The 143573-nt window shown below is 39.1% G+C and overlaps 9 protein-coding genes across 11 annotated transcripts; 6 read left to right on the top strand and 3 right to left on the bottom strand.

Moving 5' to 3' along the window:
• The first annotated feature begins 9743 nt into the window (after window positions 1-9743).
• On the top strand, window positions 9744-19816 carry il11b (interleukin 11b). The gene is made up of 5 exons (XM_038724080.1): window positions 9744-9809; window positions 16432-16598; window positions 17157-17252; window positions 17353-17520; window positions 18297-19816. Exons 1-5 carry the CDS (start codon window positions 9803-9805, stop codon window positions 18465-18467), a joined length of 609 nt encoding a protein of 202 aa, XP_038580008.1. The 5' UTR covers window positions 9744-9802; the 3' UTR covers window positions 18468-19816.
• A 3423-nt stretch (window positions 19817-23239) lies between these two features.
• Window positions 23240-29563, top strand: LOC119908005 (serine/threonine-protein kinase SBK2-like). Its single transcript, XM_038725737.1, has 5 exons — window positions 23240-23570; window positions 25997-26141; window positions 26231-26433; window positions 26797-26958; window positions 27731-29563. Exons 1-5 carry the CDS (start codon window positions 23565-23567, stop codon window positions 28367-28369), a joined length of 1155 nt encoding a protein of 384 aa, XP_038581665.1. The 5' UTR covers window positions 23240-23564; the 3' UTR covers window positions 28370-29563.
• Window positions 29564-34837: 5274 nt separating this feature from the next.
• On the bottom strand, window positions 34838-42474 carry necap1 (NECAP endocytosis associated 1). Its single transcript, XM_038725017.1, has 8 exons — window positions 42343-42474; window positions 40432-40532; window positions 39796-39900; window positions 39555-39636; window positions 39265-39373; window positions 38615-38762; window positions 38230-38323; window positions 34838-37542 (listed from the first exon to the last, which is right to left on the bottom strand). The coding sequence occupies exons 1-8, from the start codon at window positions 42435-42437 to the stop codon at window positions 37494-37496; spliced, it is 783 nt and encodes a 260-aa protein (XP_038580945.1). The 5' UTR covers window positions 42438-42474; the 3' UTR covers window positions 34838-37493.
• Window positions 42475-43043: 569 nt separating this feature from the next.
• LOC119907291 (epsin-1-like) lies at window positions 43044-53021 on the top strand. The gene is made up of 11 exons (XM_038725055.1): window positions 43044-43113; window positions 43683-43832; window positions 43964-44072; window positions 44483-44638; window positions 45587-45715; window positions 46103-46223; window positions 46349-46524; window positions 47313-48807; window positions 49587-49733; window positions 50219-50380; window positions 50937-53021. The coding sequence occupies exons 3-11, from the start codon at window positions 44004-44006 to the stop codon at window positions 51455-51457; spliced, it is 2976 nt and encodes a 991-aa protein (XP_038580983.1). The 5' UTR covers window positions 43044-43113; window positions 43683-43832; window positions 43964-44003; the 3' UTR covers window positions 51458-53021.
• A 5440-nt stretch (window positions 53022-58461) lies between these two features.
• LOC119906722 (germ cell-specific gene 1-like protein) lies at window positions 58462-66485 on the top strand. Its single transcript, XM_038724056.1, has 6 exons — window positions 58462-58657; window positions 60559-60753; window positions 62959-63018; window positions 63206-63364; window positions 64234-64345; window positions 65637-66485. The coding sequence occupies exons 1-6, from the start codon at window positions 58462-58464 to the stop codon at window positions 66301-66303; spliced, it is 1389 nt and encodes a 462-aa protein (XP_038579984.1). The 3' UTR covers window positions 66304-66485.
• A 6203-nt stretch (window positions 66486-72688) lies between these two features.
• On the bottom strand, window positions 72689-77681 carry LOC119907491 (recoverin-like). The gene is made up of 3 exons (XM_038725255.1): window positions 77132-77681; window positions 74197-74308; window positions 72689-73575 (listed from the first exon to the last, which is right to left on the bottom strand). The coding sequence occupies exons 1-3, from the start codon at window positions 77510-77512 to the stop codon at window positions 73490-73492; spliced, it is 579 nt and encodes a 192-aa protein (XP_038581183.1). The 5' UTR covers window positions 77513-77681; the 3' UTR covers window positions 72689-73489.
• Window positions 77682-87288: 9607 nt separating this feature from the next.
• On the bottom strand, window positions 87289-89734 carry LOC119907609 (transmembrane protein 238-like). Its single transcript, XM_038725342.1, has 4 exons — window positions 89579-89734; window positions 89401-89459; window positions 88409-88566; window positions 87289-87745 (listed from the first exon to the last, which is right to left on the bottom strand). Exons 1-4 carry the CDS (start codon window positions 89705-89707, stop codon window positions 87582-87584), a joined length of 510 nt encoding a protein of 169 aa, XP_038581270.1. The 5' UTR covers window positions 89708-89734; the 3' UTR covers window positions 87289-87581.
• A 209-nt stretch (window positions 89735-89943) lies between these two features.
• On the top strand, window positions 89944-95914 carry LOC119907608 (coiled-coil domain-containing protein 106-like). Its single transcript, XM_038725341.1, has 7 exons — window positions 89944-90106; window positions 91010-91159; window positions 91881-92072; window positions 92717-92863; window positions 93005-93211; window positions 93649-93809; window positions 94756-95914. The coding sequence occupies exons 1-7, from the start codon at window positions 90067-90069 to the stop codon at window positions 94909-94911; spliced, it is 1053 nt and encodes a 350-aa protein (XP_038581269.1). The 5' UTR covers window positions 89944-90066; the 3' UTR covers window positions 94912-95914.
• A 4203-nt stretch (window positions 95915-100117) lies between these two features.
• On the top strand, window positions 100118-141914 carry cnot3b (CCR4-NOT transcription complex, subunit 3b). 3 transcript variants are annotated; one of them, XM_038724548.1, is made up of 19 exons: window positions 100118-100281; window positions 104583-104645; window positions 109759-109826; window positions 111092-111166; window positions 111783-111872; window positions 114429-114557; window positions 116927-117022; window positions 121900-122028; window positions 122373-122463; window positions 122745-122878; window positions 124571-124627; window positions 125255-126257; window positions 126960-127065; window positions 127600-127747; window positions 130283-130379; window positions 130720-130921; window positions 135332-135464; window positions 135958-136083; window positions 137368-141914. In XM_038724548.1, the coding sequence occupies exons 2-19, from the start codon at window positions 104621-104623 to the stop codon at window positions 137464-137466; spliced, it is 2808 nt and encodes a 935-aa protein (XP_038580476.1). In that variant the 5' UTR covers window positions 100118-100281; window positions 104583-104620; the 3' UTR covers window positions 137467-141914. The 3 variants fall into 3 exon arrangements, with proteins under 3 accessions (XP_038580476.1, XP_038580477.1, XP_038580475.1); XM_038724549.1 differs by having other exon boundaries at window positions 104580-104645; window positions 121906-122028; XM_038724547.1 differs by having other exon boundaries at window positions 104580-104645.
• The last annotated feature ends 1659 nt before the right edge of the window (window positions 141915-143573 follow it).

Raw genomic sequence — 143573 nt, 5'->3', positions numbered from 1 at the left:
TTACATGAGCGCAATGTGGGGGCGTGGAGAAAGATTTTTCGCAGTTACTTTAATATATAGTGTTGTACTTCAATTTCATTATGATGAAGACCTTCAAGAAACATTTTATGACACCTGCCTCTTAAGTTTGTATAAGCAAGGCACCACTGCACTTAACAAGACCAGATCAGGCCTGAGTCAGTCCCATTAAATAGACCAGTGTGTATGTGTGTGCATAACAATCAAATCCCTCAGCTTCAGCTCTGAGTAGGCCTATCCCTGGCTCAGCATCCCCTGCGCTGGAACCTGACTCTGCTTGTACTGATTGTACAGCTACATATGAATGTTAAGAAAATCGGTACTGCCCCTCTACCTGTCACTGTTTCTGGTTCCATTGTCCTTCTCCTCCTGCTGCTTCTCTTCCTCGTCCTTCTTCCTTCAACTGTTGTTGATAATATATATAATTATATAATATAGCCTATATGCCTATACATAAATGTATATATAAATAATTTCAGTATATGATAAATGCATGGGTCTGCCACAGCACGTTCACACCAAGGAAGAAGTTGGTTAATTTGGCGCAATTCTGCCTCATGTGCCAACATTTTTTTTCAGTACCACACTTTTTTCCCCCCTCTTTCTTTCTTTTCAACATAATTACCTGCTTTGTTGTCGTTGTCACACCACCCTGGTCTGAGTTTAGCCCCGACAAAACGTATTGAGAGTAAACTCCTTTGTTCAATGCCGTTGAGCCAATCAGAATTTAGCAAAAACGAGTATCGGTCCAAGTTGGGAGGGGCCACTTGTGTCCCCCCTCACTATTGAAAGTATTGGTTTGGTCCAGTCTGATGGACACACAGACAACGTTCGCTGCAGCTGACGTCGTGGATCATTTAAAGTTGAACATGAGAAACAGAAATATAAAAACCTGAAATGGGCCGGCCATTCAGGAATGTTCCTATCTGCCCCTGTCCAGCCTCCCGAAAAATAGGGCTCCCCTGGAATCCACACAGTGTAATTCAAACACTGCCTGAAGGAATGGGTTGATGTTTTCATTAACTTAAAATCCATATTCTTTATCTATTTGTTTCAAGCACTCTTTGAAGCCATGTCAATATTTAGTAAAATCTCATCTTTTTTTGGTGACTGCACCATTACATGCAATACACATTTCCTGTTATTCATCATTATCATTTAAAAATAAATATTATCTGAAAACTGGAATTTATAATAAAGATCTGTAAATGTGAGTAAGTCTTGGCTGCCTTACATCCCTTTGTATCGAGTCCCTGTGAGTGAGTTCCAGATGGCTAATCTAAGGGGGCTTTCGCACCTGAAAGTCCGCTGCAAGGTCCGAACCAAAGTTCATGTTTTGATACATTTTGATATATTCGGTTAGTTTTGGTTTGGTTTCACAGTGCAATTCTGCGACCGCACTGAAGGACTTTACATGACAGACCTGCGTCCTGTCGTCATCCTCTATGTGGGCTGCGTCTCCCTATACTTGACATTGATTAGTTTACTAAACAGCAGGTATCTTTAAAAAATTAACATATGCATATTTGCCACTATATTGTTATTATTATGGCATTACTACCTGTAGCACCAACTATACTGAAGGCTAGTCCCAATTAAACGTCCTCGTTGTGCAAACATTATAACTTCACCGACAGGACAGGAGGAGGAGACCCCAAGCAATCCTTCTGCATCTCCGTTTGAGGAGAGACCAAAGAGATGGGTGGCAGTGTGCTTCTATAATGGCCCTCTGTTTGAAAAGATGAACTTTCTGGTTTATAATTGTGTCCTTATTTCAATGCATTTCTCCGTGCATTTGTTTGTTTCCGGTTTATACAGCAAACGACAAACTTCCTGTAAATGGTCTGAAAGTCCGATCCATCCTAAAAATGCTTTCACACCAGAAACAAACGGAACCATGGTTCAGTTTGATCCGAACCAAGACTACCTCTTTTCGTAGGTCCACACCTGTATTTTTGGTTCGCACCAAACTGAAAAGTCCGAAAGCCCGGACCAAACAAGGTAGGTGTGAAAGCCCCCTAAGAATCCGAAACAGGCTGATTGCCAAGTAGGTTTTGACTTCGAAAAAATGTGCATTAACATCAAATTGGGTGTGGACACTTTATGCAACGTGTAGTGTCGATGGTAAATAAAGGTCTGTGTCAGTGTGGGGCCCAGGCCTTGATTGGGAGGCACGCTGCAGTAAGGGACAAACAAAGACTTTCAGAGGTTAAAGAAAGGATTCAAATCATGGGGGCGATCTAAACCATGCATCTTGCACGATAACGTTGCATTTAGCTAACATGATACATCGGCGTTAGCTCGTCTGCCACTTTTCAGTATGTTTGCACAGAGGCTCAGCAATGTCAGCACAGCTAAATGTATTCGATGATAACGAGATGATAAAAGAGATTGTTGCAACCCATTATAACAGTTAGACCGCAGTTACTGTAGTGAATGAGTCTTCGACTGTAGTTTTGTCCTTGTGTTACATTCTTGTATATTGTAAGTTACAGTGACAGACACAAGTGAAGAAGTTGTGTACCTGAGTAATGGTAAAATGCCAATAAATCCAAGTTGAAGCAAAAAGCGGTAGATCTGTGTTTATGTTATGTTAGCTGGCTGCCCCCGTCTTTCATAACTTGTAGGCTAGTATAAACAAAACCCTATGTTTGCTTTGTACAGTTACATCATTTCTTGCAGGCAAAAATCAACACATTGAAATAAGGAGTTTGTGTTGTGCTGGGAGCCGGTTGTTTTTTTTGTTTGTTTTTTTCAAACTCCATCTCGTTAGTTGCAGTGTTGATGTGTGTATGGTGCAGATGCAGCAGGAAGAAGCACGGGAGCGTGCATGCACTTCCCAGCCCTTCCCATGTGAGGTTGTGAGGATATATCCTACATTTTCTTTCCCATATTCATGGCTGGAAGAATCTTGTACGATACAACACCTCTAAAGTAGACCATAACCTTGATGTTAGTTAGAAGTCTTGCGTCTGCCTGCTTGTATCAGGGTTAGCTGAGTGCTGAGGCAGGAATACTGAGTGTGGACCCACATGCCAGAGAAAAGCAGGTTCAGTTAAGGATATTTCATAAAGTCCAACAGAAATACTCAGGCTTACACTTGGTGAAGCAGAAGTCCAAAATCAACAGAACATAAATCCAAAGGCAGAAATAATCCAAATCACAGAGAACAAGGCATGGGCTAAACACTCAACATACAATGACGAGACAACAAGCACTGCATGCAATTGAGGGCAATATATGCAAGGGCTCACCACACAAACACAAGGAATCAAGGCAGACAGGAAAACACAAAAACACCAAAATTACAAAATAAAACAGGAAGTAACGCTACCAACAATACACAAGGAATCAGGGCAGACAGGATACAAAGCTAGACAAAAACACCAAACACCAAAATTACAAAATAAAACAGGACATTGGAAAATGGACATTAACAAAATAACAGAAAAACACCACAATAAAACCCAAGATCATGACATCTTCACTACCATCGTAGTGGTGTATGATTTGTGCATCGTAGGTTAATGTAAGTGGCTAACTTTTTAGCTAGTTTAATACCCTTTGCTTTCTTACCTTCAGAGTTTCTTAATTAGATTATATGAAGTGTCTATGGATGAATGCTAATGTTCTAACTTTTGCCTTATTATCATCTACAGACTGCAGACATAACGCCAAAAAAGAGAAAAAGTTGCCCCCCCCCCCGATTCTCATTCACACCCTGGTTAAAGATACATTAGAAAGATCTTCATTTTTTAAACTCCCCTAGATTTCTCCAGTCTTACCACAATATCATTTCAGCTCATTGGTGATGTTCTGAAGCTAGAGGTTTTAGGACATAGTTTGGGAGACTTTTTGACCAAATTAAGAGGTGCAGTCTTTAGTAAACATTAATAACACTATAGGTTAAGATGTTAAAAACAGAAGGATGGCGAGTTGTGCTCACATTGACTCTGCTGCCTTTGATTTTCTGCTGGCTTTCATACATCACTTCCATCAGACTGCTTCAAAGGATCTTCTATATGACACACAAAACAGCGACGTCACTTCTGGCTCAGTGGTCTCCTCCGAAACAAAAAGCTGAGACCTACAAGTGGTTTGATCTGTGAAGTGACACACAATCTTGTGTAATTTTACTAGTGCACATAAACTTGCTGACTTATGATCAGGTTGATGTATTACTGAGATGTTTGCCAGATAGCTGTAAATCAAATTTTTTACTTTTCCCAACTTAAATATAATAATTATGATTATAATAATATATAAAAATATATATATTGTTAATGTAATTTGCTGTATTATTCCAAGTATTCCAATACACTGTGTATTGTTTTACATTCATTTACATGTGTTCAATGTTTTGGCAGCAGTTTATTTGCTCCTTTAAAGCCAAGACTTGTCTGTTTCTGTGTTGACCGCTGACTGTCAAGTGTGACAAAACATCCATCACCTGCCACATGTTGCTCCTGGCATCTTAGACTGCGACTTTTTGGATACTTTTGACATCCTTCACCAGATGTGTGTCCAGGACCATAAAAACCAGACGACAGACGAGCCAAATCTGCAGCTTTTTGAGCTAAACTGGTAACAGGCAGACACAGACGGGTGAAAACATAACATCCTTCTGTCTTGGTTGGAAAAAGTAACATCTGCATAACATAACTTAATGATGATACATACATAACAAATGGGTGAAAACATTACATACTTCCATCTTGGTTTTGAAAAAATAACATCTGTATAACATAACTATATGATGATATAAACCCACTGGAACAGAAAAAAAGAATGAGATCAGGGACATCAAACTCCCACATCCTAAAGAAATTCCCCAGAAGCAATGAGACGCTGGTTACTTCAATCTTTCCCTTGATTTCACGCTTCAGTTATTGTCTGATGTGATGGTTTAAATTAGTGATAGTTTAGTCTGTGTTTTAGAAACCATGCGGTGTTTGACGCCTAATAGTCAAATGGTCTCAAAGAGCAAAAAATGCCAAAATGTGTCTTTTCATGCTGAAGCTTTACAGCAGGTTTTGGGTTACATCATTTCATGTTTGGACTGTTTTTTTTATATTGCCAGTAATAAATTTAATATAACATTGTCAGCAACTTCAAACTTTCTGTGTGCACCTATTAGATTCAGTGATCCACCCCCCCCCGTCCCCCCAAACCCCAAACCTCCCCCCCCTACCCCCCTGCATTCGTCAGTTATTTGCATGCTGCCTCCCTCACTCGCCCATTCACTGCTGCATTCCTCACATTCTTCCATTCAATAGAGGTCAGAAAAGAGACACAGAGAGAGAATAACAGAGAACACAAGATAAAAGTAGAATATATCCGGAACGTGGGTGTTTGGGGAAATGATTAAAACCACTATGAGGACAAGCCCCCCTCAACCCCCCCCTAACACACACTGCCTCTCCATTACCCCATATGGGTATCTTTGATAACAAAAGGAGACAGAACGAGTCAGCACTGCAACCGTTATGACGTGCTACCCTCTGTTTCCATGCATCACTTTCACTGGCACAAAGTTCAGCATTCGATGCCAAACATCATGTGTGATCCAAACAGGTCTGATGACAATAACATATATTAAAAAAAGGTTGTTGGGTTTGAGGATGTACTATATGTATGGTTTTTAGGATGCAGCTGTCACAGATATCATGTATCCTGGTGGGTGGAAATTCAACTATTACAAACATTTCATAAGAAGCAGGAAATTACCAGCTTCTTGGAAACTCTGCAACGTCATTCCTCAATGTAGTTTTAACCCTCTGACAACACAGCTTTGACGCAAGATGAACTGCTCTCCAAAGAATGAAGTGAGTAAGATAATGGTGCTGCATCTACCTTTTAGCTGACACACTCACCCAAACTTCTTTTCAATAATTAGTGACTTATTGAAAAGAAGTTTAACTTGTTTAAACTCTGCCCTGTCCCTGAAAATTTCCATTCATACAATCACTTTTCAGTAGCAAAAGTAATAGCTGGACTATGGTTTTTATAAACAGCAACAAATTTGGTGTACTGTTGACTGCCACTGCAAAATTTCCAGTCCTGGAAACAAGGGGCGTAAGACTGGGGGGTTAAAGGGGACTGAGTAAAAAAGGTTTTTACGCTGAACTGAGGTTGGAAAATTGGTGTTTGGATAAAAGCAAAATGCAACAAAGTGGTAAAAAACTTCAATAAATCATAACATACATGAAGCCTGTAACCTAAATGTGACTCAAGCGTCCAAAAATGATTGACAGACGTAAACATCAGATCCCTGTGGGGCAATGAGGAGACTGTTACTTTTAAGCTTGAATTAATGTCCTGCAATTAATCTATTTGATCTATTGATTATTTCTAATCTAATCTTAATAACCTTCACAGACTATAATGTTCAGTATTTGTTTAAACTGTTATACAGAGGTGTTGATTTAACTTTAAGGTGACTTTGGAGGGAGCAGTTTGTGGTACTGGGCTGTAATGAAAGGTATTTCTGTTATTTAGTCTACCGTGATTTATACAGAATGGGTGGACAAAATATTAGATATATTCTACTTTTCCCCCCAAGGTGTTTATCCCATTGATGCCGTACGTTCCAGTAGCTCTTACTAGTATTTATTGCTGCTCTTACTAGTAAATAGTCACTTGTAGATCTCTTATGTTAATGATGCTTGTATATTGCTCCTCAAATGTGAGTCGCTTTGGATAAAAGCTTCTGCCAAATGAGTAAATGTAAATATAAACATGTGGCATCGAAAGGTAACTGACATCAAAAGGTACTGTATTCCCAGTAGCTCATGTCTGTCCAATTCTTCTGTCAGGATTCAGAGGGAACCCAGAAGCAGATCGGACAATTGGTTGTTCTTTTAACGGTTTATTTGACAAAGAGTGAGTTGTGCAAAGGGGGTGCTGGCAGGCTAGAGTGGGGTTCCAGAGGTGGGGGAAGATCCAGAGGGTGGCTGGCTGACAGGCTTGGAGAGCGGAGGTCCACACACTGTCTTACAGGAGGCGTGAGCACAGTGAGTTGAGTTCTGGGACTGAGTTTCCAGGGCTGATCTCCAGAGATGATTCCTGAGAGAGAGAGACATGGTTAGTTGTGGGCAACAACAGACGAGAAGCAAATAGCTCAGGCAGGCAGAAACAGGTAACTAAGTTCAAAAACTGGCTGTAAAGCAGTAGCATACACAATACTTCACAACAATCCAGCAGTGACTGGATGTGAGGCTGCTCCTTAAATACTGCTGGATTGATGAGGTGCAGGTGCGGTGACGACCTCAGCCAGGTGTGGGAGTAGCCAGGGATAGGCGTGCCCCCCAAACACCAGGAAAGTGACACACAACACCACGGGACAAGATGAAAACACAACAAGCACCCAGCATGCAAATCCCAGACCAAAATCATCGTGGCCGGGGGTTCGTGACATCTTCAAAACAACGATTTTCAGGTGTTTGTAATGTGTATGAAGATGGATTTCCCTTTAAATGTTTTCTTTGTCCTCTTTTAGAAAGATGTCCAAAATCTGTAGTTCAGCAGATCATCTTATCGACAGTTGTGTCTGTCTGAGCCTAGTGGGGCTATGTGTATGTGTGTAAAAGCAAACTGTTCTACCCTATGTAGGCTTAAAAGGTGACTTAGGGAAGTTCCAAATGATCATTGCTTTCTTGATAAATTCTGAGAAATAAAAGGTGACAGTGACATTAATGTATTTAGTTGTGGAAAACTTATGAGTGTTTGGAACATATTGGTTATCAGCAGATAAGTTGATTATATCTTCAGAGTGGTTTTAGAAATTTCAGTCGATGTTTCAATGCTTTTTTAATGTTAAATGTTAACATTAAAAACTCACAATGGGAGAAAGCTGTGAGGAAGCTACATCTGCTGAACCAATGTCTACCAACAGTCGCTTCCACAAACCAAAACACAATGCCACAATGAGACATGTAAGCTTCAAATGTACAAATGCTAATGCTTTTAAACTTCATGCAGTGCATATGCCAAAGTCAAACAGTGCATGCAGGTGATGCACCAAATAGCAGGCTGTACTTGTGTTGTGCAGAGATGACATGTCGACTGTACACACAAATGTCATAGCAAGACAAAGTTGTTGCAACTAAATATTCCTAACATTACTCCAACACAACAAACTCATCTCCCCAACTCTAACTCACATTTCCACCACTGACTTCCTGCAACAACTAGAATATTGCGAGATTGCAGTGCGAGGATTGTCCTTAAACAAGATTTCAGTTTCTTGATAAAATCAAATGGAGTGACTCCTAGGATTTCTTTCCATTTTGTTATTAGATACCTTGTATAACAGTCTGAGCCTGTTGGTTGTTAAAAGAAGCTCTTTTTGTGGACAAAATTTTGATGGGCGTAATTGCCGCGAAGGAATACATTGTCACTTCAGCAGGTTTGTGTCTGCCAGCTGAAGCCCTCTACTGCACATATTCTAAAACTTTTTGTACCTGCAAATCATTTCAGGGCCCATGTTTAAAAATACCGATACGATCCTTTTATTTGCTGTTTTCATAAACCTAACTGAGTAATTTTGTAGTTTTAGTAGTATTGTGTGCTTGTGTGTCTTAAAATAAAATAAAAAATATTCAAAATAAATTGTGTGTGTGTGTGTGTTGTGAATTCCATTCATATGGTTCCTCAAACAAATAAAATAAATAATAATAATAAATAAATAAATAAATAAATAAAACAGTGAACGTGTAAAAGTTGTGTAATTTGTACACAGATTGATGAGGCCGGGTTAAACAGACATATGACTCAAACAAAGACTTTCTCTCATCTTGCAACAGAGATGAATTTCACTGAGGGGAACTGATGATCCTGAAAATTCTGCATCATTTAAAAAAAGTATTAAGTAAAAGGATTAAGCCTGTTTATGAAATTTCTCTCTTTGGTGAGGATGTTGTCTAGCCAGGATGTTTAAAACACTGTTCTTTCTAATACTAAGTAAGAGTGTGAAAAACGAAAGTGAGTGACGTGCTATTAAACCAGCAAATATCCTTCTCTTTGAGTTGGTTTTATTAACTTTATTACTGGCAGGAAGCCACACCACAGGCTTGTAACTGGGAGCAGCTGCTAGCCAAGAACATATTTATGGTGGCTTAAAATATTTCGCCTCATTCTGAAAGAAGGGAAGGGGGCTTTGTTTACTTTAGTTTATTATCTTTTATGCATTTATTATTAATGGACTGTGCTGTTGGGATGTCGTCACTCTTTTTGCACGCTTGACTTTTCTCCAGTCAGTTTAACAATTTCTGTTGGGTTTTTATCTCTTTGTGCAAATTAGCAAAAAATACATACATAAGAAAAAAATTGAGTCTTAACTTTATTTACTTTCTGGCATTAAGATTGCATGTGAACTAGAGACAGGATACTAACTTAAACTAAACTAAACTAAATTTGGTTAAACAAAAGACAAAAGTGAGGTGATGACACAAGGCTACAGCAAGAGGAAAGGAGGAAGGAGAGAGGAGAATTGCTCAATTTGGTATTTTCTGAATCTTCTATTACATTTTTTTATGATTTACTTCATTCAGAATCACCTCAATAAACAAAGACGCTTTTTCAGATGAGTGGGATTAGGGGGGGGGGGGTAGTCCTGCGTGGGCATGATGCTTCAATGGCGACGATGGCTGATGACTCAGGTGATGTGTCATACTCTATGCTATAAAAGGGAACTTTTACATTTAGTCCACACACAAACACATACACTTACAGTACACACACTGGACTCAGAGAGAAGTTTGTTTACTACAGCAGGAGCAGAAAGATGAAATGTAAGTTTGTTTATGCTACTTTCAGAGAGTGAGTGAAGTGTGTGCATAAATGAGTGACTGTGTGTGTTTGTGGGGAGTAAGGGGGCTTAACTGCACGTGGTCTTTACTTTTACTTTTAGCCTGAGTGAGTTTGAGAGAGAGAGAGTCTGTGGGTGAGACAACCAATGAGTAAATGAGTGAGTGAATTACTGAGTAACTGTAAAACATTTGTGGCTGAAACACAATATTAGCTGCAATTGAAGGAGCTGAAAAGTGATTGACTTTCACAAACAATGCACTGTTGTTGTCAGGTTGGGGTGTGATTGCCTGGTATGTGTGTGTGTCTGTGTGTGTTAAAGGTTTCCCTGAGGAGTTGGAACTAGTCGGCAATGCGATTGTGTCAAAGAGCATTAGACTTATTGTAGTTAAACGGTAAAACATATTTGTTGAATATTAACAGATATACTATTTAATCTTCATTGATGCAATATTCTCATATTAAAAGTTAATACTCATGCAAGTATGAAAACATGCATGTAGTGTCATGCCTGGATAAGACAACACAAAATGTTTGTCTTTTGTGATCAGATTAGGAGGTCCTAGTCATAAAATCTTGCTGTGACTTGGAGAAGACATGGTATAATTTGTGACATGGACATGGTGACTGGGAGGGGCCAAATGAATATTTGTGTGTGTGAACACAGTTTTATATATGAAAGTGAAGCTGGAACCTTGTGTGTCACTGCAGTGAGGGTGGGCTGTGTTTTCCCTGAAGGGCGAAAGTGTGGATGTTGATGTCACACCCCCAGTCGTTATGACGCTGATGTTGTTTTGCTTGACTTTGCACGCTTTTCAAGACAGCTAGTCGAACACTAGCTTATTACTTAGACAACCAAGACTGGTAAACACCAAGTGTGTGTCTTTGTCAGAGAGAGATGAAACACGTGAGTCAGTTAGGCAGACAGTGATGACATCATTGCACATCATCAGTGCATTTACTGTAACGTAATTTGCACACTCACTGCATGGGCATTGATCATGGATGTATCAAGAGATGTAGCCAGTGTTGACGCAAGCTTGTCCCGTGTGGCCAACTGTGGTACTGCAACAAAAAAAAAACAGACCACCATTCTCAAAGTTACAACCTGTTAATGTCACACTGTCTATGTCAAGCTTGACACATAAGGAAATAAGATACTGCGTCATGTGAAACTGCACATGGCAGTTTACATTCCCACAGCATGACAGAAAAGTCACACCTTATTAAATAGATGTTGCAAATCTGATGTTATCATAATGACCCACAGGCCAGATGAGTTTAGGTTAATTTCCTTAATTCTAGGGAGCTGTTTGTTTCAATTAAGTTTGCTACAGAAATGAAAATCACAAACAGTTTTGTGATTTATCACTTTAGCAAAGTTGCAGTGTTGAAGAATTAGCTGACACAAAACTTAGAAATCACATGTCTGAAGATAAACCTCAGAAACTAAACAATTAGCCACGGTGGAGGTTGTGAAATCCATCTAGTCATTTACTGGATTAAGAAGTTTAATTTCCCTCTGAACAGTTTGGATTTAAAGCATTTCTGAGCACATCAACAGTTTTCATGAGAGTGCATGCAACCATAGTGCATTTCTATGTGATGGTAATGTAATTTAAAACTGGAGTTATTTAAAAGTATATGCAGTTACATACTTGCTAATATCCTTGCCAACATGTCAAAACGTGACCCTGATGATCTAATACAGGGCCTCCCCTCAGACAAAGCTTGGGAAACAGCACTGACATATTATCACATTGTAGTGCTGCTGTTGCAAACATGTTAGCAAGTAGTTGCGTATTTACACCTCAACAGAGCAACATTAGTATTCATTTGGAGTCATGTATCTGGCCATTTGGTGACGGTCCAAAATTCACTCTTCTTTTAGCTCTGTTTTTGGTCTCTACCAACTCCTGAGAGAAATATCTGCTTGTTTAGCTGCTAAATGATCCACTATGTTCACCGGGTGGTTGCTAACTACATCTGTCTGCTGCTTGGTGCAATAGGCAAGGTGGCATTCAGTGGGTTTTAGAGCTTTTTCTTGCTGCTTTTTCCTGCCACTGCAACACTTTGTATAGCAGTAAGAGTGCGCAAAAACAGCTGTAAAACCTAAATGACACAAAAAAGCTTATAAGGGACCTACAGAGTCATGTGATAATTTCTGTCAAGTGTCACCTTTCACACTCTGTTGGATTAAAATATATAGTAGTGCAGTTTTAAGTTTATCTCAATGGTCTTGAATTGATTAATGTATATAAAGATGTTGTGGTGAGTCCTCATCACAATGATCTTGAAATACTATGTTTAAAATCCAACATTACACTAGTGGTTTGCCAGCTCATTGAGAGTAAACAGTTTCTTGGTCAGCTTGTCTGTTTGTTTTGGAAGATGTTTATAGGGCATGTGCAGGGCACTTCCTGCCAGACGCCATTCACTTCTGTTCAGAAGTTCATTAGAAGTTCTTGAGAGTAAAAGGTCCAGCTGAGGAAATGAGGCATTCATGGCGTCAGAGAGAAAACACAGAAAGCTCCAGTGTTTCTGGGTAGCATTTGACAAGCGAGACATGAAACTGTGAAAGTGTGTAAGTATGTGAGATGCTGCATGCGTGTGTTGATGTTTCGTGCGTTGAGCGAGCGGGTGCTGACTAAATGACTGGCCAAATACATCAAAGACGGCCAATTCACTCTGCTTCTCAAGCAGTTCTGCTCTGAGCAGTAATGCTGTCACAGCTCTTTACTCTGCCAAATGCATGACTGTACACTACACTGCCGGGGGATGTTTTTTAGTATGACAGAGGGTTTTTGCTGATGTCTTATTCAGTAAATTTCCAATAGCCTTGTGAAGGTATTACAACTGTCCTGTTTGTATCCTTAGCTGACTCTTCTGAAGACTGTTAATGGGGTTATTGGCAGAAAGCTGTGAGTGCACTTGTTTTTCTTTGAGATGATTGTCTTTTCAGGCAACACAGTGACATATCCCAGGTCTTGGAATAAGATTCAGACAGGATTTTGAATTAGTGAAAAAAAAGATGATTTTGTAGCTGTTCACGTTTCCTGTTTTCCATCCCATTTAACGCTGGGATAGGCTGCAGCTGTCATATGACCCTGAACAGGGAAAACCTACAACTCAAACAAAAATAACCTTTCTTTTCACTTTCTATTAAACTGTCACACTGTATTAAGTTACTGTTAGTGCAAACACATTTTCTAATGCTATTTGTTGACATTAAATGCCCTCAGTTCGTAAAACACACCAAGTGTTGTGTGCAGCAATCACAAGAAACACAATTTATTTGTCTCTTGTTCATCAAAAAGGTTTGACAAAAGCACCAATGTTTACCATCCGTGTACAGACTTCCTGCCAAGACTGTGGTCTGATTTTAAGGTGTATGGTTCTGGAAACACTGACAGAGAACGAGCTTTTAATCCATCACTTCTAGGGTAGATTATGTCAGAGGCAGCTCTCATGCCATTTCTTTGCTGAAAATTCACAACAAACCAGGTCAAAGTTTGACCAAATAATGTAATTCTGAGTCAATACCTACGTCTTAACTTTCTACTGAGCTTTACGATCACGAGGTGCCGCCCTGATCAACATGTGGGTTTTGTGGCTCAAACTCCTGTTGAAGACCGTGAGATGCTGTTAAAAGCTCCAGAATAAAGTAGCTAGCAAGCCGACCACCCTCAATCCGCTCATGAAGACCGTGAGACAAAAGTTAAAAGTTCTTGAAAAAGCCAGTTGGCTTTTTTTGTTATTATTTTGTTGTTATGCTTCTAATATCCCCCAAAATGAACTTACATGGTTTAAGTCCAACATGCTGGTTAAACTTGGAAGACCGGCAACAAATCTGCTGAAAGGATGATGTAAAAGATGTAGTGAAGTAGTGTACTCTATGTTGATTTGTTTCAATACAAATCAACTCAACTGTAACACCTTTCTGAGACTTATGATAATAATACACAATATCAACTGTAAACTAGCAATTTTCAAGTCACAATTAAAACGCATTTACAAATAAAATAAAAAATATATATAACATCAACAATTGTGTCCAAAAAAAAGGAGGATGAAAAACAGAAACAATGTCAAACAGATTATTTCCTTTTTGGTACCAGAAACAGCTCGGTGGACTGGATTTTTTTCACAGTGACCTTTGACCTTAATAAAAAACAGAAAGTAGTTACTGCTGTTAGTGTTTGAATGACAGTAAAACTGTTTAAAGTGCACTGTGTCAGACACCCATAACAACACGGATGTTTTCCCTCCTAAGATTGCAGCCTGAGGCGTCTTCTTGGTGATGTCACCACAGAGAGATTAATCTGAGTCAGACCTCTCTGCCAGCTCCCTTCTCCTTTTCCAACAGGAGGCCCAAAGCAGGCGGGGGGGAAAAAATCCCCACAGCATACCTATCATTCCTTATCCCTGAACTAACACTGATGGACAATTCATTTCTTTGTTGCCCTGGGTTATGGGATTTTTGAAGCCCAGCGGAGATATTTATAGACATGAACTAAGTGTTATGTCCTTGAGTAAAGATCATAATTGATGAAGAAAGCCTATGAGACCAAGACAAAACAAACCACTGAAGATTTGAGGGAGTGCTGGGAAAAAATCAAAAGATGACAGCTTGATGATTCTCTTCCATGCATTTATTAAACACAGGGTGAAATATTCAAACATTCATTCAACACCATTCATTCAAGGCTCATTGATTTGGTTTCACGGCCTGCAACTTCTGCTTCATTAACCTCATTAAAGCAGTAGCAGTAGCCACAGGAAACTCCCTTAAACCCAGTGTACACTAACTGCTCAGCACTAAACAGACAGAGTTAGAACCTAGCCGGTGAACATAGTGGAACATTTAACAGCTAAAGAGGCAGATATTGTCTCAGGAGCTGGTGGAGACCAAACCAGAGCTGAAAGTTGCAGATTCAGATGGCATGAAACTCAACTGATTTAGCTAAAACTTTTTTCCAAAGTGACTTACAATTGCTGTATGTGTCGGAGGTTGCACGCCTCTTGAGCAACTAGGGTTAAGTTTTTCGCTCAGGGATACAATGGCGGATGGGTCACAGTGGGGGATTGAACCCTAGTCTCTCATACCAAGTGCATTGCCACCCTGACTCGAAGTGAAAAATAACGTTGCTCCCATTGCCACGTCTGCAAGAGTTTGCTAACTTATTCAACTTAACTTTATGAAGTGGTTCTGCAATATGTCAGTGTTGTGTTTGGCCAAGTGGCCATAAAATCAATTAATGTAGCTTTGGGGAAAGACTTCAACTTCAAGTGTTGAGTGTTAATAATAAGAATCCCAATCTGTCGAGTCGAAGTCATACATAATTCTTGTTTATGACAATTTGGGTCTTATTTTAATAGTTTTGTCACTGATTTCTATCAGTTATGACAACATTGTACTAACCAAAGTAAGTGCTGCAATCAGGAGGCATGAGAAATTGCAACACAACCAAAAACATGAACAATCAGACTATCTAGAGTTTAGCCAGATGATTTAAACCGATTTATTTGGAGGTAAAACTGATAGTGAACCCACCCATAATGTCAGTTGTTATGATAAAGTTGAACCAGAGTCGGAAGGTTACCTGTTATGGACTTTTACAACAGACAGTTTGGGAAATTAATTTACATCAACATAACATACTAACATAATAACCGCAATAAGTCCCTTACCAGGAAAATATAAATACAAACATGACTCATTGTAACTTTTGATCCAGGTCATCTTTAGAAGAAAAATTACTATAGATTAACTGACCTATTAAGGTATATGTTTCCCAGAAATACAAACGATCAGTCTGCAGAAATCTATATCCTACTCTCACACTCACACACGTAAACACTGAATACGCTAACAGTAAATCAGTCTGACCTATTTTGGTGTCTGAACCTTCACTGCTGCTCTTATCTGGTTTTTTGAATGACTGTTCATGTCTGCATGACAGGATGCAACTTTTATTCGATGCAAGAATAAACTGACAGCGATGTGAAATAAAAAACAGTTCATATAGGGAATGTGCGCCTTTGTATTATGGATGAATGGTAAATGGTAATCACTGCTCTGGCAGGTACTTAAAATTATGGCAAGTATGTCAGATAAATGATTTACACTATTTAAAGACAGAATCATGCACAAAAGCAGCTTCCTCTGGGTTAATCATGTGTGACTTGTGCATGATTTTTAGATTAAGGTTGGAGATAAAAATGACTTCACACGCAGCTTTGTGGTTTTCTTAGTGATTCAGGCACAGCAGGCTGGGTCAATGAGAGGGGAAAAATGTGAGTTGCTACACTCTCCGCTATAAAGCGAGTGCAGCCCAGTAGCCACCTGTTGTGGGACCATCTGTGTAGTTGTGGGTGCAGCTGTAAACACAGTGAGCAACTACTGCTGAATGTACTAGTGCTGTGTAATTCTCTTTAATAGGGTGCTATAAGTTGAAGGCAAACAGACTGCAGACTCATTACCAATTATATAAAAGACCTTAGAACTATGGTGACCATGGGAGCTCAAGACATTGCAGCCTCAGAAGACACATAGAAATACACAAAACACTAAAAGTCTTATTTTATCTTTTCTTGTCTTTTCAGTAATTCACGTCTCCACCTTGTGGCTTCTCCCCCTGCTGCTATTGGCTGAGCGGTTTGTCCATTCATCATCTCGTCCCGCCAAAAGTTTGCCCCGCTGTGGCACGTTTGGATCAATGATCCATCAGGTGGACAGGCTGATAAACTTATCCAATAAACTCCATGACTTGGTGAGATGTCACTGTCTACAACAATATGACTGACTTGCAAACCAAACAAATTTCTTCAATCATATATTGTGCAGTTTATAGATGTCACATTAATGTCTAAACCAATGGGCTTAAAATGTCCCATCAGGGTTTAAAAAAAAAAAAATTAGTTAATAAATAGTTTTAACTTTCACTTTCATTATGTTGGAGATCAAATCTTTTAATAGTTGATGTATCATGATGTCACCTACAATGAACAGTGGATACTGTGGAATACTGTCTAATATTAATAGACAATAATTAAATATATTAATCAATGTTTTGTTGCCTAATTTTATATTAACCAAATTATTTAACAATATGTACAGTATTTATAAATAGTTTATATATGTACTTAAAGGTCCAAATAAGAGGCCGTAGTTTAGACAGACAGACTGACAGATTTTTATTAATGCAAATCTGTATTCATCTCAATGACTGATTTAGGGTGGAAGCTTTCTCCCAAAGGTCTTTGAAATCCCACTTTTATCTTGGAAATGTTTGTAAAGTAACCTTTACTTCTCATCATTTTCCCAACAGACAGATGAAGAACTCATAAACTTAGACAATGTAGAACATAAACTTGACGGTCTTCCTCATATGCAACACTCTGCTGACTACTTCAGCTCACTGAAGGTAAAGTTTCTAAAATCAAGGAATTTATTCATTACACTTTCTAAATGTAGAGAGCTTGTGTATGTCAAGTACATTGATAAATTCTATCTTGTCCCTACAGTTGAACGAGTCACTCTCCCAGCTGTATGTGCACGCTCAGTCCTTCAGACTGCATGTTGACTGGCTGAACACAGGCAAACAAAACTTCAGTTTGTCCTCCCACTCGGCTGAGGGCGTCAGCACTCACCTCCTGCAGCTTTCCAACCTCGTTAACACAACTCTTCACCAGGTGAGAAGACCAGAATGGATTGATTTGTTTACATGGATGATTTGGAAGACAATTTCACACAAAAATAAAAAAATATGTTTTAAAATAAAAAGACAAATGGTAATACATTAGTTTTTACTTTTGTACAAAATATTAGTTGTTAAATGGGAAATTTTAAAAGGAAATATGATATTAAAATTATAGATATCATGAAACAATAAAAGCAATTTGAATTAGAAAATGAATAATGTGCTTGAAAATGGCATCATCAGACAGGTTCAAACCCTGGTTGCAGCTTCCTCCCACCACCCAAAGACATGCAGGCTAGGTTAATTGGTGTCTCTCAAATTGTACTTGGGTGTGAGTGGTTGTCTGTCTATGTGTGGCCCTGCAATGGACTGACGACCTGTCCAGCTGGGATTGGCTCCTGTATGCAGGATAAACGGTTCATGATGGATGGATATCTAGTTCAGCTCAGTATCATTTATTTCAGTTAAACTAGGTCTTTGTGGAAGACTCTCTCTGTCCTTCCCACAGAGAGAGTAAGGAGAATATAAAAAGACACACAAGAAAAGAAACAAGAACAAAGCCAAGACAAAAAAGTTTGTATATAAGCTAAGTAAGCTAATTGCTGTAACTGAACTGTGTCTGGAGTGCTAATTCCTGTCGTCCAGGGGTGAATTTCCCATTCTACTCAGGTGGTCCATTGTGCAGTAAAAGGGAAATTAATGAGATAGGATTTGACTTCCAAGCTGCTGCCTACACCTCTCAATCTTAACCATTCTTTCTGTCTTCAGATCAGTGAAGAGGTTCCTCAGTCACCGTCTCCATCCCTCCCGGTTATCGCCACAGCCTTTGATGTGCTCCAGTTCTCTGTTGAAATTTCTGAACGGTTAAAAGTCTTTTGTTACTGGTCAAAAAGAGTTTTAAGGATTCTCCAGAAAAAATCCTGCCACCCTAAATATTGACACTCCACCCTCAGCACATAGGCAACCACAAAACCACTTTTAACATATATGGTTTTTACCATATAGCAGCATAAATATATATATATATATATATATATTATATTATATTATATTAATATGGATGGATTGCCATTAAGTTCAGTACAGATATTCATAGTGCCCAGCGACTGCATTTTGATGGTGACAATAGTGATCCACCTAATTTTTTCAGAATTATGGCCCACAGGTAAAAGTTTTAATTACTCACTTATCCAGTGAAATATTTCAACATCTACTTAATGGATTAACACAAAATTTGGTACAGACATTCACGTACCCCTAAAGATCAATCATTTTGGTGATTGCTTGACTTTTCCTGGAGTGCCATCATGAGGTTGATTTGTGGTTTTGAGTGAAATATCTCTACAACTGTTTGGGGGATTGCCATGAAATTTAGTACCTATACCACCACCACCAGGCCAGTATATCAATTAGTCCAGCAACCCAGATTATGACCAAGACCTGCAAAACAAATGACATTCCTATTAGTGTCAGACTTTGTATTTGTGCTGCTTATCAAAAATTTGCCTTTTTTACATGCTAACCTGAAATATTGATGATGAACACAGTAAATATCATACCTGCTATTGTTGTGAGCATGTGAGCAAGCTGACGTTAGCATTTAGTTCAAAGCCCCACTGTACCCAAATACAGCCTCTCAGAGCTGTTAGTATGGCAGTAGTCTTGTTTACACAGGGTGATGTGGGAACACGGGTTTAACATCAAACAAAATTTTGTATGTCATATAATCACAGAGCTGAAGCTGGTGGACACAAAAGTAGCGAGCGGTTGAGTTCTTGATGTATTGTATGGGTGCTCTGGCGCTCTGTTTACACAAGTTTTCAACTCTGTGTATGCCATCACATTAATGTCTATTCAGCAGTAACACAGAATGTATGTTTATTGCATGGATGAAAATATGTACATGCCACATTTTACATGCAGCCTTTTAAGACTGATGCACTGTGCAGAGATGCTCCTGCCTGAGACCTTTACTCCCTTTGAGATTGTTTACATTCACAGTGCCTGCTAAGTGTTAATCTTCTTAATGAGCTAATTGACAAGAAAATGTTGTGGAATATTTCGTATTTTTGTACTGTTGTTTTTTAACCTATTTAGGATGCTATTTATGAGCTTTTTATATTATGTATGAGACTGTATTATAGTTTGAGATGCGGGCATCTCACTTTTTTCTATGGGTAATTAATTATGTAGTATTTAATAATAATAATAATAATAATAAAGTATTGACATACTGTAGTGACTTTTACAGAACTATTTATATATTTTGGATGTTTTGTTTTTGTACGCTTTATATGAAGTAATTAATAAAGTTTTACACTTGAAACAGAGATCTGACTGCTCCATTGTGATGTGTGAGTGTACTGGTTAACATTTACATTAACAGTTATTAAGTCGTTCTTCGACTTCGGTGTGTTGATGTGCTTTTCAGTCGGAATGTGTAAAAAAAACACGGACGCAACAAAGATGTGTTGGATGAGTGTTATAAGAGCATTTCAACAGCACATAGACATTCAGGTCAAGCAAACTAACTGTTATAACCTAATACCATATAACAAATGAGATGTTAGCAAAAATATATATGCATGATTTTGCTTAGTATGGTGTTCTCTTACAATCAACCATGTTGTCTGCCATGTATCTACAAGTACGACGTCAACAACTTGGCAACGTTTCTTCGACTTTCAGATGTTGTTTTTCCGACTTCAGGGGGCATTCACGTAAATTTTTCCAGGCAGGAAATAATTTTTCCAATTATTCCAACGACACATAAATGCACCAATAATTCACTCATTCAGTGATGGTGGATGTGGAAATAATCTTATTGGTTAAACTGAACCTCAGAGGGAAAGGCAAAAAAGTTATTATTAAATGTAGATGAGCTAAAAGGCACACTTGGGCAGTGAGAGGCTTTCCTCTAATTAAAATATGAATAATTTCTTAGTCCTCCAGTCTAAACAAAAAAAAGTTTTCTTGCTTCCAAAAATGTGATGTGGTGCCACAGTTGGCCTTTTTCACAGCAGATATTTTGACTTGCATCATTAACAATGTCTCTGTTCTATTCTAGTGTCCTAGTGAGCTGTGACAATGTGACAGTGAGCCCTGAAAGTGAGGCAACTAAATGTAATAGTTTACCTGGAAGTTTAACTAAACTAAATACTTAAAACAAATGTCATGTCAAATGGAAAGTAATGAAAATACAGACATACAGTGTTTTGTTGGGATTATTGTAAATTTCCACTGATGTTGAAGTAGCTGAACTAATGCCAGTAACTGTGCCTGCACAGCAGATCTGATTCTAACAAATTTTACAGTATTACTGAACTCCACATCTGCTGCTTGAAAAGCAAGCATCGTAAAGCACTGAGGATAAAAGCGTCCACACAAAGCTGGGTGACACACATGGGAATGTACAGACCACTGCTGTTCAGCTGTGAACTCCATAAGTGACCTGAATTGACAGTGACTTGCATAATGTCAATGTGATGACATGTGGCCACAGACAGATGATCTCATACACAGACAGACTTACCCTGTGCTGGCCTCCAGGAAAAGTGTGAGTGATCCAGCAGTTGTACGTGCGGTCAGTGGTAGCAGCTGAGAGCTGGATCTGAAACCCACAGGGGGTCTGGGTGTTAGAGGAAAATCCTTTGGCTGAAAATAGAGAGAGGGGGAGAAAGAAAGACATGGTTTGTACGAGAGTGACATGTGAAAATATGCAGAATGACAGATCAACAGCTAAATATTTTCTGGACAGAGACAGGGAAAACAAAATCACATCTGCAAAGGGGACGGGAGCACCAACTAATGTAACTACATACTTATTCAGCAAGTTCCCCAAAGCAACATAATATTTACATCAAAGCACATCAAGCACTTGAGTTGCTGGAGAAATCACAAGCAAAGGAGGAAATAGGTGATGTTGTAATAGAGTGGCAAAGTCCATGTGGGGAGGAGGTCGGAGACGGGTAAACAAAACTTCAAAGTTTAACATTGATTTCTTTAAACCATGACCACGATTGTTCCTGAACCTTAACAAAGCTCTTATTATTGTAACCAAACCTTAATGTAGCAGGCTGGTCTTTTAACCCAAACCATGATGTTTCCCTAAACCTAACCATAGTGTTGTCACATTATGAAACTGAAAAGTTTTGGAAAGCACAGACAAACAATGTCATCCTGCTGACAGGGATGTCAGATAAGAAACTATCATACAGTACATCTCTCAGCAAGGTTACAACAATATATACTTTGGCGAGAGATTGGTCCTGTACATGTCTTAATTTGTATCAAGCTAAAAATTTTCTGCTGTTTAAGGATTTTTATCATACCACAGCACCAAGATTATGTTGCAAAGTTCTGTAAATAATAACCATACAGTGAAATTTTACAGCACGTCTTCACCAGAAAAACAACCACATAGGTCGATTAAGTAGCTTATTACAAACCATATTTAAGTTTTTTGTTAGGCTACGACCTCTCGTGGCAAAATAATTCAGGTGACGTAGTATAAAGAGCAACAAAGTCTGTGTAAGGACGGTGGAGTGGATGGATGTGTCAAGTAAGGTAAGGCATTTCACACAGGTTTGAATACCGTGTGAAAGAACGTAAAACTTTACATGTTTTAAGTTGAATACTGTTTTGTAGATCATGTCACGTGACTTAAATCAATTATGTCACGTGACTTACATAATGTACTTATTTTAACCCAAATCACACTCTTTTCCTTAACTTGTCTAAACCTAACCAAACAATGAATGTTTACCACGTGTTAAACTTGTTCTTACATATTATTTAATTTTCTTATTTTGTCATATGAGGACGTGTTCGAGGACAAGGTCATATCATGCTCATTTTCAGAAAACACCATAATTTTTTCATACTGCACATTGCTGCAGTATATCTTTTTTGGGAGTTGCACATGCGCAATTCCAAGTTAAGGACTACTAGCCAATCAGAGGCAGAGTAGGGCAGGTCATGAGAAGCCGGTAAACACATCTTCGGTTTAGGTGTATATATTCCCCTTACCAGCTTGGCAACATGGACTGGAGCAAAAGTTTCAGAACAGTGAACAAATGTATCTTTCATCCATAAAGTTTTAACTCTCTACATCACAGTAACAACTTTATGTCCATTGACTGCCTGGAGGGTAGCTAGTGTTTGGAAGGGAGAGGAGAGGCAGCAGGCGGACATCTTGTCACTGTGTGCTGCAGCTCAGTGTGTTATTCCACTGGTGTTTTTGAGGGCGTGTCGGACTAGCCACTTGATGAGCATCATGACACTCATTTTGCTGGGACGTGACAGGGATCAAAGTGAAAAGGCCGGAGTACAAACAAGATGTGTTTTCTATGGGACATAGGCCCTGCCTTTGAGGTCGACTTTGAGCTTTTTCACTTTGCAAACATGCACAAAATAGATATATAACTCAATAAAGGATATGACCTCTTTAATATCATGCATGCATGATTCAACTGTTATCAAGCCATCGAGTATCACCCCATATGATTTACATTTACATTTACTCCTTTAGTTGATGCTTTTATCCATTGCTGTGTACTGTATGTCAGAAGTTGCATGCCTCTGGAGCAACTAGAGGTTAAGTGTCTTGCTCCAGAACACTTGGTCTAAAACTCCAACTGGTCAAAGATAAAAGTACTAGAGCGTGTACACACATATGCGGACATGCACATAATCCACCCTGCAGTGCAGCAGCAGCAGAGGGAGGACAGGGGGAGGAGTGGAAGTGTGGGCAGACATTGGGATAAAAGTTGCAGCAGCAGCAGACTTCATCTTTCAGTGAACTCGACGGACAGTTTGGAGAGTTTCTCAATTGACTGCAAACTAAAACCACACTCTCGCTGCAGCCGACTGACTCTCCCACAATTTGGAGCTGTAGGTGGAAAGAAGACTGCAGATGAAGACCTGTGAAGGATATCCTGTGAGGTGCACCTGCTAAATGAAGAGCAGGACGGAAATTTATGTTGGGCAAATTTTTCACTGAAGCTCAACCACGCTGAACTGAACTACAGCTGCAACATGACAGTAAGTCAAAACTGGTGTAGGGATTTCCTCACTGCTCCGAAATCAACTGAGGTTTTCATAAATTCATTCAATTTCTCACCTGAATACAATGGAAGTGAATTTAATTTAATTTGTGGTGCACACTGCATTGAGCATCTCTGCGAGTAGTTTTCATGGGAACTATTTCAAATTAAACAAATAGTTGCGATGAAAGCTGTTGTTATGAGAAAATAAATATTTTCGTAAGTTGGGTAAACTGACCATTTAAATAACAGATAATTGTTATTAGAAGTAAAATGTCATATATATCTTTGGAGTATTGTTGTGAAGCAGATTTTCAAACAATGTTAAAGGCATAAATGTATTTCTTGCAGTGTAAAATTCTGTTAAATGTCATGTCATCAGAAACTACAGATACCCACACTGAGTTCCCCATTAGATCTTTTGTTGTCTATTTCATTACAGAAATGATATCTTTCCCATTTATAACAGTTCATTAATGGGTGTTTGTGACCTATAATAAAGTCAAAATCTTATAGAAGTTAAATGTTTAAATTTGTAACACATTTAAAGAACATTTCAGACTAATTGCAAAATGACAGTACTTGTTGTGAGTTCCTCTAGCTCAGCTGAAATTCAGTAGAATGATTAAAATTGAATTGGAATATGTGGACTAAGTAATTCTTCAAAAGAATCTTTCTTAATATATCTTGATGTTCAGATTGAGGCTTTGATGTCTAATCTAGCATCAGCTCATCAACTTGAACTCTTAAACATTTGATTATAAATGTAAACATTTTGCAGGTGATGTTTTATTCACAAAGATATTGTTTAATATTCCTGAAACCTGTTGAAAATACATAGTAAAATATTTTATTAAATGCATGAAGAATGTACCTGAAAACCAGACTGATTTCCTGTCAAGCTCAAATATTGATTACTGCATGTATTTTATAGATTATATATTGTTTGCAAAAGTATGTCCCAGTACACACTGATACAAACACACACACACACACACACACACACACACACACACACACACACACACACACACACACGTATTGACAGAACATGTTGAACATGTTGTCATTCATCACACTTATGCAGTCCAGAGAGATACATTTCCATGTAGAGGACATCCTCAGGACATTTATCTCTGAAACACACACACACCAGTCATTAGAGGTCCAATCTTGTGTGTCAGAGTGGGCGTTCAGCCCGGCATCGCACAGAGAGGCTATTGGTGTCACCTCCTCTTACACTCGTCTAAACCCGACCAACTCTGAGCACGTCAGCTATGCTGCTCACTGAATACCCCGTTAACCCCCGATGTTGATCTTACAGTGGGTGTTTGTCTCAGACAGGCCTAAATAGCTCAGTAATTGGAGCACGGCACAAACCACTGAGACCTCTCACTCTATTTGTATTCACATCAATGCTGATCATATGGCATAACACTGCCATATTTGCTGGACTGATACTGCAACATATATGATTTATTATTATTATATATGAAATATAGGCTATTGAACATTTTGATTCTCTTTACCGGTAATCACAAAGTAGTACATAAATGATTTTTTCGTATTGCATCTTTCTAATGAAACATGGTAGATGCAGATAAAGGAAATCTCTGTCAGTGTGATGCTCTTGAAAATCCTTATTAATTGAATTTAAACTGTACTTGCATTTATCAATCATGCCTTTCATTGAAAACAGGCAGCCCCCTAGTTTTACTTCTTAAATTTTATGTTTTTAACTGGACAAATCATAAAATCTGCCCAAAATGTAGTGATTGTCGGTGTGAGTGAAGCCTCAGCTGGGAGTATCTGTGTACGGCACATTCACAGCTGAGGCTGAGTTTTTCTTTAATGAGCTGTAATGAGCTGCCCCATGTCTGGATGTAAGGGTGACACCAAAGCCCAGCCTGGGCCCAAGGGTGCCAGCTGTGGTGGAAACATCAACGTTTCATCAGACAAAACAAAGACCAGTGTGTGTGTGTGTGTGTGTGTGTGTGTGTGTGTGTGTGTGTGTCAAAGGATTTCATGAAGCTATTAACAGACATGTTTATAGCCTTGGATCAGGGTATGCCAGCCTCACCATGACAACAATCATCACGGCACTGGTCGTGTTACACACCAAAGAGCTACAAGGGACTCGACTCTGAAAAGAAGCACTAAAATGTTGTGTTTATTCATCTTGACTGGCTCCAGTGTGGTAGATAAATGCGGCGCTTCATTCACTCAAACGATGTTGCCTCTGATCCAGACCGCAATTATGTCTGTCACCACAGTGTAATTGGGAAAACAATTTAGTAATACGTAATATGTTGGCTTGGGAATCTGCACAAAGCACATTCACGTGTCAGGTTTGCCAATAATCTAACTTCTGCTCTAAAAAAATACATTTAACGTCACGGTTTTGTTGTGTATGTGTGTGTCCAGGCTGCCACAAAGCTCCTGGATGAAATGTGCCATCTGACGGCTCAGTCTCTGACACCAATGGACACATCAGAGCACTTCAAGGTCCTAAAGCTCCTGGGTGAAGGGTCATATGGCAAAGTCATGCTGGCTGTACACAGGAAGAGAGGTGAGGGTGGATACGAACGCCTGTTCATTATAGCTCCAACACATAAAAAAGAGAGACATAAATCATTAACTTTCCCTTTTATCTTCCAGGTACTCCAATGGCTCTGAAATTCTTCCCTCGTGAGTCCACCTCTCTTTTCTCTTTCCTGAGGGAGTATAACCTCTCTCTGTCGTTCTGTACCCACCCATCCCTGACCAGAGCGCTAGGAATCGCCTACTCCACGCCTTTGCACTACGTCTTTGCTCAGCAAGCAAGCCTCTTTGGTGATCTCTATGATGTCATCTTGCCTGAGGTTACAGCTATTTCAACAGAGCTATTAAGTCATTATTATGACTAGTACAGCACATGCTGTATTAATCAATGTTTTTGTGGTCATCTTACCACATTCTGCAAAAGTGGGCAATAAAGTGTAATGACCAGATTGTCATCAGATTAAGGAATAACAGATGCTTAGATTTCTTGGATCTAGAGTTTCTGCTACTAGAAAATTTTTAGTCATGACTATAAAGGTTTGCAGTCATCTAATCACTTTAACATAAAACGTAAGCAATAGAAATGATGTGTAACTTTTTGACATATATTTACTTTTCATTTAGGTAGACTTCTTTCAGATCTTTCAGTATAGCTCACACATCATTCTCCTTCTCCTCATCAGGTCGGTATGGAGGAGGACTGTTGTCAGCGGGTGGTGTCCCAGCTGTGTGGCGCTCTGTCCCACCTGCACTCTCTTGGTTTTGTCCACAGAGACGTCAAACCAGAGAACGTCTTCCTGTGTGACTCTGCCTGCCGCTGGGTCAAACTAGGAGACTTTGGCATGGTCAGTGTAAAATACATATGGTACTGTACCACTCAACTGTCAAATGGTGACATTTTTGAGAAGCCTAACAATGTATGAAGCCTCTCCTCCCAAGGAGAATGATAACATTAGTTATTTAAGCCACTGCCACAGAATGACAGATATTTACATCCAAGTGACAAAGCTCTCCAGTGGCCTTGTAATCATGACTGGAGCAAAGAGGAAGTCAGGTGATGTAATAGAGGGTCCATTAGTCCACAAAGGGAGGAAGTCTGGGTGGATGAACAGGTCAACAAAACATCAGACTTTAATTCTTTGAGCAACCACTTTCCGTTTCTTGTTCCCACCCACACATACTTTTCTTTACAATGACAATGTTCATTCCCTAACCCTAACAGTACGTATTACAACCCAAACCATCATCTTTTCCTAACCAAGTTGCCTTTGTGCCTAAGCCTAACCAAACGTGAGCGACAGCATTTTAGTATCATGATTCATTTTCAGCAGTGATTTGTTGCAGTTTTGGAAAGCACAGACAAATTATGTTGTCTGTCTGAAAGTATGTATCTAAAGGGTATGGATAAACAGTGTATTTTGTTATTTAATTTAGAGGACCTTTTGATGCGCGGTATTCCTAACAAAACAATACAGGGTCTATGCCATGAGCATGGAAGCAGGTAAAGATTGAGATGTGTCAATTTACAGGATTATTTTTTTCATTACATAATGTTTATTGTATTTTACAGGTTTCTGTGTTAGACAGAATTGACAAATAACTTAATTTCTACACCAGGTGAAGGCCAGGGGCATCAGGGTCCCGGAGGTCTGGTATAGCTCTCCCTACTGCACCCCTGAGGCCGAGATCGCTCGCGGAAATGAGGATAGCTGGAGAAGCATGAATGATGGGAATGATGGTGTTAAGGAGGATGGTGAGAAGAAAAAGAAGGCACGAGTTTGGGTGTCTGTGGAGCCTAGCACGGACAGCTGGGCGCTGGGGATCCTGACCTACGCCATGCTCACCGGCAGTCATCCCTGGGCTGAAACAACCAGAGACTGCCACTCATACCTGAAATATCAGGAATGGTGTGACACAGCAAAAAGCCCTGATGACAAACTGGACGTGTGGGCAGAGCCACAGGGTGAGAGCGCACAGGATGTCATTGAGTTAATTGGGGTAGAACTTGAACAGAAAGAACGTCCTCCCACAGCGCCCCAGTTTGCATGTTTGACCCCGCTGGCCTGTTCCTTCTTCCAGTCGCTCCTCGACCCGAGGCCTCGGCTTCGTGGACGACCTGAGGATATGCTGAGTTACCTCGGAGGGGACTGGGTGATGGAGAGGGAGAGGATGCGGCTGGAGGAGGAGAGGAAGAAGAGCAGAGGGAAAGGAGCAATCAGGAACATGAAAGAGATGGAGGGAAGAGGAGAACGATAGGGAGATTTGTAATCTGATTTATATACTGATGAATAATAAGGCAAATACTGGTCAACTTTTACATTTATTAAATCTGACTAATACTGTTTTTAGTTTATAGTTAAACAGTTATAGTAAAGCCATTATGGATACAAGCTATGGACACTGGAAAGCCTTGGTGATTTTTCTTTGTTTTATGTGACTGTTAATTGGAATTTGGACTAACAAAAAAAGACATTTGAAGACATAATTTAAAGCTCTTAGAACCAATAACAGGTATTTGATTGACATGTTACGCTGTGCGTCTTAATAAGATTATTATATTTCATTAATAAACAACACAAATTATTGTTGCAGTCTGAGAGACTAAGCCTCTACACTAAATGTTCGATGCGAGAGGACACTGTCAAATGAAAACATTTGATTTATGGGATATCTGTTTTTTTCTCATTTGTTTTTGGAAGTAAATTAATTTTACCAAATGTCTTTAATTAATAAATAAGATTTACTCAAGCATTTACTCTATATATCAGATTAAAAAATAACTTGATAAGTCAGTGGTGTAACAGCTGCAGTTCTTGGGATTATTTGTAATAAGTAGTGCTGTAATGGTAGCATGCACTTGTAAAAGATACCCTCTTTAGCGCACCGAATCTATATTTGGGTCTAGACTTTAGAGTGTTTACATCGTAATAGGTTATGAACTGCATAAACTACAGTAGCCATAAACACGTCTGCTAGCAGACTGAAAGGAGCACAACACAATTTTTACTCAACTCAACTCAATGCTTCAAATAATAAGAAATATTAACTAAATGTAAATGTATTCATAGACACTTACCAGAAGTAAATATTTCCATGCTACCTATAATTTAGTAGCACTTTTGTAGCACTGTAAACGAAGCTGGCAGCTAGCAACCTTTAGCTAACATGGCAGAGTTTTGTATTTTAGCATGTTAGCACCTAAGCTGTTTGCTTTTGCTGTAGCATATATCTTGTCTTCTCTTATTTTGTATGCTAAATGTACTCTGTATCAAATGTATTAAATGTAATGTTACAAAATACAGTGTGTACAATGTAAAAGAATTTATAAAATTATTGTTATAGGCTTTTTTTGTGACTTAAGCAGTTTAATAGCACAATGAATGGTTTTACTTTACATAATAAAAACTCATATCTGTCAATTCTCTGCAAATAAATGAATCTACGAACTGATTTTAAGTATGTTGACCTTAAAAAAACATGGCCTGGCATGCTCATATCTCAATAATGTCCTTGTAAGATTATACGCCAATTCAAATAGATCACAGGCCCACACACACACACAGACACACACATTGAGGACCATCTGGACAGCTTACCCAGATGTTTTTAAAAATAGATCCTCAGTTGTAAATTTGACACTATACAACCTTTCGACGCCATGTATGTGCCGTGACCCCCTCAGCCTCACTGTCTTGCCAAGTCACACACTGAACTCTAATGCCAGTACAATCAGCTGGATACCTACTTGTTTCACTTATAACATAAACAAGTGTTGCTTTTTACAGATTATCTGTCACATGTTCTACTGTCAGGATATAGTGCCAGTTTCTGCAAAAATGACAAACACTTATTTTTAAAATAATTCCTCACAACAAATGTAAGGACAGAGGGAGAAACGGATCATACAGATGTCATGTTTTACCAAATGCAACCTTGTAAATCCACTTTCTTATCTTAAATAAACATATGCTTGTGAAACATCAGATCACATCAGTTGGATAAACTCCAACATGCTTGGTAAAGCTAAAAGTATAAGGCTATTCATTTTAGTTCCTGAAAAGAGATTTAAAAGATAAAGGGTTTTTACACACAAGCAATAACACATGCACATATAAAACCAAACATGAGTTTCAATGCATTTGCAAATATGTTCATAAAGGAGCTATAATTCACAATGTTAGGTGAGAAAGGAAACAGACGTTTTAACTCAAAGTTAACAGTTTCACAGCCAAAGTGCTCACTTGCACTAACATGCACGTGCCACCAGACGGGCTACCAAATCAAAGCACAGTCAATGTCGCGTCATTACAGAAATATTTAGTCAAATAGAGGACATGCTGGTATAATAGGACATGAATGCAGGATTTCCAACTGTATGTACTCACTGACTCACTACCCATGACACACACCTCCACCTAAATCATCCTGTCAAGGTGCTGGTTCATGTTTCCTTGAAAACTTAAAAGGAAAAAGTGATCATTAGTGACTCTAACCTTTAAACTCCGCTCCACCGCCTGCTTACTCCAGCAGCACCTAAATCACTCAGTGTCAAATATTATATTGTTGCTGGTTAGAGTCGACAAAAAATTCTTGATGTTTTTGATTAAAACGATAAAGAGAGCATCTTTAAGGAGGAACAACTTTATCTCACAAACCATCCTGAGCCAAAGCTCATGAATTTGCAAGCTAATTAAAGGAAGACAGTTTCATTACCATCTCACACGGAGCGGGTCCGAGGGTCACAGGGGGGACACTTGCCGGTGGTCTGTGAACCACTCCGATATAGATTCCTCTCCTGACATTTCACCTGATATGTTGCATTAACGCTGTGCGTTTTAAGTATGCCAGTGAGTAACAGTGAGTGTGACTGTGTGTGGGTGTGTGTTTGTCTAGCAAATGTGTCACTGAGAAAGGGAGAAAAGTAAGGCTAGAAGTTGTGAAGAGGACAGATCATAAATACATAACATTTTATTACAGTAATAAATAGTAAGACAATATTTGACTGAAAATGAAGACATCACAAAACACTACAAAATATGACATATAGTAATACTGTGATATATTTGTAGAAGTGACAAGTGTCTGCTAATAAAGGTGTGCTACATAATCTTATCACATTAAAGCAGCTGCTATTGTAACTACATCTAGCAGAGGATTCAATAAAGTGAAGACGATGAGTGCGGCAGACTGCCGTTTTTGGAAAATCCCCAGTATTATTATTAATATTAGAGTGGCTCTTTACAGGTCTTATTGCCAGATATATTTTAATGTTTATGAGGTAAGCTGAAAGAGATGTAGCGAAGGTGACAAGTACTGAAAAAGTTCAAGAGTAAAAGTGTTGTCATGCTTCAATCCAAAGTGCTTATTGGATCATCAAACAGCATCTGAAACCCTGATTGCATCCAAGAAGTTCAGTACCTTTTCAAAACAGACAATCCAATATTCAAAACCACATCACACACTGATAGGTCATGTGTGCAGAGGTTAGAAAGTAAGGATGGTTTCAACTGAGTCAATGCCTTCCAGGTGGGACTGTGTGAAAATGTGTCGTTATTTTACCATTATCACATCTCACTTTGTTCAGCTTTCCACTACTGCCTTTGACAGCTATAAACAGTGATCTCTGTTGTATCATGACGCTGTATTTTCAGGAATGATGGACAAAACTTTGAAAGTAAGATCTAAGTTATTAACAGGACTTATCCTTTAAGTTTCTGCTGTTTGAATGTGAATAAATGCTGTCTCTTTCTGGACATTTTAAACCACAGAGGCCTTATTGAGGCCAGTTAGGATCAGCAGTTAAATTAATCTTGAAACTAGCACCTGTTTCCTATCAGGGATTCTTTGGGAGACACAGCATGTCTTGCAGTGCCTTTAGAGATTCATCCTCTGGGGACCAAGAAAGTCTATACTTAATTTAATGGCAACCAATGCAATATTTGCCAATATTATTATTTCAAACTGGACCAAAATTAACTGACTTGACACTGGTTTGGTTAAAAAACACATCGCTACAGCAGTGATGAGCACCTGACTTGAAAGAAACATGTAGTTCTGCCGGCACTGTGGCTTCAGAGCTGCAGTGCCGGCAGAACTGATATTCCATTTGGATCTGCAGAAGGCAAACAGGTCTTCTCTAATGGGTACATGTCGTTTTCTGACTGCGATATCATGACTAGGCAGCTGCTCTGAATTCTTCTTATCACAACCTAAAGCCAAATAATAAAACATACTTGTCTATTTATCTTATGAAGTGCTGATGTATGTGGCGTTGAAAGTGATGCTAAACTAAGATTAGAGTTAGTGACCTAAGTCCTCTTGGAGTGTGTTGGCCATCTAGTCTATGTGTCTGTCTCTCAAACTCCTACAAGATGGATCAGACAGAAAGATATTTGGACGAGAGGGTGTAGTAGAGGAGCTGCACTGACAGGTTGCCATGGTACCAACTTGTCAATCACAAGTGACCCATGCCCTAAAGCATACCTTGGTTTATGGTACTTGAAACTAGCTGAGACCATAAAACCATTAGGAAAGTATTTACTGAGGTAATAAAAAAGGCAGTAAATTAATTTAACCTGCCTCGTTTTAATCTAAGATTTCTGTACAGTCAGACTTCTTTAAGCATTTTCTTCTTTAAGGGAGATTCAATTAATGGTACACAAATTGGCAATTTTCGGATCCAGTTATTGGATGGAATTTCATGAAATGTGGTAGACTTTATCTAGCACCATCATCAGGTCTCATTTCTCTTAATAGTTCTCTACTGGTGAAAAGGTGTATAACTCAGGGAACTCAGATACAGTAAAACTAACTCCTAATTTCCCTCGCTATAGTCTCTGCCATGGTCACACAACTAGCTGCAGTGTGGCATGTTAAAAAAGATGAACCATCATAAACTCTGAATGCAGCAGTAAATAAACTGGGGGACACGACAAGCACTCTTCTGAAAACACCTTAAGAGATATGAAACCCATTAAATAAACAATCCCATGTTATACTTGAACTTTTTGTGATGGGGTTATTGTAGAGTTTGTATTTGAGTTACATGCTGAACCTTTACATCTGATAATGATAGATGGGAAAGTTCTCTAGAAAGGGGAACGTTATCTTCAGCAAGCATGCAGGGATATCAAGTGTATTAAAACTGAATGAATTTCCTGAATTTCTCTGTAATTTAAGTTTGGCTGTAACACAGATCCAAATTAATCCATCAATAAGACACATCTGATGGTGTTTTGGAGAGATGTGCTGCTGCTCGGTGTGGGTTACAGAGCAGGGGGTGATCCAGATTACAAGAGGAGTTATACACACTCTCACACACATCAACACTTGATCTAAAGTTCTCACACAGCACACTCAGAACAAGTTTGCACACAGATCTTACATGTTCAGCGCTCTCACACTTGATAAACACCAAAAGGCTACAGTGCGCCTCAGAGTTGAAGAGCGGTGACAAGAAAATCAGAGGAAGATGAATCGTGTTCCTGATGAAGCTCTGGAGAGGTCAGCGAGATCTGACACTGTCACCAGTTTCCTCTTCTCTCCCTCAATGCGTCCATCCAGCTGTCTCGTTCTCTTTTTCTGTCTGTCAGCAGAGCTAAAAGCTACTGCTCAGTGAGGTCATGTCCTAACCTTTCACAATATTTCTCACTTCTACTGAGACTGTCTCCCTTTCTTCCCTAACTAACTTCTTACAGAGTGTCTAATGGTGGGATCTCTCTGCCGTGCAATAGCAAGGGGCAGTGGTGGAGGCAGTATTTAAAACCTGTATTTATGTAAAAGTTGGAATAACACAGTGTAAAGAAATACATTTAAATGTTGTAAAAACCCTACAACCCTACAATCAAAATACATACAATCAATATGGAGCTATTTTAGCTACTACACAGACGTGTTGTATTCAAACATATAACACACTTTGGCTTAATAGGTGCCTAATATACGCCAATCAGCCACAACATTGACAGGGGAAGTGAATAACACTGATTATCTTGTTATGGCATCTGTCAGTGGGTGGGATATACAGTATTAGGCGACTGGGTAGGAGCATCTCCAAAACAGTCTGCAGTGCAGTCTGCACTAGATATCAAAAGTAGTGCAAGGAATGAAAAGAGGTGAACCAGCAACAGGGTCACGGGCAGCCAAAACTCACTGATGCATGTGCGGAGTGTGGTCCGATCTGTGTGTTACAACACACAGAGCATACACAGTGGAGTACATGTCTCAAAGGGTCAGGGCTATTTTGGCGGTTAAATGGTCATAATGTTATGGCTGATGGGTGTATGCGGAACAAAAGTAAAGTGCATTTACCGCAAAGTTACAATACTTAACTAAATGTAGTTATTTTAAACCAGTGACCATAGGAATTCAGGTGAAATCAGGGTACCTAATAATACCTAGTAATAATAACACTCACCAAGTCACCGCAAATAGATCTAGTCTTTTTTATAGCCTTGATGTTCCATGGTTTTGATTTTTAGACTTGATGTAAGAGACGTGGGGTCACATAAGTGCTAATCAGGCCATTTCAGTGATTCAGGGGGTCATGAGATGTAAATCGTTTGCCACACCAGTGTTTTGGCACCACCTTCAGGATGTTACTAAAGCTAATTCAAGTCTAGTAGAAGTATAATTCAGATTATAATTTCTCCCATAGCACTTTGAATGCAAACTAATTACTTTTTTTGATACTGCAGTACTCAAAATAAGAACAAGACATCAAGCATCCTTTGAAAGGATTTATTGCCTCTTTCTCATTAAATTGGCCTCAAATCAAGTGTTAGTCCAGTGATTTTACAATATGTGAGGAATGGGAGACATATTTTTATTTTAGTCAGCAATACAAGCGATGTAAACACAACATATTATATCAATCAGCCCAAATTAATTCACAGTCAAGAAATGGTTATCACAATTCATATGTCAAAGTCATGTAAACACCGTCTAAATTCTCAACAGGCCAAAGCCTTTTCAGCACAAAGATTCACATATCATTTACTGCCATTAAGACATTCCTTGGATGAAGTAACACAATCATTTTGTTTTTCCTCGCTTTCAGTCCTGAGACTGGTGTGTTCAAATCTCTAACAGTACACCTGGGTTCAGTAAAAGAGCCTTTCTGATGTAATTTTATTGTCTGAATAAGCTACACAGGGACAACAGCATAAGGGAGGTTATGGTCGACATTTTAGGAAATATAAACAAACGAGATGCAATGTGTTAAATAGTGAGACTTAGAGGTGCTTCTGGGTGGATTTTCCCTTTGGACAGAGCCATGCAGTTTCCATAGTTTTCATTCTTTATCCTAAGCTAAGCTAAGCTAATATACCCGGCTGCTGGCTCCAGCTTCATATTAAGTGCGCAGAACGAGAGTAGTTTCTATATTCGCATCGAACTCTCCGTAAAAAGGTGAATAAGCATATTTCCCAAACTGCTCTTTTAAGCAAATATTTTCCTCAGACTGTCTAAAACTGCTGTGAAACATTAGCACTGAGTCATGCTGAACAGCTTCTGCATCTGGAATTGTATTTACTTGTTCATCAAGATCTATTCTTACTTGCAGCAAGTAAATTGATTGTATGTGCACTTCTCAAGCCATCACATCCCAGTAAAACTGCTTCTGTGCTGTGAACAGCACATTAGACTGACGTGTAAGTCGTCTTACTCACCTCCCAGTCTGTTTTCTCTTTAACATAACACTGGTTTTCACAGGAGGAGACCATTTCGGAGATGCAGGGGATGCAGAAAGACTGCTCTTTAAACATCTAAATGTAAATCTGGTGGACAGGCAAGAAGTGAATCTGAAGATTTACTTGCCAACCATCCCCACATTCGATCTTCCCTCTGATAATCTTTGAGGAAAATAACTGCTTTTCATGCAAAATTGCTGATATCTAGTCCTACATTCCTGCCCTGGTTTACCTCATTTATTTAATTCCCTTAATTGGGATGAGATGCTGTTTTCACAGGAGTAAAAGAAAAAAAAATTTAAATTAAGTATTTCAGTAGTTTTCATTTACTGTCAGCAAACAAATACCTATCACCAAATAATTAATACTTAGTTTATTTAAGTAAAATAAAATGTATATAATTGACAGTTATGAATGTGTGTCTGGATTTGGCTACTGATTTCAGAGCTACATAATTAAATAAGCCTGTTGATAACAAGCCCCCAGTAGTAAACACATATGATTTTACATTGTAAACATAAATATATAGATATGATACAGCAGAAAGGAATGTTAATGTACTCCATATATTTCTATAAACATATTTTAAAACATTCTTCCTACAGTATCTCATCCCACATTATCTTCATCATCTCAGTGTTTCTTTAATCACACTAAACACTGTACAATTGATAATTGGCGATAACTATACCAGTAGTTTAGATGATAAACGTGGTTTAAGCAAAGAATTGCATCTGAGTTCAGAGAAGAGTTGAAATCTTGACAATTTAGTTTTCATACCCCACAAAGCAAAGCTAATCTGAACATTTTGAAGTTTCATCTTCAAGTCACCATTGCATTATGAAATCAAACCCCACTTTAGACCTACAGTAGTTATTTTAAATACAGATCTTTTCAGACGTGTGGACAAGGCTGTACTACTCCACAATTCACAGTGTGAGGGTGGGAACGAGTCAGTCATTTAACCCCCTGCTCAGACTAAAAACCCAACGTTTCTAAGTGAAAACTCTTGCAAATGGAGGTAAAACAGTGTTTTATCTCAAACTGTTCTGTCTTCAGGACTTTATATCATCAACAAGTTACATGGATCACTGAAATTATGAAATCTCTAATTTAATTAGAAATAATAAGGCTGACAAAAATAAGATTTAAGTGCCAAATGTAAAGCAATAAAAAAAAAATGTCTGAATTTCCTTTTTGATTTGTGTCTTACAGTTAATGTAGCCTTCACTTTAGCTAAGCTCTGTAGCTCACTGCACATTATTTACAGCAGGATATGCAAAGCACTGGTGCCTTTTCTTAAGATGTAGCACTCTGCAGTGCCTGCAGGGGGAGCTGTTGCAGTGACATAAACATGCCAGATCTAAAGGTTAAGCTCTGTCCAGAGAGTCATCTGTAGCGGGAGACGATGCAGATACATAAAAGAGGAAAACCTGCCTCTCAGGGACGTCACACATAGCCCTTAAATATTATTGGACATGGCTCATATCATAAGTAATGGCTTTAACAAATTAATGCTTCATTTCCTGTCAAGAATATCTGAAAGAACTATGATTCTTGAAATGTCATGGGATGTTTCTATAGCTGTAGTGTTTCAGGTCTCTGCTTTTGGATCAGTGTGTGGGAGTTAATCTCAGTGTGATGCACAGGAAGCTACAGACAGATGCAGGCGAGATGGAAATCACAACAACTCAAAACTGGATCCAGTTCCCGGTGTCTTGTGGTCGTGATGGAACAGAGCTGGAAACACAAACTAATGTTAGTTTGTTATGTATTCTAATAACATCATATCAGTTATTAAAGGGAATTCCAGTGTTTTGCATGTTATGACCTCTCTCATACAAATATTTAAAATAAATTCACTAAAAACAACAACAGATGAGTCTCGGTGCTACTGCTCATCCTGAGATGTACAAAAACGCTATGTATAATATGCACAAAATTTAAAATGCAAGGTTTCATAAAACAAATAAAATAGCGATTGAATTTACATTTCATGGCCAAAAGTATATCTTCATTTCGTAATTTTATCATACATTTTGCAACTCAGAGAGACAGTTTACCCCTCACTGTCAGATCTTCCCCATCTTTTTACAAATGAGTTCCCTTAAATATTAAAATGACTATATGATTGAATTATTTAATTGTATTTTAAATTTGGCAGTAAAGAATTTTGTTTGGTGAGGATTAACTTGACTGGAAGCGCAGCGCCCTGATCTCAACCCCATCCAACACCCTTGGGACGAACTAGAACACCGACTGCGAGCCAAATGTCATCACCCTTCATCATTGTCGAACCTCACTAACGCTCTTGCTGAATGAAAACAAATCCCTACAATGTTTTGCCAGAGTCACATAAGGGTATAATTGCAATGGGTTACCAAATACATACCACATAGTGTAAATTACAAGAAATAAGTTGTCTACCTTGCAGGAGCAGAGAAGTCTCCCCAAAGATCTGAACTAGGGTTTGACTGAACCACAGTGTTAGAGTTGCTACTGTCCAGCTCCAACAGGCAGCCTGACAAGAGAGACAGAGAGAAACACGCAGCTCATTATAAGAAGCTTACAAACTGACACACTTCATTTTCTGCAGCCTGAAGCTTTAAAACGTATGACTCACTTAACAGCAACTAATTAAAGCAGTTATTAAGAAAATAGGTCAGTCTTATAGGTTAAAGCTGCACAAGACTCGTGTGCTAAAATACAGTTGTATCCCACAATCACAAACTGAAAAGAGGTTTATTGCTCCATTTGTAAAGAAAATGCTCACTGATATTAAAATATTATTGCACAGAAAGTATCCATCTACCTGTTGCTGTGCCTCCCATCTCAGGAACTATGTTGTGATTGGATGAGCCTGATACGGGAGGAGGGGCTATCTTGCATCCAGGTGGTGGTGGGAGGAGTCCAAACCCACCTGAGCTGTGTGGGCGGGGTTTATCCCTCTTTCTACCTTGCTGGAGACAGAGAAAGAAAAATTATGTTTTTGAGAAGAGAAAACAACTCAGACGTTCCTGGAGGTTTTAAAAATGTTTACACGTTACCTTTGCGTTTTAACCACCAGTTTCTTTACATGACATTTAGCATAATCCCTTTAAACATGTACTTGAAAAACTATGTTTACACTTGTTTTTTCCTTGTGTTTAAATCTGTGTTTTTGTTTCACAGCTGCAAAAACAAAACATTTGGGGAAATAAATTACTTGACCAAAGAAGAGTGGGGAAAGTTGGTTTTCGAGAGCCATGTGACGTACAAAACAGAATAAACTAAATGGAAATAGGAACATGGAATTGATGGATTTTTTATGACTACCATCCATTGTTAACCGCTTATCCTGCGTACAGGGTCGCGGGGGGCTGGAGCCAATCCCAGACCACGCACTTTCTACACTTGCCAACAGTCTAATTTTATTTTAATTGTTCTGAAAATGTACTGAAAGCTGGACATTTTGGTTCTCACCCCGATGTTGAGTGTGATGGTCTGTCCCTCTTTAAAGCCTAAGTCCAGTTTTGGTCCTGAATCCCCGAGCTGGGCACTTTTACTGATTTCATTCTCCTGTTTCACCCATCTGCAGGGATGCAGGGACACTCATCACATCAGCACGGATACAGAAATAAACAACGCATCTCAGCAGTTTTCAGAAAAACTACAGCATGCAGCTTTCTACAAGTACTGTATATCTCAAAGACAGAATTTGTTTCAAAGGAGAAAGACAGTAATCTCACTGAAATCACACCGTCACTCCTTACTTGAAATGGTCCTGCAAAGCCACGTTGAAATCAAAAGAGTCCCCTCGGTCCCCGAAGCCAACTCCTATGAAAGCACTGCGACCTGCGTACAAGAAATGCTGTTACAGTAACTGACATGAACAACAGCCGGCATAACACTGTTCAAATCCATGTGCTGATAGTAACGGGCAAGCTTAATAAATGTTTGGGAGTTGTGGGCACCAAAAAATAGTTATGATTTTTATAACATTTACATCCTCACCATTGTCATCCTGTATCCGCAGAACAAAGTATCGGCTAGAGTCGCTGACCGTTTCCAGTGCAACACCGGGATACTCCTTAATTGGGGCCTGGGCAAAAAGCTCCCCTGCAGGACAATGATTATCAAAATGAGTGATTCATGTGTCAAAACAGGGAATCATCCATCCTCAAATCTGGCATTTTGGCTGTCACATGGTTTTTTGCCATCAGAAGTGACCATATCTGGACTAGAGAGGTAGGAGCTGGGGCGGGATATGCATTGCTACGCCTCTATCCTGACTGACAGGACACAGTGGTAGCAACTTGTCAATCACAAGGAAGCCTCGCCCTAAAGCATACCCTGCTTTATTGTCTATGTCACTCCAAATGGGACCATCATTTACAAAATGAACATCAAGCTGTAGTGAAAAGGACATGAAAATACCGACTGACACAATAAACTCATTAGGAAAGTGTTTACTGAGGTAACAAATCAATACAATCTATACGATCTGACTTGTTTCTGCAACCAGTGGAGTCACCCCCTGCTGGTATATAGAAAGAATGCAGGTTTAAGGCACTGCATTGCAGTCTACAGTAATGTACAGTCTGCTTGTGTGAGCTGCTTTCATGTAATTATTGAGTTTAATAGACGTACCTGAGATCTTGTCCTCCAGTTTGATGTACGCCACTTGGCCTTTGGCTGTGACTCTCATTCGACCAGACCAGTCTGGAGAATCCAGCTTCCAGTCAGCTGCCCTGTAAACAAACAGGGTGTTGGACTAACATTTTACTCACAAAAACTGATACTGGACATTGATATAAACACTGATATATTAAATAACATAACTATCTAATATGTTGTCTCTTTTTGTCAAAATGGAAACCCTGAGCTAAGAACTCTGGATTTCAATAAATCAACGTAGTAGTTTTAAAACATCTGATCATCCAAAGAACATTACAGCATTTTGCATAATACTACCATAGATACAGAGACTGTGTGATGGTATTGATTAGTCAAGTGAAATAACATTCAAATCAATACCAGTCAAGAAAATGTTACATAGCATAGTTATTTTTTTCAGAAAAGTATTGAATTATGGTTTATAGAGAGATATTTTTTATTAAACCAGTGTTTCCTAAAATAGTGAGCCCTTAATATTAAGTAGGCAATCTTCTTTTAGAAATATGAAATGTGGAGGATTTCATTACACAAGAATGAAGTTGCTAAATTAAACTTCATTTTTTGTTTGTTTGTTCTTAGCATCACTTCAATCATCACAAGAATCAATTCAGATTTGACTCTGGAAGCCTTTGGGAAGCCACTAACTTAAACTTATTTTACAATACATAGGTCTATTAGTTATTTTTTTAACTTAGCTTAGGCTTCGCACTTCACCTTTCATTCTAATTTCTAAAGTCATACTGTATCTCAAATGGGGCAAATATATATACTGTAATAGGAGGGTGTAGGTGGTCAAATGGATCCAAGGGCATTATTTTTTGTTGAAAAGTGGTGGGGACATAAGGGCTCAGATTAGGGGTGTGATGATGTAGCTCACGAGACGTGAAGATGCAAAATATTGAGTTGGGGTGTCCGGGAATCCGCCATCAGAAACATTTGAGTATTAAAACACTTAATTTCCTGCAGTCTGGAGAGATTTTCTGCACCAATGTGGAAATAGTGGAAATATATTGATTTATATAAAGAGAAACACAAAAATCAGGTGGCAATTCAAATTTTTGCAGCTTAAGTTACTTTTTTTGGACATTTGTTTTTTCTATATTTACATTGGCATGTTTTGTTATTGTGCAAATAAACCTTTCTCAAAGCATTTTCATTTGCTATTTAACATTTCTTGGTGCAAGTATTTTAGTATAAATGACAGCTATGTCCAGACTGCTGCTCTGGTTTTTGAATGTTTATCTCTGCATGACAGGATGCTAGAATTAACTGACAGTTATGAGAAATAAAATATAGTTTATATCGGGCATATGCACCTTTGAAGTTTGATTGAATACCAGCCTGTCTGTAAGTGGAAATGACGCCTATGCGTGGATCTATGCAAATGTTCTTAATGAACATTTTGATTAGTTTGTGTAATCTCTCCCTATGCCATCGAGACAACGTCAACAGACTACCGCAGTAATTACAACCTCAAGCAGAAACTATCCAGAAAACCCCTCAAACGGCATTTCTTAATTCAGTAGTTTTACTGTATGAGGAGAATATCCAAGCTGTCACACAAGCGAGTGGGACTGTCTTGGCACATCGCCCATATCGACCCCGGCATGATGACAAACACCTCCGCCTCATAACAGACAGCTCAACCGCCGTGAAGAACAAAGCGGCACAGAAACACCTGCCAACGGTTTACACCGTGTCAACAAGAAACGTTATTTTCATCCCCGGTCTCCCCCAAAAAATAACATTAACGTGAAGTCGTAACGTTACAGAAAGCATGCACTGGCAGCGAGGAGTGAAAGTGAAATGCCCACACCGAGCGACACCAAACACCGTTACATCATATTTTACAGTGCCGTCAACAACCTAAGGTTATTTCTCTACCTGTATGAGCGGTTTGAAGCTCGCGGCGGGATGCGATAAACGTTGACATCGGATTTCACGCACAAGATCGACTCGTACTCGCCCTCGGCCGCCATCTTGAATCAACTGTTTTTGATGTGGGAGTTGTGTTTGTGACCTGACTCATTATTTATTCGGTTGTTTTCTGAGAGGGATTTGTGTTGTTTGCGAGGTCCTAACCTCCTGTGAAGATTCATTCTATGTACTATATTCTCATCTTTATCTTGTTTTCACTATCTTTATCTATTTATATTTTTCCATTAATTGTGGTATTTTATCCTTGTTTCATAGTCATTGTATGTATTTTCTTATGTGGAGCACTTGTTGCATGTAATTTCTTTGTTGTAATGTAAAGCACAATAAGCTAAATTTCTTGTATAAAGGTTGCTATACTAATAAACATTATTATTATTGTTGTTATTATTATTATTATTATTATTATTATTATTATTATTATCAACCGCCAGACGACGTTGGCTGAAGCTCACTCACTAACGTTAATCTCAGTTACTTTACGCTCTGGAAACTGCTTCATATTTTTTGTTCTAAAAAATAAAATAAAAATAAAAATAAAAGATTTAAGAATAAAAGACGCAGAACATGTTTACTTAAATTGGCATCTAACTAAGTAAAAAAAAAATATATATAAAATGTTTATATTTATCGTAAGGGGGCGTGGACTCCTGAAAACGGCGGAAGCGGAAACCGTCACGTCGTGTCGACTCCTCGAAGATAGCCGAAGATATGTTGGAGGTTAGTGCTTATTTGTTTTTGCAAATACGCATATAGAATACACAAAACGCCGCCGCTACCAGTGGGTGTTGTTTTTAACTAAAAGCAGCGACTGTTTGAAACCCTTCCGTTGATCGCTAAAGTGTCATATTTAAGCTGATTGTTGCTGGCTTAACAACAACGCTCGACCGTTAGCCATATTGACGGCTGCTGGTCTTCTTCAGTCGCTCTCCGTGGTCCTGAAAACACTCTGCGTGACTACTGACACGTCAATTTACAGATGATGTGGCTTACAGTTATCCAGGTGCACTACAAATTAGGTTTTGCCTTATATTTTCTCACAGCAGCAGCACCAGGATGCTGGAAGCTTACGAGGTTGTAGCTTAGCGAGTTAGCTAACCTAGGTGAGAATCTGTGTGTTTGTCGCAGTGATTATGACAAACTGATACGAGCTGTCACATACAGCAGGTGTAGGAACACCTCTAGTCTAGCTTTGCTGTCATATATTCTTACCTTTCTGTTTACCATTGTCACTCAGTGCCAACCCATGCCTCAGCTCTTTTTTCTTATTGACTGGTATCTACCCGCAGCTGTAGGATCTGGTTTCTGACATCCTGAGACAAGCAAATGCAGTCAGGGGGAAGAGAGACCTGCAGGATGTACACTCACTGAGCCAGCAACTGCACCCGAGGAACATAAAAATAAGTCTTTGACAGCACAGCAGGTGGACTTTACAAAAGGTAGGCATATGTGAGTGTTTGTGTTGTGTTATTTGATTATGTGTAAGCATGTTTTTGGATCCTTCTTTTCCAGTTCTCTGTGCCAACTCTGTAAGCATGCAGCAATTGTTCACGAGTTTTCTCTGAATCAGATCACGGTGGTTTGATTCCCCACCTCCCCCGCCAGACACCATGACGTCCTCTATGCTCCGCCGACAGCTGAAGAACCTGGTCCAGAACTACTCCGAGGCTGAAGTTAAGGTGAGAAACTGAAATCAATGGGTTAAAAACAATGTAAACCACAATATTCAGTATCTTAAGCCTGTAGGATCCCATTTTTTTTAAATCAAGTGACAAATTTTATATTTCATATTGTGCCTAATTTTCTACAAATTGTTAAGTTGTCATTGAATAATAGAACAAGACATTCTTTTAAATTTTCATACGCATACGTTTTCTTAAGTCACAGTGAGCTATTCTCTTACATGCAAACCTTCAGGTTTTACAGTCGGGGATATGTTTCTTGCTAAAATAATGATCGGATGAAACATGAACGTTTATAAAAAGGCAGATAACTTTTTATTAACATGACGAAATGAGATGATGGCAAGGAGTTGCCACCACCTTATATTTCCTAAACACTGACATTTCTTGCTTTGCTTCTTTTGCAGGTGAGAGAGGCAACATCTAATGACCCATGGGGCCCATCCAGCACTCAGATGGCTGACATCTCTGATTTGACCTACAATGTGGTTGCCTGCAACGAGATCATGACGATGCTCTGGAAACGCCTGAAAGACGACAAGAACTGGAGACACATCCACAAGGTAACAATGATAATGCACAACAAGTCCAACATGGTGTGTTCAGACTTCAGAACAGTCATTTCACTGTCATTATTATGGATATTCTGTCATCCTTGAAATTTCAGTTTATCTATTAAAACAGGACATTTTCAAATACACCCATTATTTGTAGAGACTGGTGGCTGATGGGTACATATAGCACCAGATCCCTCTGTGGTGTCTATGATGAATGGGTCATAGATAATAATTAATTGAGGCAAAAAAGGTCACCCAAAGATCTGTAGCTTTCTTTTGGAAACAAGGGCTGTGACCAGAAGCCAATACAACAACATTTCTCTGGTCTAATTTCTCTGAATTGGTTTGTTAAAACAACAGTTTAACAAACCAATTCAAGTTTCTTGATGTTAGAATATGTGATCAAAAACAGGATATTTTGCATGTACAGTAATATCGAAAGTTTAAAAGATTACAAATGAACTTTGCATTTACCAATGCAGCAGTTTTTAACTGTTCTAGCTCAACTGGAATGTATTACCATTTCAAGGATCTTCAGTGAAAGCACTCTCTGTTCTTTCACACGAGATGCTTTATTTATCTGGTCTTTAGTAAAGACCTAAACTGCACCACGTATCTGCTATTATGTTACTGGTATCACCAACTCAGTAACATAACACACCATTGTAACTTGCCAGTCATATGACTTTGTATTGGCATATCAGTTACACTGGTGTCCACTACTATCTAAGTATTGGATGTTTTAAGGTTTTTGCATCTTGCTTATCCTTTCCTACCAAATCTATGATTTTATACAGGTCATGTTTTGTTTCTTTCATTATTGTTTTGTCCTATAAATTCCACAATTCTATAAAAAACAAAACAGTTGGAAACTGTTTGGATTGTCAGTTTATTTTTGTTTCATCCATTTGTTTCACATTAATTTGTTCATTTGTCATGCTTTTTTCATACCAGTCCCTGACACTGCTGGAGTACCTGTTAAAGACTGGTGACGATCGTGTGCTTCTGAAAATGAAAGACAACATCTACATCGTCAAAGCCCTCACAGAGTATCGCTTTGTAGAAAAGGATGGCAAAGATCAGGTGATACATGCTTCCTGATAATGTCTAAAGCATACGACCTTTTAGTATCCATTAGAAGGCTGCATGCTATACATTAAGGTTATTCATTATTGTTACCATAATATCCCATCACCACAGTCCTTTTAACCACCAGGTTTGCAATTAAAGGTTTGTCTCAAACAAATGTCTGTCAAACAAACAAAGCCTGACTTCATGACACTTTCATGATTGCTTAGCCCCATAAGAGTTATGTCAGAGTTTAGTTTTAGAGTTTACAGTTTATTTATTGGTTAAATTTATAAGACCTGTACCATTTGTGGTTTGTTTCTGGTATACGTTTTTCAGGCTTAGATAGGATTTTGCTGTCAGAGCCAAATCAGCCAAGTCTAATGTAAACGTCTATCCCAGGGTGCAAATGTGAGAGAGAAGGCCAAGGTTGTCCTTGTTCTTATGGAGGATGATGATAAACTAAAGGAGGAGAGAGACTTTGCTGTTAAGACCAGAGAGAAGACATCAAAAAGTTCTGCTGGTGAGCCCTCTGTCCTAGTATCACTGCTAAGCACCCATTGTTTCAACTGTTTTAGTATAATTCTAATTTTTTCTGCGTCTCTCACACAACTCTCATTTAATCTCTTTTTCATCCCTTCTAACCAGCCTCATCCACTGATGCCATCAAGGATCCCAACTACAAGCCATGCTACGTGGCCGGGGGCTCAGGGCTTCCATCCTTAGACAATATCCCTTCGGTGGCCGATTTGACTGCTTCCTTTGCTGCCCGCAAAGAGGAGCGTCTTAGACAGGAAGCTGAGAAGAAAGAAGCAGAGAGGAGGGTAAGCATATAGCAAGTACCTGTACAATACAGTGCAGTCAACAACACTTAATACCATAGTCCCGCTATGGCTAACCACAAGTCAGCATCAACATCCTAGTTTCAACAAAACGGTACATTCCATAACACAGTTTTTGAATGGCTGCTGTTTTAATTTACATATCACACAGGTGTTCATGATTTGGTGTTTGCCCCCTGTATATTTATTTGTTTATTCTGTCGTATTTTCTGTTAGGGAAACCAATGTTTATGTATCATATTTATAAAAAAAAGCCTAGGACACATGAATGATGGGAAAAGGATGCAATACTTACAAATACATTATATCCACTATATCCTATGAGACACTAAACCTTTGCCTGCGATAGATAGGATACATGTATTGCCCAATATATATACATATATAAATTGTTAAACGATCAACCAAAAACTAATGCAAAGTTTTAGTCAATCAACAATAAGGCATTGCAATGAGTTGTTCAGATTCTTTGGTTTCAAGTTGGCATTTGGGCCCATTATTTAGTATTGGGGCTCACCATCACGCACTGCAAAGGTTCTGGAGCCAAATTCATGGACAGGGGCTGGACTCCTTTTTCCATTGTTGCCTTGGTTGAGAGGCACCAGGCGGCTGTGGGGATACTTATGAGTACAAAATCCTGTAGGTCAAATACCAATTGCAATTGATTACTCAACAACTAATCAGTTCAGTGTTTGTGTAAGCAGGAGGAGTTTAGACCATTAGTAAGGGTTTGTGTTTACATTTCTCATTTTGCAATGGTAATATCCTAGGCCAAGATGACTGAAGATGAGCTTAAATGGGAGGATGCAGGCAAAGGCAATGACGTTAAAGGAGGTGCTTGGGGAGGAGAGAAAGCAGAGGAGGAGGTGAAACCAGACACATGGGGAGCCCCCAAAGAACCCAAGGAGGCCACAGATCCATGGGGCACACCCACAAGACCAGACACAACTGACACAACAGCCAGCAGTGATCCTTGGGGGGCTCCAACTAAAACTGATGAAGATCCATTTGCAGCACCAAAAGTTGACGAAGATCCATTTGCAGCACCAAAAGCTGACGAATATCCATTTTCCTCACCAAAAGAAGACAAAGATCCATTTGCTGCCCCAAAGAATGGAGAAGATCCTTTTGCAGCATCAAAAGATGATCCTTTCAAGGCACCAAAAGACAAGGAAGATCCCTTTGCTGCTCCAAAAGATAAACCAGATCCATTCAGTTCATCTAACAATGATCCATTCAGTGCACCCAAAGATGATCCATTTAATGCCCCCAAAGATGATCCGTTTAATGCCCCAAAAGATGATCCTTTTAATGCTCCAAAAGATGATCCGTTTAATGCCCCAAAAGATGATCCGTTTAATGCCCCAAAAGATGATCCTTTTAATGCTCCAAAAGATGATCCATTTAATGCCCCCAAAGATGATCCATTTAATGCCCCCAAAGATGATCCATTTAATGCTCCAATAGATGATCCGTTTACTGCTCCAAAAGATGATCTGTTTACTGCTCCAAAAGATGATCTGTTTACTGCTCCAAAAGATGATCCGTTTACTGCTCCAAAAGATGATCCGTTTACTGCTCCAAAAGATGATCCGTTTACTGCTCCAAAAGATGATCCGTTTATTGCTCCAAAGGATGACCCATTCAGTACCCCAAAAGACGATCCCTTCACTGCTACCAAAACACTACCTAAAGAAGATCCTTTCTCTGCTCCAACTAAACTTATCCAAGACGATCCTTTTGCTTCACCAACAACACCACCCAAGGAGGATCCTTTCTCTGCACCAACTAAACCTATAAAAGATGACTCCTTTGCTGCTCCCACAACACCTCCTAAAGAAGATCCGTTCTCTGCTCCAACTAAACTTATCCAGGATGACCCTTTTTCTGCACCAACAACACCACCTAAAGAGGATCCGTTCTTTGCTCCACCCAAACCCACAAAAGACGACCCTTTCTCTGCACCAACAACACCCCCTAAAGAGGACCCATTCACAGTGCCATCCAGCCCACCAAAAGATGATGCCTCTGATCCCTTCAGCGCCCCTTTGGTGAGCTCGCCCCAAGGCAGTGCAGATGCGTGGGGAGCCCCTGCTAGCCCTCCACCTGCCACCGGGTCAGATCTGTGGGGGGCTCCATCTGCTCCAAAGGAAACAAAAGACGGAGATCCCTGGGGGGACGGGACAAGCGCCTCCTCACCGATTGATAGTTCTAATGCATTTGGGGATGCATCTAAACCAGACAATGACCCATGGGGAGTCCCAGGTAAGAAACAAATGCATGAGCATGAAGATTAATTCTTGAAACATGGGAACACTTCTTAGTAGTTTTTTCCAGAGCTTTCTTCTGTATTGCAAGACTTTCTTTAGCAAATGGAACTTGCTAAGGTGTCATCACAGCTTTGATCATGTGAAAACAAGTGGTCATATATTGTGGTGACGTAATCCCTGTGCCACCAGAATCATCAGAATCAGACATCATCTGTCTAAAGCTGATGATACACATGGCAACTTTTTGAGCAATGTTGCTGGGCAATCTTGCTAGTGGCCAGTCCGACTATGTTTTGAACGGATAGCGGCGGGGCAGGTGGGGGAAGGGGATTACGGTAGTAATCTTTACTCATTACTACTGATGGCACCGTTGCCCTGCACAATTGCTCTAAAAGTTGCTCTATGTATCATCAGCTTTAGAACATCAAAACCAGTCAAAGCATCGACTGTGAAGAAACCAAAGTCATCGGGCCAGGAATCAGTGGACAGTTTGTGAAAGACAATCTTTGAACAAAGGCAGGAATTGCCATCTCACCAATATGCAACAACTTGTTATAATGTGCCTTAGTTGACATGATGACACCTGGACCATTTCCAGTTGCTGAAGAACACTGTATGATATGGTTGAAAGCTCTAGAAAAGCAAATAATGGAACCTCGTGTTTAGCAATTTTTAACTAAGAAATGATAGAAGCAATTAGATTTAAATGTTGGTTTCTTCTGTATATCACTATTTTGTCCCCATTGATCCTGCATGCTCTATTTCCCTGCTTAGCTGCAGCTCCAGTTAGCACAGATGATGCTTGGGGTTCACCTGCTCCGCCATCAGACTCCTGCCCATCTAGTGACCCCTTTGGAGACGGAGCATCTAAAAAAGATGACCCTTGGGGTGCATCGAGCAGTGCACCTAGCAATGGGACAGGTAAATTGCACTATACTCTCTGTCTGAATGCATATTTCTTTGATCCATCCATTATTCATAAGAATAAAACCTCATTGTCTACTTTGTACTCAGCAATAAAACGATCAGCTAAATCTTTGTTCTGTCTTCAGCAGCAGTCTGTTAATGTATGCTTATTTTTAATCGAAAGCTTTTGCGAGCTGGCTTAGTGCTCAGCTGAGAGTGGTGACTAAAAACGTAACTTGTCTGTTTGTGCCTGCATCTCTGCATTGTTTATTTGCATTTATGTATGAAAAGACACTTCATGTGTACTTGTAATGGTCATTTGCATGTGTGACCTTTGTCTTCCATTTTCTCCATTTCATCTCCATCTTCCCATCGGTCAGCAGTTGGCTAGCTATCATAATCAATTAATCTTCTCTTCCGCTTTGCTCTCTCTTCTTCCCTGACCTGTCCCTGAAAGAAAACACCTTTTAGAGTAGAACTGGACCTTTATTTTATTGCAGGAAAGCGAACATCGCAGGGAAAGGAGACAAATAGAAAGACTGCTTCGTTTCTGGGTTCTGCGGGGGCGTCACTTGTTGACTTGGATGATCTATTTTCTTCTAACCCCAAACCAAAACAGCGCCCCCATGTCAGCACACTTAACGCCCAGACAGAAGTCATTGGTAAGAACAGAAAAAATGCTTCACTTTGGGTGAATAATATAATTTCTGACAAAGGCTTCATGTGGAATTATTTGTGGTGCACTTGAGTCAGATGGATGCATGATCAACCTCAAAGACTGGATACTAAAAAGCATCTCCTGGTGATGTTGCAAAATGCATTCCACTACTGTTCAGCTGAAGTCTTCAGTCCAGAGAGAGACAGAGATGGGTGGAGATATTATGACAGACAAATAAATATTTATTAATAGGTTTGTATGGGAAAGCTTATTGTGTTTATGTGTTTTACCTAACCACCCCTACCCTGTGGTCTCACTGTAGTGTATAGATGTTGTGGTGTGTGTGTGTGTGTGTGTGTGTGTGTGTGTGGGAGAAATAGTGACCTATTGAAGTTTAGTATAGAAACTAATGTATATTATCCAGTGCAGATATTTAACTTTTCTCACTCCTCTCTCTGCTTTGGTGCATTTTCTCTTTGCTGAAATACTTCAAACTGTATATCCACCCCCCCTCCTTCCCCTTATCCCTCCATCCTCCTGTTACACCTCCTATTTCCCAGGCAATTTCAAAGCCAGGGGCATGACACCTGGCCCTGTGGTCAGACCAGGGGCTGTTGCAGGGATGTCCCCTCCTGAAACATCAGCCCCATACTGCAGACCTTTTGGTTCCACCCTTACTCCCTCCTTTGGTGCACCTTCTCCCACTTTTGGAGCTGCTGAAACTCCCCTATTTCAGCTACCATCCCATACCCTGGGGGTATCTCACTCCGGCTTAAATATGCTTCAGGCATCTCAGGTGGCTCCTCTGTATTCAGGAACTGGAATCGTACAATCTGTTTCTGTGGGAGGAGTGGGAATGGTGCAGTCTGGATCGCTGGTGGGGAATCCTTTCGTAGACCCCCTCTTGTTTGAACAAAGAATGGGTCAGTCCAGTTTCTCTGGAGGGAACTGTCAAGCAGGAGTGGCTCACTTGCGAGGGTCCACTCCACAAGCTGGAGGTGGAGTCCCTTTCCAGCCGGAGTGGCTCTCGAGCAGTGGGTTGGGTGAGACTGTGAAAAACAACAATCCATTCATGTTCTGACAACTTGACAGGTTATTCTTTCCTATGAGATGCCGGGATTATATTAAATGGCCACACTGGGTAGGTTTACATGTTTTAGCCTCCAGAATATCTACTGTTTAAGCTTTTAAAACATAGCCATAGGAGTAGATTGCTTTCCTATGTACGTTCCAGGCAGCCACTGGTTATGTTGTGAATTTTCCATCATACTTTTTGTCAACCTTATAGTATCATCAAATGTTATTTCAGTTTTGTAGAGAGGGACTATTAAGGTAACTCATTGGAAGACTAGGCACATTTATTTGTATAGCACCTTCCAAATAACAATAAAATTCAAAGTGCCTCTCTAAGTGTACAAACAATAAGCAAACAGTGATATTCTGAAAAGGATTACGTGAATTTGACCATTTCTTGTATTAAAAGGTTGATTTTCAGCAACCTGAATGCACCAAGAACAAAGAGTTTCCAAAACTATTTACGTGACGAGTTCAGTCGTGAAAGTTCCTGCTTGTAACTGGACTAGCATGTATTAATAGCATTACTTTGACAAAAGAATAAATGTTTCATTGGTTGACTGAACCAATGGCAGCATGGAAGGTAAGAAACAGTATAAACAATTATGGTATACTGTTGGAAAATGGGCAGTAGTGACTTGTCAGGCTAAAACATGCAAAGTCTCTAGTGTGATCCTTTTTAATTAAATCCATCACCTCCCCAGCTTACCCTTTCCTCCCCCTGAGATCTACTCATGTCCAATTAATATAAAAGCCATGGTTTAAATGTATGCAGCATAATATATTAACTGAAATACACACAAAATATGTATGAAACTGTGTACTTATTTGAAACAAAGTCATTTTCATGCACAGGTCTAAGAAACAGAGAGCACCTTTGTGAGAGTGTCATGTGGAAATCCTGAAGAATTACTGTTTATGTGAGTGTTGTTTCATTCTGTGACTGGTCCTTTAAAACACTGACAGGACTGATCTGGGAAAGACGTCGCTGTAGGTTCTCATTAAGTGTGCATGTGTTTGTACAAGGCGGAGTGTGTGTGTGTGTGTGTGTGTGTGTGTGTGTTTGACCTGTATGCACGCAGTGTGTGTGCAGTATTTATTGTGCTGATGTAAATAGTGGAAGTAATCACAGATAAACCTTGAATTATTCTGTATATTAAGAGTGTTACAATCATGAGTAACTATTTATCAATTTATTGATTGATTGATTTATTGCTTGATTATTTATTGATGCAACAATGCAGCAGTGGCCTCCAATAAAGAGAAGTTCAGGTTAACTTTCGTTACAGTGTCATAATCAGAACGGTTCCCCTGATGGTATTGATCACATGTGATGTCAAGCATGATTGGCTCAAACCTGACTTGGCTGCTCAAACAATGCATTATCAATCAACTCAGTAACCAATGGTGGCTTTCTCTTCCCTGTTTTGAGTTGTCGTTGTCATTCTGGATTCATTGTGTAACTGAACATGTCTTCGCTGTATCTCCTGGCATTAGACAAGAAACAGAAATGTATTATTGTATGATGTTTAGCTACGGTGTTGGCTAAATAAAAACCGAATTTGAACATATCAACGTCTTTAATGTGCATGCTGTCTGAGCGGATCCTCCCCTGTGAGTGATAACTGAAATATTTCAACACACACCTGTTCTTGCTTCCTTGGGGCTGAAGATACATTTTGACTTTAAGAAAACATAAACAGTAGCAGGGTTAGCCACAGTTTAGGTAATGTGAAAACAGTAAATCTACAGGACCAGTGACTTCTAACAGGTCACATAGTTTGTGTTTTATGGGCCTGTAAACATCTTTCATGTATTTTTGACTCCTTGAAATTTAAATTTGTTGGAAAACTTCACTGTAAGAAGTTTAGCATTAAGAAGTTATAGTAGAGAAAGATGAGAATGAAAAAATAGTTTTTTAATGGATTTATCTGTGTATTTGAATTTAAAGCTGTGTTGTAAACTGATGGTATACAGTACATTTGAGAAATAAAATGCTCATTTCTCACTGTGTCTACTCAGCATTGTAGCCTTTTTGTTGGTTCTCTATATCGGATTTCACTAATTTTCTCTGAAGATTTTCTCAAATCTCAATTTTTAAACTGAATCACTCATTTATTGGGGATTTGTTTTGGCTAAACCTTGCCTTCCATTCAAACCAATAAAGAACTTTCCTACTGTCACCACAAGAGGGCAACAAATATTAACAGATATTTGTCACTCACATGAAACACCTCATGTACTACCAGTTGTTGCCACTGTACTTGGCATATTGAAAGCAAAATAAATTAGGACACATAATCATTACATTATGAACCATTTAAAAGAATAAGTGCACAACCATAAAGAATATTCTACTGAGGGTAAATATAATTGTTAAGAAAAGTGCGTTACAGATAAAGTGAATTATTATTATATATTATCCAAGATAGTGCTGCGCATAGCTGCCTCGGTGTTAGGTGTCAGTGGGGAACCCCCCCTTTCAAATAACGCAAATGTCTCTGCACATCTAAATTTTACTTAATTTCATATCATGCACAAACCTGGAACTTTGCACATATTTGTTGTTAATTGTTAATCGTTCTTGTTCTATATTTTTACATTTTGTCAATTTATATATTTATGTTCACAATATTCTCTTCCATTAAAATATGTCTGCACACACAAACCGGAGTAATGCACATGTAAATATCTGCCACATTGTTCTTTCTCTGTTGTTTTATTTTACTCTATTCTTTCATTATTCTTATATAACTTGCATTTGTTTATTCCATATTTATATATTTCTACATTTATTTATGTCAACTGTATGTTTGTGGTGTGTCATCACCAAAGCAAATTCCTCGTATGTGTAAAACACTGATTCTGATTAGGACAAAATCTTTGGTTTGTTTGGTTTGTCTCAGCCATACTTTTGTTTTACTCAATAGCAAGTGTCAGCATGCTAACACGCTAAACTAAGATGGTGAACCTGGCAAACATTTATGCTAAATATAAGCATGTTGTCACTGTAAGCATGTTGTTTCATGCTGACTTTAGCAATTAGCTCAAAGCACTGCTGTGCCTACATACAGCCACACAGAGCTGCTAGCATGGCCGTAGACTCTTAGTTTTGTTGATACATATCCTCCAACTTGGACCTTACATGTCATCCCCATTCCCAGTATGACTTATTGGCTGATGCACACTAACTGAGGATAATGGACTTGTCTTCTTGAAGAAACCCAGTAGGTCACTTGTATCAGTTTGGCTAAATATGAGCAAGAATGTTTTGTTCTCCTTGGCAGAGCACAACAAATTACAGCCTGTTAAATTGCTTGAATTATATTCTCCTTATGTTTCTGATGCTGTTGTTTCAGGCTTCTATCATCAGTCAATCATCAGAAACTTAAGTGAAACTACAAACATGCTGTTCCTGACTCACTTGGTTTCCAATCAGAAATTTAAACCAGTGACTTTCAAGTGATGGGATTGCCTAAAGCCAGCAGCTGTATATACTGTACAGCTGTACCGGTTTGTGTTAAGAAGGCTCGAAGTTTAGAGAGAAGCACGAACCATGAGAACGCTGTGTCATCTCAGTCCAAGCTGTTACATACCATACTGTCAAATTAATCACTGTAGGACCAGAGGTCAGGAAGGTTATGAGTGAGAGAGAAGGAGAGATGAAGAAAGCAAGAGATAGAGACAGAGAGCTGTGTGGATGAATGAATAGATCAGTATGATGAGCAAAGGGTAGGGAAAGTAACAGATGGACTTGTGAGGATTAAAGGGAAATCTGGGTGGGTTTCTGATGGGAACTCACCCAAGATAGAGGACGGAGTGTTGAGGAACGCAGAACGAAAGGTAAAGGAATCCCAGCTCAAGGAGTGGTGAAGGAACCACAAAGAGTCTCTCTGCCGGGGTCCCAAACACGGTGAGTTAAGCTATTTTTTAATTTTTATCTTGTAAGCTGATCAAAAGTTGAGCGTGAACAACAGCTGGATTTTCCGATCGCATAGGCTACACGAGGGGAAACCTTTTAGCTTTTCATGATGAGGGGATACAGAAAAAAGCAATAAACTGCGTGTTCTACTTTCATGAACTTTGAATCTCCTGCTGATGTGGATAATATATTCATGGTTTTCCTGTCTCTGTAGTGAACAACCAGTAAAAACAGTCTTTATTCACCAAATCTCCTACTAAAATCTCTACAAAAGAATGCTCTGGAGGCTGTCTGTATGCTCGGATAGTACACTCAGTTCATGTCTCAAAGCTTTGCCTGTATCGAATAATCTGTAAGCTGGACAGGTGTGTAAAGACTTCAAGTCCACACATGTACAGTAAGTTAAAAGTCAAGCAGCACAACAACTGCCTCAGTGTACTGTATGGATTATAGTTTCACAACATGGGATGATTTGATGGACTGATTAAACCCCACTGCCTAGTAGAGCAGAGATAATAATTTATGATTTGATTAATATGACGGTACATGAGACCTGTTAACACTGCTTAAATCTCTTTTTCCTTTCGGAAGGTCACTCATATACTCACATATAACATGACATACAATGTAGAATATTTTTATTTTATGGAGTATTTCAGCTTGGCTGGAACCAGTTGATACAGAATATAATTTATGAGATAAAGTCAGACAGTGAGGAATTTATGTTTAGGTGTTTGAATAATGCTGCTCATGGAAGTCATATTGCAATCATGATAACAGGAAGCCAAACTTGAACAGCTTGGCAATTGCTGGTCGTACAATGTCAGTGAAATGTGCATCACAATATTTATTTTGATCCATATACAAAAGCCATAAAGGTCCTTTTACAATGATATGGCGAATCTCACAATTTCTTTTTAAAACTTGGTTAAAAAGCAACCACACCTGCCATGTTTTTCACTGTCTGCATTGCATTTTGTTCTAATTGTCTGCATTTCATATCCCACTTGCATGATGCTTGCCTTGCACTTCTAAGGTTTTTTATCCTGTTCCTCTTTCACCTGTTCAAGGTTTACATGTTGTGTTTTTTGCTCTTTCACTTCTTCAAGGTTTACATGTTGTGTTTTTTGCTCTTTCACTTCTTCAAGGTTTACATGTTGTGTTTTTTGCTGTGGTTTTAATGGCTAATTTAACATCTGTTGTTGTTGTTTTTTGGCACCTCAGCATTGGCTCCATTTTTCAGCCCTAGAGGTTGCTGCTTGGCTCCACATCAGTGGCAGCCATTTTGGTTGTTTACAAAATATGTCACAAGGGCCAATAAGGTCATACTCCTCTACAGTCAAAGTATCAAACGGGGCCCATATTAGATAAACAGTTATTATTGGCACAGCCAGATCCAGCTTGCAGATTTATTGCAGAGTTACCCAGACTTACACAGGTGTGAAACAGGCCTGAAACTTGCAGGACTTAGTTTGCAATCCCTTCTTCACTGTTATTTGTTTGGTTCTGCTGGTACAACCAAGGAAAATATGGGTGGAAACCAAGATGAGACACTGAGTCTGAAGGCCATATGTTCGCTTGTTATTACTGTTTTTACCGAAGTACTTCCTATGCATTGACCTATTCACACATAGCCTCAGCTGTTTCCTAAATCCAAAAACAATCCTCCATTCATTTCAACACAGGAGGCGTAGAGTCAGCAGCATGTTAGCAGAGCAGCTCAGTGCTCTGTCTACACAGCTGGGTTTAGGCACTAGTACTGATTGTAGATCACCTGCAATTACGCATGTGAAACAGAAGAAAATAATCTGTAAGTGTAAGAATACGCTTTGGGTGGCTTTCAAGCATGTGCAAGTAAAACGCAAACAATTACCTAGTCTGTGAAGACAGCCTGATTTTTAAAAAATAGGAGTTCATCTGTTCCATCAGAATGAGATAAAATGACTGTCATATCTCCCGCTCCACACAGAAAATGAACAGGATCTGTCGACTTCACATCCGTCAACGCATCCAATGTGTCTGCACTATGAGCCAGGCTTAAACCCCTTCTGTGAAGACATACCATTAAGTGGCAACATAAATTACTTGACTTCCATCATAGACATGATTCAGTTGTTTCCTAACCAGATGCTTGCCTCTGTCTCCTTTCTTTACATTTAGGTGGTCGTCAAAGAGAGTGGGCAGTAATCTCATCCACCTAACCCTGCGATTAAGACAGATTACCAGGCCCAGAGGTAGGCCTGACATACTGGACTAATCACTCCTTTGCGAGCTCAATCCCTCCCACAGAGGTGGAGGAACAGGTTGAGGAACACAATGTGCACTGAGAGTGAGACGGATTAGTTTCAAAATCCGCAGGATAAGATTTTGACGTTTATCTTTATCCAAGGGGGAAGCAGCAACTGTCAGAACAACAGAAAAGGATACGAGACAGGACTTGTGATGGCAGTGGAAACATGGAGTAGAGTGGCAGGTTGATGAGAAGAAATGTGTGGAGTCAAACGTCTCGCCTGGCTCGTGCCGTAACATCTAGACTAACAACTTGAATCTGATGGACTACTTTAATAACGCTGAATAACACTGAGGAGAGCTGGAGTTCCTCTTGCGACCTCTGGCCTGCACATCTGTCTCTTTTTCTTTCTCACTCGGTGGAAGTGATTAAATCTCAGCACTTCATCTTCTTCCACTCCACTGTCCTCTGACCTCCGCTCCACAACTGTTCTCCTTTCTCAAACCCTCATTCCATCTATCCACTCGACCTCTTTTCGGATTACCTTCTGACCTTTATTCAACTTCTCAAACATCCCTAATCCCCTTTCTCACTTTCTTTCTTTTTTTTTCATTTCTCAAATCCTCCATAAATCAAGCCCAATCACCACAACAACCCTCCACACCCACCATGTCATCAGACTTCATCTTGACTTGTCATGAAAACCCCTCACTCCTCTGATCCTCATCCTGATTGGTCACCAGAACATGTGGGGCCCCTCAGCCATTTTTGAACCAACTTCAAAGTCAAGCCGAAGCACACTCTTTGGTCTTAATTCGGTCTAATTTCTCGCTGGGTTTCTTCGACTCAAGAAGCAACAATGCTGGAGAACATGTCCAGACGTAACCGCTCCCTGCTGTCACTGTCCCTCACCTCATTGGCCCTCACCCTGTCTGTCTCGGCTTTCTGCACCTCCTATTGGTGTGAGGGAACACACAAGGTGGTGAAGCCTCTCTGCCTGTCACCTGTAAAGCTGAAGAACTGCGGGCAGAACAACAGCCAGCCGTATACCACAGGTGAGGGGGCGGGATGTAACATCAAAAAATTTGTTTTTCCTTAAATATGGAAGTTATGATTTACATTTATGGCTGCCTCTGGTGTACAGGTGCAGTTTGTTGTGAAATCACATAATAAACCTGAAACTGACCAAACAGATTTCAACACATTTTACACATTTCATTTTTATTGTCATTTGCCTTAGTCCTTAAGTGTTTTATTCCTGGTTCAACCATGAAAAAAAGTTTGTAACTTTGTTTTTGAAAAGTGCTGTATAAAAAGTGTATTATTATTAAAGTATATTATGTTTAGGTTAAAACTGGCCTAAGTTTAGTAGAAAATTAAAGGATTTTTAGACACTTAAATTGACATAAATAAACAATTGTTTCAACAGCATTTTATTGTTCAATATGTAATTGATTCATCATGTAAAATCAATTGTTGAAATGCTGTTTAAACTTCCCTCCTAAATGTAGTGTTACATTAGACATTGCTTTGTGTTTTGGTTGGTAAATCACCAACTCTATGAACTTAATAATGATCTGTTTTATAATTGTGTCAAAACAGCTTTCACCAATTTGGTCAAGGAGGGCCTAACGTCACATGTCTCATTTAATTTCATTTAGTTTTGTGTCCTGTTTGTCTCTTTATTTGCTGAAGACTTCATCAAATTTCAGTTCACTTTGGAGGAAAGTTTGGGTCTTGGAACAAGTGATTTTCAGTGTGGATCCAGTAACTTTATGTTCATTATTTTCTCATTAACTTTTGCACTTATTTGAATGAAAATATATCAGTCAATATATGTATATGAGTGTCATTATGAATGAATAAGCAATTCCTGAATAATGCTGAATCAAAGGTTGATATGTTTCTATATCAACACTGACTATTATAATAAACATGTCTGTGGCTCTCAATCAACATTTAATTGGTACATAACAGTACTATAATCAGTCCTCCCTTATTAAATGTTTAGTTACTTAATTCTTTCTTTGTGTAGAACACACGAGAGTTCATTTTGTGTATCTTATCTTCTCAAATACATGTTAAATTTAAGCAGTTTTAATACCACATGTACCGCTCCAACAGGGAGGAAATTAAACTCTTGCACATTTATTGTTTATAATGGCAAAATAACATGTATTTTACACATGTACAACAAAGATAAGTAGTTTCTGTATGTGCTGACCTACCTCTTGTATGCGAAGGCCTGTTGTTACATGCATGTCACTATCCACCATAAAAAAGTGAACATACAGAATATTGTTCAAATAAGAATGACTTGTTAATATTTCAAAAATACTTTTTAGTACATTTAATTTAGTGCATGATTTTATGGCTTTTCTTGCACCTCATATACAAGTCTTTTACATTTTACTTGACTGGCAGAGATTCACATAATCCCGGCTTTGTTGCTAAGCTCAGAACCTTGTATCTGCAGCTGCATGTTATCTGGATTCACTAACCCGCTGTCTTATCTTCCAGCACTAAGCCTATTTGTTTCCATGTAGTATTCAATTTTCACTGCACTGAAAATGACAGATTACCTTTAGAACAGTGTTTCAGGGCTGGATTGTGTTACAAGCTGTGACCCACAGGAGATTCCCTTTCAGGATTTACGTCAGTTTCTTGGCACAGTGGCTTTAAAAAAGATCCTGAGCAATATTGAGGAAAACAATTCATTTATAAATGCCTCTTTCCTCCTCTTTCTTCATCTTTTCTATCTTTAACCTCCTTACCCTTTCACATCTAATTTCCTCCATTTTTTTCCTCCTGCTCCCTCTTCTAAAACTTTAATCCTTCCATCCCCATTTTCACCTCAATTGTCTTTTCCTCCATATTTATCCCTTCTCTGTTTAGTTTTCCCTCCTTCTCTTTTTTATTACTTTCATCACTCTTTGTCCCATCTTTCTCTATGCAGAGGCCCCTACCCCGGACCCGAAGAACTCTGCATCCAACACGACGCTGTCTGCACTGCAGAGGGAGGAGCTGGCCAGGATAAAGACAAAGCAGCTGGCCAATGCTGTCCAGTACATCTGGGAGACAGGCGAGGACAAGTACATGCTGCGTTACTTCCATACCGGTTTCTGGCTCTCCTGTGAGAAGCACAATGAAGGTTTGTGGTGGGAGCAGAAAACATGAACAAGGACACGGGCCCAATGGTTAAACAGCTTCAACAACTTCACTACTAATTACTTTTAAGTTCTCTCCCAAACACCATGGAAATATTAAAATTGAACATACATGCGTTGGTGGACAAAAATGAAGAGGTAGTATAGTTTATTTAGCAGGCAAATTTCTGATAATTTTCTGACAAGGACAGAACTTCTTGTTGTGATATTTTCAGTCTCAGTCTGTAATCAAAATTACTCTTTATTTTCCAGCTTCTGTTTGCTCTCTGCATTGTTGTCATTCGCAACAGTTTTACATTGTGCTTTGTAAATCTTATCTAACAATACAATTCAATAGTAAATGAACAGACAATAAGTAAGTCTTAAACTCTTAAGGACTAATGTTTACAAAATTTTAAGTACTTTATTTTATTAGGAAAAGTAATGTAATTACATGAAGTTCTTTCAAATTGTGTTACCACCAACACTGATGGGCAGTTTTGATTGAGTAGAAAGTAACTTCTGACAAAACATGATTAGCAGCAGTGGAAGAAGTATATAGATCATTTACTAGTATTAGGTAAAAGTACTCATACAACAATGTAAAAATACTTAATTACAAGTAAAAGTCCTACATTCAAAACTCTAGTTAAGTAAGTAAATATTATCGGCAAATTCTCTTAGTAATTCAATCAAATCAAATGTAAAAGTACTCATTCTGCAGAAGGATGGGTGCTGTGACTGATATGATATGATATTTTGGGTCGCATTTTATTCCTACTGATGTATGATTGGGTAATTAGCATTTTACTGCTATAGCTGTTGGAGGTTGAGCTACTTTTAACTACTACTTATAAACAGTTAGTCTGTGGTTCCCCAACCTAGGGGTCGGGGGAGCCTTCAATAGGATCACAAATGATATGATTAAAAATGAAGCAAATGTTCTGCTACACAAACTATAGTCACTTTTTTATTTTTTTTATTTTCTCTTTGTGAAACATTGGATTTACTTCTTTGGGTCTCTGAAATGAAACTGAGGGAAAATGTTTGTTTGGTGGAAAGTCTAACAGCTGAAACATGACATACATGTCAGCAAAAACTTGTTTCATCTTTAACAGCACATTGTATTTTATGAGATGCTATGATTTTATAATATAATTTATCATACATTTTTTTGTAAAATTCTAACCTTTAATAGGTTATTGTTAAAATATAACCCTCTAAAATGTACTAGATTAAAAGTATAAAGTAGCATAAAATGGAAATACTCAAGAAAGTACTTCAAAACTGTACTGAAATACAGTGTCAATGTTCTGTAACTGTTTTTTTCCCCCTGTAACTATTGTTGTTGCCAAAATAGATGATTTACACAGCTAAGTCTCTTGTTAGTACCATAGACTGTATAGTACTCACTAAGGAAGATCATTTGTACAAGCCTGCAGCCACAGAAATGGCAGGCAGGTAAACTGTCTGTTACTGGTTCAGAGAGCAGGTTTATATTGGGAAGTTCACATAATGTTAATCACAGTGAACTGTTTAGAGACAAACAAACTTTTTATCTTTATTTATACCAGGTTGATGTTAAAGCACCATCACCTACAGAGAGAATACCAAAAAAAACAAATGAGCCAAATGTCCCTGTTTGTATATATTTCTTTTGTTGGTTACTCCATCAAAAACCAAAACCAAAAGAATAAAATACTGAATAAATACTAACTATCTCATCTAACCTGCTTCTTTCTACAGTTCTATACAAAATATATCATTGCTACACAGCACATACCAGGACCCTCGACACATTATTTGAGAAACCATGCACAGAGCAAGGTTAGGTTTCCTCAAAACAAGTGATCACTGGAATGTATTCTTCCATTAAAAGACACTGTGAATGGTTGGTAGTCACCGGTTTGACCTTAAATTCTTCCTCCCGTATGGAGGTGATCTACCGGGCTTAAAGCAGCTCTTTTCATTACGTTTCAGGATTTATATTCCCAGTATTTGCAAGAGATTATTTATGTTATCCTGCAGCGAAAACTACATATTGCAGTTGTAATTTAACACTCAGACTTTTGTTTGACAGAGGCTTAAAGGGTTTTTCTTCAACCCCCTTTATGGTTGACATTCAATTCTGATTATAAAGATTCAACATCATAATATTTAAAGACAAAGAATTTGTATATCACCACATAACTGTGTGATATTTCTTCCAGGTGATGATCAGGAAGAAAAGTGTCGCAGCTTCATAGAGCTGACGCCAGGAGAGACACAAGGTTTGTACAATACAAGCAGAAAATGTAGAAAATACAACCAGAATTCCAAAAAAAACCCTTTTCTATCACCACAACCAAACACCTAATCACTATAAAAAAATTAAATTTTTTTTAGTTCGTCATAAACAAGTTACATGAAATTATTAAGAACACATAAAACATACTATTTTCCAACTTATGCTTCCAGGTGTCCTCTGGCTTTCAGTCATCAGTGAGTTCATGTACATCGGTCTTCTGGCCATGGGCTTCCTGCTGATGTGTGTGGAAGCGATTTGTCTCTGTGCCAAGAGGGAGATGAACGCTCTCAAGATCAATGCTTATGCAGCCATGTGCACCGTCCTTTCAGGTGAGGATGGGATTCACTTTCTGCTGCGTTGTTATAAAATTTCACTGTTTTATCTTTTCTTTATAGCAACCCTCAAACTTCCACTAAACAGCTACACACATACACACAGGCAGTCCCCAGGATCAGTGAGGGGTAGTTGTTTGAATTGTGTGTCCCAATGTGATGTCACTTAACTGCACATAAGTATTCCTCCTTGCCTACCAAAGTAAAGTGATAATAAAGGCAAAAGACACATAATTCAAACTTTCTCTAGTCGGATGATTGCTAAATTTAAAAGACGTTTTAAGAAGAACTTTTATGAACACTGATAGTTTCCTGTCACGACATCTTTCTGACTTTGTGATAATCTGAGTTTATTCATTCTCTTTTTGGTGATTTTGATCCAATATGACTTTCAGGAGTTTTTTACATGTGGTTACTGTCCTGAAGTTTCAGATGGTTGTAGTTTGCTACATAGTGTACAAGGTACAAGGTGCAAGGTAAATTTAATTATCTTATTATAACAGGGACGGAAAATGAAATGTAGTTTGTAGCTACAAAGCAGACAATATATACAAAAAAATATAAAATGGTAAACATAAATACTGGGTGGGTACTGTCCTTTAGTGTACTTAGGGCGGCGTAGGCACCTCACCTCACTGATATCACTGAGCCATACAGGAATTTAGCCTTTTTAAGTTCCTTAAGAAATTCAGCGGTTCCTGACAGCTGTTGGCCTTTTTTTCTGTTGTTCTACCCCCTTGATGTAAAAAACTTTCAAATTCTCTAATTTCTGCTTTTTTGTCTTTCATTTCTCAAATTGCTGCACAAATGTTCTCCCAAATGATTGGACTTATTCTCGCTTCTTTTTCTCTTTTTAACTCTACCAGGTATGATGGGGATGGTAGCACACATGATGTACACCACAGTGTTTCAGATGACTGTGAGCATCGGGCCCAAAGACTGGAGGCCACAGAGCTGGGACTACGGATGGTCTTTTGCGTAAGTTTCTTTCAATTTAATAAGGAGGGTTGGTAAAAGCAGTGAGATTCTACCATCAAGTAAATGTGCAGCACGAGAACCAAAACAATTAGCTAAAAGAGGTTAATGCTGCTAATTTGAGCTGTTCATATCAGGAGGAAATTGACAATCTTGTAGAAGAATCTCCAGATAATAATCTACTGCTCAACATCAGCAAAACCAAAGGGCTGATCGCTGATTTAAGGAAAACGAAGGCAAAGACACTTCTGTCTACATCAGTGGAGCTGAGGTGGAGCAGGTTAGCAGTTTTAAGTTCCTAGGAATCAGCATCACAGAGAACCTGAAATGATCATCTCCACCCTGATACAGAAAGCTCAGATACAGCTGTATCTGAAAATTAAGAAGGCAAAAGATCCTTCTCATCTCAGGGCATCAAATACGCTTTCACAAAGGGTTATTTGATGCCAAAGGTACCCTTCAGCGTCTGTATGAGACGGCCTGGGGTGACAATGAAGGGTACCTTTAGCGTCAAATAACTAGCTTTCTCACACTGTCTGAAAGCGTCTGTTATGACAAACTGAGATGAGAACGTGTTGAAAATTCCTATGCCAAGTACTTTTACACACATTTACAGAGGAGCAATAGAAAGCATCCTGACTGGAAACATCCCGTATTGGCATGGGATGTGCACAGCCCAGGACAGGAGGACTCTGTAGCGGGTGTTTAAAACCGCTCAAAAGATCACTGGTACCCATCTCCTGAGCATCAGTGGTATCAGTGAGGTGAGGTGCCTGAGCAGAGCCCAAAAGATAACTAAAAGACAGTACCGACCCAGCCACAGACTGCTGCCATCTGACAAAAGATACAGAGGTCTGTGCTGTTGTACCACCAGACTTCAGACCAGCTTCTTTCCCCAGGCTGAGACTCCTGAATTAATTTTCACCATTACACCATGTACAATTGTTTGATTTCTATCAGTTGTTATTTGCTTTTTGTGAATAGCATATAGGGATCTCTACATCTACATCTTGCTATACAACCCTGTGCTGTAAAATCACGAAACAATGTACCTTGTAAGTGTGACCATTGTTTTTAGACTGACTAGCAGTAGTGTGTTCATCACTGGGTAGTGTGTTAGCCACTGTAGTTCTCCAACTAGCCCTGTAAGTAGTCACTACGTCACCAAACTTCTAGAACCAAATATTTCACAATAACACATGGAAGAACGATGCTGTTCCACAACAAAGTTGCATGTGGTCTGATGAAAAAGATCAAAATGTTCTCCCAAATCTTTCCTCCCCGTACTCACCAGGATGGCTTGGCTGTCATTCAGCTGTTGCATGGCGGCCGCCGTGGCTACACTCAACTCCTATACCAAGACCCTCATCGAGATGAAGCACCGGGCTAGGGTGAGGCTGGAGGAGTTTCGTGCTGCTGCCCGCGCCCCATCTTATGAGGAGGTCGTTCGAGCCGGTGGTGGAGGAGTTTACTCTGTCAGTCAGCTGATTCAGCTCGGCCAGCACGGGGCGCTCATTGACCCTCTGTGGCCCAGAGGACTGGGACCAGCTGTTGGACCTCTAGCGTGTGGCGCTGGGGGAGCGCTGCTTGTTGGTGGAGGAGAAATTGGAGTTGGAGGGGTGGGAGCAATAGGAGGAGTTGGAGGAATGGGGGTAGGAGGGGTTGGCGTTGGAGGAAATGGAGTTGGAATGGGAGCAGTAGGAGGGGTTGGAGGAAATGAGGTTGGAATGGGAGGAATGGGGGTGGGAGCAGTAGGAGGAATTGGGGTAGGAGGAGTGGGAGGTACAGTGGGAACATTGGGAGGAGTGGGAGGAGCTGGAGTGGGAGGGGGAAGACTAGTGGACCATCACGGTATGGTAGTAGTACAGAGATGCTGCGCTGAAGGATGTGAAGACTGTGAACGAGAGATGGACGAGATAGATTATGTTTTGCAAGAGAATAGAGAAGACTCACTCTGCTAAGTCTTTGGTGGGCAGAGGACTTGTAAGGATTAACTCAACACATTCTGTTTGATTTAACTACTTTCAAAGACTACATCTTTAAAGTGGTCATATTATGCTCATTTTCAGGTTCATAATTTTATTTAGGGGTTGTACCAGAACATGTTTACATGGTTTCATTTAAAAAAAACACCATATTTTTGTCATTCTGCTGCAGCACCTTTTTTTTCACCCTGTGTGTTGAAGGCTCCGCTTTAGCTATGGAGTGATGCATCTTACTTCTACAAGATCTTTTTTGGGAGTTGCACATTTGCAGTACCTAATTAAGAACTACTAGCCAATTAGAAGCAGAGTAGGGCGGATCCTAAAAAGCCGGTAAACACGGCTTCAGTTCAGCTGTATATCCAGACCGTTCTCATCTCAGGGCGTCCAATAACAACACTTTCAGAAAAAGGGACCAAACATAGTTATTTGACGCCAAAGGTACCCTTCAGCATTGAGATGCTTCCGGATGCGTCTCTATGAGATTATCTGGGGTGTCTCATATTGACCGGAAGTGCTGGCTAGCTAGTTAGCTAGCTATGTTCGTGTTAAAGGTGTTGACAGTCCCTCGAAAATCCCTTACCCTTGCCACAACCATCAGAAATGTTAGTGCCTAAACCTAAGTTACTGACTTAATGCATGTCGACCGGCTAACCCCTTCAGCTGTGCACATCGGCCGTGAGTCCTCTCTCTCCCCTAGCAGCTAGGGTTAACCTCCTTTGTGTTGCTGGGACATAGCAAATGGTGGCGTTTCACACGGACGCTGAAGGATACCTTTAGCGTAAAATACTTGTGATGCATTGAGATGAGAATGCGTTGATATATCCCCTTAACAGCTTAGCAACACAGACTGGAGCAAGAGTTTCAGAGATATGAGTTGTTAATTTGTAAGACATTTATCTTTCATCCATAAAGTTTTAACTGAGCTCTGTCTCTACATCACAGTAACAACTTTATGTTCATTGACTGCCTGTAGGGTAGCTAATGTTTGGAAGGGAGAGGAAAGGAGTGTGCTGCAGCTCAGTGTTTTTCCACCGGTGTTTTTGAGGGCATGTCTGACTAGTCGCTAGGCGAGCATTACGACGCGTGTTTTCTGGCTGGACTACAAACGAGCTGTTTTCAGGCCGTTCAGAGCAGTGTTTTCTGTGGGAGATGGGAACTCCCTATTTGCACAGGTTTCACTGTGCAAACCTATTACATTCACACCAAGGAGAAATATAACACAATAAAGGAGACGGAAAATTTGTATATATGCAGTTTTAAATGATAATTTAATAATAGTATGGTGCATTTCCGTTTCCAGTTGTGTCATTCGATTTCTTAACCACTAGAGGGCAGAAAGACTCACAGACTCACAGTTCCAATGCACTGTTGGTTTATTGCTTTGTTACGTCCAATAAGTTAGCAGAGAAGTGCCCATTCACACATCCAGCAGACACAGAGCAACCTTATCATCACATTGCAGTGGTGTTTCTGGGCACTAAATGAATGTAAGCACAACATTCACTCATCTTTTACCTCCGGTTTGGTCTCCATCAACAGCAAAATCTTTGTCTTTCAGCAGAACCAAAACAGTTGGCTAAAAGAGGCTAAAATAGCACGCTCAAAGCCCACCGTTTTTACCCAGCTGCATGACATGTTTTGAAACTCATTTCCCGATTACCAATTTTTTTTAGGATATTCGAAAGACAGGAAGACCAAACCCCACATGTGCAAGAAAAGTATAAATTATTAGCCAAATAAAACTTGCCTCTTTTTATAGTACTAATTGTAAAATATTTTTTAATATGTTGAAAGGACCGGAAAACAATAATGTGGGACATGTTAATAGAACTGTGTTAACTCTAATCTAATTTTATATTCTGTTGAAATCGTGTTAATCTTTGTATCACTACATTTTGAGGTAATATTTTATCAGGACTAAGACTGGCTGTTCTATATGTCTCATAACAAATTTGCTAACAGCTATTTCAGGATGGATGTTTTGAACATCAAGGAATAAAACAACAGAAATTGTTTTTGTGATACTATGCAATGGAAATTATATTTTGTTTTTTCCAGGATTGTCTTACTATATCAAATCAGTATTACAGTAATAGAAGTACAAACTTCAGTTAGCTTTGCTCATGTAAATCCAGCCTTACAATGACTTCTTCAGGGACTGCATGTAATTTTATGGCTTATGAAATTTATGACAGGATGTGAAATTGTATTCAAAATGTGAGATGATAGATGACCTTGCCATATGATATTATCTACATTTTGGTTTATTTCTATGTTTGCTTTGCATGAATGGATGAAAATCTCCTAAAGTAAGGTCATAAATAAAAACAAACACACATTAACTGTTGATGCCTTATCAATACACAGATTCCCTATAATCATGTATTCATTTCTGTTAAAACTTTTTCGATAATGGTAGATAACTTACAAGTATGTAGGTTGTCCTAATACACTTTTGAGCATAAAGTTATTCTGCTATGGAATGAGCACAAACTGTGGAATACAAATTTAACATTAGTGACATAAATGATGGTAAGATTATTTTAATGTACCACAAAGAGATTTTATGACAACAGACACACCACTGTTCATCATGTGAAACAGTTACCTAAGACATGTTAGCCATTTCATTATGTTAAAAGGGGCTTAGGTTATTTTGGGAATCCCGTGTTCCAGTATAAGAAAGAGTTTTGTTAATTTCCCTCATGGACAATGTAAAAAAACTGGAACTTTTAGAGTCAGATGGCCATGAAACTCTCTGAAATAATCAGTATGAACAATAAAAAATTGCTTCAATAATAATTAAGTTAATTCATAAAAACATTTAAAGGTTTATGAACAACTATTGTGGTAACAAATTACCTTTTATATCCGTTTATATCTGTATGCATTACAGATTTATCTTATTTCTATCCATTTCATGACTCTACAACCAAGACAAATATAAATAAGTAAAACTTTATTTTATTTTATTGCTGCAGCCTAAATGCCAAGTTCGCATGGGATCTGGTGGTGTAGCATACCCAGCTGTTATATCCTATGTTTGTTATGTTTCCTTATGATAATTTTCATCTACGAAAGATAGAAAAGTAGAAAACTGAGAATCAAAGATTTCAGCAGCAGAGAGGTTTAGATATTAAGGCAGATGCTTTCACATGTTAGACAGGAGATTATGTCAATAATCTCTCCAGTCAGGGGAATACGACTGAGAGAGAGAAAGATTGACATAATATAGGCAGTGAAGCAGAGATAAACAGGGCTGTCGGGTCACTGGGCAGTATGTGGAAAGTAATTAAAAATAAGAGGTTGAATTAAACAACAGTTTATGTAAGATGAGCTTCTCACACCACTTGTCACTGAGATGATTTAGTTCACTCTGTTTAGTTATTCCTCAAAAACTACCCAACACAAAGGGCATGAAGGGGTTGATTCATTTTGTAATTCACTGTAAAGAGACCTGTGTGTATCTACCACCAACAACAAAACAAATGATAATAATAGCTAACAAATGTAATTTTTCACAATTTATTTTGTGTTGTGTGTCCGGTATTATGTTGCAGCTTCCATTGGCCGTACAATTAACGTCTGGTTCCCAAAGTCATCTAAGTTTATTTATATACTTTAAAGTAATTTAATATTGTACAGGACATGGAATAGAAGATCTGTTTGTTCAAATCAGTGAAGAAATCTTTATACTTATCTTTTAGAGATGTTCCATGAGTGGTTCCCAGTGTGTTTTTTTCAGAGGTGATTATTTTGTTTTGGAAAGAAGCCTCCAAAATAGATTTCCCCTTTGGTGAAGCAGTAAAAGATGCTTTTAAATTAATTTGGCTTCATAATGAAATAAGCATCATGTAAAAAGATACATATCAGATGTCTCCCGCAAAGTGGAGCAGTAAAGTAAACTAGGTCTTTTCATTATAAAACAATATTAATCTTTTATTTAGAGATCTGTGTTTGTCTTTTGTAACTTAAGAACACATTCATCATAAAACAGGCCAACTGTGAACATCTGGAGACTTTGGGAGGAACAAAGTGTTGGGGAACCACAACTCCACAACTCACCCAACACCAACATATTCTAGCAAGAGCTAAATACACTGAACAAAATTGTAAACGCAACACTTTTGTTTTTGCCCCCATTCATCATGAGCTGAACTCAAAGATCAAAGACTTTCTCTATGTACACAAAAGGCCTATTTCTCTCAAATATTGTTCACAAATCTGTCAAAATCTGTGTTAGTGAGCACTTTTCCTTTGCCGAGATAATTCATTCACCACAGGTGTGGCATATCAAGATGCTGATCAGACAGCATGGGTATTGCACACGTGCCATCGGCTGGCCACAATTAAAGGCCACTTCAAAATGTGCAGTTTCAATGTTTTGTGTTTCTATGCAAAGTTAAAGTCAAGTCGAGACACCGATGAAAACAAGCATGCAGATGATTTTCCCTGAGACTGTTCCTGACACTTTTTGCAGAAATTCTTTGGTTATGCAAACAGATTGTTGCAGCATCTGTCCGGTTGGCTGCTCTCTCCAAATAAGTGAAGATGCTGGACATGGAGGTCCTGGGCTGATGTGGTTGCATGTGGTCTGCAATTGTGAGGCCGGTTGGATGTACTGCCAAATTCTCTGAAACCCTCAAAACTTACGACATCTGTGGCATTGTGCTGTGTGATGGAACTGCACATTTTTGTGTGGCCTTTTATTGTGGCCAGCCTAAGGCACACTTGTGCAATACCCATGTTGTCTGATCAGCATCTTGATATTTTGATATGCCACACCTGTGAGGTGGATGGATTATCTCAGCAAAGGAGAAGTGCTCACTAACAGAGATTTTGACAGATTTGTGAACAATATTTGAGAGAAATAAGCCAGTATACACAGAAAAAGTCTTAGATCTTGGGGGCAAAACAAAAGTGTTGCGTTTATAATTTTGTTCAGTGAACAAAAAATAAATTTAAAAAAACACATTTATTGCAGGATATTTGAGCATCTAGACCAGTTATTCCAAACCAGGGGTACTTGAAGCCCAAAGGTTACTTCTGGGTTTATCAATCAAAATTGTGTTTTGGTTCAACTCATTCTACCCAACTCACAAAAAAGAACATTGTTTTCCCATCTACCCCAGGAAAGTCATGAATGGGATTTCCTTCATGGTGCTCACAGCATAAAAAAAAATTACATTTAAAAATCAAAGAAGCAACATCACTGCCTAAAAGAGCGTTCAAGATAGGGCTTACCTTCCGAGGTTTCGATAAGAGAGTAAACTTGTGTTGTACAATTCAGGGAATTCAGATACACACAACAGCTGTGTCTCAATTCAAGGAACCAATCCTTCAAAGGATGTGGTCTATGAAGGCCAAACAGAGCATTGTTAAATGAGACGGAGGATTTCCTGTTTGCGTCACCAGATGTTCCCGCCCTTATACCGCCCTCATGAAGTGCCATTTCTTTTCATATGGCAACCTTGCCTGCTACAGTTGACAATAAATAACACAGTTAATATAAATGGAGCCAGAAATAAAAATAAATCTTTGTTTGTTTTATCACTTATTGGAGGAAATGGAGACGTAATCTTCAGCCACTGTTCGATGACGGAAAAAATCCAGTGAATGAATCGCAATGAACCATAGGATTGGTTGTGCCATGAACGGTGCGGCTGTTGGATCTTCCAAAATAGGGGAAAGAAAACCGCATTTGAAAGAGCCTTTGAAATGGGAAAGCCTTGTTAACCAGCTGCGACACATTTGGTCTTTAAATGCACCTTTTGAAAAATGCGGCCCATGAGCAGAGATCCAAGATTCAAGATTCAAAGAAACAGCTATTAGTTTGTCCTCCATTTTGCCTTCTGAGTCTGGTTAGCTGCCTCGTTTCTGTTAGATTCGTCCCGACACCTATACCCTGCACACGTGCTTTGATCGACACAACGAAAAGACAGTGGATATATGGGTTTCGGAGCACACTGGTGGGCCTTCAATTTGGATAATCTACAGACACAAGCTGTGTGGATTATCCTTCAGACAGTCCCTCGTGTCCTCGTGGGGTGTGATCTGGTAATAACCTGTATCTTGGTTTGCTCTGCAGGTGGCTGATGAGCGTCACCTGGAACAGCCCGTGTTCCTAGGTTACATAAGTAGTGGATGTCTTATCACTCCCTGGTCCTCTTCACAGTCACACCATGTACACAATCACAGTTTGTTTTTTTTAACAATAACATAATAGAATGAAAAAAGAAGACTTCTGACACCTTAAAGTTTATTAAAATTTCATGGTTTGGATTTATTGCATTTATCGTAAAGGGAAATCTGGTAGAAACACTTAGTTTTACAAACTGTTGAACATGATAACACCAGTTCTCCAATATGTACCACTTAACTAGAACATCAAACATTGAGCATTGTGCCTCATGGATGAACACTGTAAAAGACAGAACAATAGACAGTACAAGGGCCCAAGTACAATTACACCTTACTGCACTTACATGTTGGTCAGTGTTTAAAAAAGATGCTAGGGTAAAATGAGAAATTACCAATAGACCAGCATTGACTGCCCAGGAAAGAAAAAAACAACATATTTAACGGTAATGAGACTTGAACTAAAACACATATGTTATCATATTAAAATGCATGCTTGAGTTGCTAAACCACTCCTTTATAATTTGATTTTTTCAAGAAATGTCTACTAATTACTGACAATTTCAAAAATACTGTGCTTTGTCTATTGCAACTTCGATGAAGAGGCTAATCTTAGCAGAACAAGCATTTGCAGTTGTAGTAGTTGTTGGAAAGTGTCAGGTCAGATGTGTACGGGGGAAATTACATGGTAGGCAGACAGTAGTCAATTAGTGTTCCTGTAAAGATTTAAAATTTGTATATGGTTGGTTGGTATGGTAACTGCAATCAAAGGTTACCTGGTGGCAACCTCTCCTGCTTTCCATTTTTGAACATTTATTTTATTTCATGTATGATAAAGAAAACTGTTCAGACAGCACACATACATTGGTAACAAATGTTATAAAACCCTGGAAGAGCTTCCGAATTATTATTTCATTTTGTTCACATTTTGTGAAGGTGCTGTCAGGTGTCATTGCATTGCATTAGAGAAGGGTGAAATTGAAAAGACAGGACTGGAGAGAGATACACTGAATGTGTGGAAGAGTTACTTTAAAGGCTGATACTGAATCAAACGAAGGGCCTCATCATTGTCCAACACTCCCTGGACGAACTCTCCTTCTGCCACTCGTTCTGGAGGAAGAACAGGAAAAGTAAAAGAGGTTTAGGTCAGGCTATTTAAATTAAATTAAATTAAAAACACTTCTGAAAGGTTCCAAGAGAAGATTGCTGTCCTTGTGTTGAGAAGCAACTGATTCAGCTGCAAATTGCTTGAAGATGTGCAGAGAACCCTTTTACTACTAGACTTCTTAAAGATACTCTTTGAGTGAGGTCTAAATCATAATGCTACTTAACGGTATGTGCTGGTAAAACAAATGGCCACATTTAGACTGACTTTAGTCCTATGTGAAAAACCTAGCAGTCTTGTTCATTTAAATGAAAGCCACTCTGGGCAACCAGGCAGGGGAAAAAAGTAAAAACCAGATGCAACACAACACCATCAGGCAAGGTGCTGTGGTGGCCGATCAAATACATACTAGCACAAATTCCTGATAGATTACTTTGTAATGAAATAATTTTTTTTACTGTTTACCTCAGTACCAAAAGTCAAATAATTACCACCATCATAACTTTCCAGAGTACAAATCGTTGTGCAGTGTTTGATAAGCCTTTTAACGTATTAACATTGCACCAAAGTTCTTACAAATCTCATATTTCTTTATTCATTTCTCCATGCAGTCTTTTGTATCTTACCTTCATCGCTCTTTTCAAAGAATTTCCAGAGTTTATCTGCCCTCTTTTCAGCTGTGTTTTCATCTTCAGGCAGACTACTCAGTTCATCTTTAGGAATCAGCTTGAAGATCGCCTAGTAGGAAAACAAAAACAGAATATATGTTTATTTATATTTCATATTTTACCTGTCCATGTAACAAGAGAGACATCATAACAGCCAGAACAACTATAAAATCTATATATCCTATCTATTTTGTATTCTAATTTCATGATTGCAAATGGAGTGAAACCATACCACATAAATGTCTTTAATTTCAACATTCATGAGCTGATCATGTGTCTATTGACAAAAACACGAGCCGCTACGGATTAACCAAGCGGCTCTGTGGTTTTGGTCTGTGTGTCATATGACCTCTAATCTTTTACAATGGTGGCAATGAATAGGCCTGCAGTGGAATCCACAAAAAAATAGTGAATTTTTAAGAATTTATTGTCATGGAGTGCTATCCTGGAGTTAAAGGAGACCTATTATACTGCATTTCCAGTCATATATATTGTTTTGTGACTCCTGTATGTTAGCTTTGCATGATTCAAAGTTCAAAAAAATAATAATAATAATCTTATACTGGCTCTTCATGTTATTCAATTCAATTTCAATTCAATTCAATTCAATTTTATTTATATAGCGCCAAATCACAACAACAGTTATCTCACAGCGCTTTTCATAAAAGAGCAGGTCTAGACCGTACTCTATGATGCTATTTACAGAAGCCCAACAGTTCCCACCAAGAGCAAGCACTAGGCGACAGAGGCAAGGAAAAACTTCCTTTTAAGAGGCAGAAACCTCGAGCAGAACCATGGTTATGCTCTTCAAGTTAGCAATGCTTAGCAACAACAAAGAGTTGAACTATGACGCTATAGCGATCCCCAGTGTGTCACAAACTGACGCCGATGGGTCTTGACCATGCGTCCATATGTGACGTGTCAGGGAGTGAGAAGGGGTTGTCGTCAAACAGAGCCCTTGGTAGAAAAAGCTGTTCAAAACAGAGTGTTGAGAACAGGAGGAAATCTGAGATTTTGACTTCTTTTAAATAATTTAACCTCATTATTTGAAGCCTTGGCCATGTTTAACATGAACATACAACATTGTAACATTATAATAGATAAGTCATAAAATATGGAAAAGCATAATGGGTGTCCTTTAAAACCCATGATCGTTACACCGTTCTCTTTTAACAGTAACTTCTAAATTACTTTCCGGACCACCAAAAGATCGGATCCATATTTAAAGCATTTTACATTTAAGACAATTAATCATCTCATCACGTATGGAAAAAAACTAGGGATTGGCAGTGCTGTGAAAACTAAAACTACTAACTCACATTTCACTGCAATTGCAAAGCTTAGAGAAAAGATTACTTGAAAAAAAGAGCCAGGCTGTCAAATCAGTGACAAACTGTCATACTGCAGTCAGACAGAAGAAGGATTTGGCTTTTTTCTTAAACCCTATTTTTCAGTGTCTGTCACGCTGTTTACCTCACAGTCTTTTCAAGCTTTCAAGCTTTGTAGTGCACAATAAAGAAATAAATATTAAGAAATAATAAAATTTTCTACCACTTTCCTCTCCAAAAGCTAAAACAGAGGACATGTAAGTCAGTTCTGTTTAAGTAGCCAAAATATTGGCAAATATTGGTGTTAATATTGGGTTATTTTTATTGAAATGTTTGCTTACATGGTATCTGATGACTGAAAGGTTTTAAGTGTGTGTTTAATACTTATTTATGTCTTAGGTTATAATTTGTAAAATTCAGTGTATTATTAAGGTCTGCAAAACTGCCAATGTCGACCTTTAGCGACTAAAATATACAGTACATGACAGTCCCAAATAATCCTGCAGGCAGATCATACTGTTGTTTATACTTCATTTGGTTTCTGCTAATGCACATTCTTGCAAACAAGTGGTTGCCATAATTTACACAAAATGGTTTAATTGGTTACAGAATCTTGCATTAGATCTCTTATCTTGTTTTTTTGTATTGTTCTTTACACTTTGTAACTTGTTTTTGAAAAGCGCTCTATAAATAAGGATTATTATTATTATTATTATTATTATTATCACCCTGGAAGAGACTACTCCCATTAGCATAGAAATGTTTCATCGTAGGATAATGGTGATCACTTAAAGCAATTTTGTGTTTACTGGCAATGACCCTTCCCTCTAGGGTCAGCCAATTGCGATTTATTCTGAAACTTCTCAGTACATTTTTAATTTCCAAGGGGTTAATCGATGTGAGTTGACCAAAATGCCTCTTAACACATTTGGATAGACCAAAAATCAATCAGAGCAGTGAAACTTGTCATGGTGCATAGTTAAATTAAACTTACAGATTTGTCTGGTTCCCAGGCCAATCTAAGGGGACAAGTGGACCATGCCAGCAATATGCCCCCACAGCAAACAGAGCTGCCAGATCCCCTCATTGTAGGGGTCAAATATTTAGGCCCGTACCGGTCTCATGGTGTATGCCACACATACAATAGCCCATTTGTGGAGAACATGATAAAGGAAGACTCATCTGACCATATCACATCTCACTGCTCCCATGATCTCCATGTGCCTTTTAAATAATCTATCAGTGTTGTTCTCTGCTCAGCAAATGTCCTTTTTGTATTTTTTAAATACATGCAAAACCAGCCCAATACTAACTTTTGCCTAGAAGTCACTAACAAATACAGTATAATATAGCAAATACAGGACAGTTAAATATCAACTTCTATGCAGATGATACTGTTGTCTATGCTGTCTCTTAACAAGAATTTTCAACTGTTCCTAAATATAAAAAAAAAACATTTATTTCCCAATCATCTGAAGGCCAAACAGTTAGCAAACTACAACAAAAAACGTCATGAATGGTTGTTTGCAAGGCTACTGCATCACTTCCCTTTCTCCAAAACTCACCGTGCAGATTTCCGTGACCTCTGACTTGGTGATGTATCCGTTCTTGTCCACGTCAAACAGCGAGAAGGCCCATTCCAGTTTCCTAGTGGTCTTCCCTGTTGATGTCATGTGGAGAGCGATGATGTACTCCTTGAAGTCCAGTGTGCCATCATCGTTTGTGTCAAAGGAGCGGAAGACGTGCTGGGCATATGTATGGGCATCGCTTTCTGGGAAGAACTTGGAGTAGATGCTCTGAAACTCCTCTTTTGAGATGCGTCCTGTTGGACACTGCTTCTTGAAATTTTCATACCACTGGGCAATCTCTGTCTCTGTGAACTTAGTGTTGAGTTTCAAGTCCTCCAGGATCTCCTTGGACACAGCGCCGCTCTTGCTGTTACCCATTGTTGGTGGTGTTGGTGATGTTATAGAGCTATATTAACGTGTGAATTTGTGGCCCTTCTAGGTCAATCAACACAGCTTCAACCTGAGGAGTTGCCTCCTCTGCTCTGTCAAAGTAGTAAACTAAGACTATTCTCGGGGTACAGCTGCAGTATCCTTCTTGATCTGGTCCTGGCCTACAATTTATCCTGCAGAAGCATATGCTGTGAAAAGAGCAAAAGCCACTTGGTAAGCTCATTAAGCCAATCAACCATCAGTAATACCAGCAAGAGGTGTCATTGAAAATCAAGGCTGAAGAGCTTGTTTATTGGAATTGTTCTGTGCTTCAGACAGTTTCAATTTTGTACCCCTTTGGTATTTCAAAATAAGTAGCATGCCAATTTGTAAGTGGTAGTGCCGTCGTAATTACCATAACAATTCAATATAGTTATTATTGTTTCATGCTTTTGACTATGATAAAACTAAATAAATTATCTCATCTTTTGTTTCTCATGTATTTCATTGCATTACATAAAACAACCCATGATGATTGCATTTTTACATAAATAAATACTGATACAATTCATCAATAAAAGACATTTAATATATTTGTGGGTAAAGTGAACAGCAGGTGTTTAAGATTATTGAGGCATTCTAATCTTTTCTTTAGCATTATATTATCATCTAAGTAATAAAAAGTTCCAAATGGTACATTGCTGTGGATGGGGAACAAACCAGTGTAATTAAAGGTTATGGTTTACTCACATCCAACAATAAATAAACAATGCTACTGTACATCCATTAAAGTCTTCTCTTCCTTTGACTCTATATGCCTCATATCCATGTGTTTTTCTTTAGAGAGAATATAGTAGTATTTGTCTTAAACGTAGGTTCAGACATATGCTACCAATACAAATAGTCCAAGAAAGTTTAAAGGTCCAATGGTCATTCATAGTGTTGAGCAAGGTTTATAATATTTCTTGTTGTTTAATGAAGCGCAGCTGTTTGTTTCCTACCTGTGTGAGCAGCTGAGGAGTCCAGGGCAAACAGTGATGCTCTGTCTGTGATCAAGAGAGGAAATCAGCCTCCACTTGTTGAGATAAGTCAATTAGATCGGATCCCCCTGAGGCGGAGCCACAGCAGCACCCATGTGAGCCCCTGAGCTTACTGAGCAGCTTACTGAGCTAGCTTTTTTCTCTCTTCATTCTGTCAAGTGGTCAATACTTATTAATTAATAAGGTGTTTTTCACAAACAGGCTTGCAGGGCTTTGGAGATCAAAAAACATCCAGAAATGTATAAAAATCAACCTCACAATTATGAATCATTCTGTATGTGCATTAAAGAAAAATAATAATAATAATGGATCAATCAAAGCCCACTGGACCCCTCATGGATGCAATTACAATTATTCATTTTGCTGATGCTTTTATCCAAAGTGACTTACAATCGCTAATTATGGAGCAACGAGGGGTTAGGTATCTTGTTCAGGGACACATTGGTGGATGTGTGACAGTGGGGATTTGAACTTGTGTCTTATCCACTGCTCTATCACCACCCCTGGGTGGATATAGAACAAACATTCTGAAAGGAAAATAAAATTTCCGATATGCCATTTATCAGCTGTGGTGTCAAACATCATCTGCCTGCCCTTGGGTGGTGAGTTGGGCTGGGGGGCTGTCGGCCCTGGTTTTACTGTGTTCTCGCTCTGTGGCTGCGGGGGGCTCCCTGGCACGGCTCTCTGCTGTTTCCCCTTGTGGTAGGGCGTGGATGTCCCCGGAGCATGTGATCTCATTACTGTGAGATATGATACAATGAGAGAGACAGGGAAGGAGGTTTGACATTCGACAGACTAAACACTTCCTTGCAGCTTGGATCCTGTCTCGACCTGCAGCAGATCAGCTGACTGAACCTGCATGGCACTGAAAGGTTGCCTTGTTACGAGTACACTGCTGGTTTATCCACTGTAAAAATAAACCATATCATATGGAAGTGGCACAGTAGGAAATTGTCTTTTCCAAAACTACCTTGGACTGTCATGCACGCAGGCAAAGACTTAACAGTTTAAATCCAGCGGGTGCTGGCAACTATTCTGCGGTGTAGCCTACAGCAGGGGATTTTATATGCGCTTAACTGAGTGTTGACTGCTGATCCACCATCTGCTCCGCTGGAAACCAGTCTACACAGAAAACATCCACTACCTGCTTTTATAGGGAAATGTGGTCCCTCAACAGGTGTAAACTACTAACTGACTGAAACACGGTGGGAAAGCAGCAGGAATTAAACTTTTTTTCAGGGCTCAGAGGTCATGACTTTGGTGTTAGAGTGGATTTACTCTCTTTGACCCTTTCCCCTCCCTCACCACTCTACCAGCTCACTTTAATGCATTTTATGGCTTTAAGGTGAGTTTACTGATAAATTCATTACACAGAGATAACAAATTAAACTCACTTGCTCATGTGTACAATACTGTGCTAAAGATCAGAAAGCTTTCAATAATAGACATGTCAAGAGATTATATTTATAAATTAACAAAATGCAACGTTAGTGAACAGAAGAATAATCTAAATCAAATCAGTATTTGGTGTGACCACTTTTTGTGACCACTTTTTGCCACTTGCACATGGTTTCTGAAGGAACTCGGCAGGTAAATTGGCCAAAACATCTTGGAGAACTAGGGGAGAGTGGGGTATGTTGTCACACTTTTCACACTGTCTAATATTTCCCGAGCACCGTACATCGCAATGGTACAAATGTCATACCAAATGAAAGAATGAAGACTTGGGCAGAAGTTTGGTAATCATTACATCTTCATATCTTATCTCATCATGGAGTTGTAGACTGTTGAATAGAGAGTGTGCACTTGTGACAGTTTGACCCATCAGCAGGTCACACTGCATTGGGTAAGTTGTCACACTGGATTATCAAACAGTGAGAACACTTAATTGTGAAAATTGATTTCAATTTCAAATTGTAACCCAAAATAAAAATGAAATGAATCAACAATCAAGCCTAGAGCATTTGGAAAATAAATAATGTAATTCAAAACAAAAATGTTGGCAGAGCACACATTAAGTGGCACAACCTCTTTCTTTGAACTTTAAAATCAAACATTCTCTGGAGTGCAAATAGATCTATGGTAATTGAATGTAATGCTGCAGATAACTTGCTTAAATGTATAACTTCACAGATGTGGTGTTTAAACACACTAATGCAACAATGTGCATTTTTGTACGAAGTACATATGTACATATGAGTCACAGTTCTGGCACACATAAATTGCCTGGCCTGAGGTGCAAACATCGCAGGCCCATTTGTTGCATTTCACACACTTAAACACATCTTCTTTGGAATACTGTATGAAAATGGCTCCACATAGATGAGACCAAAAGAGTCAGCAGCTTATGTCAAAATCCTTAGCTGTCCTTTTGATTGATTTGTTCTTCAACTTCACCTGCCTGACTGCCTTTAACATTATGTCAGGTGGTGTGCTGTCATTCTCTGTCTTCTGTTGATAATTTTCTTTCTTCCTTAAAAATACACATTCCTCCTTGCAATTACAAATAAATACAAGCGTATTTGTCTGCTACCCTTGTTGCATAACTAAATTAATAACTGTATGATGTAGTGTTTGTGTTTGTATCTACTAACACACTAAATGCCTACAGTATAAGACAGTATATACTGTGTCATGAATTCAGTCTTGTCCAGGCACATGACTGCTGCTGTAAAGTACAGTGTATTATATTCTATTTACAGTAACATTTAATACTGGTGTCAGAGGTAATTACACAATTTCACATAGTTTTTTGAGCATGTTTTATTTGTTTATTTGTACTGGGGCAAGTAATCACATGTGACGAATTGCCCCGAAGTTATTGAGACAACTTGCCCCAAACTGACATGTGTGCTAATGTTGGCTAAATCTCAAGGTTAGCTTAACAAAGCACTTCAGCTGAAGTATCAAAGGACACATTATTGTCTCCTCTACTTTGTGCAAAGTTATCATTTTGAACATTCATACCTAATAAGGTTTGATTACATCAAATGTAAAGTGCAAATGTTTTACTTTTGAAGCAAAAAATAAATAATAAAATTGTGCTCACCTCAGATTAGAGTGACCTTGATCGCATGTGAACAGGAAGTTGAACAAAAGTTTTTGGTCTTTGTAATTGTTTCTCCCTAAACTGATATTACTGGAAATGATGGGGGACAAAACCCACAGTCTTCATTTTGTGTAAAAATGTATTCCAAAGTTTCCCCTGCAAGTGTCCTTGGTCAAGATACTGAAGTCTGTGCAAGAAGTGCATGAAAGTGTGTGAATAGGGTGAATGTGGCATGCAGTGTAAAGCAAATCTAGATGTGGTCGGAAGACAGGGCGCTATAAAAGTACAGTCCGTTTACCATTTACTTATTAATAAATGAAGAGTAAATAAATAAATGCAAAATATAGAAATGATGGCACTGACCGATGAAACAAATGATATACAGAAGTGGGTTGCATCCCGTTTATAATCTTGCTTTGTCATTGTGGCAATTATAAGATTTCAAGTTTCTTTGATAACCATATTTACTTTCCAAATAGCTAGTTGAGTGATGTGTGTTAGCATGTGACTGAATGTTTCTTTTATGCAATCCTGCTCTTTTAGTTTCACAGCATACACATTACTATAAACATCTATTTTTTGTAAAATTTTTATCAGCGGTTTGATATACTTGCATGTTTTGTCAGAGTTTGTCGTCGTTCAGTTACCTACAATGAGCTGCCATTTAGCGAAGTCACAGATGAACTCTGGACGGCTGTAATGGATCAAGGCATAAGCTCAGAAACTTAACGACAACAACAGACTCAGAGCACGCCTACTCTATGTGCATTCAACCTGATTAGGATGACATAACTACCTGCAGACTGTTGGGTTGATTGTTCACAGGACAAGTATGGAGCAGCACATAAGCTCTCTTGGCAAACTGCTGAGATCTCTTCTGTATTAAATAAAACAACTTAACTCCTCTGCTGACGTGCTGAGGCCTAACTTCAGCACCCTGCCTTTGCTTTGGCACCATCAGACAGCTCCAAAGGTGATTTGGATTTTGCCATCTGGCTGCCGAGGCTTTGGGGAGCTCCGCCAGAGGACAAGCAAAACCAATGCAACCTTTTAAGTAGTATAGCTTCTTAAAGCGGGACAGTGTAGCTTTAAAATGAAGAAAACAAACACACAAATGAAAAGTTCAATTCATAACCAGTTCAATGTACAATTGCATATAATAACAGACATTATCGAGACACTAGCATACTTTACTATGCTGCATTTTAATATGTCGCTGACACACATTTCACAGTTTTTATCACAAAAATAAAAGTTTTTCATAAAAAGTAGCCCGATTGGGCAAAAAATATTCCACTCTGGCAACAGAGGTTCCCAGCTGTACACTGCGATAACATGGTCAACATCTTAAAATCCCATTTATGTCTTTAATGCAACTGACTCAAGAGAATACCATCCATCCATCCATCCATCATCAACCGCTTATCCTGCGTACAGGGTCGCGGGGGGCTGGAGCCAATCCCAGCTGACATCGGGTGAAAGGCGGGGTACACCCTGGACAGGTCGCCAGTCCATCGCAGGGCCAGACATAGACAGACAACCACTCACTCACGCTCACACTCACACCTAAGGACAATTTAGGGTCAGCAATTAACCCAGCCTGCATGTCTTTGGAGGGTGGGAGGAAGCCGGAGCACCCGGAGAGAATCAAGAGAATACCAGGAAGTAGAAAAGGGAAATTCAGTTACATGTTCAGTTAGCCATGATCCTGTTATTGCCTCTTGTGGCCACAGTGGTCACTGTTTAGTAAAAGTATGGTATAGTATCATAGTATGGCTTTAAATATAAAAATAATTTGGGTAAAGTCTATTATTATTATCTGTGTTCTGAGTTGTTGTTCTTAATCCTGTCTGCCTTTTATTTTTTACTTTTTTCCACCAATTTGAATTGAAGAATTCCCCTGAAACCATAAACTTCTTTTGCCACACAGCATTAACATTGTTTGACCAGAGTTTCTTATTTGCCAGTTAGATCATTGAAATGTACGGTAAACTAACCATTTTGAATTTGAGAAGTATTTTTGAGCTGTAGTGTAAAAACAAAAAGAAGAAGGGAAGCACCCAGGTTGATCCTCTCAGCGTAGCGCTTCTTTTTCTGTGCAGGTCTTTCTTCTTTTAGAACAGGGATTTTCCCTTCAGGTTACAAATACTGAGTCCGGATTTATTGGATTAGCAGTTTTCGTCTGCTGGGCTCCTGGGATGAACCTTTCCCTCTTGACATCTCACCTTTAACCCTCAACCTGGTTTAAACTGTTCTAGGAAAGGGAATCCTTTGATTGAGAGGAGAGGGCGGGATTAAAATGGACAAACAGAAAGAGATAAAGGAGAGAAGCAGTGAAGGTGTTAATGTTAGGCAGTATAAGGAGGATTTGGCAGTGATGTAAAGCAGACAGAGAGTCGATACTGGGAATGGAAAATCTGTGGTTGCCAGAACGGGGCTGATGAGTATTATCAAAGCTCTTTGGCTCGACATTGAGGAATCTATTCTCAGAAAAGGACTGTTTAATCTAGACGTCCTAATGGGCGTCATGGCTTCCGTGCGGATACTAATTGTCATGGAAATTTGTATTCAGCTGGTGAGGGACTGAGAAAATAATTGAGTTTCAACAAACCGTTGTCTTTGAAGAATTTATTAATAACAGAGAATAAACAGAGAATTACTACAACACATTCACAGCTGGTCCAGAGACCTGCTGCCCAGGGCAGCTTCAGGCGTCTGGCCCTGAGCAAAGGGATGCATAATCATTTCCACAGTCTAGGTTTCGATGTTTTGGGGAATAGAGATCCTCTCCCAGCCTTGAATGAAGGTTCAAGGAGAGGAGAAGACAGCACGAGAGGGAAAAAAACACTAAACAATCTCACAGCTCTGAACCAAAACCCTACATATGTGAACAGACTAATATAGAGTATAATAATAAGAAAAGGTTAATAAAGAGAGAAAAGGTTAAGGTATATATATAAAAAATTGAGGGGTGGTATGTGTCATCCTCAACCTCGCTACGCTTGTACAGTCTCAGGGTGCTGGATTTGGGGTGAAACCCTCCATGCATTGTGAGGAGCTTTCTCGTCTTGATGTCAGTGGCCTCTATCTCCTCCTTTGGCCAGTTTATTATACCAGCGGGGTACCTGGCTGTGTTGATGGCTCGGATCTTGTTTTTCCCATTCAGCTGGCTTTTCAGGACCTGTCTCACTCTCTGTAGGTATTTGGCTGTGGCGGACTTCCTTGCTGCCTCCTCATGGATTCTGTTAGCCTGCTGCACCCCAAGGTATTTGTAGCTGTCCTGATAATAATAATTATTAGAAGAATTTATTAGAAGAAAATTAACAAAAAGAGGGAACTGTAGGATTCCTTCATGTTCCAACAAAAATGTCAAGTTAAGTCAAAGTTTATTAAAGTGTAAAATCACTAGCTGTGTGGTCCCAGTACACTTTACAGAAAACAGAGACACATAGAATTTGCAGAAAAAAGGCTAACAACACGTAAAAAAAACACACATTATAGACAATAGACAATTATAAAACTAATAATAAATACAATAAAATAAAATAGACAATTAAAATGTATACAAATTCATAAATACCCTAGCCCAAACTATAAGCCTTCTCACGAAATACAGAAAAAACATCCCTAGCTAAAAGCTTTACTAAAAAGAAAAGTTTTTAGCCTACTCTGAAATATGGAAATGTTGGTTGCTTCCCGAACCCAGACAGGGGTCTGATTCCACAGCTGAGGTGCCTGATGGTTAAAGGCTCTGGCTCCTATTCTACATCTGGATACCCTCGATAGCCCTGTGGAGACACATATCCATTTGTGAGTAAATGGATGAAACAAATACAACACTTTTGTTGGGAATTAGGGTTTAAATGACAGCAATAGTTACATTAAATGTTAATTAATATGCTAATAATTATTACTACTATTTTTTAATAATTAATAATAGAAGTTAAATTTGTGTTAAATTCACCTCCGGGCACCACTCTTAAAGAAGAGAAAATTGATAGCTATCATGTAATCTTGTAATTAGCAGTTTGGTGGCCATTGGTACTAACCAGCAGACCATGCAGAAGGTGTAAAAAACTTGCACAGTAAAACACTTGGAGCATTTTGTTTTGGACATTAAAGGCCAGCAATTTCTTTAAAAAGTACATTTGTTGTTGTGTCTTAGGTCTTATGAGGTCAGTCTGCTAGCTATATTCCACCACGTCACATCTCTGAGGTCAACAACCTGACTTGACCAGACGGTATTTTAAAACAAGGCCAGAGAAAACATACTCACTGCCCTCATAATCCCATTAATAGTTGTACAAAGACTCTCTGCAGGGGAATACCCTGCTCACACAGTGTACACACTGAGGGTCACAGAGTCTTTGTGATAGCATCTTGTAAATAACCTGAAAGACAGACCTGAGTTCAGACCAAACCAGGGGTCAAATAAAATCTGTGGCAAATAATACTGTAGTCCAGAATTTAATCCATTTGGTGGGGGATTTAGCATATCAGGGCAACTAAGATCAAGGCAGGTCAGCAGGTAAACAAGTCAAACTGAGTTTCAGATAGAGCTTTGACGTCTCTTAGTGAACCCAGCAGGAGCTAGAGATTACTAAACAGAAGTAAACTGGGAGGAGCAACAGGTTACCTGTAATAATCCCACAGTGAGTTATCTATTACTGTGTAACCCCATACATGGACTGTGTTTTCAGCAACAAGGTAAGACCTGAATCAGATTAGCTGAGCCGTGTCAGAAGGACAATTCCGTCTCGGTGGAGGGAAAATCTGCTGCGAGGCCAGTTCCTCTCTTTAAATTCTTTTCTTTTTATGGATGTCGTGAGTTCATGTGAAGTTCATCTGGAAAAAGTTTTTCACCTGCCAAAAGTCACTTTTCACTCCACAGGTTATCCAGTTTAAGCCTCCCGCTTTATCATACAGTACTTTCTATTGTCTTCGGATGGACTACAGATATAGCAAGACAATATATTACCTTTTCACCTGACAATAAAAATATAATATCTGCTCTAATCTATCTTGAACAGGCCACAGATGTTGTTGTAATTCCTGCTGGTCACCAGCAGAGGTCAGTACATGTTATACATGTATACTAATTGAAGAAACCACCCAGATAAAGATACAGAAATTGTAAGTAGAAATTATAAATTATAAGTTTGAAATCATAAACATATGCAGTATAATAGCATTATCTAATTTTCTACCGTACTTTTATTTACCTTATTAAAACAGTTGCAACTTACTGCCTTGTAATCACACTATAAGTACATCTTGGCTCTATTTCAATCTTATCAAGCTTATCTTAATTGATTTCAATTATTGTTTTAAATAGCATTTTTTTCACCTTGTCATATGTGCAAAAACTGATTTTAAGCTATAATACAGTCTCCTGAGTGAAGTACAGAATATGCATAAATGTAAAGATGTTTTAGATAAAGATAAAATATATACATATATGACATGCAATAAATATAAAATTATGAAATATTTACTTTAAAAAAACACTATGATAAAATTACAACATATACATGCAAAATAAGTTACTATATACAGTGAATTCACAATGTACACTATGTTTTGCTCCCCAAATGTGGTTTTAACATGTGTAATGACGTATGCAGCGCTGTATCTCTATATACAGTATGTTTACAGAACATTTTTTGTATATTGTTTAAATTCATAAAAACAAACAGTTTTATAATGTCTAAAAAGGCTTTTATTGAAACATGAGACCACTGCTTGAACGACTGAAGGACACTTATAAAATAAAAATACTAATTATATTAAAACATCAATAGCACAACTTTGTGACAGAACAGCAGGTGCACATCTATAATGTTTCTCACATACTTGTAACATTTACATTGTATTTCAGTAGTACAGGTATACAGGTAGAGTAGAATTTCATTCAGCATCTGTATGTTATACTAATACTGATAAATACAAGCAGACTTTTGAAATGAAATTCTGACGTCCTCCTTGCGGCTCAGTGTTGACCCCTGTACGTGCGGATCTTGCGGCTGAGGTTACGAGCCAGCCGGTCGACGACGCTGTCCATGTGTCCCAGCTCCTTCTTGGACGTCAGGCCGTCGATGTTTCCGCTGTACCACAGAAGCCATCCAGCCAGAGACATCAGCACAAACAGAACCCCTGCACAGATGTTTTCAAATTAGTATACAGAGAGTTGGATAACATGGCAAGTACTTTAAAAAAAAAAAAAGACACACAGAAGTCTTAATGTGACATCTGCAAGAGCAAATTAAGTGAAAATCTACTCCTTAGTAACTGTGTCATCATGCAGCTTCATTAAAACCAGGAAAGTTAATGATACAAAAAAGCTCTAACTGTTAAAAAGATGTTTTAATCCTATTTCCTCTCCTCACTGATTTTACTCTGCATGTTTCCACATGTTTACGTCATCCTGCATTTAAGACATTGTTCAATGTCATCATCAGTGGGTGTGAAACCCAGAAAAGAAAGTAAATATACATATGTTCGTGTTTTAGTGCATTGATACAGTTGCATAATGTTTCTGAATTTTTCACATTTTTCTTTTTGAGATTTTAAATTGAACCACATAAATAAAGCTACAAGCAAAAATGTTTTCTTTACCTTCCACTAATAATGAATCACATAGTGTATTATCTTGAAATAATCACACTTTTATTTGCTTCCGTTTTTCTAGTGTATGTATGTGTAACAGATCATACAAACACACCAGGACATCCTTGTAAAAGAGATTAAACATCTCAATGGATTTATTTCCTGGTAAAATAAAGGTAAAATAAAATTTTTAAAAATCATATTTCATACCAGAATAGACCAGTAAGTCTCCGTAGTCCTGTCCTTTGATCTCCAGGGGGACGAAGACTCCCACCAGCAGAGTGGCTCCTCCCAGTAAATCCATCAACACAGCAAAAACCAGAGCCAGTTTACAGTGGGAGAGGCCGTCACACAGGCCCATAATGAAACTGCAGTTAGAAAAGATGTTGTTATCTGAACACAAAATACATAAGAAGTGCAGCTTTCTGCTGCTGTATTAGGTCGATATTATCTCATCAAAACATAAAAATATGCCAATTTAATGTGGTCAACATGATGTTGAGAGGTTAGACTATATTTGATCCCCTCAGTCTACCTTTGCACTGAGGACATTTTTCTGCATTTGAGTACTTTAACTTTTAATATTTTAAGTAATATTTCCTGATTATACTTACATACTTTTACTTCAGTAAGTAAGTAATATTTTATTTATATAGCACATTTTAAAACAAAGTTATATAGCTATAGGCCTAAACAAAAACACTGTCAACGCAGGACTTTTACTTGGAGGGTGTTTTAGTGTGGTATTAGTACGTTTAATTAAGAAACCACGACAGGTTATAGGTGAAGGGTGCTGTACAAGATCCCTCTTCTCAAGAGGTCAGGGGATCTTCAGGATCCTAATGTTGGGCGGGTTGTGTTCTGTTCTGTACATGCCTGAGTCTGCACATCTTGTATTTATTGAATGTCATTGTTTTATCTTTATTGTCTGGCCCATCTGCTGTCTGTGGGGATGAGGGGCCTCTCAGGGGCTCTATGTGCTGGGGCTCTTTTCCTGGCAAACACAGCTATTATAGGCTACACCGATGGGATTCTGTCAGTTTTAGCTGGTTTTCAGATATTCTGTCAGGTGTATTCTGTCTTTATCATGCCGGTAAGTTTAACAACAACCAAGTGCAATCTTCACTGTGCAGATTTTCAAACAATAACCGCAGAATCTAAAACCTATTTCTCATTTGGCTTCATGAAAACAACTCGGTCACCTCCCGCCAGACCCGGAAAGGTGAGCCTGTTTTAGACAAAAACACGTCGTATCCATATTCTGTAATCAAAAGAAACAAAACATTTTAGTTTTAATTTGACTCACTTGTTATTGTTGTTCGTCTAGCAGCATGAAATCCTGATCTACTGTTCTTTTGATGTTTCTCCCGTGGAATTTACCTTTACTTCCGCGTTTACCTTCATAGGTGTTCTCCACCCACCTGCGCGCCGCGCCCTCAGGTGACGTTTCCGGTCGGACTTGGACCCGTTCCAATACTTTGATTCCTCCAACCTTCTCGTGAAAGACATCTGGAAACACTTCCTTCTCAACTCAACAGATAGCCTATGAGTCTGTGGAGGCAGGAAGCTAGTGTTTAAGGCGCTGAGGCAACAAAACATAAACAGTGTTTTTTTTTTTTTTTTCAAATCTTGAAGGCACACCTTCGTTGTGCGCATGTGCGAACCAACCAAACCTGAGCGCGTACACCTGTTGAAGAGACTTATAATGAGGTAATTGCTGCTGAAAATGTGGTCACTCGGCTGTAGAGCAGCAAGTGTGAGTCGTTTCAGGCTGTATTACAGAAGTATAACTGCACACAGAACCGCTGAAGACTAATAATAACAAAACCGAGTTATTATTCATCAGTATCGATTAACTGTTTTCAGTCATGAATCCTTCAACCAGCAGAGACGAAACAAGCCCGCCAGGTAACAGCAACATTTAAATGGCGTATGCACCTTGTGCAACAAACGTACTAACTGATTCAGTGCGTTTAAATAACTGTTCAAGGCAATAATTAGCCAATGCCGCGTTTGCTCCTTTACTGTCTTTAAAGAGTTCCTTGACTGAACGAAATAATGTTTTTTTTGTTTGTTTTGACAAGTTCATAAAGAGATGAAAAGTTTGGGGGTCACCAAACCACTTTGGGCTTTTAAATGGCATTTGAAAGTCATTAATATTGATAAGCCAATCGATTTCAGGCTTTATGAACTTATGTCTAACTTGGTTTTATAAACTGTGCATCTTGTTTTCTGTTATGACTGTTTTACTGATGTTGGTTCATTTCCATGTATTTAGTTTTTTTATTGTCTATTTATTATAAAGTCCTATAAGTTATAACTTTTATTAACTTGAATCTTAGCTATTACTGGATCTGAAATAATTTGTGAGTCAACAGTAATTAATCTATATCACGTTTGATATTTATTCATTGTTTAAAATGGATGGATCCTTTGGTTCCAGCTTCTCAAATGTGAGGGGTTCCTACTGTAGGTCTACCATGTGTTCACCAGGGAAGGTTTTACAGAGGTGGTACACAGCACTGATCTTAACACATCCTGTGTTGTGAACAATTTAATTAGTAGATGGCAGCCCTAAATGAAGGACAGACCCATTAAATACACATAATTTATTGTGTGAAATAGCACCTCTGTTAATTTACGTGATGGTTGAGGAGGCGATCTTTATTTTCATGCCATAAAAAACTGTTTAATAGACTTAAATCAGTTCAAAATAATAAACAACACATGAATTGATAATGGAAATAATCTTAACTTGCTTTGCAGAACCTTCACCTCATTGTCTGTCTGTTGTCTTGTGTGTGTGATCAGAGCACTACATGCCTCAATCATCATCATCATCAGGAGGAGGAGGAGGAGGAGGTTTGTATCTGGATGCCTATGAGGTCTCTTTTCCCCTGGAGGAGGGTATTGAGAGACCAACTGCATATCACCTGAACCAGGGTCAGCAGATGATGGACGGTACGCCACATCTACTACACATGACCACCGCTGTTATGATCACGCTTTCCAAGTTTGGGTGTGAAGGAGAAGATTTTACATGCAGCTGTAGTGATGGCTAAGAACGTAACTGTGCTGAAAGAAGTCAGAGAGCATAAGTGGCAGTGTTACCTCAGGATTTTAGGTGGCGGGTGCTGTACAAAAGAGTTTTCTGAGATGCTCTATGTATTGCCTCTATGTAAACAGAGCAAACACAGGACAGAAGTGCTGATGGACCCTGAGTTATTGTTTAAAGGGCAGGTCTCCGTGCACCTCAGGGATGAGAATGAAAACTATATTTTTGTAAAGAACCATGAAATGGCTCAGAGGATGTGTTGTGTAGACAGGGCTGTTTGTAGTTTAACTGGTTATCTGGTTATGTTAAGAGTTTTGCTAATGAAATGGGTTTTTGTGGAGCCTTTAAATGGAGTGGTTAGTTTTTTTTAATGTGACATGCAGTGCTGTAACAAGTTCATGGTAGACATGTTTTAATAGGCTACAGAAGGTTAAAACTCTCCTCGTTTTCCTTGTCTCCTCTGATCTCCTCTACTCCTCTCCTCTTTTCTATTTCCTCCCCTCCTCTCCTCTGTTTCTTCCTTCTCTCTTCTGCTTCCCCACTCTCCTCTCATCTCCTGCTCTAATCTCCTCTGTTTCCTTCTCTCCTCTCCTTTCTTCTGTTTTCTCCTCTCCCCTCCTGATGCAGAGCCTGTGGTTCAGGAGCCTCCTCACGCTCAGTACAGCCCTTTCATCCTGGTCTCTAACCTGCGAGCTCACCTGTACGTCGCTCTGGAGAAGAATGCCTGGCTGCAGAAGCGCATCGAGGAGCTGGAGGAGGAACGCAACTTCCTGCGCTGTCAGCTGGACCGCTTCATTGTCAGCATGAGGGGCCCGGAGGGTGAGGCGTCTCGTGCCTGTGATGAAATAAAAAAATCCAATCAAGTGCACATGAGAAATACATAAAAATGATTTAATGAATTTCTCCAAAGCAACATAATGAATGATAAAAATATTTAAATCTAGTATTCTAGATCAGCAACAGAGCAATAATACATGAGTGAGGATCAAGTTGAATTCATCTAGTGGGGAAATATACAATTCACATTAAAAATAGTATGGAGACAACATCCATTCATCCATCGTCAACCGCTTATCCTGCGTACAGGGTCGCGGGAGGCTGGAGCCAATCCCAGCTGACATCGGGCGAAAGGCGGGGTACACCCTGGACAGGTTTCCAGTCCATTGCAGTAGAGACAACATATCAAAACTAATAAAGAAGTGAAATAGATAGTAAACAACATGAAAAAAAGAAGAATTTCTGTGTTTCAGGAGGCGTGGAAAGTATGAGGATTACACCAATGTAAGAATTAATTTATGATATCTGTTAAGGCTGCCAAACATTTGCCCACCAGATATTTTTAATACACAAAAATCAAAAGTATTTAGTTTGTTATTTTCTTTTTATCTGAGATGATGTAATTTACCTCTTGAGGTATTTTGTTTTCCTGGACCTCACAACAGTATAATTATAACTGCATACAGAGTGGTGTGGAGACTCCCAGCGAGGTGTGAAGGTTCAGCCTGCCAGCTCTCCCTCTCCTCCCTCCCCCATGACCACCAGGTCTGGAATGACCCTGAAACGCCTGCAGGGACCAGGACCTCGGGCCCGCCGTAGCACTGCTGTCCCTGGTGAGGAAATAGCTGACACACAACTTAAACAATACGTTACTGCACTTAATTATGTTAGAATTATTAACTATTTAAATTTAGAAACTTTTTGAGCCTTGAGACATGATACAGTTGTTTCTGCACAACTTTTCGCTGCTGCAGTCAAGCAAGAGTTTCATCTGGAAGAGGATAAGTACTACACCGAGGAGGAGTACGTTGAGGAAGACGAGGAGGACGAGGAGGAGGAAGATGAGGACTCGTCGGTGGAGAAGGGGTCAAAGAAGAAGGGCAGAGGGCGAGCCAACGGAGAGCCGAGGATGAAGATGAGGAGGATCTTCAGGATCACCCATGGGAGGGAGCGACAGAGAGGTGAGGGTCATGTGACAGAAAACATAACCACACCTCCCTTCAGCTGTGTACGTCATACAGTGTTGTTTAAAACACAAAGTGATATGTTCTTCTGTAGCCAACCAGATTCAAAAATGAAAAGAAGCTCCAAAAGGATAATGCTGTGTTTTTAAAGGATCAGTCTTAAAGTGTGTTCAGAGAATTTTCCAGATGGCACAGTTACAAAGTCAGTGGAAAGATGCAAGTAAACATAAACAGAAGTAAATTTTCACAAGATGGCACGAATTTCTCCAGCGGCAAAGAGTTCAGTCTGAACACATGTCTAGGTTGGACTCCGGAAACAAGGCGTATGCTGTGGAAGAAAATATTATCAAATTTATCAGCAGCAATCCTAAACGGTACATTTCTTTGTGTTCCTCAGTCTCCTCATTTTCTCCACTCTCTTCCCTCCTCTCCAGTTAAAGACCCAGACGGAGTTTTGATTCGTTATAAGAAGATCCTGACCACCTACCAGAGAGTGAGGAGCATGTCCCGGGCCTTCCAGATCCATGGAGTCGACCGAAACACCATGGCCTCCACCTCCCCCATCGCCGAGCTGCTGCTGGTGGCCCCAGAGAAGGTCTGAACTGTACTGCTAGTAATGAATGCAACTAAAGATTAAGATTGGTTATCATCATATAGGCAGCAAAAGAAATTGTAATTATTGATCCTATTCCTATATTCCCAAAACATGTATTACATAAATGATACATGTGTACATAAGCATTGAAAACTTTCATTTTTTTGGTTTGGGAGTTGATCTGGAACTAGCATGTTGTCAGAGAAACAGATGGCAAGATAGATAGGCGTGAGATCCAGTGCTACAGAATAAATAAAATATAAAAAAAAATAAAAAATACAAACAGTTTCCAAATAAGTAATTTTGTTTCTGGTGACTGACCAAAATGCTAAACATGGTCTGCTGGTTGCATCTTTTGGCATTTATAAACCTTTCTCATTTCCTGTGCTAATTTTATTTATAGAGCACTCTTCATTACAAGTAAACTCAAAGTGCTTTACATTGAAAGACAAAATATAAAGAGTATAGGCTTAAATACGAGCAGTAAATCCTCCCAAACATCAACACACTCAAAGAGAAACCCCTTCCCTATCACACAGCTGCACATGTAACCAACATGTACTACATGCCTTGCTCCATGCACCTGCATCCTGTAACTGTGGCTTGGATTGTACCTTATTTGTACATTGGATTTGGATTAAAGAAATTAATAAATGTAATGATGAATTCAAAACCTTTCAGTTCAGGTAGATTCAGTTCTGTTGAACTGAAGATTTCAGTTAAAGAAACTAATGTGTCTGTGAACTGTGTTGCAGTTTACAGTTTATTTCATGTTGTCATTTAGACAAAATGATCAAAATGTGATTATTTGTCCGTATTGTTGTGTGGTCATATCAACAAAGCTTTTAGTGCAACCAAAGAATGAGAAAATTGAAAGGGTTATCTTTTGTCCAGCACTGGATTATAGCTAGCTGATTTTCCGCATTAACAACCTGATGTCCTGCAGGTGGCAGAGGTTGGGGAGTTTGAGGCATCAAAGGAGAAGCTTTTGGATTACGCCCGGCGGTGCTACAAGACCATGGACGACCTGACGCACACCAAGGTCCAGACCATGAAGAAGACTCACAAGCTGCTGCCGATCTCCTATAGGTTCAGAAACTGACAGGAGGGACGAGAAAGAGTAAACCTAAAGATGTAGAGTTTTTGTTTTTGTTATGCACTTTTTCAACTTAAAGTAAGTTTCATTGCCTTAAAGAAGCAGATATAAGAAAAAAACGAGAAGATTAATTGCCAAATTACAGGATTAGTTTGGATTTTTGCCAACAAGCTACTTGATTTATATAAATATCTGTGTTGTTTTTTCCAGCTGTTGTTAGAATAACCTTAATAAAAAGTGTTAATCACAAAAAAATTAAATCCACAAATATCTCCTTACAGTCTGTTACATTAATTGCTGTGTCGTTGTTTGCTCATGGTGTTTGTCATGGTATCCCTGCTCACTGGAGACCAGATCAAGATGATCAAGAAAGGACCTTAAAAAATTCTTTAATGTATTTGAGCAGGATTGTCTGAGCCAGTCCAAGGCCTCTAAGTAGCTGGTGGACCGGCACAGGTCCATGATGGACGAGGAGACCACTAAGTTTTTGCTTTTAAAGGTGCGGTATAGGGCAATTAATCTATGTGTAGCTCGGTCCAAGCCACTTTGTTTCTGATTTACAAAGCCAGGGCTGTGTACAAACCCCAGATTACATGAAAAAAGGAGATATTTGCTGAATTTGACAAAAATGTATTGGAATCTGTTACCCCACGTTTAACTAGTGTTATATATGTTATCCTTAGTTTTCATCTCAAAGCGTACTTATTGACTTTTCAGTGCCTAAAGACATTTCATAGAGCAATAATTAAATTAGTCATTTAGTCATTAATTAGTAAATGTATCATTTTGGAGGAAGACCTTGAGTTTTTTTTTTTGTTGACAAAAATATTTATTTGTTTATAAATTTTTCAGAATTTGGCAGTTTGAATTATTATCTTGTAAAATATGTACATTTAATATGTATTGTTGAAAAATAACATTTGTTCATGCCTAAGTTATAGAAATGTTTTCAGTTTTTTCTAATTGTACTGTATGGTATTAAAAGGTTTAAAATTTCACATCATACAAGAAAGTAAATGACTTTAAATGTTTGGTTTTTGGGGTAAACGAGATGTTGAAGGGTGTAAATGAAAGCGTTCCACTGAGAATAAAATTCAGACAAGTGATTAATTCAAAAACAGCATCCTGAACATGGATTTTCCATATTCAAGTAATATCACAGTCAGCTGAAAAGATCTTATTTATAACAGTAATATCGGTGTGTACTGAGTTTTTAATCATGTACTTTGTAGCAGCTTGCAGTCTGCAGCAACCTCCGGTGGAAGAAAGGAGTTATGCACAGGTTACAATAAACTGCTGTGATACAGTGTTACTGTCATAGCTCACAAGATCAATAAAACCTCATTCTGAAAATATGATTTGGAACCGAAAGCTGATTAAGCTTCATTATGGCTCTTAGCTCATCAACTAGCTTCCAGTGCCTGTTCCTAAATGGGCCTTTAAACAAATACATAAAAAGCAACACAATGAAAGGACATGAAACTCAGTGATAGATAATTCTGACTGATTCCTCTTTAATATTCAGATTACAGAAGTCTGTATGTGTGACTTTGGCATTTAAGACAGTATACATACAGTGAATGTCCAAACCACTGTCTAAATGCTCTGGTCTCAGGCTGTTTTCCCTGGTTTGGTGCAGTCCTCCTCGTTCCACTTAAGGGAGATCTTCATGCTACAACATACAATTACAATAATATTGTGATTCAAACGTGTGTCAACAGTTTGCATTTGGCCCTTTTCTGTTTCAACATGCCGGTGGCCCCCCATGTGCTGTCAAGAACAATTAAAAATATCCTGCTTGATGAATAAAGTTTATAAAGTCCACAGATAAATGGTTTTGGTGTAGAAGAATTGGGCCTGCATAAAACCCAGACCTCGACCCCCTCCAACACCTTTTGGGATGGAACGCTGACTGTAGGCCTGATCGCCCAACATCAGGTTTGGACCTCATTGATGTACTTTTTACTTGCTGAAATGAGGTGTTTGGCTATCACCTATGAGTGTAATGTTTGGGTGTTCTTCTGGCCAAAATATGTAAATAATGTTCTTGGTAGATCCAACTGTCATTTGTAACATGTTGTAATCATTTTTCTGTATGTTGTGGGTCACCACTTGACCCCTAGACCTTTATGATACAGACGCTACAATTTTCTATCATCTGGTAAAATAACAACAAAAAAAGTAAAATGTCTTGCTTGATAAATGAAGGTTACAAAGCCTTTAATTCAGAGCAGCATTGGGAGTATGAGCCTACAGTAATGACGGGGGAAGTGGGGTCAGTAGAGCAGCTGTCAGCACAGTGCAACCTTCAAAGGCTGATCAGCTGCTTTCATCAAATACAATATATGTTTATACAGGACTCCCTTGTGTCATAATGGGACTTTCCTGTCCCATAAAGGTTAAATAAAAAAAAAAACAATAACATCCATCCGGCAGACAGAACAAACAGGTCAACTGTGAAGATGTGACTTTCATGAATCATAATGAGACTGTAGAACGCTCAGATATTAAACTCATTTTCTACTCCGTTATGTGTCCATACATGGGAATAATGACAGCAGGAAGAGCGGTGCTGAAATGTTGCAGTGTTGCTGACAGTGTGTTTCTACAGGCATCAGGCCCAGGAGTCAGAGGTCACTGGAAGCTGTGCAAGATGACAAATTGAGATAATTCTGGTATATTTTCATACAAAAACACATGAGGTTCACATTAAAAGAAAGAACAAACTCAGAACAAAACCCAGTAAGAAATAACATTTAGACCAGATTTTTAAAACAAGCAATAATGGGTCTAAAATCAGGGTCAAGTAAATAAGACAGGACAAAAAGAGTTGGCTAAACAAAGTAAATTAACCTTTTTGCTCACTCTTGATACTTTCAGCTCTCAGTTCTAATAAAAAATTCAGATATATAGAAATTGAGGTTCCTAAAAAACAAACAGTCGGAAGTCACCTGGCAGATGACCCAATGTTGTTTCTGTTGAGCAGGTTTCAAAGGCTATTCACATTATAGATTTATTTTCCAAAGCCTGTGGTTTACAACTGAATATGAAAAATGGATGAATTCAAATCAAGGTTAAACAGATAACAGAGATCTTTCTCTTTTTTTGGTGGCGTAAGATGGAAAGTCCTTCAAGGTGCATTTATTCAGCTGATTCTCTTTCTGACAAAATAGTAAAAACCATCAACAAGTTAAACTTTGACTACATTTGGAATGGAAAACCTTAATATTCAAAGAAAGCAACCATGGTAAAAGACGATGGTGGTGGTCTACAGGCCGTTGACTTTGACCAAATGACACCTAAAAGTAAAATGGTTAAGGTCCTTTCTTCTACATAACAAAAGCTTTTAGTTTTTGGATTTCCCAGGCGAATTTTTAAAAAGATTGTAGGTATTGATTTTGTTACACATTGTGACTTCTTTTGTTCAAACACCACCTGTAAAATCATCCTCATTCCATTCACAAGGACTGTTACGTTGGCAACTACTGTGCAAACAAAACCATTTCACACTGCACAATGTTCCCATCTGGAGTTGCAGATTCATTCTTTTTAGAAATATGTAGGTCTTTATTTTTAAGTGACTGAATGGAGAACAGTATTTGGTCTGTCACCCATTTATAAGATGAATCTGCCAACATCTTAACTTTTGAGGTATTCAGTATGAAATGTAATTTCCTATTCAACTGTAAACAATATTATATGGTTATTTAAAGCATACAAACAAAATAAAAAAAAATAAAGCACACACGTTTTATTTTGATAGCTTGAAACACACCACCTCATATTCTTCACTGATGATTGATGCACATGATTTCTCAAGCAATATTCTGCGAAACAAATGTTTTATATGCAATTCAGCAGGAACTCTGCTTCTTCTCATACCTTTTGTCAGCCTACCATAAAAAAATTACACATTACACATGATTTCCAAAGTGTTTTGTAGTCCTCTACAAAATCGCAAAGCATCTTATCTACCGTATTTATATATCCACAATAATACACAAGCAAACAAACAACAACTGACCACTTTGGTACTTTTATGTTGAAATCCATTAGCATACAGGAAGCTGAATAATATATGTATATATAATAATATACCTATTTGCCAAGGACCCATTAAAACAGCAAGTAGGTTTTTAACTCAAATCTGGAAAAATGTAAAATTTTAACAGCTGGTATGTAGTTACAAGTTTTTGGATATCATGTGACCTCGGAAAAACAATTAATATAAAGTTATTTCTACCAATATTTGTTTTGATTATAAATTTCATGGAGTCCTTTTGTAGGACGCTAACTTGATTTGTTTAGGTGACCTATTCTCTGCCTGTAAATTTTGACTAAATTAAAAACTATCATGTGGTGCGACCGCTGAAAAGTGGTTTCCATGATTGGCAATTTAGTTTTTGTCCTTTTATATTCAATTTATGACTTTTACATATAAAGGACTTTTATTGTAGTATAATTTGGAATAGATTTTTCTGCAATTTGACACACTTTTTCTTACATTTCAGAAACAACAGATTGTTTTTAGTCTTTGTACAATATCATGAGAAAAATGCCCCAAAAATATTTAGAAAATTTCACTTTGGTAACTATGCAATATTAATAATATTTAATTAATTATAACTGTTTTACCAGACACTCCCAAATAAAGAAAAACTGCTCGTCATTGAACGGCATGTTAATTTTAACCCTGCAGCAAGAGCGGAGTCGCTAAAAAAAGCAAAAAATGTTGTATCTTAAAGAAAATTTTAAATTAAAACTAAAAAAGGAAATTAATTAATTTTTAAATAAATTATGGTCGCACCACATGAAATTTTGTAAGGCCACAAACAGTTTATGTAGCTGAAACAAATACACAAAAAATACATTAATTTATGTGTACACAGGCTTCTTAATGTTTGAACAACACCAATAAATGTTTTAATTTTTGTATTATAAAGTGGCCTGTTGAAAGTCCTTATACGACATTGACCCTATTATACACCATCCCTGACAAAGTAAAAAAAAAAAAGCTTTCAATAAAGCAATTTAAAAAAAACTGAGTTTGCCCTTTCACCTTTCCAAGCCGTCCAATCATAGCGGGAGCTCTCCTGGAAGTAGTAAAACTAGCGTCTCTTGACAGACAGCGGGTTTCGGCGAATAGGAGTACAGCAGTGGCAGCAGCGGGCCAATCACAAACAAGATAGGCGGGACTCCCGTCCAACAGGGCAACGGAGGAGGAGGTGTTCCTGGTAGCCATCTTTGATGTGCGGAGTGATTGTTTAGCGAGAAGAATTGAAACATTTTTTAGAAAAACAGCCTTTATACTGAATCGTTGAAGATTTACCGGAGCGGGGCGACTGAGGAAAAAAATCGTAACTCGGAAAAATCCAGGTAATTTCGTAGCAGAGCCAAAGGTGATGCATTTATGTGCCTTCCCCCCTTTCTCTCTCTCTCTCTCTGCCTCTCTCCCCTTTCCAAATTGAGTCTCCCACAGCAAATAGAGCAGCCGGTGGGAAGCTGCAGCTCTCTACACTGTCAACTTGTAGTGTGTTAGCTTAAAAACAGGAAAGCACAACTTCTTCTGCAGAGCCGCGGTGTGTAATAACTTGAATACTTTGTTTTGGCGTGTATCTGCTCGGGTGTTTGTTCCCACGGGCAGCTGTTGGTCACTAAAGATGCGCGTTTTGTTTATAAACATCCCGGGCTAACAAATGTTTTCCCGAGAACACCGCATGGTTGTTTTGGCGTTAGCTAGTTTTTGTATTTGATTGTAAAATCCTCGGGAAACACACAGCAAGAGAGTCAATTGTTCCCAAAGTCAGCTGCTCAGTGTGAAATGTGTGTTAGCAGGACAACGGCGGCCCAGATGTGAGTGTGTGTGCGCGCACCTGTCTGGAAAAGTCATGCTAAAGCTAAGACAGGTTTTGTCGTGTTAATCAACCTGTGGTGCGGTTACAAGACTAGGACATGCAGGTGAGCTCTGCGTCAGACTTTAGTGAAGTCTGAAATACTGTTTCTTTTGCACCAATGTATGAAATTGACAAAACATCAGGTACACCATGAATAGTCAGGACAAAAATGCAAGATATCTAAAGTGTATGGGTGCAAATACATTTAATTTGGTCACATAAAGGTGGGTGATATGAACCACCACAGATTTCACACTGTGCAAATAGTATTTCAGAAAATGAGAAACAAACTATGACATTTTTTTTTTTAAAGCCACCTAAGTTTATGCAGATTATCATTTGATAAAGATTTTATCCCCCCAGAATCACATTGATACCAGTATCACTTAGCGGTGGGTGATTATTGGGCATTTTTTAAATCTTTATTTGACAGCGACAGGAAAGGGAAGCAGGAGAGATGACATTTACCAAATGTCCCAGGTCGGATTTGAAACCTGGGACGTCACAATTACATGGCCGGCATCTTAAATGCTTGGACATCTTGATATGATCAAAATGGGTGCGTACCGTAATGCTTCACCAATGCCAGGGAAAGACTAAACTCATCAACTAATTTCACTTAGTAGGTGATACTATCTGTTGATATTAGCTTATCACAGATACGTCTGCATTGGCAAGTCACTTACTTCAAAGTTTGTTCGGTACAACTAGCTAAAACCCTGCAATAAACCCAACATTCATGAAAGTTTTAATGGTAATTCAGGGTCGCACGATATTATATATTTGCCGATATCCGATATGGCAATGTTTTCAAACTCATTTTGTCCTGATGGCGACGCTGATGTAGATTTTTTCCCGCCTAACTTCAGAGAACATAAAGTCTCTCATGTAGTGAGTAATGGGATGCCCCACTGGCTGATGCACGTTCAAAGGGCAAAATAAGAAAGCTGCTGCTGACAGGTTTCTCTTTGGGCTTCACAAATTCATCATAATGATCGGGACGACAGCCTTTAAATTTATAGTGTTGAAGGAATGCCATTTGGCTTCTCTTCACACGACCAGCACTGAGCAATCATTTCAAAAAGCATCATGTTTCTAATATTTAATCTGCCCTCATTGACACTGACAGATTTTTGTAAACTTGAAAACCTAAATAAAAACAGTGTCACACTGTGAGTTGTCCTCTGGTTGACTCGCCTATTTAAATAACATCCGTATTTATGAAGTTAAATTCAGTCATGCAGGTTTGTTTCTGCATCAGCAGGAATTCGCACTCAGTCAGCGCAGTTAACAATCTCAAGGCTCCTTTTTTATCCTCTCATCACAAGAAATCATGTCCGTAAATTCATTCCTGTACATTCCTTGAATGTTTTGAATAGTTTGTCAAGAAACAACTTTTTTATTATTTTTTTTAATCAATCAATCTTACAAAACATTGCAGCCGCATCCAGGTATTTTTATTCACCTTACTGTTATTAACAAAGGCAGCAATCAATGACCGATGTCACACTGTGCAAGTTATATTTCAGAAAAATAAGAAAAGCTTACTACTTATATAAGTAGCTAAATATAAATAGTATTTAACAAACTATGACATAGTATTTTCTTTTAAGACCACCTAAGCGTATCCAGATTATCATTTAAGAAATATTTAATCCCTCCCAAAAGTAGAGTTTTTGTTTTGATATATGAGTAACTGTTGTCATTTGGATATGTTTGCAGTAAGTAAAATGAAAAGTGAAATTCAATTTAAGCATGTATGAAAACGCCTTCAAGGACCCCTAATGGTATCCAGGCTACAGAATGGGAACCACAGGCTTGGGATGATGATGGAAACAAGTGTGTTGGCTGAACTGAGGCTTTTTATTTGTTCTTCTGTAACAGTTTTCCTCCGTGTTGATGTCAGAAAAGCGTCATAAACAGTATTTTTCTGCTGCACAAGCAGTGGTCAGAAATGCCTTTGTTTAATAGCCCGTGTCTCAACTTGGTAACGGGCCCTCTGCTCACCTGCTGTCTGTTTGTACCTTAAAGCTGAGATGGCATATTGTCCCATCCGCCACACGAAAAAATATGTCAACTCAGCTGGCGCTCCATTTCCCATGCTCTACATGCCTTTATTGAATGCAGCTTGGGGCCTTTTTTATAGATCAAGGGGATCGACTTTTCATTTTGACGTGCATCCGATCCACCAAGTAGCAATTATCTATGTGTCTGGTGTATCAGACGTGTGGTGGGAGGGAAAGTTGAGCTGATGATTAAACCGCCTTATTGGGAAACGCAGATTAGCATGACATGATGTTAAACCCTGTACAGCTCAAACACACGTGAAGGCCGTGAATCACACTCGATAGCTTTTGAGAACAGAAAGTAACCTCCCAAATAATAGTTTTAATCTGCTGAATTTCTGGTAGACGCTCCTGAGACCATACTCGTAATACTCATATAGAAATAATATAATCTTTCATTGGAATCACGATGAGGCTATGATATTGTTGTACTGCTGTGAAAATCAATGACAGAAATAAAGTCTTATCTCAAAAATGTCACTGAGGTTTAGAAGAAGCACCTTTTTTGAAAAATACTGTCCTTTTCACCTTTTGGATTCCACAGTTAAGCAGAGCTGGGTATTGAACATCACTGCTTTATGTCACCTACTGAACCATATCCAGACTATTGGAAGCTGGCGTCGAATGTTTTCTTATTCTTTTATTACATAGTCCCTGATAAAATTCTAAATTTGTACCGATTTCATTTAGATAAGTTCTCGTGACGTTGTTGGATAAATTATATTTAACATTGTGAGCTTGGGTTTCACCACAAAGTAAGGTATTTAAAAAGCCTTGTTTTTGTATCTTAGCTATCTGTATGCAATAATAATGAACATACAATTTTAAACAATAACCAAACATACAATTAAAAAAGCTGGAGATCAGGTGAGATTGTCACAGTGCTCCCTCTTAATATTTACAGGTAAGCTATGTGACAAATCGTAGGTGCTTGTTTTGAGTTTGACCAATCTCTGCTTCACAGATTTTTTTACTTCGTGCTGCTGCTGTCTGCAACTGAAGGAATAGATAGTGTTTATTACATTGAACAAAGTATAGCTGTTATGAAGAAAGTTGTACTTGTATTTATCTTAAAAAAGACACTGAGTAAATGTGAAGAAAGACAACATTACTGCCACTATCATCAGCATCAGAGGAAACATCAACCATAAAACAATCTTGGTCCAGTTTGTTGTTTGATGACGTCTCGTTGGGGTTTTGGTGTTAAACACTGATTGCAGAAAATGATTTAAACAAACAATTAACGTCAGGTTTTGATGTCAGTCCCTGCAAATCAGCTGTGTAGACAGGAAATATATATGATCACAACTTGGCACGCCAGGAAGCTCCTGAATCATGTTATATTGAGGCAGTGGAATGGGGGCATTAAATGCAACAAGTTCAGACTTGTCCTCTGGGGTTGCTGAAAAGAAATCATCAGCTGATGTAGACATTGAACAGGCAGGTTTAGGTGTACAAAAGGAGTTTTGCAACACTTGAAATGACAGATGTAAAAGTAAAAGTATCCACGGGAGGGTGATTCTTTCACCTGTAGTGACATTTTCTCTGCACGCCCACAGTATACCCTGTTACAATAACAGTTTTAATTTTTATGTTCTTAAGGTTACAGAGTCATAGAGAAATCACATTTACACAACGGTATTAATGTGCACCAGCCTTGTTTATGTTAACCAATAAATACATAAATAAATGGTTTCTTTGTTTCTGTTTTCAGCAGTGAAAGAAGGCATGAAGACATCATCCTAGTCATCAGTCATGGCCGATAAAAGGAAACTTCAAGGTGAGATGCGTGTGTGTGTGTGTGTGTGTGTGTCCTAAACAAAAAGAGTTAATGCAAATAGGCGGTGGGATTTGTTGTGGTCTGATCGGGTGCTTGGTGGGTCAGTCTACGACAAATGATGTAATTCAGGTAGCGTCCCAGTCACAGAAAAGCCTTTCCGAGTCAGTCAGTGTGTTATTTCTGTTGCTGTGAGGGAAAGTCCCCTGATGGCATCTTTGTAGTTAACTCCACCCATCTGTCACTCGTAAGTAGATTCAAACAAACATAACATTGTTTAAATTGCTTACAGCTCAAGTGTGATCACGCCTCCCTCTGCTTGGTTATTGTGTGTTATGTAACGTACGGTGGGAATATGTACTGTGTTGTGTGGTTCATGCTGCGTGGTTAAAAGAGAACCAGGGCTTGTTTAACAAAAATCACATGCGCTCACAAGTAGCTTGTTCACTAGGTTGTGTAAGCTGTCGTCCTGCCAGGTTAGAGGTTTTTGGCTCAGTTGATTTGTTCTGATTCCTCAGCGTCGGTATCTGTCTCTTTCTGTGTCTGTGTCAGGCTGTGTAGAGTTGTTGGATTGGGTTATTTTCTGTCCCCCCAAAAAATGTGCCAGAGTTAGCTTAGAAGTGGACAGAAACTTGCCACCAGGATTCATATGTTCTCACCTGCTAAATCAGCTTGAAGCTACAGTACGTGACTTTTACAGCTAGATTAAAGCCCTTGCGAAACAAGTTCACTGTATTGGTCGAACGAAATGTGTTTTTCGATGGCTGACGCCAAGAGAGCAGAGGGGTCGATATATAATGCCGATATCAAAACAAAGAAAAGTCATTTTCTTTAATTATTCCATTCAGAGTATAATCTAATATACATGTTATCTCAGTCTGTAACATGTTGTTTTAGATGGTATTTGTGTTTAATGAAAATGGGGTACAGTGACATCATTCAACTGCCTTATTCTCAACAGTATAACAATAACATATATTTAACACTAACTAGGGCTGTGCAATATGATGATGTCTATCATTTGAGATAAATATCTTCTGTCGTTTATATCTTTTATATAATTTTGTTGCAAATTCCACGCTTTACCGTAATATTTTGGTGAGGGAACGGTGCACGGTGGTGAAGTTAGTTTGAAGTTGGAATTCTACATCTATCATATGTCCAACTTAAAACTAATATCCAACTTGAAACTAACTTCAATACGGTCCGTTGTTCTGTATGTGCTGGTGTTGCAGGGAAGAAATTTGCATTAAAAAAAATGAACGAGCCACACAACACAATCCAACAGTGCCAGCAATAGAGCTGGGCGGTATAATGAGGTATACGATTATAATTTCAAAAGACATATAAAATTAGACGATACCATTTATACAGATATAGTTTGATGATGAGTTAATTAATGTTTCCTGCCCTCCCTCTGCGTCTGCACGCAGCTGTCTACTCACAAACTCTCACATGAACAACATGACAGTGCTGAAGATCTGGCTTGTAAAAAAAAAAAAACACAGTTCAGTCAGTGTTTCCCGCACATACGCCCATGTAGAGTAAAGGCTGCCCAGGTATATTTGGCGACACATTGTAGCATTCATCAGAGAAACACAGAGTTATTACATTACAAGTCACGACACGGTGGATATTTTACAAGAGCGGACCAGGTAAAGTGAGAGTGAACACACCAGTCAGATGTCGTTTGCATGCGGCGCAGCTGCTGCTGTGAAAAGAATCGCGGGTGGAAAAGTCCAGAAGGCAATTGTTTTTTTTGGCGACTTTATACAACATAGCTTACCACTGATAGAGAAAGTCACCGGAGCAGATATACAGGGAGGGAGAGACTGAAAGAAGCGAAGCACGCTGACGTGTTTGCAGCAGAGGTCTGAAGAGTGTGAAGAGAACTGAACGAGGCAGATTCAATAAGTGAGTGACAATTAAATAAAGTGGAGAATGAAGTACAATTACAAGCCCCCCCCCCCAGTTGCAGGAGAGCTGTGAGTGTCGCTGTCTGGTCAGCAAGAAGAAGTCGCTGTATCGTTGTTCACCCTATCATGGTATAGTCATGGAGTTGAACTTCTCCAGAATCACAAACCCTCCTTTATAATGCAGAGAAATATCCTGAGTAACTGCCCTATTTCATTGAATTTAATTTTCTATATCGGGATATGTATCGTTATTGGGATATGAAATTACCTATATCGGATATGAATTTTTTGTCACTTTGCACAGCCCTGACACTAACCAGTAATAGTTTTAGATTAGATCTTAGATCATTTAGGATCGACTTATGCAGATAATCGTCCTAATAATCAGCCGACCGATTTATTACGAGTTCACACAATGCTTATTAAGCCTATCACTGGCAGTTAAATCTCTCTGCATTCGCAGTATACTGGAGTTTTTAAATCTTGGGACCTCTGGAGACATTCATACGCTCGGTAGTGATGTGTTTTATGCCAGACAGCAATGATTGGTTTTCAAGAGCTGGAGGGGGGGCTACTGTAGTGACTCAGTGAACTCAGTATTGCAGAGCCTCTTCGTCATAAGCACATGTCGACGGTGTTGTGTAATTACTCCCACTGGACCGCTCTGCAGGTTTAAATGAGGGAGAAAAGGCACCTGTTTAAATCAGTTCACCCATAAAGCACCATACCATTTGTTTTACATGTTATAGCCTGTTTACTTATTAGAAAACTGAAAAACAATATCCTAGACCCCAAAGTGACGAAATCACATGTCTTGTTTTTTCTGACAGTCCTAAACCAAATGATATTCAGTTTTCTAAAATGCAACCAGGAAGTGCAACTAATTCTCACATTTGAGAGCTGTGAACGTTTTTGTATTTTGCTTAAGCGATAAGTCCTACAGTTACAATTAGTCGATTGACAGAAAGTTTACCTGTAAATGGTCTGTAAAATCTTCCCTTTTCCTCAACAAAATAAATATCCTGATAATTCGTGATTCAAATTAAATCAAACGTTTATGAGGATGTAGTGAACAGTGGTGCAAAACAGTGAGCAGGACTGCTGTATAAATGGTTACGATTGTAGCGTCAATGTGATAAGTACCTTGATTTGCAAAAAGAGACCATTATTATTATTTTGTCCAGAAAATGTACCATACTATGTCAATATTGCTGTATTAAATAAGAATGAGTGAGAATAAGAATTTTTTCTACACGTCCTATCCCTATTTAAAGGTTTCTGTTTGTTTTCTCTTCCTGTTTTTGTTTGGTGAATGTGACACTGCCTCGTTGTGCACAGGGCGACATTGCGTCCATGCGTGTTGGCAGACATCTGTGCAAAAGTCTGCTCACTGTGCTGGCACACTTTCACAGACACCACAGAGCAGGTTTCAGGCTTCAGACAGACTTACTTCTGTTTCCAGTGAGAACAGTCAGGATCTGACTCCTCTGCTGCTCTCCTGGTCTCTTCTCAGAGCATTTATTTTAAAAATTTAAACAGTGTGACCGTACCAGTGCAGCTAGTGTTGACTGGTGTCTGGAACAGTTCACAGTGCTCAGATGATAATGCATCCAAAGCTCGACACTCACCACAACAAGCTTTGTAACCCGACCCAGACCTTTGTGGAAAGACAGAAAACCTCGACACTCTGCCGTCCCACAGAAAGTTTCCTCCGAGTCCTTGACTATACAGTTATTTTCAACTGATGTTTGTCACTGCAGGCTGAAAACACAATTTTTGTGTAGATTGTTGAATCTCTGCCACCATCACTTATCCCTTCACGTTCCCTCCTGTGACTTCTCCAACTAAACGTCAATCATATTAAAAACACACATGTATCTCCCTTATAATGTCTTCGTGAAGAAGAAAAGATTAAGCACAAGCTCTTTCTAGGCCCTGTCAGATTGTAATGTATTATTACCGAGGAGGTAGACTTTCATCTAAAAATAACACGCCCGCAGTAGAATCTTAACATCAAGGCAGTTTAAGGTCAGACGCAAACTGGAGTTTGTTCACACAACTTAGTCAAAGCTGCAGTCTGGTTTCGACTACTCCAGTAGTTACTTGTGGTTTCTCCATCAGTGACGGCACAATTGAGCAAATAACAATCAAAACAATATTATGTTAGAAATATTGAGATCTGAGGTTTCACGCCAAGTTTTTTTTTAAGTGACTTGAAACAGGAACTCTGGTGTTCTGCAGAAGCTCAGACTGTCATTTAGTCTTTCTGTTGCATGTTTCCTAAAGTGTCCCCAGTCCTCCCCGTCTCTCCTGCTCGTAGTTCCCAGTGTCCAGTGGTGGTACATTTACTTAAGTACTGTAACTTTGAGGTGCTTGTACTATTCCATTTTGTGCTACTTTATACTTTTACTCCACTACATTTCAGTGGGAAATATTGTACATTTATTTGATAACTTTTAGTTACTAATTACTTTTCAGATTCCAATTATTAATAAAAAATATAATCAACTGATATTTGTATTATTATAGATTATTGTAAGATACCCAGCCCTTTATAAAGTACAAAGCCCCACCTTTGCTAGTTGAAACATGAAAGTAATGCTTACTCATAATGCATAACAAGTTCTGCGTACTACTACTTTCACTGTTGGTACTTTAAGTAGGCCTATTTTTAATGCAAATTTTTTTGTGGTACTTTTACTTAAGTAAAGGTTCAGAGTACTTCTTCTGCTACTGACTACCAAACCCTCCTTCAACCACTTATGTTAATATCTTGATATCCCCACATGGTGGGTTATATTTGTGTGTGTGTGTGCAGAGGATATGTTTTGTGTGTTGCCTCTCGTTTACAAGCATAATGTACCTTTTTACGATATGCATATTTCATGAGATGTCGAACATGATTTGTAAATGTGCTGTTGTTATATAGAGTGTTGTTGTTTTTGTGTGTGTGTGATAACCGTCCAGTGGCCTGTGTTTTAAGAAGCAGGTTTACTCTGTTTCCTAGATTACTTTGCTGAGTGCACAATCTGGAACATGGAATGACCAATTTAATAGACGTGTTCTGGTTTTTATTCCAGATAATCAGTGACTCTGCTTCTTGGAACTGGTCCTGCGTGTTTTGACATGTTTATAAAACATATATCATTACCATGTTTCTCTTATCCTCCCTGTTACTCTGCTCCTGTCTTCTCCTCCAGGTGAAATAGATCGATGTCTGAAAAAAGTAGCGGAAGGAGTGGAACAGTTTGAAGACATTTGGCAAAAAGTAAGGAAGGATCATCACTGGGACTTTGGGACTGTGCAAATGATTATTTTCACTGTTGATTTATAGAGTATTGTTTTGAGTTATCATTTTGTTTGTAAGAAAATAGTAAAAAAAAATGCCCGTCACTATTTCCGAGAGCCCCTTTTTTAAGTACTGATCCACATGGACAATGGTTTAAAACTGAGAAGCGGGAACCAGAGGTTTTTAAAGTATTAGAAAACAGTAAAAGAAATAATAACAAAAGAAATCCAAGCTCCACATGTTTTGTCCAGAACCTATTGATATTCATTCAACAGTTGTAGACGACTAAGGAAGCCAGTGGACATCCACATTTGAGAAGCTGGAACTAGATAATCTTGGAGAAAACCTCAAAACCATTAATAGATTTTCTGCCAGTCGACTAATTGATTTAGCCTTGATTTTCATTGTATTGGTTGGGGAATAAACATAAAAAACCCTGGTAAATTTTAGACTGTGGTTTTCTACCCTGTGAGCCACATTCAGACTAAGATTTAGAGGAGTGAAGGATGTTTAAGAGAAGGAAATGTTTTTTGCTAAGTAAAAAAATGTCACTTCTTTCAGATTGTATCGTTTACTTTGCTGCATTAGTTTAATTTCTTGCCCTTTCTGCCTCTGAGGTGAATTTCTCTAACTCTTGTGAGCTTGGACAAAGTAGTCATAGTCACAATTCTACAATTTTCCACCGCGTAATGGACAAAACCCATGATACTTATAATAAACTGTGTGAATGCAGCTGTTAAATAAAACGGTGCTTTGGGGCAGAGCTAACAGCAGCGCAGAGGCCCAGAGCATAGATCAGTTCTGCCATTAAAGAGGCAGAAAGGTCCCAGTTGCCCTTATTTTCTTCATTATATCCTGTATTTATTGTGATACCATAGTTATGTCACTGCAGTTCCATTTGGCTTCTCGGAGGACTGTTTTACATCCCCCAACTTTTTTTGTTTTTACAGCTTATTTTATCATCTATTTTATTTAAAGTTAAAGAGTTTTCTTGTTGCTTTTGCAGCTGCAGCAAACTTAATTTCTCCACATAGATCAATAGAGTTGTCCTTAAATTAACTGATGGTACAAAGGTTTCATTTTAAAAGTATGAGCAAATGCCTTAGTGACAGACATTTTTCAGACTAAACTATCAATAAGTACAGTGTATATGTTGAATTTTGAACTCTACATAAATGAGAGGAAACTCTGTATTGTTTTGGACCTGAATCTGTTTGAACCCTCTGGTTTCTTTTCATCCACAGCTTCACAATGCAGCCAACGCGAACCAGAAGGAGAAATATGAAGCAGACCTCAAGAAAGAGATTAAAAAGCTACAGGTAAATACAGAGAGAAGGTGCACATATGGATTAATCAATGTATTGTTTTCAGCTCTACATCACATTTACACCAAGCTGAGATCTGATCAGAGTGAGCCAGACCACCTCCAGTCAGGCTGATCTGATGGAAATTTGAATGCAATGTGCTCTGTGTGAATTTACAGCTGGATTAACAATTAAATTGGGGAATATTTTCTCATTTCTAGCCAATCAGCAAGTGAACTTTTTGAGGTCTGATATTTTTCCATTTTGGGCTCTGAAATCAGCAGAAAGGGCTGTGATTGTTTCCTGATCTGAAATTGTTTAACCTGCTCATACACAGAGGTGTGTGTGTATGTTTGCTAGTGGAGTATTAAATATCACCATGGTCAGCCAGAGGCAGTGTGTGCTTGATCTCAGTGTTACCATGAATACCAAACTCCAAGCCAAGCCTGTGTGCGCTGCATGGTGACACCAGGTTCATCGTCCATGACTGCTGAGGACGGGTCCCTGCACGTATTCACTGATGTATCTGTATCTCCCTCTCTCTCGCTGTGCGTCTCTCCCAATCTGTCTTCCTCCCTGTTTCTCTCACACTCTCTCTGTTCTTCTTCTTCTTCTTCTTCTGGTCCCCCAGCGTCTTCGAGACCAGATCAAGACGTGGGTGGCATCCAACGAGATAAAAGACAAAAGGCAGCTAGTAGATAACCGCAAACTCATCGAAACGGTGAGTAGGAACTGAAGAGAGGAGAGGTAGGGCGCATCACGCTCATTATAACACTCCCTGCAGGACCCATGTTTAATCTGGAGGGTTGTGTTTTTCTTTAACAAAGTCTTGAAAAGTCTGAGAATGTATTTGACAAACTTCAGGTCTTATAAATTACTTAAATCTGTCACATGTTAGGCAATAAATATCTCTGTCATTGATTTATATAGATTAGCAGTTTACCAAAACATATTTGACCTTCAGTGATGGATGAATTTCAGTGATTTACCCGCTGATAACACTCAATATACTGGCGTTTTATTTGTGTTCACGTTTGTCATTTATGTCCCTGAAACATTTGTTTTTGTGTAAAAGAACACAAACAGAAAAATCCAGTTTTGACTTTGGAAACAGCAAAATAAAAAAAGTTTGGAGTAGAAAAGTTTTTTTGCAGTTTTTATCAGGGCCTAAGAGTTTATGTAATTTCTTCAAAGACTGGCCTTGGCCTTGTGCAAAAAAGAGAAAAGACGTAAATTTCGTAAAACGTCGATTAAAAGCCTAGTTCCAATTAGAAACCTCTCCTACAACATATCCAATTACCAGTATGCTTTTTATATAGCGCCTACAAAAGCAGAGTTACAAAATTATCTACATGATTGAACACGCATTAAAAATATTTCAAGACGGAGGTAAATTAATTCAGGCAATTTAAAATGACAAAATTAAAAAGAAATAAGATTCCACAACAGTGATGCAGTTAAAATGGACATATAAGACAAGATAGAAATGCAATGATGCTCTAAAATTAATAAAAGGCTGTATTGTAAAGGTATGTCTTGAGAAGGGGATTTAAAAGATGTCACTGATCCTACGAGCCTTTGGTCATAAACCTGGACTTAGGAACAAGCCTAACAGCGCTATGCCCGAGGATCTGAGGCTGCGTTCTGGTTCACAGGGGAGCAGCAATTCAGAAATGTAGCTGGGAGCAGAAACATAAAGCGCTTTAAAAGTGATCAGAGAAATCTTAATATCAATTCTAAAACTTACAGGTTACCAGTGAAGAGAGGCTAAAAGAGGACTGAAGTGGTTTTGTTTTCTAGTGTTTAGAGTCGAGCAGCTACTTTTTGTACTGGTTGAAGTTGTGAGATAGCTTTTTAGCTTTCCCCTGAATATAATGAATTACAATAATCCAACCTAGATGAAATACAGCATTGTCCTCCTAAAGCTCAGACAAAAGTTGTTCATCTGCATCTCAGACTCATCAAGAATATGCATTAATCCTGTATATTGTGTCTTGAAAATGGGACAAACTCTTAGGGTTATGCTTTTCTTAACTTACTTTCATTTGCCATTACTTCTTTACTTTACTTTACTTTACTAAGTCACAAAAAATCTGTAATGCTTTTATGCGAATAAAAGTCCTCTTCCGTAACTCTCTTTTCACTCTAAAATTTAAATAGAGCAATAATGATTCAAAGCTTATTAGATGTATTAAAGCTTTTACCTTGTTGATCTTAACTCATTTAGGTAAAAGCGATTCGGCCGTAACTACTCTGGTTTGTTTAGAATAAACAAAAGAAAAAGAATGGCTAAACAGTAAAAGACAAGATCACCATCTGCAGAAACTCAAACTGCAGTTGTAAAAAAAAAAAAAAAATTAGCATTTGTTGTGCAGAAAAAGCAAATATGTTGCCACAATAATTTAGCAGATTAGCCCTTTAAATAAAGAACTGCACCCAGGAGATGCTCATTATGGCATTCTTCATAGAGAGCTGGGAAACATAGGAGCTGGTCCGTTATCTAACACCTGTTCTTTAGCGTGGCTACCCCCGCCTCCAAGCCACATGAGTCTTTGATGAGGGTTATTGAGATGGACTGAATGTGAGCCACCTGCCTTCACAATGAGGGACGAGAGCAACTTGCCAGCTCTCTCTGATCTCCAGAGCTTGGGTTTTATCCCAAAGATGCTCTTCAAGACTTCCTGTGGTTTTGTTGGTTGACCTGAAATTATACATTCAGCCACAAGAGTCCTGCAGGAAGCGGCCGGGGGTTTGGTTTGGTTTAACATCTTGTCTTGACCCAAATAAAAAGGAACATTACAGTTGCTGCATGTTAGAGACAGGATGTGGTCAAGATGGATCATATTGCAAAATTAGTGTTAGAGTTTAGAGCCTCGTCATCACGGTCTTTAAGACCTTGGACATGTCTGAAAACAGGTTGGGTTTTTAAAATGCTGCGGTTTTTATACAGGAGAGAAGAGGCTCTAACAACCTTCAGTAACAGACATCCTATTTCTGGTCTGCTGAGTGGGCTTTAATGGCTCCTCTAGTGCAAGGCTTTCAGTCATTATTGCCAAGTCCTCCTATTTCACAGCTCCATCATTAAGATTATTTAAGAACTTAATGGAATCACTTATTTCCTCTATTTTCTGGGTTGTAAAGGTAGTGGGGGGTTTTTCTGCTATAAAAGTCCTTATTACTTGGTTTTATTACAGTGTAATCCACCTGTATCAACAAGTAAAGCTATTTTTATACATGATTTGTTTGCCTTTTTGTCTGTGTATGTGTCTGCTTGTAGCAAATGGAGCGGTTCAAAATAGTGGAGAGAGAAACAAAGACGAAAGCGTATTCAAAAGAAGGGTTGGGTCTGGCCCAGAAGGTGGACCCGGCCCAGAAGGAGAAGGAGGAGGTCGGCACGTGGCTAACGGTGAGCTTCATTATTAAATGGACGTGTGCATGTTGTCAGCTGTGAGTTTGTGACGGGAACAGCTGCATCTTTCCATATTAGCCGTGTTTATTTACAGAGCATGTTTAAAGACAACACACATAATATCATAAATATCATTAAGTAAATTAATAATAGTTTCAATCAAGTCTGCATGTTTACTCTGAGATAAATCACTTTTGGGGGGAATAAAACAGCCATCATCAATTAGAGCTTCAATACTATGATTCAACGGTTATTTAAAGAGCAGAGCCTCCATTTCATTCTGTTGGCGCTACAAATGTGAATATGTGCCAACACAGACCTTGACATTTATTTAAGTCAAGAGTGGAGAAAGGAGTCAATAACTTAAATTAAACTGCTTTTTATTCAGCGTAGCTCATTCACCAGTTAGCAGACTTGAATTTCCTGAAAAAATGATAAAGTGCTTGACTCCTTCATGTTAAATTTGATTTTTAATAAAAACCGAATGCAACATAGAGGAGGAGTCAAGCACTTTATCATTATTTATACAGTGGTTTACTGATGGGGACAAAATGCCCGTGGCTATACCTGAAATTAAAAATATGGATCAAACAGAGACAACAGTTTACTCATGGACCTATGACTGTAAATCACAGTCTGATGCAGGAATAATGATTTTGTTGATTTTCAATTGAAAATGTGTCTATGTTCAAACTGACTATAACTTTTTTTAAATCTATTTTTACACAAACAAATCTTGCTCTTTTCACATTTAATAAAATACTGTCAAAACACTTAAGACTATAAGCAGCTAATATTAAACATTATCTCCAACATGAGTACTATGATAGGAGGGTTCCAATGTTAGAAATGTTTGATTTAAACAGTGTTGCTGCAGTAATGTAGCCCGCGGTAGATGTTTCAGTGCAACTGTTGCCAGCCTGACAGCTGCGTTAACCTCCACAGAGTGACAGCGTTATAAAGGACAGTGCAGCCTACAGATTTTATTCTGAACTGAGAATGAATCCAGGATGTCCAGAAATCGCTGTCTACGTCCTAGGGCTGGACAATATGGCCACAAATGCTATAATAAAAAGTTTCATATCTTTCAATATCGATAAGTATCAAATCGTTATTTCTTTCAAGTTTAAAGGGCGGCTCCTGAGTAAAAGTTGAAGAAACCAGATGGTTAATTGTGGTTTAAGCTCTTCTTTATGGTCAACACTGATTCCAAACACTGGATCACTGCACAAATCTGAGGTAGCACATTCAAAACAATTATGATAAAATCTTTGTCAACAAATATGTATGAATAAAATTAAGTAAAAGCTTTGTTCAGTCCTTTTTCCTCAACAAAATAAACATCTTGATAAAAAAAAAAACGTTTCTAAAGACGTAAACATCTGCAAAAGAACGTGTTTCGTATGTGCTTCGATATCGACCATGTGAATGGGGAAATGAAACAGTAACTGACCCTGAGTTGAAGTTAATCCTCTTTCTGGAATGGAAAACCCAGAGTTTCCCTCATCTCAGGCTTAACAAACTCAGAGTAAACCTGCTTTCTGAAACAAGGCCCTGGTGCAGTGCTTAAAATCTTTATTACACTGCAGACCAGGAAAGAAAGACCAGTACACCAGTAAAGGGAATATCTCCTTGATTCCAGTGAGGACTGTCGCTGTTGAACATACTGATAAACTGAGAAAATAAAGCCATGTTCTATGGTTTCAAAATACTTAACTATGTCCTCTTGTTGTTTAATTGCCATTAAGAAAACATTTCGGTTCCCTTTTCAGCCATTTGTATTATTCCACTGATGGGTCTTCTGCTACTAGCGTCACTCAAGTTGTGCAAACCTTTGAGGATTTTAATGATCAGCTCCAATTCACACATCAACTTAGTCAAATTATCACCCTTGTTTTGCATGTCATTACATACAGAGCAACACAGGAAAACAGGATATAAACATTTACACACAGTATTGTCTCAAAGTAACCTAAATAACAAACTTGCAAAGACTCAGATTCTGCTATTGTCCTAATTTGTCATTCACATCCTCAAAAATAAGAAACTGATTTGAATGCATAAGCCAGACGTGACTTCTCTTTGCTGCTGTTTTTGTTTTAACAAAACTTGGAACTGAAAGTGAGATAAAAGTGGAACCAAAAGCAAAATTAAGACAAACCACAGTTTAAAAATTCACAATAACAAAGCCTGAAAACCTCATTAACCAGCAGCCACTTCCATTAATAATAATAGTTGCAAATTAATCGACTAATCGTTTCAGATGAATCCGTTAGTTTAACAGCATCTTCACTCTTCAGCCGTGGTATTAAAGGTATATTACTTTGTGAATGAACTGTACTTTTCTCTCTCTCTCTTTCCTCCAGAATACGATAGACACGTTGAACATGGAAGTGGACCAATTTGAGAGCGAAGTGGAGTCTCTTTCGGTCCAGACGAGAAAAAAGAAAGGAGACAAGGAGGTCAGTCCGTACCCATCTCTGATCCATTCATTCTTCTTCTTCTTTACTCTCTGTCTGCTTTCTCCTCTCTGTTTATAGCTGACACAAATCGCCCGGTCAGTCTTTCTCCCGCTCTCCTCTCTGGTGAATAGGTCAGATAGCGCGTCCTTCATTTATCTTCTGTGTCCATTTCTTTTTCACTCACTCACTTTCCTTTGAAAGTCCTATCCAGGGGCCTCATTTATAGAAAATCCTCTTTGTCCTCGACGACCAGGCTGTCATATCAAGGACATGAGAACAAGCAGGTCTTGCAGATGGTGTTCACACCTCATACCTGCAGAAAAATCACTCTGTGTCACAGAAAACATTTGCAGCTGATTCTTTTTGGCATGAAGATCACTTTGTCTGTAATTGGCTTGTATTTCTTTTAAGTAGCTTTTATAAATGAGGCCCAGAGGGGCTTATTTTTGTCTGTTGCTTGTGCAGTTAGTTCAGCTGGCCAAAAGCGTAGGACCATGTTTCTCTGGAGATATTCTGAGAAATGTAGCGCTGAAGTGCTGATATGACTTTCTGGTCTCTGGTTTCACACAGGCTCCAAAATGACCAACCATCATTTCTCTTTGGAGGATAATTCACCACAAGGGTCACATGCTGCACTGGCTATTAGTTTCCTGAGGTGACAGTATTCAAATGCCTGTTACCTTTTTGGTTTTTAGTCTGATTTTAAATCTTACACTAGTCAGACAAGACAAGACAACCAAACTGTGTCCTGATTTGTTGCCAGTTTAGGATGCAACATGCAGTAGGGAAGATAAACGTGAACACATTTGTGTGCAAGGATAAAATTAAGAGGTTTTTGTGCTAGCTACCACACCTCTCGTGCATCACACACACACACACACACACACACACACAGTGATTGGTTGAAAAGGATATGTGGTGGCACAGAGCAAAAACAAATTATTCACACTCCCTATTTACAACCACGCCATCCTATTTCAGCGTCTCAACTGTGTGTAAATCTATCCATTATAGAGTGTTCTCAAATATTCCCGTAATGGAACAAATGGCACACACACTACTTTCTGTCCTGCAACACTGAAATGATAATGATTGAGCGTCTGAATTCACTGCTCACTCTACATTAGTGAATCAAGTGTCTGTTATTATAGAGTTTCTGATTTGGTAGATGCAGCAGTGGCACCTAATGCACATGTCTGTATTACGTCCAAGTATCCTGGCATACACCTACAGTATTAAAAATCATATCTCTGCATGTCAAACACAGAAGCACATTTCAGGCTAAAACCAGAGTGTCGGTAGCTGTAAACATTTCTTCCTATTTTCACCTCTGCTTACATGCAGGCATGCAAACTCATCACCTTTCGGGGGGAAGTCGCCGTGTTGAAACAAAGATGGGTTCACCTACGTGATCTGCGCATTTGTACACTGTACGATTTCAGCCCGTTTCTGACCCGATTTTCAGGCGTCGTTTGCCGTGCGGTGTACAGTCTGTAGGGGCGGATGAATTTTTTGTCGGCCGTCGTCAGGCTCTCGCACAGTTGAAGCTGAACGAGTGGATTCCCCACGATCAGTGCCTTTTTTTTTTTCTCACAGCGCATGCGTAAAGTGGTGAACGGCGCCTGAAAGTGCCATGGCAACCATAGACTGTAGATGGCAACACAATACTCGGTATCAAGTTAAAAATCTGTACAAAAAAAACGTAGCTAGGTTTACCTCTCTGCACATCTTCCCAGCCCCCTGGTCTAAATACAACAGCGCCTCTCTTTTTTGTTTTTTGTTTTTTTAGACGCTGCAGCACGTTTCTGCCCTGTTAGCATGATTGCTAATAAACAAACTTCTACCTCCCTCGGATCATTCAAAGAAATCTTTATTGATTAATGTCAACAGTTACAACGGGCTGCTAAGGCCGACCGGCTGTGAGCGCTTATGTCGTGACTATCACCTACATCGTGAGCTTAAGCTTTACATCACAGGCGATTTACTCGTACAGTGTGACGTCGTTTAGGCCTATTTACCGAGTCCTCTCCTCTCTAGCATGAGCTTTGCATCTTTACAGCTGGCTCTTTCTAACCAATCACTCCTAATACCTCAACCCAGCAGCCAATCAGAGGCAGCGTAGGGCGGGTCTTTTTTCCGGTCAGTTACACTACTTAGTCTGACAGCTGAGCACGTGAGGACGGTAAAAGTCTGCGAACGAGCGTTTCGTCGGGGAAAAAAAAAGGCTGATGTAAGACAGAAGTAAGCTAACTTAAAATGTTAACTGTCCTCTCAGAAATAGTAAAATTACTATTGCTAAGTTTAGACCTTTGCCCGCTGTTATTAACCAGTAATGTAAGCTAAGCTAATTGTTCAGAGCATCAACAGGATAAAACGTGTCGCCATCGTGTCGTGTGTTTTAGCTGGGGACCATCACTTTTTGAAAGATTTGTTAAAATGCTTTGAAAAATAGCTTGCAACATGAAAGAACCCATGAAAGTGCTCTGTGAAGTGTTTATTTGCATTTTTAAGTAAGAATAAACAAGCTACTGGTTATAAAATGCCCCCAGAACGTGCAGCACCAGTCAATAAGTTATATTTAGCAACTTCTTGTCACAGTTTCTGTTTGGCCAAATTTTCTGTTCTCTCCCTGTGGACACGACAAAAGAGGAGGGAGGATCAAAATCATGCCTGCATGTGTGCTAATTCAGCAGGGATGATATTACATAAGAGAACACAGAGTAACACAGAATGCCTGAGAGCTGCACTGCGTTATATTCTGTGTTACTAGATTTTAAATTGTCGACTAATTGTCAACTACTAATTGTGTTTCTCTTTACATAAATAAAACCATTTTCATCATACATTGATGTAGGAAAGGCAGAACAGGAAATGTCACCACAATGCAGGTAATTAAGTGTTTAATGCTCAAACTTTTCTGGGGGAGAACCCCCAACTTATCTATTTCAGCTTTCAGGATTTCAATTAAATACTGTTAATGTATCATCACATCTCGATCTTGTAACACAAGTATGGTGCATCGCCACATCTCGTGAACTAAGTGTATTGTCACATCCCAAATCTGAGCCCTTTTGTACCCACTACTTTTCAACACAAAGTGACGCCGTTGCCTGTCTGTATCTTTCGCGTGTTGCAGAAAACGAATGCAACACGCTGTACCTGGAAAAACTAAACAGATTTTTCACAAGAGACTTCATCATTTTTTAAATTTTTTATTTTATACCTTAAAACATAACAAGAAGGAGCAGATGACTTCCTTGTAGTTTACCCGGATATACAGGATCACCTGATACGCTATACAGCACACCTAATGCACAGAAGTATTATTACCGTAAAAGAACAAATATTGACACATACAGAGGAAGCTGTTGCTCAGGAACCCCCTTCCACCTGTTTGTCTAAGTTTTCCTGGGCAAGATACCAAACCATGATAAGATTCAGTATCATGGTTGACCAGCATGCTGCAGCTTGGTGCCATCAGTGTATGAGTATGGCTATAACTGTATAAATGTAGCCATTTACATACAATTGACATTCAAGCATGCCACTTATCTGTCAATGAGAAATGGATAAAGTGGAATTTCCAATAAATGAAAGTAATAATAATTATTCATCCATCATCAACCGCTTATCCTGCGTACAGGGTAATAATAATTATAGACAGTAAAATTGTTTTGGTTTACAACTCCATAGAGGGGAAACCAAATATTTTTTTCTGCATTTCATTGGAGTTCCTGAACTCCTGCTGCCCTGAGGGGTGTTTTTAGCTGACATAGTTTATTTATTTGCTCCATTTCTTTTGTGTTTGCTTTTAAACACCATTTGTTGGTTGGTCACTGGATCCTTTGTTTTGTTTTAGTTTTTTACTGCACTCCCCAGTGTTTAAAACGGGCCTTATAAAACCTTTAAACGCCATTTAAGAGAGACATTTAATTCAGGTCCATACTTAACCTCCATTCCTCAATACTTAATTTCAGACATACAGTCACATTAAAAGTTCTAATTTAGCCTTTGTAGCGTGCATGCACTCATGTTCCTGACATGTGCTTGTGCAGCATTAATATCTATTGTTATGAAACACATTAATATGTTCCACTCTGCTGCCTCCACTAATGCAGTCCAGCAGCAGCCAAACAACATACATCTAAAGTGTTCCTGCCTGTGTGTTTTAACAGCTATAGTGTTTTATAATCCCATCAGTTAAGCTAGAGTGCCACATAGTGACACGTGTGCTCGGTTTGCTGTTTTTAAGGTTTTATCCAAAAATGTATGTATAAATGAATATAGAAATAAGCAAATGCAAAATATGACACTAAAGTGTTTGACAACATGCATGAATTAACTGGAGAAGTTGGAGAAGAATTAAATATTAAAATCATAAGTGCTGCTGTATGATGCATAAAGTGCACATATAGCAGCAACCCCTGCTCTCATGCTGCTGGACCTTTCATGTGTTTCCTGTCTTCTGCATGTTTTACTACATTTTTAGTTTTGTTAACATTTCTATACATATACTATTATACATATAACAAATATTGCAATTAAAATGCGTGTGTACCTTTTTTTTATTTTTTTTATTTTATCATTGTCTGGGTAGAAAGACTTCTAAATCAACATATAGACCAATGAGAGACATTAAAAGTCTCCACTGAGATCTTGTTTGATGGCTCTTTAATCCACTCTCTGTGCCAAAAGAGAGAAATCTTTGGGAAATAAAATAAAAATTGTCTGCTGCTTTAACAGTTTGCATGTGGGAAGCTAGAGGTCGTAGACATGGCTACTTGATATCGTTGTAAAAAACAGAAAGTTACCTGAAACTAAGACAAGAAATCTCTCTCCTTCTTTCCTCCCCACCTGACACCATTCTTGTTGTGAAGAAGCAGGACAGGATTGAAGAGCTGAAGAAGTTTATTGAGAAACATCGGCACCACATTCGGATGCTGGAGACCATACTGAGGATGCTGGACAATGACTCAGTGCAGGTGGACGCCGTCAGGAAGATCAAGGTTCGCTCAAGTCTTCATAAAACAAAGCCACTGGACTGTTTTCTTTTTCTGGACTTAATTAGATGTTTTCTGAACACATAGATACAGAAGTTTATGTGTCTCCTTCTTTTTTCTTGTTTCACCTGCACAGCATTTATGTTTGTATGATTCATAATTGGATAGCTGCTGTCACACTGCAAGAATTCTTTTTCTGTGGGAAATCAGAGTTGTTTTGCACAGTTTCTGAAAAGATCACTTATATTTCTTTTGACTGAGCGAAAATACATTGTAGCTTATAAATGATTCTTTCTGAAATGAAAATGAATGCAGCTATTATCTTTCTCTTGTGTTCTTTGTTTATAAAGGATGATGTGGAGTATTATCTAGACTCGTCACAAGATCCAGACTTTGAGGAAAATGAGTTTCTATATGACGACCTGGACCTGGAAGAGATCCGTAAGTAGAGAAAAGAGCATGGGTTAATTTGGTCTTTAAATAAATTTTTTTGAAAGCTTTAGAAAGTAATGGCAGTTTGGTTGTTCTTGTGGACTCAGATTGGACCTCGATTATCATTGCCGAGACTTTAGCTTTGAGTGTGAAAGTCTCCTAAACTGTATAGAGATGTAATCCCACCAAACCAGTAGTAAATACTGTAAATCCCCTAAACGTGGTCATGTTAATGCCGTTTTTTTTCTAATAATTGCCGCTAAACTACCTCTATGTCTGTGCTCTTCCAGCTCAGACGCTGGTCGCCACCTCACCACCGGGAAACTTGCACTTGGAGGAAGAGATCTTCCAGCACTCCAGCAGCACACCCACCTCCACCACCTCATCTTCACCCATCCCCCCCTCACCTGCCACTTGCACTACGGTAAAAAACATTTCCTTTTGCTGTCAGTAAATGAACCCCCAGTCTTTCTTTAAAATTCATGAAAGTGTCAGGGTGCTTTTTGAGTGTGTTAATGTTCATAACATTCATGCAACATATGGAAGTTGCAAAGATTCAGTGAGTATGAAAAAGGTTATATTGGAGTTGAGAGGTTTTTCATGCAATTATAGTAGTGCTGGGCAACGATTAAAATTTTTGATCGCATGATTTTCTTGCGATTAACCGCATGATTGTTATGCACAAAATTGAATAATGAATTCTAAAGTAGTGTATTGCACACTTTTAACTTTTAACATGTGGTTTGCAAACACTTAAAACAAATAAGGTGTTTTTTAGCAGCAGTATTCCCTTTACACAGTAGCAATAAAATATTTATTTTTATTTTAAATCTCAACTTAAACATTAATGTAATCAAATCAAATATAAAACCAAAGATATTTGCCACTGCCAGCATTCTCTTTTACAGCTTGTTAAAACAAGTTAATATCAGAGTCCAGTTTTCTTGTTGTTTTTTTTCTGAACTATAATTTTAACCTAAGTTAAATAGGCTACAGATGTGTAGCGCACATAAGCCGTTGCCATGGTTACCCTCCGTAGAGCGCCTGCCATTTACTCACGGAGCGCTTGTCTCCCCTTCTGTTTACCTGAGAGAACCCACGGGGCCAAGCGACTACGTTGCAATTTTAAGAACTTTCCTAAGACCGACATCTTCCCCACTACTAATCAGCATGCAGCGTGCAGTGTGTAGCTATCCACTTCGCTATGGCATTTGATGGCTTGTCTTGCTTTTGTTTATCTACTTCTCCCACGCGCTGCATCCAGCGTAGTCTGCCGAAGCCTCCCTCCACTGCGTGTTTGGGTCTGTGAGGCTGATCAATATCCCACTCCTCCTGTGACCCATGGTTTGACTGTATATGTATTCAGAGCCAGTGAGCAAGGGACTTTCAAAATAATAATAATAATAAAAACTGCGTTAACTTGCGATAAAATAATTGTTGGCATTAATTAATTAATGTTGCTTCTCCACCAAAAGCAAACAATCTTTCAGGTTTTTTCTTCATTGCACTTTGAATTTGTCACTAATAATTGATAATTCCTGAAGCTTGAGCTTACATTCATGTTGAGTCAAGTCAGGTCAGTATCTAAAATATAAATGTAAGATAATTGCTTTTGTGTTTGCTAATGTAGTGCCCTTATTGTTCTGCTCTATTGTCATTATATCATCTGTTCTTCCTATCCGCCCACGTGCAGTATGTAGTGAGGGTAGTTATTATAGGTCTGATGTGTCTGAATAGAAGGCGTGATTTTGTTAAATGCTGCTGACATGTTATACTAAAGCATGAAAGGAAATATAAGGGATGGGATATAGCCTAAGCTGCAATCATTCATGGGAAATGTGATTGTTTAACTTTTAATTATCCAAGAAAAGTTTTCTGGATCTTTGAGTTCACTTTAGAAGAACTGAGCCTCCTTGTGTTGGCAAACATTAGGGATTTTAACCTTCTAGTCACAAGCTCTTTTGAATAATTGTAAAATGACGAAGATTTGGCTGCTTTTGGTTTTGTCTATTTCTTATTTTACACCCACAGCCTTGTGGTACAGCTTCAATGCATGATGAACCTTAACTTGGTGTTTCTCTGTGGCTTAATGTTGTTCTTCATTTGTGCTTTTCAGGAGAACTCAGAAGATGACAAGAAGAGGGGACGTTCAACAGACAGTGAAGTTAGTCAGGTGAGTCTCAAGACTCTGAAAGTTGGTGTTCCTCTTAGTGATCATTTCTACATCATGTCTGTAACACCCAGGATCGCAGAAAGCTCCAAGAAATTCTGCACCTAAGCAATCAAGCTGTTTTAATTTAACATGCATTAAATTTTGGGGGAGTTTGGGACCAAATAAGCTATTTGAAGTTGTCCCCTTGGGCACAGGGAAATGTGTGATGGACATTTTTTTGCTTTTTTCCTAACATTTTAGTGAGAAATTCATAATTTAATCAAAAATAATTAATACATGAATCAATAATAAAAATAAATTTCTTAATATAAAAGCTCTAAAAGGCTATAATATACTCAAATTCTTCAATGTATCAATAGATATCAACGTTTTTACCCTGTTGCATACTTACACTATGCACTACACATGCGACTTACATATTTCTTTTTTTGTGATGTTTGGATAACTTCATAACAGAAAAAAAACAGATTAAAAGCCTTTAATTAGTAAAACTTGTGGTCTGTTAAAGAAGCTGTCTTGTATCTCAGTGCCATCGGTGCTGCTGTTTTAAATGCTTCATACAGAGTTGAACAAACTGTATAATTAACTGTTGACAAACTTTGTAATTTCTTCCTACATTTTTTCCAGTCACCTGTGAAGAACGGAAACCCCTCTTCCTCGTTATCCTGTTCCTCTTCCTCTTCCTCATCTTCTTCTTCCTCCTCCTCCTCTTCCTCATCTTCTTCCTCCGTCTCTGGACTGACCTCATCCTCACTGGTCTCTATGGCGACCATTGCTGCAGGAGGAAGCAGCGGCTCTGGGGCCAACAGTCATCACGGAAACTCGGGGGGTCTCCTCTCCAACACTTGCGTAGGCAGCTACAGCAACGCCACCCAGCAGCAGCCGCACCCGTCAGCACAGCAACCACAGGCCAAAAACTTAGTGAGCTCCTCCTCCTCGGCTCCTATCTCCATCCCCAGCACCTCCACCAACAGCCACCAGGCCTCCTCTGCCCCTTCTCCCCCCAACGCCAGCACACACGGGCTCTTCACTTCAAACAGCCAGCCCCAGATTCTGTCAGGGCCCCCGCCCACCTCCAACAGTCTTGGCCTCAGCCTGGGCCTCTCTCTAGGGAAAGGCAGCATGTCCAGTTCCATCACCACCAGCCCAATGTCCGGGGGCCTGGGCCTGTCAGGGATGCCGGCGTCCCTGTGCACCATGGCGAACCTCCTGTCCAGCTCCACCCCTGCACCCTATGCTCAGGCAGCTGCCTCAGGCGCGGTCGGCTCCGGTCTACCGGGTTCTCTGGGCGGCGTCAGCACCACGTCATCCAACAGCACGTTGGGCTCCATCGGCAGTGGAAGCATCACAGTCGGCGGGCCGACGTCCTCAACAGGAGGTCTGCTGGGCTCAGCTTCGGTGGTGACCAGCATCGGCTCTGGGATTCTGGGTTTTGGCTCTGGTCAGTCGGGTGTGCAGGTGTCTTCCCTAGTGTCACTTAGCCCAGTAGGAGGTTTAGCGCCGGGTAGCGGAGTAGGAGTCATCGGGAGCAGCGTAGGCAGCTCTGGATCAGCAGGGGGCGGAGTGATGGGAGGAAACTCGTCGCTTTCCGTCAGGCCGCCGAGCCGTCAGAAGCAGAATGGTAGCTCTAGTGAGTATCTGATGTCTGTGGACAAACAATGCTCACTGCTTTTCTAGCATCGAGATGCCTTTCGCAGCTGGAAAAGCATTGAAATGTCTTTTAGAATAAGTGTAAAATCCACAATGAGCACTGCTGTGGACATTTTAGCTGCAAAGAGTTCATCAGCAAGTGATTACCAAAGCAATAGCACCCAAGGATGTTCTTTAAGTGCAGGTGCTGTCACAGTCATCTTGTGTTATAACTGTAGCACCGCCACTTTAAATGTATCTGATCATTTATGAGTAATCGCACCATCCAATTCAAAGCAAGTAATAAAGTGTCCTTCAATGCAACACTGTCACACAACATTGATGCTCAGCTTTCTTGGTTTTAAGCACTTACATTCATCACTATGAGCAACTGTAAAGCACTTCAGTATAACATCAGTCACTGTTCATTATTTAGAAAGTGAAACCACAGGAGTCGTTCAGTTTACTTACAAATGCTTTATTATAGGTTGTAGGCACATTACTAAACACACAACACAGACTTAATAGCCATTAACTGCTAAGTTGTTGTCGCTTTTACTAATTATGCTAATTTAGAGTTTCACAGCACGGTGTGGATTTCTGAGGCCTCCAGATACCCAGGAATTTCTTTTTACAAGGTTTATAACTAAAGATTGCATTTTTTAACATGTATTTTCCTCTGTTTTAATTTTTTGCGTTACAGGTTACAGCGCTGTGGTAGCAGACAGCACAACAGACTCCGCCCTCAACAGTGCCAGCCAATCACAAAGCAGCCAATCATCGTCTCTGACCTCCACAGCCAATCAGCCGTGAGTATGATGGAATACGTTTCCGCTCATGTAAAATTATGAGAAAATAGATGAAAAAGACTTAAAAAAAATAGAAAAAATGGCACAATTGAAATAAATGGACAAGTTCGATGTCAGCTTCTTGATTTCAACTGAACTTGTTAATATTCAGCTTGAAGAAATTTTTCTGAATTCCCTCCTGGATTTTAAATTTCATGATAGAAATGGTGGAAAAAACATTTTTATAACAGAAAGCTTTGAAGTTATTATGATCACTAATTTTAAAATATAATTGTAAACTTATAGCAATAATTTTTAGACTATGTGAGGTCCTCCTTCTAAAAGTGATCCTTAAGGTCACCAGGACTAACTGGGATAAAGTTTATATGTATGTGAATTATATGAAGTGAACATCTAAACTTCTGAAAAACAGACACAGTACCTTGAAATCCCTCAAGCATGAACAAATATCCTTTTCCGCCCTTCTTTGATTTTATTTTGGTCTCTGTTGCCCACTTTGTCAGCCCTTTTTTAACTCTCTCTTTCTCTGCGCAGTAAGGACACTGGTCCCAGTTTACTGGGGTCTTTGAGTTTGTCGTCGAGCTCCCCATCGCCAGCCTTCTACAGCGAAGCCAAAACAGTGAGCGGCAGCAGCCTTCTGAACGGGCCACTGTCCTACTCACAGTCCTCCGACGTCATCAAGGTGAGAATATGACGACACGCACACACACAGGAGCATTTACACCTGATATGAACATGGGATCTGTATCTGGTCCGCGTTGCGATCAGAACATGTTCTTTGTGTAACCTTAGAAGCTCTGTCTGTTTTGATGAAGCTTCCATACCCCATGTTGTTGTTACCAGTATTTCAACGTCCAGAAATTTTGGGGGTTTTGGGGTTTTTATTTGTTGTTTTAACTGTGTTGAAACATTTGTCAGGAACCTCAGTGTCATAATGCTTAGCGATCTTTAAAAGCTGATCTTCGGCGCACTGTTCAAAAAGCTCCTCAGAGGCAGACTTCACAAGATCTTCTACTAGAGAGACCATATTTTAATTTCAGAGGAAACGGTGTAGAAAACCACATGTAAAATATTCCATGCAAAACAATAGCCACAACAATGAGTCATAAACCCCTGCTAGAGTAGGATTAGATTTATTACCTACCTGCCTACCTCAACCCCAGTCTTCAGGCAGCTAATTGTGGGGGGTACTTAATAACAGCAAGTACAAGTACTACTGATAAAGTCAGCTACCCTCCTGAAAGCCCCAGCATGTGTTTCTTACCAAATTACTACCAGGTGGAATAAGACGCCAAACATATACTACTAATTAAAAGGCCAAACCTTGGTCTGACCACACTGTAAAAAAACACTCGACCAAAATTGAGCACATTAACAATATGCCAAACCAGCATGGTATTCTTCCACCAACGTCCATCAGATATGGCCTAACACGAATCCAACTTAACAAAAAGCAGAAATGCTTTGCTCAAACAAAAGTCCTTTCACTAAGGGCGTACTCGCACTAGGCCCGGTTGCCTTATACCATGCCTGGGCACGATTGTTCCCCCTCCCCACTCCCCTGCTGGCCAGCGCGCTCACTCTGCGCCTATTAGCGCGTTTACGTCATCACTCCAGTGTTTCCCCATACATTGATTAGTTGTGGCGGCCTGTCACAGTGCCAGCGTCGACCACCACATATTGGTTTTTGATTTTTTGATTATTTTTTTTTTTTTACTAGGCCTGGCTACATAAAATCGTATTTGATTGCAGAGCTGCATGCAGAACACATATTCTCGCTCTCTCTGTCTCTCTCTGTCTCTCTCGGACACCGCTGCACACAACATAAAGCTGTTGGTGTGGAGATGCACCTTTAAAAAAAGTTATTAGCAAGCATGTAAAGAACCTAACTGATAAGGATAAATTACAGCTGGATTGTCGAGGCACCTCTTCAAGTGGGCCCTGACACGGCATGGAGCAATAACAGTGGTCAAACAAACCGGACCTTGGGGGTTAAATGTACTCAGGCATGATACGGATCGCATAGTGAGAGTATACCCTAAGTGAATGGACGGGTCTCCATTTTGTCATGAACTACCTCAAGGCTCAGACAATGTAACGTGGTCACGGTGTACAGATTCCATTTTGCTAAGATCTAATCACAGTGCTAGCCTGATGGCCTCCAAGTGTGATCTGTTCAAATTCAGATCACAATTCACTCTGCAAGCATTTACACCTGCATTAACATGTTGTTTTCTATATCCAAATTACGTATCCAGACACAAACCACATTTTAATACCACACACACTACATCTCACTATATTGAAGCTCAGGACTTTTGTGAGCAGGGATTTATTCATCTTTTAATTTGAGGCATTTTTGTAGACACCATGAAGCGTTCCACAGACTATTAATTTGCAGCAAAGACACTCAAAACAGTTTCTGCTTTCACTGTGATTGAATTAATTCTGCAATCAGCGAAATCATTGTGACTGTGTATTTGAGAATAATGGAAAAAACAACAACATTGAACTGATTACCCTAAGCATACAGAACATCGTGTGTTTGTTCCACAGCTTCAGTCTCTTTAAGTCGACCTCTCTGAGGAAACATTTGAGATCAGACGTATAGTTCCTCATTATGCAGTGATGAAACGGCAGTAACATCATCAATAAATCATAAAATCAATCGTGTTATACTTCATTGTGTTACAGAGTTCATTTTAAAAAAATCATTTCACACACAATAAAGATTGTTCCTTTTTATATCATGGCTAATCAACTGAATTTGTCACATGTGAACTCTAGTCTGGAGATGTTTTAAGACTCTTAACACTTCATGTTTTGACACAAGAGCATGACTGAGGTCCAGCACTGATCTTGGGCGAAGGTGCCTGGCACATAGCCTATCCAGGTGTTGGATGAGGTTGAGGTCGGGACCAAGGGTCAAGCTCCTCCACACCAACTCTGGGAAAACATTTCTTTATGTAGCTGGCTTTGTGCGCTGGAAAATTGTCATGTTGAAACAGGAAAGGCTCCTCCCAAACCACAAAAGGCTGGAAGCACAATATTGTCTAAAAATCATTGTTTGCTGTTGGAGTAAACAAACAAAAAATGACGCCAAAGTTATTTTCATGACAACGTTAACACATTATCTGTAGGGGCAAGGTACGGAAACTATGCGCACACGTCCGGCAGAATCTGTTTTCCCATGAGTCTCCTTGTCTGTCCACATCAGCCCCAGGAGCCTCTGAGCAGCCTGAAGTCCATGGCCGAGCGAGCAGCACTCCGCTCAGGGATGGAGGGAGACATGCCCTCCCTGCACCTCACCCCAGGTAACACACACACTGACACACTCTCACACACACACATGTACCTTAATACAAGGAGATAGAGGGTTGCCACAGAGCAGAAATAGAAAAGCTGTAGTTTAATGGAACAAAATGTCATCTCACCTCCCACTCTCAGCCTCCTCTGAACAAAAACTGCTGATGGTATTATCAGCCCTGACTCAACTTCTGTCTCTTTGTCTCTCTGACTTCAAATCCTGAATCCCTCCCCCTTCTGCACATCCTCTTTCACTCCCCTACATCCTCAATATCCTTCGCCCTCTGTTGCTGTTTTGTCGTAAATCTCCATTTTAACTTTTATTCTCTGTCTCCTGCGTCCCTTCAGACATCTTCCCCAGCAGCACTACGGCCCCCTCGGGCCCCCCGACAGCACCTCAGCCCTCGCTGTCAGAGGTCAGCATCCCCCCGTCATTGGGGGTCTGCCCGCTGGGGCCGGTTCCCGTGTCCAAAGACCAGCTCTACCAACAAGCCATGGAGGAGGCGGCGTGGTCGCACATGCCCCACCCGTCCGACTCCGAGAGGATCAGGTGCAGTGAAATGTTTGTATTTTCCTCTACACGGTAACAAACCTTCATGCTGGTTGCTGCAACTGTCAGACATGCATTCAATGTTTTATTTAAGTAAAAGTAGCAAAGAAATATTTGCGAAGTGTACTTAAAATAGGGTAGGTAATGTACAGGTGCTGGTCGTATAATTAGAATATCATCAAAAAGTTTATTTTAGTAATTCCATTCAAAAAGTGAAACTTGGATATTATATTCATTCATTACACAGAGACTGATATATTTCAAATGTTTATTTCAATTAATTGTGATGATTAAAACTGACAACTAATGAAAATCCCATGGAGTGGCATGGAGTCGATCAGTCTGTGACACTGATCAGGTGTTATGAGAGCCCAGGTTGCTCTGATAGTGGCCTTCAGCTCTTCTGCATTGTTGGGTCTGGCGTATCGCATCTTCCTCTTCACAATACCCCATAGATTTTCTACAGGGTTAAGGTCAGGCGAGTTTGCTGGCCAATTAAGAACAGGGATGCCATGGTCCTTAAACCAGGTACTGGTAGCTTTGGCACTGTGTGCAGGTGCCAAGTCCTTCTGGAAAATGAAATCTGCATCTCCATAAAGTTGGTCAGCAGCAGGAAACATGAAGTGCTCTAAAACTTCCTGGTAGACGGCGGCTGCGTTGACCTTGGACGTCAGAAAACACAGTGGACCAACACCAGCAGATGACATAGCACCCCAAACCATCACTGACTGTGGAAACTTCACACTGGACTTCAAGCAACGTGGATTCTGTGCCTCTTCCCCCAGACTCTGGGACCTTGATTTCCAAAGGAAATGTAAAATTTACTTTCATCAGAGAACATAACTTTGGACCACTCAGCAGCAGTCCAGTCCTTTTTGTCTTTAGCCCAGGCGAGACGCTTCTGACGCAGTGTCTTGTTCAAGAGTGGCTTGACACAAGGAATGTGACAGCTGAAACCCATGTCTTGCATACGTCTGTGCGTGGTGGTTCTTGAAGCACTGACTCCAGCTGCAGTCCACTCTCTGTGAATCTCCCCCACATTTTTGAATGGGTTTTGTTTCACAATCCTCTCCAGGGTGTGGTTATCCCTATTGCTTGTACACTTTTTTCTACAACATCTTTTCCTTCCCTTCGCCTCTCTATTAATGTGCTTGGACACAGAGCTCTGTGAACAGCCAGCCTCTTTAGCAATGACCTTTTGTGTCTTGCCCTCCTTGTGCAAGGTGTCAATGGTCGTCTTTTGGACAGCTGTCAAGTCAGCAGTCTTCCCCATGATTGTGTAGCCTACAGAACCAGACTGAGAGACCATTTAAAGGCCTTTACAGGTGTTTTGAGTTTATTAGCTGATCAAAGTGTGGCACCAGGTGTCTTCAATATTGAACCTTTTCACAATATTCAAATTTTTCATTAGTGGAATGAATGTATACATTATACAAGTTTCACTTTTTGAATTGATGATATTCTAATTATATGACCAGCACCTGTATATCAGAGGTATACTTTTCTATTTTTTCTATTTTTCTATTTGCTTAAATTCTCTTTACAACAATCAATAGCTGTTGCTTGTTATTATATAAAGTGGATGTTTTTTATTGATGCATTAATAAGTTACCACTGGTTAATCTATAACAATATCTCATATTTTGAAAAACGGAGCGTTTTGCTCCACTTAAACATTTTTAAATAACAGTTTTTGTCTCTTCCCTTTTTGTTAGTGAGAGTTAAACTTTTAGTTGGTGTAAACAATTATAGGTAGGGCTGGGCAAAAAAACAATAGAAGAAGAGAATTATTGCAATGTGATTTTCCTCAATAATAACATAATAAATGTTAAATATATCGTCAATAAATCACAAACAAATTAGAAAAAAGTTTTTAATGTTCTACCTCAGATTTGTTAAGTGATCCACTGTTTGACATCAAGTGTCAAAGTTTAAAACCACTATTAACCATCTGGTTCCTTCAATTTTCAGTCAGGAGCAAAAATCAGCCTTTAAACTTGAAAGAAAATATGATTTGACATTTATCAGAATCAAATGGTATGAATTTATTTGTGATAACATTTTTGGCCATATTGCCCAGCCCTAGTTATAGGTTTAATTTCTTGCAGATAATATAACAAAAAATCGAGTTAATAAATCTGTTTACACTGATCTTCTACTTGTTAATCTGTGAAAATAAGTACAAGTCAAACAAATGAGCCCCAGTGATTTATCTGAGTTAAGAGGCATCCTTAAAAAAACTTCACCATTTGATTTTTGAATCGTTTGCCAAAGCTTTTAATCTTTGTCATCCAATTTAAATCAGAGAACCACAGAATGAATCAGCTGCAGCACACAAAGAATTATGTGGAATTGAAGCATGAGACATAATGAAAATCACATCACTATATGTGATATGTGATTAGTACTTTCAGATATTCCGGTAAACAGTAATGTAGCATGCCTTCACACACAAACACAATGTGTGCGAGCACGCACACACACACACACACACGCTGCACTCACAATTAGAGAACAGATTATACTGGTTTTGTATCTACAGCGCTGTCAGCCCACACAGGTACAATTGACATTTAAATCCAAACACTCAAACCCTCTTGTCCAACAGTACCTGTTGTGTTTTCCAGTCAGAGGAGGAGAGTGACACACAAACACACACACAAAGAGCCTGCATTTCATCCTCAGTGTTTAAAACAAGATTGTGATGTCGACAGTTGAGTGACAGTGTTTCTTTATATCTATAATTAATTTCCAGGACACAGTTATTTTTGTGCTTACAGCCACATACAGTAATTTCCACCTTATTTGAGTTTATGTAATCAAAGTAAGCATATTAGTGATTAGAGTGTAATCAGTCTGAAACCTTCTGCCTGTTAGTGGGACATGCTGATTATTCTTGGTGGGCACTGACCTGGCTAACGTTGCAACAGCCTAATGGAAACAGAGAGGACAAACTGTGTTTACCACTGATCTAAAAATACGTGGTTCGGATGGGAAAAGTTCATCTGGGCAGATTTTCCTACGATCAGATAGGTGAATCTGTCGATCAGTCTGACTAATGGATTAGTTAATTGGTCCACAAAGTGGTTCATCAAAAACCTCTTTGTTCATGAGAGGCTTTAGAAAAGCTAATTATTCAGTTTTACTTCAGATTTGAGGCAGAGTGGTGACACTGGTTGTTTTATATCCCATTTATTAAACCATATTTTGTAATTTTTCTATTTATACTGACAATCGTGATTCACAGGTCACATCATAACACTGCAGGATCACTACCCATGATGATGATTTTTAAAACACTTGAGAATACAGCCTGAAATGTTTAGCTCTCTACGTTATTGTGCTTACTGTAATAAACATTTCCCATACTTTAAGAGTTAAAATTAGGGGTGTGACGAGACCGCTAACGAGACGAGACACGATATTTGGTTCACGAGATCAAGATTTTATCATTATTTTTTTAACAAATGTTCGATGCCAAATTACATGAAAATCTTGAGCATTAAAAACTTAATTATCCGCATTCTGGTGAATTTGTTTGCACCACTTTATGGTGGAAATGTTTTTATTTATGTGAACGGAAACACATTATTCAGGTGGCAGGTGACAACTCAAATTATAAAAAAATAACGCAGTGCAGCTCTCAGGCATTCTGTGTTACTTAATGTTTCTCCTGTAGATCAACTTTTCTCATGTAATATCACCCCTGCTGAATCAACTCACATGCAGTCATGATTTAGTCATCCCTCCTCTTTTGTGTCTCTTGTTAATCACCTTAATGATAAATTGTTTCATTTGAATTCAGTTATAATCTCCTGAACTTTCAGCACATTCAGTAAGGTAGTATCCCCTTCAGACCGGCTGACAGACACGACCCTGTTTGGGACTGTACGTTAGGATGAGAGTACAGCTCCCAAACAGAGCATGTATGCGCTATCATTTTTTTCTCTTGACAAGACATATCGTTACGTTTTTAATCTCACGAAGTGGCACGAGATCTCATCACACGTTGTTAAAATGTATTTATTAGCATTAAGGTCTCATTATCCTGATCTTAAAATTTTTACATGTTCCATGTTCTACTCTTGAATCCAGCAAAAATACAATGTTAAAGAGGAAAGTCAGTCTCCAGGTCTTGGGGAGTACTACTGCAGAGGGGGCTGTGTGAAGAGATGTCACAGTTAACGTTTGATTATCATTGATTGACTGTGCACGTGTTTAAAAATCTCCCTGAATGTCACAGATTAGTCCCATTCATTTACATCCCTATTAGCACACTAAATAAATGCAGACCCCAACCCGAAGCAGTCTGTTTGATGTGATGCTTTTTTTCTAGTTTTTTCACTTCTATAATAAATACCTTCCTTCATCTAGTTTTGTTCCACTAACACTCTGTGTTGGATATTACAGGCAGTACCTGATGAGGAACCCCAGCCCCACCCTGCCTTTCCACCACCAGATGCCACCGCCCCACTCTGACACTGTAGAGTTTTACCAGAGGCTTTCCACGGAAACCCTCTTCTTCATCTTTTACTACCTGGAGGTAGGACGTGTGTCTAAATCGTGATATCAAAGCAAAAAGTGTCTTTGTTCTGTAGATAACTGGCCAAATGTAGATCATGTTCTTATCTGTTAGTGCAGAGTTTAAAGTGATTCGAGGATCAAAAAGATATGCAGTAAATGTCAGGGTTTGGTCTAAATCAAAGGGGAGGATCTTTCAAAAGAGAGAGCAGCTTCAGAATGAAATGGATTTGATTAAAACGCAGAATCATTCAGACTCTGAAATGATCAAAAAGCAGTTGGCTGCCATCTTTAGTTTACACCTGTGTTTGATTAGGAGTAGTTGATTTAGGTCCCTGCTTTGGGACTCTGAAAGGTATTCTGGGACATGTAGGAAACTGCTACTTGAAGATTCACAAAATTGGTGATCTCTTTTAAGTCCAGACCAGAACCAAAACTGTATTTTGCCACCATGCTGTATTTCTGCTAATTAAATCCATGCTTTTATCTCTTACCTCTTTTTGTCTTTTCTGCAGGGCACCAAGGCCCAGTATCTGGCAGCCAAAGCCTTGAAGAAGCAGTCATGGAGGTTCCACACAAAGTACATGATGTGGTTTCAGAGGCATGAAGAACCCAAGACCATCACTGATGAGTTTGAGCAGGTCAGCTTCACATCTTTGACTTCTTGTGGAGAAAGTTTGTAGGCCTACACCTGCGTTTTAGCCTTTTTACTTCAAGGCCCTCACACTTGACTCTCTAACCGTTTTGCAAAACCATACTGCTGAGGTTTTTCTACAGCTCTAGGGAGCCGTTGATTTCCATCCATTTGTGTTCATTATGAAAATCTCATAACAGGTTTCCAAAACATACTTGATTTGTGTGTCATAGAGTCACAGTTAACTCACTACTAAGCAACCACAGTGGATGAAATGATGATTCTTAGCAGGTAAATTTTTTAGCGTATTTCTGTTGTCCAGCTAGCAGTATGCTCCTAATAGTGGTAGATCAACTCAGGGCTCCAGACTAAATTTTTTGCATTGGTTGCGCTGGTGCATCACCATTTTTCACAGCCCTTTTAGTGCAATAACAGTATATTCTAACTTTCTGTCATTTCCCATACACATTGATAGTTATGTAAATGATTGTTTGTCTTTATTTGAATCACAGCACAAACAAAAAAAATTGCCAAATTATTCTCATTATTGTAAAACAAAACTTAAAAAGTGCAGAAGTGAAACAAACATTCAAAAAAATCAAATGATTCAAAAGTGTGTGCTGCTCTCGGATACCTCGCTGCGATGCAGACCCGAAAGAACTGTTATTGATCCCAGGAGTGGACTCTGCTTTGAAGCCAAACAAGTGGCTGTAAAGCAGTAGATACTTTATTTTGAACATCACAACCCCCACAAAATGACTCGTTTCACTATCCGAATTTGATCCATTCTGTCGGTAACATTTGGAAAGAGCCGCGCAATTATTATTTAATCTCAATTCAAGTTAGCAGAGGGCTAAACCAGAAGTTAGCCAGCTTGGCCACCAGAAGTCAACCCAGTAGAACATAGAAACCTCACCGCCAGCTAGCGTTTTAGTGGCGTAAATGCAGAGCGACACAGACAACAACACCAACGCACAAGTATAAATGTGAAATGCCATAGTTATCAGCGGCCAATCACCGCAGTACTATAAATCCAGTGCCCCTTCTCTGCTTTAGCGAAATTTTAGGTGCTCCAGTGCGACCAAGAACAAAATTTAGTTGCACTTGACAGATAATTGGTCCGGAGCCCTGTCACATGAAGCCCTGTGATTGGCTGTGAAGGTCCAGAATTTTGCTGGGATGTATTTATTCATGCAATAAAACCTTTTCCTAGTGCAGGGTTTTATTGTCAGGAAGCCAGGTCATCATTGCTCTGTCTTTAAATGTTTTATGCATTACATGTTTTTTTCAGGGAACGTACATTTACTTTGACTATGAGAAATGGGGCCAGCGGAAAAAGGAGGGCTTCACGTTTGAGTACCGTTACCTGGAAGACCGAGACCTTCAGTGACCCACAGCAAGAAAGACAAGACGAAGACGAACGGACGGCTTAGGAAGTGTTGGAGGGACAGATGGATAGACAACAAACAAATGAAGAAAGCTGCTGACATTCCTGGATCTGATCTCAGCTCGTTGGGGGAAGGAGTTGATCGGGCTGGAGGGGGGCAAGCTGGTTTGCAAATACACATTTGAAAAACCTCCCTCTGACCCTTCCAACATCATCATCCTCACCAGTGATTACTCCTCCCACTCTGTCATCCCTTCTCCTCCTTTTCCTCTTCCTCTTCCTCCTCCTCCTTTCCATCCCTATATCATCAGGCCTTTTATTTCCATATATTCCTGAACTGGAACTCTTTAAAACAACAAGACTTTGATTTATTTGGGCAGATAAGACACAAAAATCCCACAACATATTCAGACTATCATGTGCTTTTCTCCTCTGTGTTATCCTGTTATTTTGGCTTTAAAACCTTGCGCTTATATTAGCTTCTTAAGAACCAAAGATAATTGGTTTATCATACAGTACAGGCTCTGTCCACTTTCTAAACAGGAAAACCTAAAAAGGTAGCAAGTGTAGAAGCTTCAACCCACAACCACACACACTAAATGTGTGTTGCATCAGTGTTTTTCCCAAATTTGTAGTATGGAGCAGCGATGCAGTAGCAGGGCAGGAATCGGATGAGAATTGTAAATTTAGTTTTGTAAATCCAGCGAGAAGGCTAGATAAAGGAGGAAATATGAACTGACTCAAGATCAGCAAGGAACTCAACGACCCGGATCTGGAGGTTACCATAACCTGAACCTGTAAGAACCCCTAAGGTCTAGGTCTTGGATGCCAGTTTATTAGTTAAATACAACAGTCCTGCAATAAATCCTCCCAACACAAATCTTATAATGTACAATTTTGTTGAAACTGTTTCAGATTCAGCTTTTATTCAGCTTTATGATCATTATAACCTTCGTGATGGGAGGATTTAGTGCAGGACTGTTAATTGGACTGCATTAGGTGTACCTAATAAACTGGCAACATAGTGTACATCATTGAAAATGCAATACCGCTTCAATATCTGCACAGATATCATAATTTTTGTCCTTTTTTCCCAGTAGCAGAATGGACGATGGAAAATGTCTTTTGCATTTACATAAATAATAGAAGACGCCCCACATGGAGTAGGTTAGGATTCATGGAGACCGGCTCCAGAACAAATACACGTCAGAATCAGAATATCTCCTGAACTTCCCTGCAGTCTGAACACGTTCTCTGTTATTAATTGTAGTTTTTGCCGTGATGCAAACCAGTTGTTACGTTCCTTCCACCTGAGATTACCTCAACCTGGATTTAGTACCGGAAATTTAGGTTTGCTTCCAAGTGGTGGGAGCACAAAGGAAACAAAAGCCGAGCCTGTGACACTGGCTACATCTTAATGTCCGGGTCGTTAAGTTCTTGTAGTGTAAAAGGCCAAAGTGTTTTGAGTTTCACCTCTAAAGAAATCGTACACAAACTGAATGTTTGGTGCAAGACTCAGGTTAAAAAACATGATCAAATTTCGCCTCCCTGCTGGCTGGTTAATATGAACTCATCTACCAGGAAACAGGAGCTAAATATGTTAAATAATGTGCCCTGCTGCTGCTTCAACATGGGCTTGTCGCACTTAATCGCCTGAATACTGATAAGCTCTTACAGACCGACCCTTCGACCTGTAAACCTGCCTCTGGTGTGCGGAGCTTCTGCCTTGACCTAACCTGACGGTCGTAGACGTAACACCGACCCGACTGTCCGTTACACCAGGGTGGACAATGAACACCACCACCAGCCAAATGTGGGTAAATATTCGTCGTAGGCGGCACCACAGGCCTCTCTCGCACTTCTGTGTCTTTCAGAGGTCCTGTTGTTGTATTCTTGTGAAGTGGTAAAAGTGAAGTTCATTTTGTGAATCCACCAGCCGGTCTAAAAATATCCTGCCCTGCCTACTCCCATCTAGCCACAGTGGAGGAGTGTGACAACACAGCCAGCGAGGTGTTGGTAGTAACTGTCTTTTACCTGGTGGGCAGTGTTATATCACAGTTTGGTTTGGAAACCGTTATAGAGGAAAGGGATTATACTCGGGGAAAATACGAATATGTATATATTCAGAATTTAAGCTAAAATTTTTGAGTTTGGCCCTCGAGTTTCTGTGGCTCAGTGGTTCACCTTTCTTTAAATTCAAAGGTCAGCTCACTCAAATTACACAAAAAACAATTATATTTTTCTCATCTTTCTCTGGTGAAAACTAGTCATGCATATAGTGGTACAGTTTTTTTTATTTGCCTGTATTTCAAACTGAATTCATTCAGCTCCTCTGTGTTGAGAGTGGCTACACAGAACACTAGCAACCAGCAAAATAGCCAGTTAATATACAACCGTGTGGATGGCTAATTTTATATCCAGAAGTCTGCAAATGTTTGGAGTCTTTACTTCACTTCCTGGCGATTCTTAAAGTAGTCAGGGGCAGCTGTTTCAGGGGCTTGTTTTATTTACACTAATTCAGTTTTATGAAGGAGGGCTACTCTCATAAGTAACGTTGGCTTTATTTGCTTTTCCATAAATACATATTTATAGCAACATTGTCTTTGGTGACATTTTGGTGATGAGATTTATACCACTCCCATATCTGCACGTTCATTAGGAAGCTGCTGCCGTCAGCTCAGCTTAGCTTTAAGAGTGAAAACGGAGGCTAGCCTGGCTTTGGCCAAAGGTAACCAAATTAGCTTCACAAGTTAACACGTTTATACACCGTTTGTTTAATCCGTACAAAAACTAAATTTTAAAAACATCGACATGAGGTTATACCGGGGGTTATGGTTGAGTTGAGAGCAGTAACTTCGTGCTTACCTGGTGACCTTAAAGGCTCCTGGTCTAAAAAATTGGCTCAAACATAACTTCCTGTAAAACCACAAATTGTTGTTTTTACAGTTTGGTTTTTGAACAAACGTGATTCCCCCCCCTGCCCCAGTTTCCAGTCTTTTTGCTGAGCTAAGCTAACCAGCTGCTGGCTGTTGCTTTATCGTTACCTTACAGACATAAGTCGTATGTATCTCCTTCTCATTAAACCAAAACTATTCCTTTCTTAATCTAGTGGTACAAATAACATCTCCAGCTTGTCATGCTGCTGCAGACATGTCTTAGCTAGCTACTGAAAATCTCCTTGTATCTTAAACCTTGACAAATAAAAGCAGAACATTCTGCATGACTAGAAAGCACCAGAGGTAAATGAGAAATGTATTTTTTGTGAACTGATTTAACACAAAGCTCCAGCAGTGAGCGTTGTGGGTGTTGGATGCTACCAGCAGCTGTACGGACAGTTTGTTAGTCTCCCACCAGCCTTCCTTTCTCTCTCTCTCTCTCTCCCTCCTCCTCTCTGTGCTGAAGAGCACAAACTGAGCAACACCAGCACTGCTGCCCACATCTCTGTCCTCCAGCTCTCTGCTCCACGTTTACACACTGACGGGTTCGAATAAGCCGACTGGGCCGACAAGAAACACACACACTGCCCAGTTCTCACTACCAACAAGTCATGATTTTAGCTTTTCCAACACCCTGCATCCTGAGCTCTGCTGCCAACACACTGCAGAGTTGTTATTTTGTTATAACCAAAACACTTTCCTTTCTTCATGTCTCTCTCAGCCGGCCAGCTCTCACCTCCTCTCTTCATGCCAGGTAGATATTTCCTTTATTTCTCAGGAAGTATTTGATAGATCATTTAATGAGGAAATGTATCCGCCAGCAGCTTCCGCCACAGCACAACAGCAACTAAATAATCAGATTCGTACCAAAATAGTAATTTCCATTAATCATTTGGGAATCTCAGAAGCGTTTTCCCTCTCTTTACCTGCCAGTGGCCCTTTCCATTTCACAAAACGCTTTTCTAAAATACAAATATTGTCCTCCAATGTTTGGAGCAGCGCCGGGAAGAGAGACCATCTTTATATTTTGTATTTGTTGGATTAATTGTAGTACATTGTATATTATTTTTCAGAGATGGGGAAAGCATTTTGAGACCTAGAGGAGAATGAGGACCCCTGTTCTTTTTAAAGTTTTGAAACTTTTCAACAGGAGTGTGGGGTGTTTTTATAGCCAAACAGACCGACCCACAGACGACTCTTCACTTATTCACTTGACTGACAGTCCTGCTTTTAACCTTTTTTGTTTACTTTTTTTTTTTTGTTGACAAGAGGAAGGGATGAGAGGTCAATCTGAGAGCCGAAATGTGAATCTCTCTCTGCCCCTTGACAAAAGTGTTGTATAGACTCTCATTCTTCAAACCTCTCCTTTGTTTTTTGTTTATTTGTTGTTGTTGTTGTTGTCGTCAGACAGCATGGAATAATGACACTTGCAAAGTGGCGCTGAAAAAGTAAATAATGACATAACCATTAATAAAGGATTGTAAAATATTAATAAAAGAATTACTTTTCAGAAAACGTGTGGTGGTTTGTGGTCATCTTGTAGTTTTGTACAGTTTCAGATTAATTCAGATTAACAAGATAATCGTACTGAGGTATTCTAGGTAACCTAGATTACCTGAAACTATCAGGTACCAGGCGTTTGTGTCCTGAGCACAGAATAAGAACAACACAAAAGGTAAACCATCAAGCAGGGGAACTTATTATGGAAATAACTGTATTTATCAAGCTTCTCAGAATTACTCATAAGAACACTCGTATGAATTAAGAGTAAATAATTCTTGGCTCAAAACTGCGCATAAAAGTTAGTTGTCAAGTATCTCAATCCTAATTGTGTAGGACTAAATCTTAAGTCTCATTCTTAGTGCTGATTCACGACACTTTGCTGTGCCGCAAATGGGATTTTGGATGACGACATAGGCAAGAACCAATCCCTGAATAGATTTCCTTATTTAGGAAAAATTCTCAGATAAATTCATATTGAATGGAGAAATTCCTAAGAGGAGTTTATATTCAACAGACATTTGACAATAAATATTTTTTAAGAGAATACATTATTAGAAATACATTGGATATGAAATATAAAAAAAGGTTGATCTTTACATGAGTGCCATTAATTGCACATACTACTCCTGGGAATCCGGCTATTTGCATGAATTTAGTTTGGATTATGAGGAATGTTGTTAGGAAGTCGATGAAACGTGACTGTATGGATGGTTGTGATGGCCTGCAATCATCAGCTGTGGCAAAGAAACAAACTTTCATCACCACCTTCAATTCAGCTGAAAACGCATTGCTGTGTAAAGTCAGTGGTGAGATGATGTCCCTCACCAACTCGCTGACTGCTCAGCCCAAACAATACTGTATAATTAACTGCGCCTCGTCAAATAATTGAGAAATATACCTCTCCTGAAAGAATTGCTCATATCTCTGTCTCCACAGTGCCATCACAAGCCCTTACGGGCAACTCCTAACCACCTGAGAGACCTCTGGAGCTGTCTTAAATAACTGGGGAGCAAGAAAGAAATTTGATAACTTGCTTTTATACAAAAGTTTGAAAGTAGGAGTAAATTTCATGAATTCTCAGCACTTAAGACTAAAATGGCACTTTGCACAAGGTGGACACTATTTGATGAGGAGACTTGTGACCCAATGTCATTGTACTATAAATGAGGGTCACCTCAATGGTCTCTAGTACAAATAAAGGTTGAATGAATTAACATCCTACAGTTCATCAGTACAAAAGAGAAGTAGGTAAACTTTATTTACATAGCACCTTTCACCAGACAAGAGGGGTCACAAAGTGCTTCACAGTAATAAATAGAATAATATAAAAACAACACAAAATACAAAATGATATGGCTAGTTAAATGCTTGTCTAAAAAGATGTGTCTTGAGGTGTTTTTTAGAAGTTTTCCACAGAGTCCGAGGCTCTCAAGGCTAAAGGAAGAGAGTTCCAGAGCCTTGGAGCCACCACAGAAAGCCCGATCGCCTCTTGTTTTAAGACGAATTCTGGGAACAGTTAAAAGGTCTTGGCCTGAAGACCTCATAGACCGACCAGAAGTGTGTGTGTGCAGTAGATCCTGGATGTAAGAGGGAGCTTGACCATGGAAGGCTCTGTAAGTAATGGTTAAAATTTTTAAATGCACTCTAAAACCAATTGGAAGCCAATGAAGA

The sequence above is a fragment of the Micropterus salmoides genome, unplaced genomic scaffold, assembly GCF_014851395.1.
Source record: "Micropterus salmoides isolate LMB-PRFRI ecotype aquatic unplaced genomic scaffold, ASM1485139v1 Ms_hic_scaffold_17, whole genome shotgun sequence".
In the NCBI taxonomy this organism is placed as follows: Eukaryota; Metazoa; Chordata; class Actinopteri; order Centrarchiformes; family Centrarchidae; genus Micropterus; species Micropterus salmoides.
Note: the sequence above shows the minus strand (reverse complement) of the source record. Positions and strands in the feature narration are given on the sequence as shown.

Excerpts from the sequence above, each read along its gene's own strand:
- LOC119907491 (XM_038725255.1), bottom strand. The coding sequence starts at position 77,512 with ATGGGTAACAGCAAGAGCGGCGCTGTGTCCAAGGAGATCCTGGAGGAC. Across the intron at positions 74,309-77,131 it reads AGGTCACGGAAATCTGCACG|GCGATCTTCAAGCTGATTCC; the intron begins GTGAGTTTTGGA and ends TTTTCCTACTAG. Across the intron at positions 73,576-74,196 it reads CTTTGAAAAGAGCGATGAAG|AACGAGTGGCAGAAGGAGAG; the intron begins GTAAGATACAAA and ends TTCTTCCTCCAG.
- LOC119907608 (XM_038725341.1), top strand. The coding sequence starts at position 90,067 with ATGAATCCTTCAACCAGCAGAGACGAAACAAGCCCGCCAG. Across the intron at positions 90,107-91,009 it reads AGACGAAACAAGCCCGCCAG|AGCACTACATGCCTCAATCA; the intron begins GTAACAGCAACA and ends GTGTGTGATCAG. Across the intron at positions 93,810-94,755 it reads TGCTGGTGGCCCCAGAGAAG|GTGGCAGAGGTTGGGGAGTT; the intron begins GTCTGAACTGTA and ends GATGTCCTGCAG.
- LOC119908005 (XM_038725737.1), top strand. Across the intron at positions 26,434-26,796 it reads ATGATGTCATCTTGCCTGAG|GTCGGTATGGAGGAGGACTG; the intron begins GTTACAGCTATT and ends TCTCCTCATCAG. Across the intron at positions 26,959-27,730 it reads AACTAGGAGACTTTGGCATG|GTGAAGGCCAGGGGCATCAG; the intron begins GTCAGTGTAAAA and ends TTTCTACACCAG.
- LOC119906722 (XM_038724056.1), top strand. The coding sequence starts at position 58,462 with ATGCTGGAGAACATGTCCAGACGTAACCGCTCCCTGCTGTCACTGTCC. Across the intron at positions 63,019-63,205 it reads GACGCCAGGAGAGACACAAG|GTGTCCTCTGGCTTTCAGTC; the intron begins GTTTGTACAATA and ends TTATGCTTCCAG. Across the intron at positions 63,365-64,233 it reads CATGTGCACCGTCCTTTCAG|GTATGATGGGGATGGTAGCA; the intron begins GTGAGGATGGGA and ends TAACTCTACCAG.
- cnot3b (XM_038724548.1), top strand. The coding sequence starts at position 104,621 with ATGGCCGATAAAAGGAAACTTCAAG. Across the intron at positions 122,029-122,372 it reads ACGCCGTCAGGAAGATCAAG|GATGATGTGGAGTATTATCT; the intron begins GTTCGCTCAAGT and ends TTGTTTATAAAG. Across the intron at positions 122,879-124,570 it reads CACCTGCCACTTGCACTACG|GAGAACTCAGAAGATGACAA; the intron begins GTAAAAAACATT and ends TGTGCTTTTCAG.
- necap1 (XM_038725017.1), bottom strand. The coding sequence starts at position 42,437 with ATGGCGGCCGAGGGCGAGTACGAGTCGATCTTGTGCGTGAAATCCGAT. Across the intron at positions 40,533-42,342 it reads GCTTCAAACCGCTCATACAG|GGCAGCTGACTGGAAGCTGG; the intron begins GTAGAGAAATAA and ends GTTTGTTTACAG. Across the intron at positions 39,637-39,795 it reads GCGGATACAGGATGACAATG|GTCGCAGTGCTTTCATAGGA; the intron begins GTGAGGATGTAA and ends TCTTGTACGCAG.
- LOC119907291 (XM_038725055.1), top strand. The coding sequence starts at position 44,004 with ATGACGTCCTCTATGCTCCGCCGACAGCTGAAGAACCTGGTCCAGAAC. Across the intron at positions 46,525-47,312 it reads AGAAAGAAGCAGAGAGGAGG|GCCAAGATGACTGAAGATGA; the intron begins GTAAGCATATAG and ends GTAATATCCTAG. Across the intron at positions 50,381-50,936 it reads CGCCCAGACAGAAGTCATTG|GCAATTTCAAAGCCAGGGGC; the intron begins GTAAGAACAGAA and ends CCTATTTCCCAG.
- il11b (XM_038724080.1), top strand. Across the intron at positions 16,599-17,156 it reads CCAATAAACTCCATGACTTG|ACAGATGAAGAACTCATAAA; the intron begins GTGAGATGTCAC and ends TTTTCCCAACAG. Across the intron at positions 17,253-17,352 it reads ACTACTTCAGCTCACTGAAG|TTGAACGAGTCACTCTCCCA; the intron begins GTAAAGTTTCTA and ends TTGTCCCTACAG.
- LOC119907609 (XM_038725342.1), bottom strand. The coding sequence starts at position 89,707 with ATGTCTTTCACGAGAAGGTTGGAGGAATCAAAGTATTGGAACGGGTCC. Across the intron at positions 89,460-89,578 it reads AGGTAAACGCGGAAGTAAAG|AATATGGATACGACGTGTTT; the intron begins GTAAATTCCACG and ends TTTTGATTACAG. Across the intron at positions 87,746-88,408 it reads AGACTTACTGGTCTATTCTG|GGGTTCTGTTTGTGCTGATG; the intron begins GTATGAAATATG and ends ACATCTGTGCAG.